Raw genomic sequence first — 144,179 nt, forward strand, 5'->3', positions numbered from 1 at the left:
CTGGTTCCCCTTATTCTGCCTCAGTTACGCAATGTTGGTGATAGTTGCACAACACTGTCTCCATGTACATGTACACCATAATTACTCTACCATGCAATCATTGGGGTTACACTTGTCTGGAATGAGATGTTCCCAGGGGGGTCCACTGGGGGCCGAACCACACAATAACCGTGAGTTCGGTGTGGGGCGGCAGCAGGGTGGGTGGCCTGTTGTGGAGTTGTGTACCACTGAGGGTTTCGGCTGCGGCAAAGCCTCTTCAGTGTTTCTAGGTCCCTGGTTAAATACAGTACAATACAACATGCAAAGAATTATTCCACTAAGGTAAAATATATTATTTTATCTTTCAATTAGCGTCTTAACTGATGTACGAGTATTTTACCAAAGGATGCCTTATGGAAAGTATCACATTATGGTTACATTATATTTACCTTCAGTGATATTCTTCTTCATTCATCAGAATCTCATTTTGTCAACTGTGGTTACTACTGCAGGCAGCTTTCATGGGTTTTATTGAATTAGACTCGTGACACAAATCCCAACACTTGTATATGTTAACCTTTTCTCTGAGTTCAGAGCACCACTACATTTTCTTGTAACTTACTTTAAACTTCTTCACCTGTCTCTAAAAGAAGCTTCATTTTCACTGCTACCTTTACTTTTTTTCAGTGTGTGCAGAGGGGCAATGCAACACCGGTGTTTTTTTATTCAATCCTGCATGACAGTCTCAAGCCGCTATTTGCGGAACTATACCTTCTTGGTGTTATGGTTTTATTTACATTTAAGTTTCTCACATATAATGCCTTGTAATCATACAGATATTCCTACAGTAAATATAGACAGCAAAATTCTACATAATGAGCAACCGCACACACATGAAAAGGTTATATAAGTTCTACTGTTTTAAACCAGTTGTTCATTTAGATGGCAAAAGAGAATAAACGTTTGGAAGACATTAGATTAATCTGAGATGAAATAGAAAGTTTTCTGGGAATGAATGGACATGAGGTCAAGGAAGAAGCAACAGCACTGTGTAAGAATGTTATTAAGACTAAAATGTTAGTTACAGTTACACTTTGAAAAGATGAGAAATTAGAATGACAGGGAAAGGGAAATGCAGAGAGGTAATGCAGAAATTAGTACAGTCCACCGGGATAACTTTGTACTATTTTTTTCCAAGTTTTGAAAATACTGGACACAAAATCAATCACACATCACTGCAGACATTGTAACATTTTACATCTGTTGTTACTGAATACTTGGAAAGTGATATGCTAATTATGCCCCATTAGAGTAAAATTTTAATTTCAGTACAAGCACCTGTCATTCAGGTTAACTTTAGTCTTAAGAAAACATTGTATATTTTCTATGCCTAATGCAATGGGTAACTGTCGGCAATGTCAAAAGCAAATAATGATTACAATTTAACTTTGAAATATCAAGATATTAGTACTGACCTGGAATTGTTCAGTTTAAACCACTATTGTCAAAGCAATTTTAGAAGAATCATAAGCTCAAGAGCTTATCAGAAGGTGGAAAGACAACTGAAATATGAATTAGAGCTCACACAGATAAAAAAAAACTGTTTCTTTAGTACAAAATAAAGCAAATAGTTAGAATGCCAGCCATTTGAAACAGAAGTAGTAAGAGATACAATGTTATCCTGACTGGTAAAAAGACATCCTAGTTGACTGTAACAGTTGAAACAAAATGGATCAGCAATACAGCAAAATAAAACTGCAAAGAAGAAGCAATCCAAGAAAGAACTAACAAGGAAATGGAATAGGAACCAATGGCAAAGACTGTTAAGGGAAGAGAGGAGGGCATAATAGAGGAAGAAACAGACAGCAATATCAGTGATTACTATTGTTTTAACACAGGATGTAGATTGTTGCCCATCATGTACACATGAAAATCCAAGCACAAGTTTTATATTATTTGCTAGATCATATAGATGGCTAAACCCTTGAAGGAGGAAATTGTACCACTGGTAAAAGTGGAGTAGGTTACTATATGGGATGTACGTTACACATTTTGCAGTGAGAATAATCACAAGTACCGGTATAGATTAAGAAGAAACAAGGGATGATGATGCTGCAGAGAGTACTAAATACTGTTCTGGAAAATATGGGGAGAAGAAGAATTTCACTGCTTCATTTCAGAATGTGATAGCCTTAGAGAAAAAGCTAACTGACATGTAATAGGCCAGGGCACTAGTTAATGACAAGAGGAATATACTTTATTTTTAAAAAAGTTGATTGCTATGGAGCTGTCTCTCATACCAGAAATTTGTCTGTAAATAGGGCTCATAGAGGAATGAAGAGAAGTGATGGCAGCTGCAATACTGGGTGTTATTTCTGTGCTGAAATTAGCATCTGAACAGACATTACCATGGAAGTCATGGCTGAATGGGAGGGTGTATTTCATAATCTGAGTCTTCCTTAAGAACAAATATATTTTGTGTAATGATCTAAGTTGTTTCTAGTTTTATGTTGTCCATATAAACTCTGTCATCACATCACATCACAGTTCTATGAATGAACATTTGTACATTCTGATATGAAGGTAATGAGTACCATTTTTATTGGTTTAAAGAAGAATTGTAGATGTATTTATGAACAACTACTAGTAAAGAAAGTAACTTTCTTTTCTAAAATTGGATCCATCTGAAATAATGACATTAATTTGATAAAGTTCAGTAAATAAGTAAAATAAATTTTCAGTCACGTTTAGATGCCTGTTGATGGCTCATTGCCTTTACTGTTTGGTGAGTTGTTACCTTTACTACATATTTTTGCTTTCTATCAGGAATTTATGTTATCATAAAATAAATCATGATACGTGACAACAAATTTTAGATTTTTCTGAAGAGAATTAGCTCATCCACAAAGGATAACATTTTAAAAATTGCATTCAGGAGCTTCTTATCACTGACTAGAAGCTTATTCATCTCTGCACAAATATTGCATCCTATACCCATTTGAAGCTGCTTATTGTGTCCAAGATTTGGTCTCCCTCCCTATTTCTCTCCATTAGCAAACTGACAGTTATGTCTTATTAACTGATCCCTTCCTTTAATCAAGTTGTGGCATAATTTCCTTTTTCTTCAATTCAAATCTGATTGTAACACATGTTAAGTCAATCACCAGCTATCAAGTTGCATTATTCCATGTTTTAGTACTCTTTCTTTTCGTACATTATCAGAAAAACAAGCATGTCATAATTATCAGTAATGTGAATGTATTTGTAAAATGATATATCCAAGCTAATTTTTTTATGCACAATAAATTTCAAGCATCCATTGCTTTTGGAGACCTGTCATCTTTTCAAATATTGCTTACAGTGGATTGAAACAGGTGCATTTCATTTTACTAATTTACAACTTGTATTTATATTAGTGTACATATTTACTGAATGCATAAATCTAATAGAAAGTCATTTTTATTTTAAGGTATAGAGGCATTTGACAGCTGTGAGAGGCCATGGGTAGCATTGACACAACTGAGTGAATTTCTTCCTGAACTTAAAGGAGAAAATTTAACAAAACCAAATACTTCTGATGTAAGATTGGGGATAGTTGATGGATCTCACGTCACTAAAAATGTTGAAGTACAAAGCGTTCTCGAAAAATTTAACATACCAGTGATACCTCTTGAACTGAGTGCTGTGTATATAACACCAAGTGAAAGGGGCATGGCAAGTAATTGACATTTAATATTAATTACCAACATATACTTTAATTACTTAACTATTTTTCTGTAATCACCAATAACTCATATTGTACCTGTTTTACACTTATTTCCATAAGTTGTGAGGTCCTTCAGAGCAATGATCAAGAAAAGACACAGGTATTGAAAGGAGCCCTGGCAACATTGTGAGATGTGTCACAGTGATAAGTACAAGGTATACCAGAAAAACAGCCATGGGCTGTGAATGGAACTTTTTTTTGATATCCTTCCACTTACGGTGTAGATTGTAAGGAATGTGATGCCCTAGCATGGAAATATAGGATACACTATGGTTATTCATATTTCAGATTGGACTGTGCATTATGACTTGCAGTAATCCCTAGTGTGGTCCATGCATATTCAATCATGTCAAGTATGAGGAGCGAGTTAGCCACTCTAGATCCATGATGACTTCATTTTCCAGATACTTGTCCATGAGGTCAGCCCTGTGTTGGTGGGTATTATCATCCATCAGATGGAACCCAATTCAAAGTTTAATGTAATAAGACAGACATAATAGTGCAATGGGTAATTCCTATGGATCATTTTTATCACACTATCACAGTATCCCTGAAAAACATGTTCAGTAATATATTTGCTTGTAGCTTGATGCTGCTTCAGATGAGATCATTAACAGGACAATATCAATTAGTTTTCACAGTATTTGCAGGTTTTAACATCTCCCAGTTCCAGATGTAGAAAGGCAAGTATTTTTCTCCAAGCTAAATGCTGATTCATATGTGAAGAGGAGACTGTTCTGTGTTCACTTATATCCTGCCTTTTCTTGGAGTCATTCATGTTGAGTTAGACATCACATTTGCTTAGCCATATGGCACCTTTGTTTGAAGGGGAAATATCTGCAGATCGCTCTTGCTAGAGTTGCACTCCAGATTTCCCTGTTGTCGTATCCAACTGACTCTTCAAATAAACGCTGAATGAAAGAATCTATGGCTATAAAAGCAACTGTTTTGTGACTAAAAATAGAAATATGATGTAGGGACGGATTTTGTCCATATCTATTTATTTTATTTATTTATTTATTTATTTATCATCAGAAGAAAGGAAAGAGATGCAGATTCTGTGTAAAATAGCCAACTAAGACAATGGACAAGATATTATTTTCCAAGAAGCTAATAAATATTGTTAAAGTGTATGAAATCAGCATATGAATTCCACACTCAGTGGTATTGGAATTAAAGCATAACAATTAATGTGAATCAAAGATCAGAACATGAAGGAAGGAGGGAAAAGATGAAGTAAAAAGCAAGGGTTTTGTGAAGGAAGACACAATGTGAAATCATAGAGCAACTACCTAACAAAAGGTGGGGAAATGAGTGCCAAGAGGCAGTTAAAGAAATGAGAAGATGGAAGGCAGATGGAGAGGGAAGTAAATAATACACAACAGCACAAAAGGCAGGTGAACTTATGTCTTATAAAGCACCAAGAATTAATCTTTTATTGGAAAAGCAAAAGGAGTAAGAAGATCTCATGTTTAAAACTGAGCTCCTATTCCTATGCTACTTTTGAAATTTAAATATCTAGGGCTCATGTTATAGACTTATGCTATAGAAGGAACATTTGAAACCAATAATGGAAAAGACAAAAAAATTAGTTTTTGGGGTGCTGGTGGGGAAGTAGAGTACATTTGTTAGGGAAACTACATACTAGACACTAGGGTGAACATGTTTTAGAGTACTGCTTGAGGATTGCTTATGAAGAAGGTCTGGCAACAGGCAGTCAACTAGTTCAGAAACATACTACTAGGATTGTAACAGGTCATATAGCTCATGCTAATGTGTAATGGAGATGCTTTGGGAAATTAGAGAAAGCTAATGTTCTCACTAAAACATGTAGAGTAAAATTAAAGAACTCAAACAATGGAAAATCCAGGATGGAATGCAACAACATTATGAGGAGGAAAGTTGCTACTCACCATAAGTGGAGATGCTGAGTAACAGATAGGCACAGCAAAAAGATTTTTCACACTTAAGCTTTCGGCCAATGTCCTTTGTCAACAATAGACACACATAGCACACACTCTCACGCAAATGCAACTCACACACAACTGCAGTCTCAGACTAGTTGCAGTTGCCTGAGACTGCAGTTGCATGTGTGGGCTGCATTTGTGTGCGTGTGTGTGCGTATATGTGTCTATTCTTGACAAAGGCCATTGGCCAAAAGCTTTAAGTGTGAAAATCTTTTTGTTGTGCCAATATGTGACTCTGCATCTTTGCTATATTGTGAGTAACAACTTTCTTTCACATAATAAAATTAAAGAACTGTTGTTCATGTTAGGCTGTGTAACCCTTCCCATTACATACCTTGCAAGCAATGAGAATAAGATACGAGAGACCAGAGGACAAACGAAGGCAGAAAGAGAATAATTTCCCCTTTGCTTCAAATACAAGTGTAGTATCAGTGTGGCTAACATTGATATGAAGTACCATCTTCTGCATGCTGCATAGTATCCTCTAGAATACAAATGTAAATGCAAATGGCCTGGACATCACTGAATACTGATGACATCGTAACATATTAGGTCAATGATAACAAAGTTTTCTCATCAAATATGCAGTTCATACCTCTGAATAGATAATTTTGATTCAAGTATGTATCTTTTTTATAAAATTGTGGTTTATTATATCCATAATGTATGGTTCTAAATTATTCAAGAATATCAATAATTGTAATAAGACTTCACCATTATTAATTTAGCACAGAAGACTTTTGGTACCATTAATATGTTGTTGCCACAATATGATTTACTTTCATGTGTTATGGTTTTTCTGTTAGTTTTGTCTAATCATTACTTATTTTAAACTAACATTCCAGTTATAATGATGCCTGTAAATGATAAGCATATTATGTATACTCTTGATAATTTTTTTAAAATCTTTATGTTGGTACCTTTCTGGCCATAAGTTATATACATGTAACTTATTGGAATATATATAGGGCAAAATCAAAATAAAATTTTTTAAAATATTTTTGTAACTTATTTATCAGTTTGGCATTGTATTAAATCTTCTGTTTTTTACAGGCTATTGCAGCAATGGTGAAACATTTGAAATGGAATCATGTGATGGTTGTGCATGGTACTGATGACTACAGTAAAAATGTTCTGCATACATTTATCAGCTTAACAACAATGAGTGATGACTTCTGCATAGTCTCTGCCCAGGAATATCACACTGCCCCTCAAACAGGAAACAGCAACATTGATAGACAAACTGTTACAAAAAATCAGCAGCTTTATGGGTCTATGTTGTCTGTTCTAAAGCTGCAGCTTCCCGTAGTGGTTCTTATGAGTTTCTCCAACTATTACTCTTTTTTAAAAGATTTCCGTACATATCTACACTCTGGAAACCTGTCACATGTTATTGATAGCAAGCAAAAGAAGAATAAATTCATTTTTTCTGACCTTCTAACGCATGAAGATTTATCCTTAATAAATGAAACTTCTTTTGATGTCTACTCTGTGACATTATTACCTGATTACGTGCCAGCATTTGAGGACTACTGGGAAAATAGAAAAGCTCATGCGAAGGTAAATGTCAAAAGCAATGATTCATATTTGCAGCTATTAAGTTGAATTTCTTTCTGAAGTAATTATGTGTTTCAGAATTTGTCACAGACACGCACACAGAAGGACAGATGGCTTTTTCAGTACCTTCAGCAGATACATAATACAACAGAGGACTCACTACATATTGCATTACGAACAAGAGCTGTACTTTCTTCCAGCTACACAGTCCTTGTATTTGCTCAAGCTCTAGAACAGGCCTGGAAATCTGCATGTTTCAATAAAAATGATGACTTATGCCCAGAAATGATGGATCTTGGAAGAAATGTGTTCTTGGAAAATTATTTTGAGCCAGTCCTAAAGAACTCTGCAGTGTTCAATCAAAGTGAAACTGAGGAAGAGCAAAGAAAGTTTCACACATTTGTGCTTGTGAAGTACCAGAATTCCTTACAGAAAAATGATTCTGTTGAGTTAACCAAGGTGATTTACAACAAGTAAATAGTTATAAACTTTATAAACATTTTTTTACATTCATTTCTCTTCAGCTTTTTCAGTTTCTACTTAAGACACATATGGTTTCTAAAAATCGTATATTTCTGTAGAGAGAAAGCAACTGATTGATTGCTTAAAGTATTTTGTAATAGTCTTTCTCTTCTCACTACTGTTTACCTGAAGTAATAACATTTTCATAAGGGTAGAAAAATAATATAGGCAATAGAATGAGTAAAAGTTGACACTTACCTGCAAGGCACATATATATTCTGTTGATGACTGCAGCTTAACATCTGAACTTGTATACGTATACATGATCAAATCAAACATGTACATTTGACATTCCAACCCACCTGCCACCTCAACCACCACCCCCCAGCCAGGCAAACATCATCTACAGATTATGCATTCCAGATAGGATAGACGGCTGGCTCGAGTCAGGTTGGTAAGCTGAATGCATGGAATTATATACAAGAAGGAGGAGGGAGAGCAGGGTAGGGGGAAAGGAATATGCAATCAGGGATCCTTTCAATAAATGAGTATATAAACAAAGACAGTGATACATTGCCCACACTTATGTTGGGAAGGAGTTGGAGCGTGAGGTGTAGAATGTGGATACAGACTATTGAGAAAGCAATGTTAAAGCAGTAAAGGATCCATAATGATAGAAAAAACTCAAAAAGAATAGTGGGATGTGTAATTACACTAGCAGTATAATTGATGTAAGGGGCAGGAATATGTGCAAAGATACTGTAGAGGAGGAACTAGAGTGACAACAAGGACTTAAATAAATGGCTGTCCTTCAGTTTTATCCAGGCACAGTTACAATGTTATCAATGTTTCTGAAACAAAGAATGGATAAATGAAGGACAACTAGTGTCAATTTCTATGCAAGTACTTACCGTAATCCAGGAATTATTTAGATATTTATATATAGGACAGCTGAAGATGCGCACATTGTAAAACTGAAATTGACTGTAAAATATGGGATTTTCTCTACAGCTGAGTAATAATACATCATGAAATCCAGAACAGTTTACTGGTGCTGTTGAGCATCACCTATGAAAATTATCAAGGTATCCTTGGAAACTGGGGAAGGGACAGTATCAGGTGGAGGACACGAATTGTTGGTTACGGAGCCTAGTACTGAAAGAGGAGCAAGGGGGCAAGGACAAAAAATATGTTTAAGAGGCATTTCCCTTCTGTGCAAATGAGAAATGCAAGTGTTAAATAGAAGAGTGCAGATGACATAGGATGTGAATTAGATGTAGGGTTTAATCACGTTTTCTACACTTTAAGTTCTCCCACCAACTGGGCAATCTTACTCTTGGTCACAGTGACCCTTCATTACAATGGACAGTTGGTTTGTGATCAGCACAAAAGCTGTGCAGTGCTTGCTGCAAAGCAATTATATGACAGTCTGCTGGTCATTTCTACAAAAGTAAGAATACTGATGATGTGACAGGAAGAGAGAGAAAGAGAGTGAGAGAGAGAGAGAGAGAGAGGGACAAGTGAGAGAGAGATTATCCTATGCAACTAGTTGGAAGCTGAGCTGCAATCAAGAATTTGCTTCTCCATACTTCTTCTATATCAGTGGGTTTCAAACTTTATGCATTCATGGCTCCCTCAACCAGAATATAAACCCAAGCTCCTTTTGCTTATGAAGTCTGACTTGAAGTTTGGGTAAATTAAATTCAGTTTTAAAAAATGAACAAGAGTAACTAATTTTGGTGTCTTTCTCATACCTCATCCACCCCATCTGAAACTATTACTCACCCAAATAAGGTTACAGCATTAGAAAAGACTAGCTATATATGTGTGATGCAATTAAAATAAAATGAACAAGAGTAGTTGACATAACAATATTATGAGAAGGAAACTTGCTACTCCTCATATAGGGGATATGTTGATCACAGATAGGCACAACAAAAAGACTCTCACTATTATAGCTTTTGATCATTAAGGTCTTCATCAACAATAGACACACATACGTACACACACACACACACTCATGCAAATGCAACTCACACACATGACTGCAGTCTCAGGCAACTGAAACCACAGTGCAAGCAGCAGCACCAGTGCATGATGGGAGTGGCGACTGGGTGGGGGTAAGGGAGAGGCTGGGGTGGGGAGTGGGAGGGAGAGTATGGTGGGGATGACAGACAGTGAAGTACTGCAGGTTAGAGGTAGGGCAGGGGAGAGATGGGTAAGAGGGAGGAAGTAGCAGAAAAGGAGAGAAATAAAAAGACTAGGTGTGGTGGTGGAAAGATGGCTGTGTAGTGCTGGAATGGAAACAGGGAAATGGCTGGATGGGTGATGACAGTGACTAACAAAGTTTGGGGCCAGGAGGGTTATGGGAATGTAGGATGTATTGCAGGGAATGTTCCCACCTGTGCAATTAAGAAAAGTTGGTGTTCAGAAAAACTGAAGTTGGTGGGAAGGATCCATATGGGACAGGATGTGAAGCAGTCGTTGAAATGAAGGATACCATGTTTGGCAGCATGTTCAGTAACAGGGTGATCCACTTGTTTCTTGGCCACAGCTTGTCAGTGGCCATTCATGCGGTCAGACAGCTTGCTGGTTGTCATTCCTACATATAATGCAGCACAGTGGTTGCAGCTTAACTTGTTTTCACAAGTAGCCCTGCCTTTGAGGGGATAGGTGATGTTAGTGACCGGACTGGAGTAGGTGGTGGTGGGAGGATGTATGGGACAGGCATTGCATCTAGGTCTGTTAAGGGGTATGATCCATGAGGTAAGGGATTGGGAGCAGGGGTTGTGTGAGGATGGACAAGTATATTGTGTAGGTTCGGTGGATAGCAGAAAACAGTGTGGGAGGGATGGGAAGGATAGTGGGCAGGCTATATCTCATTTCAGGGCACAATGAGAGGTAATGGAGAAACCCTGGCAGAGAATGTAATTTAGTTGCTCCAGTACTGAGTGGAACTGTGTTACAAGGGGAATACTCCTTTGTGGCCGGACGGTGGGACATCGAGAGGTGGTGGGAGACTGGAAAGATAAGGCATGGGAGATTTGGTTTTGTACAAGATTGGGAGGATAATTATGGTCTGTGAAGGCTTCAGTGAGACACTCAGTATATTTCAAGAGGGACTGCTCGTCACTGCAGATGCGATGACCATGGGTATCTAGGCTGTACGGAGGGGTGGCAGCTGTTGAAGTGGAGGTATTGGTGGTGGTTAGTAGGTTTGATATGGACAGAGGTACTGATGTAGCAATCTTTGAGGTGGAGGTCAGCATCTAGAAATGTGGCTTGTTGGGTTGAATAGGACTAGGTGAAGCAAATGGGGGAGAAGTTGTTGAGGTTCTGGAGGAATGTGGATGTGGTGTCCTCACCTTTGATCCAGATAGCAAAGATGTCATCAATGAATCTGAACCAGATGAGGGGTTTAGGATTCTGGGTTCTTAGGAAGGATTCCTCTAGATGGCCCATGAGTAGGTTGACATAGGATGGTGTCATGGGATTGCCCATAGCCGTACCCCGGATTTGTTTGTAGTTAATGCCTTCAACTGAATTACATTCTCCGTCAGGCTTTCGATTACCTCTCCTCATTCCTTGAAATGAGAAATGTCCTGCCCACTATCCTTCCCACTGAGTTTAGTTAAATGATCTCCAGACACAGACTTCTATTTTTCACTAAGTCAATGTCACTATCTTCTAAAACAGAGTAAAAAGTAGGAAAAATGTAATGTGCATCTTTATTATCCAACCTCTTCTTCCTCAATAGTAGTTTGTTTCTGAAGGCTAAAATTTTGCCTGGCAGGTGCAGAATGTTCATTTCATTACTTTGAACGGATACATTGAATCAGTTGATTTTTTTCAAATATGTCACAAAGATATGCCTGCTTTGAAACAAAGTCACTGTCTACAAATTTTGCAGAACTCATCTTGAACAAGATAAGAATAAAATTCATTGCTGAGTTCATACAACTTCTTGAAGACTTTCCCACCTGAAAGCCAGCAAGAGTTACTGATATAAATAGTGGAACTGGGCTCAACCCTCATGTCAACACACTATTGTTGGAAACACCTTGACTTAACATGCTGAATTTGAAAGAAGTTTATGTTTTTGATCACTGATTGAAAAACCTCATGAATGACAGGGCTCAAGCTTTTTGATACCAGTGTTTCTTGGTGAATAAAACAGTGTGTCCAAATAGACTACAAGCCTCTGCACAGACCAGAGCTTGTAATGCAATGTAACAACCAGAGCATACTGTGACCTCCATCTGTACACACATGTAACCGGTTTTTCCAGTAAAAGAGTGTAATATTTGAAATAAGGTTGTTTCTTTTTTTTTTTTTAAGAGTTATTTTCCTGTGGAAAAGATGATGTTCATGAAATACACTGAAGAGCCAAAGGAACTGGTACACCTGCCTAATATTATGTAGGGCCCCCACAAGCTCTAGAAGTGCCACAACACAACTTGGCATGACTCAACTAATGTCCGAAGTCATGGAGGGAATTGACATCATGAATCCTGCTGGACTGTCCATAAATCCATAAGAGTATGAGAGGGTGGAGATTTCTTCTGAACAGCGCATTGCAAGGGGTCCCAGATATGCTCCATAATGTTCATGTCTGGGGAGTTTGGTGGCCAGTGGAAGTATTTAAACTCAGAAGAGTGTTCCTGGAGCCACTCCATAGCAATTCTGGATGTATGGGATGTCGCACTATCCTGCTGGAGTTGCCCCAGTCTTTCAGAATGTGCAATTGACATGAATTGATGCAGGTAATCACATAGGATGCTTACGTACATGTCATCTGTCAGGGTCATATCTTGACATATCAAGGGTCCCATAGCACTCCAACTGCACATGTTGTAACAATCTTTTAAATGTTACTACTTAACTTGTTTTGACCTGTGGTTCATCGATGTTGTGGATGCTGTGAATAATGAGAACATCATGAAAATTTCAAGCTTGAGAAATTATTTACTGACATCAGCTGATCAACAGAACTGAAATAAGTGCAAAACAACTGACAAAACTGAGTTACTTTACAACCTCACTGTGTTGCTTTAAATACCATTTTAACAATTGCTACCATTGTTTATTTATTACAAAATGTAACTTACAATTAAAAACTATTTCATCTAAACTAACTGCTGTTACTTTTGTACAGGTTATAAAATATAATGTCAAATAACTTGATATTTTTTATCATCATCTTGGTTTCATGTGTGAGAATTAATGCACAGTCTGATTTCAACAATTATTTTGATTTTACTTTAATTTCGTAATTAGTGACTGTATGGATTTTATTGCTAATGCTTGTTCGAAGTATACACATCATGCTTCACCAGATTACATAAATTAAAGACACACATGATTTTCTCAAATACCAGAATTTCCTAAATTTGAGTGGTGCAACTAACAAGAGGTAAATATCTGCATAATTTACAAGCATCATTAATTACAATGGATTATGTAAAAATGAATAACGAATGAAATTACATCACTGAATAATGATTGTTATTTTCATTTGAATTGTTATGAGATTTTTGTGTTAGCAAATTTACAAATCACAATTATGGTAATTAGAGGTGTTAGTTATTTGTGCTAACATTTCCACAGCCTCTTAATATTTGTTGCTAAACATTTATTACTTCAGTTTCATGATATAATATTTAATTTGGCATATATACATATTTTTTGTTAATGACAACAATCTACTAACAATCATGAGAATGTACGTCATTCCAGAATATTCTGTATGTATTTACAAAGAAGAATACATTTTTTTCAGCAAACTGAACTGAATGACACCTGTAAAAATACACATAAAAGACATTAGGAAGCACTGAATCATATGATAAATACATGAATGCATATAAAAAGGTTGTATCAGACAGTTCATAACAATTTTGGGGGAGGCTGTTTCATTATAAATTCCCACACCATTACAGAACCCCCACCAGCTTCAACAGTCCTCTGCTGACATGGATTGATGAGGTTGTCTCCGTACCCATACACTTCCACCCGCCTGATACAATTTGAAACAAGACTCAGTCCAATGTCAGTGCTGACAGACCAAGGAAAGGCATAAAACTTTGTGTCATGCAGTCATCAAGGGTACATGAGTGGCCTTTGGCTCTGAAAGCCCATATCAGTGATGTTTGATTGATGGTTCACCGGGTGACGTGTTGATTTCCCAGCATCGAAACATGCAGCAATCTGTGGAAGGATTGTACTTCTGTCATGAATGATTCTCTTCAGTCATTGTTGGTCCCATTCTTGCAGGATCTTGTCCTGGTTGCAGTGATGTTGGAAATTTGATGTTTTACCAGATTCCTGATATTCATGATACACTCATGAAATGGTCGTATGGGAATATTCTTACTTCGTCGCTACCTTGGAGATGTTGGGTCCCATCGCTCATGCACTGACTGTAACACCACAGTCAAACTCACTTAAATCTTGATAACCTGCCACTGTAGCAGCAGTAAGCAATCTAACAACTGCACTGTCTTGTATAGGCGCTGCCGACCTCATTACTGTATTATGCCTCTTTAAGTATCTCTGTATTTGAAAATGCTTGCCTATACCAGTTTCTTTGGCACTTCATTGTATGTTGCCATGTATAAACTGTATGTGACTAATTAGATGCGCATCACTGTCAAAAACAGATTCACCACTAATCTTTGAATTTTTCAACCAGCTGTGTGTGTCACCTCTACCAAGTATTCAAGGACTACTAGTATTATCTGACAAAAGCACACAGGCTAGTTGCATGGCAGCTGACTCACCTGTCATAAACAGATGCCATGTCCAGAACAACTGATGAAATGTCTTCCACTGTAGTTGCCGCCTTTGGCAGGTCAAAATTCAGGGCACTGCCACCTTTGGCAAGTCAAAAGTTGGGACATTTCAAACAAAAGGTAGCACTTAGTATATGAAATGTGCAATTCGTACTAACTGTCATCAGTTCTTATTCTCACACCAAAACTAAACTACAAAAACCACACTTGAAATTTAACATATTTAAAACTTAACAGTATTTACCTTATACATTGTTGGAAAGCAATGGACTGGGGCTGGAACTTATAGATTCCTAATTGTTATCACTACACTCACTTCCACTGCTATTCGTCATTCCACTTAATCTTCTCAGCATTTTGGACTTTGGAAAACCCTCTAATAACCATAATACTGTTCTGAAAATGTTTTGCTCTTACAGAACAGTGACAATATAAATGTCAGTAGTCCTTCAGTCAGTCACTCCATAAATACAACTAACTCTTCAACATTATTATGAAAATGGAGCAGCAAACAGTTGACTTTTAAACTCATTGTTTTGTTACTCTCTTGTGTCTTTTACACATATTTTGTTTGGCTTCCAAGAGAAAGATCATAAACTGAAGAATATGAAATTCAAAAGTATGCTGTATGATACCAAAAGAAGGAAAGTGTAAAAGTAAATCAAAAAGTAGGAACTTGAGGGTGTCCTGTCATACTTGTGTGGGGACATAGGTCAATTATAGAAAAGTAGGGACAATCCCTACAATACTGGGACACGGGAACCCTGTTTCCTGCTTGGATCCTTGCTTTTGGCTACATGGTTGGCAACTTTGTACAAAAGACTTTGTAGGAATTGTAGCTTGTTTGGATAAAATATTTTTCATAGCATTTCTTTCAACTTGTGGGAAAAATATTCTCATGATTCGTTATCTAACTATCATGATTCGACTAAAATTTCATTTAATTTTACTAGGAAGATTTTTCTGTAGCTATAACTTTGAAACAAGTGGCACATAGTGGACATTTTTCATTTCCAGCAATAGTACACATAAAATTGAATTTCAAGTAACTGTAATTCCTGAATTTTCTTCTATTTATGTCTTTACAACTGCAGCATACACTTGAAATGTCATGATTTATAACTGCAGCATACTCTTGAAATGTCATGATTTATACTTACACTGAAAAAATTGTCCATACTGACAGAGAAACAAATTTCACAGAAGGCAAACAACAATTGAAAAGACCTGCAGCTGGTAAAACTAGCCTTGAACCTGATTGTTGCTAAATAGAAAGAAACAAGTTACTTAGAACGATTAAACTGCCATAGCCCACATGCTTTACTTTGCTTGGACACCAAATAAACCAAATCATTATTTTGAAGAATCTATCATGGTGCCCCTCCTGTAAGGCTGCAATGCCCCAGGGAGCCGCGACGCACAGTTTGAAAATCCCTGTTCTATCTGATAAGTGGTTTTCTCTCCTAATAGTATTTAATATCTATGAGTATTTTCTTTTCCATTGTAGAATAAGAGCTTAATTTTACTACAGTGTGTGGTACACACAAAAAAATCGTAATAACTTTATGTTGGTTTCCATCACAGGTCATGCTGTTCAACTCAGCCAGTGGTGCACATTTAGTAAATGAAGAGATTCTGCCTAACTTAATTGTTGCTTGTCCTGTGGATGAGAATGGTGAACAAGACTGCAGTATATGTTCTCAAATCAGACTTGATCGTGGAGACTCAGGCAGACACTACAGTGTTTATGCTCAAAATGTACACAAGGTGGAGACAAGGAAACTTTTGACTCAGACGTATATGGAAGAGAAAGACTATACAATACTTCTCAAGTCACAGAATAATATGTATATTGCATTTGTACTTCCTGTTCATAATGGCACTGATGCTGATTCACTTATTCGATGCAGACAGGATGCTCCAGTTGATACTGAGGCTGTGAGACAACTAGAAGCATTTCTGTGGGCACTACAAAAAGTTAATGGTAATTTGAAAAAGACTTTAGGCGGAAATATTGAAATAGGAGCCATTTTATTGGATACCTGCAGTTCACGGGTGAGAATGATGACATTAGCTGCAGGATTAGAAACTTTTTCAAATAAGATCACTGATCAACATAGTCATAAAGTAATAGCAGCCATCAATGGATTAAGATCACCTGATGGAAAAGTGTTGGATGAAATTTTATCTTCGCTTAATATAACATCCATATCAGTCAGCCAGTCATCTACTTTCAAAACTGTGGACACAAACAGAGGAGCTTTCATACTACAGGTAAGAAATAAATTTTATGGTGGTGGAAATTGTTTTGCCACAACTGCTTTCTATTAAACTATTACTTTTTTTTGTTTGAAAAATATGTCATCTTTATACCAATGTTGAACAGAAGTAAAATTTTATTAATTGTTTATAGTGTGCTCCATACAAGTAGAACATCAAAAGTATTAAAACAAACAACTTGAAGTGATGTGGAATAAAATTACATTTGAATAATGTGCAAGCAACTGCTCTGAAAAAAGGATATTGTTCTTCCTCTTATAGTACTTGGCTACTGTTTTACAATTTTACTTCATACTAAACATTTACACAACTTCACTGATTTCAGAGAAAACTATCACCTGTCAATATACCGAAAAAGCTAAGAAACTGCTTGATATGAACATAGAAGTCAACTGAAATTAAGGTCTCAAAGCCTGAATATTCTGATAAATTGTAGGAGTAGCTAATAAGTATTATTTTAGTTTGTTTTTTAATATCCAGGGATTTTAAATTTCTCATCTATGTTACGTACTCCACAAGCCTCCATCTGGTGCATGTTTGTGACGTTTGCCTGCTTTATTATCTCATTGCTATAATATTGGGCCCTTATATAATAATAGACACTGAAACTACACATTGTTCAATGTTTAATTTATGGAAATTCCAATTGAAACATACTTCATTCCATTAAGTGAATACATCAAAAAATTCATTCATTTTAACAGCTTCTTCCACTACAAGGGTTAGGCAGAATTATTTGTTTAAATGATGAAATTAACAGCTATCGTTATGCAAACAGTACTTTTGGTAAAACTATTAATTACTTTGGAATTAATTAAGGGCTGTCTTTGCTAACATGTTTTCAAATAGAGCCAAATAGATCCTTTAAGAATACTATTAGTTGTTCCTCCAATGTTTATAATTAGTACAGAATTTATAATTGTTTATAAGTAAACAATAGAATTTAAGTTACAAAACAATTACTGATTTCACCCTATAACAAAAGGAGTAGTCAAAGTAAATTAGAAAATCAATTACATACCAAAAACTAAGCACAGAATTAGATGTTGTGTTATATTTTTTAAAACTGTGGGCCAACCTTCCTCTTTTATGAAAATGCTAATTATACTCATGTGTGTTAATGGTAATTAGTTAAAAGTGAAAAAACCAATTTAATGAGGCAGGTGGCAAAACAAGAGGGGAAATAAAAATATCCCAGCTTGCTTCATCACATCATCCCCACATTGGACCAGATAGAAATTGCAAATAGCTAAGTGGGCAATTAAGTGACTGCAAGTGACACCAGAAATTGGTTTTAACAATCTACACAAAAAATATTATGTAAGAAATCTTATCAAAAACTATGGTACATATGTTTTTCAAATTCCAGTGCATATGAACTGGCCATATGAAAATCCCCATGCAACATATTTACATATGGTATATTGTACAATGTCACAAAATATCCACAAGTTACACTTTCAATAAGAATTAACCATTGTCATCAAAAGTGATGTACTTTTTGGGTAAATACAGATTACATTCTAAGATTTATATCACTTTATGCCAGTCCTGTCTTGCTTAAAAAACAGATCCTCATGGGTTGCAAAAAAGTTAAACTACACTGGGCATTGCAGTTCACTTTTTAGACTGAAAATTTCACTTGCTCAATGTTTAGTAATTTTCACAAGCACTTTCACTTTTAGTGAGCTTTTACACGCTTTCTCACCAAGTTGTCCATGCCTTCAACAGGTCCAAGTGGCAGTCAGTAAGGAAATGCACTGCTTTCAGTTCCCTTTGGAGGTGGTTCTCCTCAACTACAGTACATGAAAAAATAGACAAAATGCCCTACTTTAGTACACTTTCTTTTATTTCTAACTTAAGTATAAGGAAAAAATGTTTCACACAAAAAGTGATAGTCATTACTTCATAAATAAATACATTACATAGTTCTCATAATGTCATAATAATTAGCACTAAAATTGGCTATAGTACAAATAGTGGGGACTAGCAAAAATTTAAAATCAAGTGCAAATTAGACTACAAAACATTACTGTAAATCGTAACTGTCTGTCACTGGTTGACCTTGAAAGATTTGGGTCTATTTCCCATTTGCAAAATAGCAAAAACTCAAGATATTCAGTAGCATAGATTTATTAATCATTACTTTATGAAAAAAGAATAGAGTCATCATCACATAACTTAATTACTACTTAACTCAAAATTAAGGGGATGGAAATTGTACCAAATCATAGCCCCACTTCTCTACTCATCTATGAGCACTATTCTCATTCAACCAGAAAATCAAATCCTCAGAAAATGCTACCAAATAGTTGATCTTTCAGAATACTCACATCAGCCTAGCACCACAGTTATCAGTTAATCAGCAAAATTATTTTTCATTATTCCAGTATTACCACTTTAAGCTCATAATTCCTCAGAACACAAACAGAAGTTTTCAGATAACCTATAAATCTGAAAATGCAGCATTACATGACTTGTACCTCACTAAAATATTGCTCTTTCTTTTAAGCTCTCGTTCCCAGCTGCAGTGCCATGAATTGCACAATATGCATAGTACACAATTGTGCCTAGTTCACAAATAGATCATCGTTTGTTTGTATACAGTTATCTTTTGCATTAATCATGTCTGTCAGCTCCATTATTTTACTTACCTTTCCTACCTCGTTAGCTAGTGGAGTGCATTCTCAAAAAATATCTATACTATAGAGACAGGGTCCCTAACCATTAAGGTCCTAACATTATTCATTATTTTATTATTTCATTATTACTTCATTAACTAATAAATAAACATCTGCTCTGCTTCTCCAATGCAAAATTGATACTGAAAAACACTCCACAGTAACAGATATGTATGCTAAGGCAAACTTAACTCTCATTACTAATCAGACAAAATTATTACTTAGAAAAAATATTATTTCACTGTATTCTATCAAATTTCTAGAGATTGTAGCCTGAGGAGCGATATGAATACAAATCTTGCTTACTCTTTCCACTCACATTACTCCAAGCAACTATGTTTGAAGTTGTAATTCCTTAATGCTAGAAAAGGCTGTACCATGACACACTTCTATGGGTAGATAGTTATCTCCATATACTGACTGCACTGAACACAAACACTTCTATTATACCACAATTAATATTAATACCTAGTATTCATCATGGCTTTTTACTCCATATTGCCTCTGCTGCTGCACCAGATTATAGTAATTTCACACATGAGCTGATTACTTCACATGTTAATTATCCTCCACATATGCTGGCACCTTTCATTTTCTGTTTACCATACCTCTTTGACAAAAATTCCTTAACCGTGGTACCAGTTTACTTTCTTCCATCCTCTTATGATTCCATTACGTATAACTAACACAACATAATATACATATACTGACAGATAACACTAGAGAAACATTTTCTACAATATTTCTATACTAAGGTATCCTGCTGCACAAAATCGCATGAAAGTAGAAGACGGAATAATTATGATTCACTTATAAACTACAGATAGGATAGAAGAAGAGTTTGACCATCTCAAGAAACCCGAAAAATGAGACAGACAGATGGGGTAAGCATTATCACCACATAATGAATCCAACACAGAATGTTGAACCACCTACTTGCTATTTGCACGAGAAATTATTTCCAAATATTACATCAATGCTGAGATTGTGAATCACCAAGAAATTGCACTCCAACAGCTGTCCCATCAATTCCACAGTTAATAGTTACTCCTGTTTCACACTCTTTGATAGCTTACCAGTAGCACCAATAATTTTTATTCCAGAAATGTGCATCAGTACTATACTCTCTGTTCTTAAGAGATTCAAAAAATGCCGTGAAATGCAATTCAAATCACTACCACTGACCAGTAAACACTTAACATGTATCCCTTGTACACTTGTTGTTGTTATAGGATGCCACACTTCCTTTTTACTAACCATGTGATCTTCTTCATGCAACAAATCCTCATTAATCCTTTCCCTGGAAAAACTATCATCCTGCTTACCAAACTAATTATCAGACACACTGTTACTTTCTCTATGCTTTAGATTTTGTACCTCTTCCACATTTTTCTTTATTTCAGTTAATTTTGAATCTACATTTTTATTTACTTTTACCAGTTTTTCCTCTACCATTACTGCACATTTGGTTTCTACTTCTGTTTCTAAGTCAGTTTTTAATCTGATTGATTTGATTCTCAAGTTTAACCCTGTTTTCAGCACAAAATTTCCTGGGTGCTTTGGCTTAATCTTTACACTGTTTTTACGAAGCCTTTGCCCTCCTACTATAGTCATCACAAAACTTCTTTCTCTCCTTTACACATTTACTACTCATTAATGTTAATTTCTCGTTAGTATTCTGTACTTCTTTCTTTATCTTTTCATCACAATCTTTCCCTATTGCCTCAACCTTCTTATTTAATTCTGAAAGACTAGAGCTAACTACCTTAATTTCCTTTTTAATTTCTTTCTTCAGTTCATCTTTTAAGCTAGTCATGTCTGTTTTAATACTACTAATATGTACTTTCATACTACCAATGTCTTCTATCATATACATACTGCTCATAATTTGCCTTAACATCACATCCACTTTTCCTTCTGTCATGAACTTTTGCCCTTGCTGACTTTCTATACTAGATTCATCTTCCTTAACCTTAATAATCTCATTCACTTCAGTTCTGTTTTGATCCATTTCGCTCACATCACCATATAATATATATGGTGCTTTCATTATTCGATCTACAATAGGAGTTTCATCCCCATCATTCAAAGTTACATTCATCTCCGATTTATAACTGCTATCATCTACAGAACCAACCCCTATTAAGTCTTTCTGCTCATTTAAAAACTTAATCTCCACAGCTTCGTTATCAATTTTCACATCACTTCCCTGTTGTCCATTCTTGTCCATCACCCTGTCATGTTCATCAAGGCCATTCATTATGTATCACTTAATATAAAACAAATTTCGCAATGACATTACCTTATTCTTATTCACTCTTCTCCTGCTGCTCTGCTGTTGCAGTTGTCATCTCGATTTATCATCTGCACGGCTTCTGCAAGTTGTAATTCTCTCAGCAAGGCACCTTGTTTATCCCGGTCAGCTGTGTACACCTGCGTGCTGATTGGCTGCTCCTATACTCAGTGGCTGCTTCCACAGAGTCCTCACCCAGGGCACCACATGTGACATTGGCCTGCTTTATTATCTCATTGCTAGTCCTCGGTGTCAATGTACTGCATTACTATACTGGCTGAAAAGTAGAGGAGTGGAAGTTTGACACTTACTATGTAAATGATGTAGCCAACAGTTGCACAGATGCAAATCATAGTTCTTTACTTTCACTCCATGGACTGACTGTCTCGGGACCAAAAATTGGGCTCTTATATAATAATAGGCACTGAAATTACACATTGTTCAATGTTTAATTTATGGAAAGTGAAAATGAAACATACTTCATTCCATTAAGTGAAGACGTCAAAAAATTCGTTCCTTTTAATAGCTTTTTCCACTACAAGGGTTAGGCTGAATTATTTGTTTAAATGATGAAATTAACAGCTATTGTTGTGCAAACAGTACTTTTGGCAAAACTGTTAATTACTTTGGAATTAATTAAAGGCTGGCTTTGCTAACATGTTTTCAAATAGAGCCAAATAGATCCTTTAAGAATACTATTAGTTGTTCCTCCAAATGTTTATAATTAGCACAGAATTTATATTTGTTTATAAGTCAACAATAGAATTTAAGTTACAAAACTATTATTGATTTCACCCTATAACAAAACAAATAGTCAAAGTAAATTAGAAAATCAATTACATACCAAATCCCCCCCCCCCATGAACCATGGACCTTGCCCTTGGTGGGGAGGCTTGCGTGCCTCAGCGATACAGATAGCCGTACCGTAGGTGCAACCACAACGGAGGGGTATCTGTTGAGAGGCCAGACAAACGTGTGGTTCCTGAAGAGGGGCAGCAGCCTTTTCAGTAGTTGCAAGGGCAACAGTCTGGATGATTGACTGATCTGGCCTTGTAACACTAACCAAAACAGCCTTGCTGTGCTGGTACTGCGAATGGCTGAAAGCAAGGGGAAACTACAGCCGTAATTTTTCCCGAGGGCATGCAGCTTTACTGTATGGTTAAATGATGATGACGTCCTCTTGGGTAAAATATTCCGGAGGTAAAATAGTCCCCCATTTGGATCTCCGGGCGGGGACTACTCAAGAGGATGTCGTTATCAGGAGAAAGAAAACTGGCGTTCTACGGATCGGAGCATGGAATGTCAGATCCCTTAATCGGGCAGGTAGGTTAGAAAATTAAAAAGGGAAATGGATAGGTTAAAGTTAGATATAGTGGGAATTAGTGAAGTTCGGTGGCAGGAGGAACAAGACTTCTGGTCAGGTGACTACAGGGCTATAAACACAAAATCAAATAGGGGTAATGCAGGAGTAGGTTTAATAATGAATAGGAAAATAGGAATGCAGGTAAGCTACTTCAAACAGCATAGTGAACGCATTATTGTGGCCAAGATAGATATGAAGCCCACGCCTACGACAGTAGTACAAGTTTATATGCCAACTAGCTCTGCATATGACGAAGACATTGAAGAAATGTATGAAGAAATAAAAGAAATTATTCATATAGTGAAGGGTGATGAAAATTTAATAGTCATGGCTGACTGGAATTCGGTAGTAGGAAAAGGGAGAGAAGGAAACATAGTAGGTGAATATGGATTGGGGCTAAGAAATGAAAGAGGAAGCCACCTGGTAGAATTTTGCACAGAGCACAACTTAATCATAGTTAACAATTGGTTCAAGAATCATAAAAGAAGGCTGTATACATGGAAGAAGCCTGGAGATACTGACAGGTTTGAGATAGATTATGTAATGGTAAGACAGAGATTTAGGAACCAGGTTTTAAATTGTAAGACATTTCCAGGGGCAGATGTGGACTCTGACCGCAATCTATTGGTTATGACCTGTAGATTAAAGCTTTCGACAATGTTGACTGGAATACTCTCTTTCAAATTCTAAAGATGGCAGGGGTAAAATACAGGGAGCGAAAGGCTATTTACAATTTGTACAGAAACCAGATGGCAGTTATAAGAGACGAGGGGCATGAAAGGGAAGCAGCGGTTGAGAAGGGAGTGAGACAGGGTTGTAGCCTGTCCCCGATGTTATTCAATCTGTATATTGAGCAAGCAGTGAAGGAAACAAGAGAAAAATTTGGAGTAGGCATTAAAACCCATGGAGAAGAAATAAAAACTTTGAGGTTCGCCGATGACATTGTAATTGTATCAGAGACAGCAAAGGACTTGGAAGAGCAGTTGAACAGAATGGATAGTGTCTTGAAAGGAGGATATAAGATGAACATCAACAAAAGCAAAACGAAGATAATGGAATGTAGTCGAATTAAGTCCAGTGATGCTGAGAGTATTAGATTAGGAAATGAGACACTTAAAGTACTAAAGGAGTTTTGCTATTTGGGGAGCAAAATAACTGATGATGGTCGAAGTAGAGAGGATATAAAATGTAGACTGGCAATGGCAAGGTAAGCGTTTCTGAAGAAGAGAAATTTGTTAACATCGAGTATAGATTTAAGTGTCAGGAAGTCATTTCTGAAAGTATTTGTATGTAGTGTAGCCATGTATGGAAGTGAAACATGGACGATAAATAGTTTGGACAAGAAGAGAATAGAAGCTTTTGAAATGTGGTGCTACAGAAGAATGCTGAAGATTAGATGGGTAGATCACATAACTAATGAGGAAGTATTGAATAGGATTGGCGAGAAGAGACGTTTGTGGCACAACTTGACTAGAAGAAGGGATCGTTTGGTAGGACATGTTCTGAGGCATCAAGGGATCACCAATTTATTATTGGAGGGCAGCGTGGATTGTTAAAATCGTAGAGGGAGACCAAGAGATGAATACACTAAGCAGATTCAGAAGGATGTAGGTTGCGGTAGGTACTGGGAGATGAAGAGGCTTGTACTGGATAGAGTAGCATGGAGAGCTGCATCAAACCAGTCTCAGGACTGAAGACCACAACAACACCAAAAACCCAGCACAAAATTACATGTTGTGTTATATTCTTTTAAACTGAGGGCCAACCTTTCTCTTTCATGAAAATGCATATTATACTCATGTATGTTAATGGTAATTAGTTAAAAGTGTAAAACGAATTTAAGGAGGCAGATGGCAAACCTGAGGGGAAGTAAAAATATCCCAGCTTGCTTCATCACATGTTGAAGTGTACCTTTTACTACTGCCAGTCATTCCCTTTCCTGTTACCCTCATAACAGAGTGATGAAAAAACAGCTGTCTATATGCCTCTGTGTGATCCTAGATTTCTCTTATTTTGGTTTTGCAGTGTATATAAGAGATGTACATTTGTGGCTATAAGTCATCCTGCAGTCAGTTACAAACAGCAGTCCTCTAAACTTCATCAGTAAGTTTTCACAGAAAGACCAGGGATTCCTATTTGAGTTCACAGAGCATTTCGGAAATGCACATTAATCAGACCCACCAGTAACAAATATAGCAACCCACCTTTGAATTGTTTCGATATCCTCCTGTAATCCAACCTGTTTGGGATCCCAAACACCAAAAGAGTATTCATGAATATGTTGTACAAGTCTTCTATGCATGGTCTACATTATGGATGAGCTACATTGCCCTACAATTCTCCCAATGAATCATACTTGACTGTTCACCTTCTCTACAATCAATTTTATGTACTATTTCCATTTCACATCACCTTGCAATGATGTACCTAGATATTTAATCAATGTGACTGTACCAAGCAGCACACCACTTATACTATAACTCATCTACATTTAGCTTACATTTTCTACATTTAGAGCAAGCTCCCATTCACGGCACCAAATAGAAATTCTGACTAAATCATCCTGTATTCTCCTATAGTAACTCAAAGTTGACTCTATCCCAGACACTACAGCTTCACCAGCAAATAATTGCCAATTGCTGCTCACCATATCTGTTAGACTGATTATATATTCAGACAGCACCAATGGTCCCATAACACTTCTGTGATTATTTAAAAAAGTATTTGAGCCACTCACATATCTGCGAACACATTCTGTATGCTTGGACCTCATCAACAGTCTGCTGTGGGGCACTGTGTAAAACATTTTCTGGGAATCTATTAGTATGGATTCTGCGTGGTGTCCTTCAGTCATGGTTTACAGGATATCAAGAATCAAGAATTTTATTCTCCATAGATCATTTTACAATGATATTGGCTTTGTCATACAGGATGTACTAGTACAGACAGAATAATAAAAGAAACAAGTGTCAGTACATTACAGAATACATATCAACCTTGCAGTGTACCAAATTTCACCAGGATAGCTTCTAGAAGTTAATGCAATAAGCTATACTATAATCTAATATAATATACTATTGTATTGTATACTCTATGTAGTTACACACAATTAACCACAGCACACAATAATATGTTTAACTACAGACAACTTTTAAATGCTAATATCCTCCTCAGGCATCTCAAAGAATTCTTTAATGTCATAGAGTGAATGATCTGACAGCTAGCTGTACCACTTAATTTAAAAAAAATATATATATCCATAGACTGAACATGAATTGGCAGTTTATTGAACATTTTGAGTGGGTTAACTTTGTGGGAATTTCCTGTTCTGTGGCATGGTATGTCTAAATTACCCTTAGCTCTGGTGTTGTGTTCATGTATTTCCCCTCTGGCAATAAATTCTGAAATATTATTTTTATTATAGAGTACAGACACATAGATGTATAAATTTATAATTGTGAGTATTCTGAGTCTCACAGAAAGAGGACGACAGTTCTCCCTATGACCTCTTTTACATATTGTGTGTAAGACTTTTTATTGTAATTTCAAGATGTTCTTGATGTGATGGGAGTGCCCCCATATAATCAGACCACATGAAATATGTGACTGGAATAGCTCAAAGTATGTCACCCTAAGGTACTCTAAGCACACTACCCCCCTTAGTTTCAAGATAAGGTATGCCACCCGAGATATTTTTTCACATACATGATTGACATGTTCCTCTCAATAGAGTTTAGAGTCAATGTGAATACCTAAGAGCTTTACCAACTTATTGCATACTTCATTTGATGTTCCCATTTAAATTTGTTGGGCTTTATGACGATTGCACAGGAGCTCATTGGCTGCAGACCAGTCCAGGGCCTTATTAGTTGTTTCTTTTGTTAGTTTATTCAGATCTGAAATGTTCTGATGTGAGGTAAGTAGTGTTGTATCATCAGCATAACACATGATGGGGTGGGCTATATTTTTAGGTAAATCATTAAATAGCTACAAAGAAGATGAAGGGCCCAAGGATAGACCCTTGTGATACATCTGTGCCGATTTCCATTACACAAGAATTTATATTTCTGACTGAAACGAATTGTTTTCGGTTACTTAAATAAGAATTTATCACAGCTAAAGTGCTCCCTCTCACCATATAAAACTCTAGTTTCCCCAGTAGTATGTCAACAGGAATGCAATTGAAAGCTTTGCTTAGGCCACATAATACCAGTGATACCATGTTATTGTTTTCAAAACTGTTAAGGTTTGGTCAATGATTTCCAAGATGGCCCCTGTTGTGTTTTTCCCTTTACAAAAACCAAACTGATTGATACATAGGATATTGTGTTTTTCAAAGAAGCTGCTTATTTGTGTGTGTATCAGTGCCTCAAATATCTTTGAGAATATTGGAACAATGGAGACTGGTCTGTAGTTTTGGGGAAGATGCTTGTCCCCTTTTTTAAAAACTGGGTCAACTTTTGATACCATAAGTACACCTGGAAAAACTCCAAATTCTACACATTTATTAAAAATGAGGGAAGGGTAAACTGACTTTTTGCACAAGTGACACTTTCTAAATCCATGCTGATGTATAGACAGAAACATCTCTGTTTAAAGGAAATTCTGTATATTTGAGTGTAGAATGTGCTCAAGAATTCCTAACTTCTATCTGCTGGTAACCTGTTAAAGACCTATGTACTGGAATATAAAACTCCACCTTGGTTCCTTGACAAGACTGTTAGACTATATGGAAAGTAATTTTACTTCTAGCATTGTTGTTGTGAATTCCAGAGTTCATCCTAAATCCACTTTTGTTGTTGACCATAAATAGCTTTAGGGAGTAAATGTACTGGCATATGAGTGTAAGAATTTCAAACTTCCTGAGATCCTTCTGCATGATATTCAGTTACCAACTTTACACAATAATCTTACCACATTTTTTTGTAGAATGAATACTTTTCTGATATTAGCTGTACTGCCCCAGAAGATTATTCATATTTGCCACATTACTAGTGAAGGGCAGTAGTGACCATTTTTCCTTTAACAATAATTATTTATTGAATTTGCATACTTGCATAAATTGTTTCACTGGCTAAATCATTTTCAACATATCAGTCATTTTCAATAGCCTGTGAGTAATTCTTGGCCTGAGGTTATGTCAAACATGTGAAGAGTGACCTTTTGTCTGAGGCTCTTACCAGTGGACTGACTAACATGGGTGTATTGGTGTGAGACCCATACAAATTGAGACTCTCAACATATTTTGATACAGCCTTAGGTCAGGAATTCTAATTGGGTTATTGAAAATTACTGACAAGTTGAAGACAATGTAGTCATAAAATATTTTATACAAATATTTGACTTCAATACATCTTATTGATAGGAAACTGTACCATGTGATATTTTGAGCAAACATGTGCAAATTGTGACAGCAATTCAAGCCATGCAATGAGATTTCTAAGTGCAAAGATGTAGAAATGAGGTATTTGGGCAATTTACCCACACTTTCATTATCTAAGTAATTTTAATAGTTTTGAATTTCATAAAATGAGTGTATGTAGGGTTAAGGATTTATGCTCCTTGCTGTGTTTGGGCGCTATATAAGTGTAATTACATCATTAGAAAATATCACAATTTTTTGTGTCTTCAATAGTCCCAGATAAATCATTTATGAAAATCATGAACAGGAGAAGGTAGGATACCATATTTAATGTTTCCCAACTCTCTGTTTAATTTTATCTCTATAGGATGTGTGAGCCTATCTACATAAGAGAAATTCCTTTATTGCCATAGCATTTGAGTTTCTCCAACAGAACTATATGATCTACATAACCAAAGGTGTCTCTAATAATACAGTAATTTCTCTAAGATGAAGGAACAGTTTGTTAGTGGCACAAATGTATGAGTTTCTAGCCAAAGTTTCTGATTGCTGATGTGTCAAAAATAAATGATGAAACGTGAATGGTATAAATAAACATTGGCAGTCTGGCCTCAGTGGCCAGAGACAGTGGTCATGATTGTATGAGTTGTGCTTGTGAGAACATGTGTTTGTTACTTACTTTATAAGAAGTCCATTTAGCTGAAAGCTCAGGTGTAGAACTGTCTTTTCGTTATGCCTGCCTGAAACTCAGTGTTTCCTGTAGTGGTGAGTAGCAAGCAATCAATCCTTTCCATAATATTGTCATCACAATTTTTGTGTGCATGACAGAAAAATACTGAAGTCTAAACATATTGTAGATGAACTGGATTGATACAAGTGTAGTTTGTTTGACAGTTACCGTTTAGAGAAGACAGAAATATCTACTACTTTCTGTTTCCACATGAAGCTTTCTTTTATGAATGTTCCAGCTGTTAAAAGTGTATGGTAAAGGAGAGTTATTGTCAACACCATACAGTGGCAGCTCTTTAGCATGTACAGTTATTCACCAAATAACCAACCATGTGTTTAATATAATAGAGGGAAACATTCCACGTGGGAAAAATATATCTAAAAACAAAGATGACGTGACTTACCAAACGAAAGCACTGGCAGGTCAATAGACACACAGAGGGAACACAAACATACACACAAAATTCAAGCTTTCGCAACAAACTGTTGCCTCAACAGAAAAGAGGGAAGGAGAGGGAAAGATGAAAGGATGTGGGTTTTAAGGGAGAGGGTAAGGAGTCATTCCAATCCCGGGAGCGGAAAGACTTACCTTAGGGGGAAAAAAGGAGGAAAAAAGGACGGGTATACTATACCCGTCCTTTTTTCCCCCTAAGGTAAGTCTTTCCGCTCCCGGGATTGGAATGACTCCTTACCCTCTCCCTTAAAACCCACATCCTTTCATCTTTCCCTCTCCTTCCCTCTTTCCTGATGAGGCAACAGTTTGTTGCGAAAGCTTGAATTTTGTGTGTATGTTTGTGTTTGTTTGTGTGTCTATCGACCTGCCAGCACTTTCGTTTGGTAAGTCACATCATCTTTGTTTTTAGATATATTTTTCCAACCATGTGTTTATATTGACTTGAAAACAATGGCATCTGAAACTGGATAGTACAGTAAAACTTTTAAATTGTTTATTTTGAGCTTTAAATTGTTTTCCTCCTTTCACAGATGTACAAATAATTATAGTTACTCATTTTTTAGTATTTTCTCTTGTACTTAGTCAGTTCTTTATATTTGTAGGTTGCACCTGAATTAACAGCACTAACAACAACAGTTATGAAAATGCTTGAACATTTTGGATGGACATATATAAGTGTTGTGTATTCAGCAACAAAAGAAGAGTATGAATTTATGTTTAAACATCTTCAGAAAACTGCAGCTCAGTCTGGAGTGTGTTTTGCTCTTGAAGAAGGCTTAAAAACTACAGAGGTATGTCTCAACTACTGTGTAAGGTGCATCTCACCTGTTCTATTTAAACAATTCCCTACTTCGTATACAGCATCAATTATTGCTTTCAGCGCAGGCATCTACTTAATGCTGATTGATTTGCCAAACATCTTGTCATTATCAGGTGAACAGATTAAGTCTGGATGTAGCTGTGTTCTGAATCTTTGCTGCCAAGTAGTTAATGTATCCAGCTATTGTAGCATATTGTAAAATTGTAACAGTATTATGAAAGTGTGGCTTCAGCTGCCAGAATTGCAGTCACGTGTGTGTATGAGTTGCATTTGCATCACTGTGTGTGTGTGTGTGTGTGTGTGTGTGTGTGTGTGTGTGTGTGTGTGTGTGTGTGGTTTATTTCTGACAAAGGCCTTGTTGGCCAATTGTTTATTTTGTGTCAGTCTTTTTGTTGTGCCTATCTGTGACTCAGCATCTCCACTAATGGTGAGTAGGAACTATCCTTTTCATAATATTGTTACATTACATCCTGGATTTTCCATTATTTGATAATGAAAGACTGTCAGCTTCTGCATTTAAAATGATAAATTATACAGTGAAACAAAAAATCGAAATTTCGGAAGATGTTATTTCCATTGTAGCTGTTAATGTGAAAAGTGAAGCTATATGAAGTGAAATACAAGCCATTAATTCATCAGGCTACTGAAAAGTATAAGAGATATAGGAAAAAACACAATTTTTTTTCAACTGGTTACAGTTTTACAATAGTGTCTTCTGTTTTTAGTTTTCATGTTCTTCTATCTTATCTGAGATTTGTTCTTTGTGACCTGTGGTCTCTAGACCTCACTTTTTCTTTTCTTCTCACATGCTGTTCTGATTCCTTTCTTCTGATTGCCACCTCTCAGTGTTTTGGCCAATGTTTTCTCCCACAATATCCTTGTCCTTCACAATCAGAGTGTCACTCATTACCATAGATTTTCTATTTTCACAATACTTTTCATATTTATATGCAACCATTTTTTGCTCTGATCAACATGCATTTTTCTTTATTTTGAATAGTATTGGAAATTGCTCAGCTGCACATAAAAACTGGAATCAGTATTTAGTGTCACTTCTTACAGTGCTGTATCCTACACTGTTCTAACAAATACATAATTCTTTTTGTGATAAATCCCACATCATCCTTTTTGAACTACTCTTGTAGTTAAAAAGTAATTGTTAACTGTACTTTCACACTATTATCTAATTGCTGTTTGTGCTATAAACACTTTTTCTTCTGTCCCTGGCTCAATTCTCTCAGGAAGTTTTCAGCATATGAGACAGTTTCAGCTTGATGTACTAAGGTCCTCAGAACTGACTGTTTCTGTGCTGGGTGATGGAAGCTGGTGGCATGCAGATACTGATCCTTGTGGTTGGGCTTGCAGTAAATACTATGACCTAGGGACCCATTGGGTTTACGGTGGACAAGCATGTCCAAGAATGGCAGGCAACCCTCCTTCTCTACTTTCATTGTGAAGTTGATGTGGTCGTGGATGCTGTTCTGGTGTTCCAGGAACTCGTCTAACTTTTCTTGTCCATGTGGCCAAATGATGAAGGTATCATCGACGTAGCGATAAAAACATCTCAGCTTTGCAGGAGCCGTGTGCAAGGTGATGTCTTCATTGAAATTCTGTGAGCAAGACTGTTATTCACAACCTACTCTGCTAGTCATTGGAATGAACCAAATAGGACCTGGGAGCACAGACAACAGGAACTGTTTGTTCTAGCATGTGCCACAATCTACAGTGGTTGCCAAAATAGCCTCTTCAAAATGTTGAATGAGGCCCCAAGGTGTACGCATTGAGTGCACCTGATGTTCCTTCTCAGCCCTAGATACCATTTCCATAAGGGACACCATATTTCACTGTATGTTCAAACCACTGATGATTAATAGACTCCTACCATTTGCATTTATCGCCTTTTGACACAGGACACAGCAGATTTCCCAACCGGCCAAGTGAGTATCATTGGCTGAGTTTTAGTTTCAGTAGAAGGCAGCACCTCAGACTTGTCAGTAAAGGGGGTTGGATGTAACATCTTGAGCTCCCTGGTCCCTGTCTCCCTTGTACATCCTTAATGCACCATTGACACAGCATTCACAATCAAGTGGACAAGTATTGATGGATCCTTTATTTCCTGCAGAAGAGTACCTTTGATATCACTGGTACATGAGCGATTTCCAGCTGCTTACAAATAGTAACCAACTTATCCCCTGCCAAAGAACACCAGACACAGAGGGGTTGCATTATGCTTGATGTAGTATTTCACTGAACAGTAAACAAAAAACTTATGCCTGATACAGTATGTTACAGAACAGTAAACAAATAGCTTTAAACTAAACTTGCTGATTCTCTTTTAATCTAAGTGTCTCAAATGCTACAATTACATCACCAATAGCCTTTTAGAACTAAAGGGATTTACAGCGAAAATGGGATATCTTTTACGGCAGCAGAAAACTTTGTAATAGTTTTACTGTTTCTCTGAAATGTCTTTCAGGCTGTAGTCAGTAACAAATTTCAGAACAGTGTTAATTTATGATAATGCAAACAATATGTCCTTTTGTTTACAGAGAAAACTAATGTGACATGATTTTACTTATTTACTGTAACTGCAAATCACAAACGCTGATTTACTATGAAACAGATCATGCAAAATGCTTGTATCTTATGAAAATCTTCGCAAACATCTGAAAATTCTGAAAAATATACCTTTTTTTGCTCTGTAAACCTCTTAACTGGGATTGTGTGTATATTCTTCACTGAAATTGCTTATTTCATTGTGCCCTGCAGACCACTTGACCTTTGATAACATAGATATAGCCACAGGGGATGGAGAAACTGGTTACTAATTGGTAAAATGATGCTGCAATTGGTAAATTAGAACACAGTATAGAAATGGAATAAATATGAAGGAAACGATTTTATTATGATCTATTCCTACCAGGAATGATACTATCATTCACCAAGTTTTGCTTGTAGATTACTACAGTTAATATTCTCCAGTCTATTTAATGAGTCTAATGTGAAAATAATGATTTTCTGTAGAAAGAAATAATCACCCTAACAACACATATTTATTTAGTTAGCACCTCATTATACTTTCAGCTGTGTTGTATGCTGATTGTGATACTGGGCAGGCCCATTGTTTGGATTAGATTTGAGATATACTACATAAAAGTGTCATCCATCAAACATAAATCATAGCTCATTCTGCTTAAAATCACATGTGTAAATATGAAATGTACATAATGGCATATTTTAAAAAGTTACCCATAAAAAATAATTACTAAAATGAGTATGTAGCAGCTGGAGAAAGTTCACTGCCAGTAACTTAAACAGTGTCAGTATGCTCCCATAAAATGTCTACTTAATAGTGTCAACAGTAATACAAAAAGGATAGATGGATACTCACCATATACAGGAGACATTGAGTCACAGACAGACACAACAGAAAGACTGCTATGTATTTTAGTTTTTGGCCAAAGAGGCTTCTTCTGAAGTAGAACACACACACATTCACATGAGTACAACCAACATACACATGATGACACTCAGTTTGGTCCCAGCAGCCAGAGACAGTGGTCCTGTGTGTGTGTGTGTGTGTGTGTGTGTGTGTTTGTGTGTGTGTGTGTGTGTGTGTGTGTGTGTGTGTTCTACTTTAGAAGAAGGCCTTTTGGTCAAAAACTAAAATATATAGTAGCCTTTTGGCTGTGACTGTAACTCAATGTCTCCTTTTTGTGGCTCTTTTATAAAGTGAGTAACAATCTATACTTTTCATAATATTGTTGTTATTTCATCCTGGGCTTTCCATTGTTTTTTAGTTTTACTTAATAATGTAGAAAGAGACATTCTTTAAGAAGAAAACTTGCTGAGCAGACTTAATGATTTATTAACTACTTTTTTCACAAGAGCTTGAAAGAGGGACATGACTAACCTAAAATTTAGGTTACAATTACTTGAAAGGGACCAGACTGATGTTAGCAAAATTATTTTGTGATAAACTTTCTGCTGACTACTTATACTGTATGTCAATTATTAACATTTAAAATTATTACAGTGATGGAAAATTCAGCATGATATGATGAAATGTAAATATTTATATGGGGATGTATCATTATTCAGCAAACAGAGAATGCAGTGAGCAGCAGACAGGCACATTTTACAAGGATTATCTTTTGAATGATATAATTCTTCAGATAACTGACAACTCTCTCTTCAGTATTTCCATGCTATAGCCAGAGTAAGGCCACAGTGGCAGGAAATTGTGTGTGTGTGTGTGTGTGTGTGTGTGTGTGTGTGTGTGTGTGATGAGAGAGAGAGAGGAGGGGGGGGGAGCAGATGGGGAAGAATAGTGGGCGGTAAGTGTGAATAGTGGGCTGTAAGTGTGTTAGATCTCTCTGAGAGATTCAACTCACAACTATCTATTAAATAGGAAACACTTCCAAATATTCTAAAAAATTGTATTTATTTGATCACAGACCACCTTTTGGTTTCTTAGCCCATCATCACACAGAATGTGATGTTGCCTTAAGAGGCAGAAAGCTGGCCCATCGTGAAATAAATATAATTTTGCAGAATTTTGTTCATGTTATAATTCCATTGTTGTATGTGGTAATCTGCTGTTCCCTGTATTCTTTGATAAGTTAACAACATCCCTGATATTGCTTCCCGTTGCAGTTCCTTCAAATTTTTCTCTAATTCTGTTGTGGGCCTCTACGCTCATCCTTTTGCCTGTTTGTTTGTGTTTCCATCCCGAAGGACTCACTAATCTTTCATTGCCATCTACTTTCATTAGACCAACAGTTGTGTTCCAACTTCATTAATAATCGTTCATCTTCAGCCAGTGGACTGTTTCTCTCTACTTTCTGTTGGTGTCATTTATTTTTTCACTGCATGCCTAACCTGACATCTTTTTCCTTCTATACCTGATTTTGTACACAAACCTCTATTTTAACAGTGTAAGACAGGGGCTCATTTATGTACAGCAAAAATATAAGTGCTTCCAAAGTTGAACCCTGTGAAATATCAGTTGAAATTTGTCTCAGTCAAACGATACATGACGAAAGCTGTGTGTACTATCTGACATAATTATTTGCTTTCTGTTAACTGAATAGGAAGTAAACCACTAGCTCATTGTACCTTGAAGGCCATGAACCTTAAGTTTATCTAAAAGACTGTTGTGATTTGCAGTGTCAAATGCCTTAAACAGATCAAAAAATTCCCAGTAGGTATTCCCATAGCATGGAAACTAATCCTTGGATCTGAAGACTACTCAAATCATTATATGTACAGTGCCTGCTACGTGTTATAGCAATTGGTAAGGAAGTTTAAAAATGTCCTCGATAGCCAGCAGTTTAATTTACATATAGTTACATTTATCAACAAGTACATTTTGTCAGCATAACATTTATGCGAGATAATTATTTATATTATGATATTATATTAGTTCATTATCATAATACTGAAATTTACCTGCAATGCTCCAAATTAAAAATTTAACATTCAAAAAACAACATTTCATATATTTTATTATTATTTCACAGAACATGACTGAAGTGTCCAACTTGGTGAGGCTCCTTGTGGAATCACGTGCATCTGGTGCCAGAGGTGTTCTACTGCTCCTCTCTCCAAATGACCTGCAATTATTAATGCAAAGTGTTGGACAAGCCCTGGGACATGGAACACTTAGACGAGAAGACCTCTTTTGGCTTGTTGTTAATGTTGACGGAGAAGCACAACACATTCTAGAACAATACAGAAATTTTCTTAGTGGGGTCCTGACATTTGGGTAGATTCCTTTCCATCTTCTTTAAATTATTTTATTTAGTAAATTTTATACACTACTATAGTATTACTTAATAAGCATATGAAGGAATATGTACTATGGCCTTTTTCTTCTACCTACCTATTAATTTAATGACATCAGTAATGGAGCCCTTTTAATTTAATGCAACTACATGCCTGCTAAACATGAGAAGGCATGAATCATTTCATTTTTTCTGATAGTATCTGGTAAAAAAAGAAAAGAACGTTTTGCACTACAATTGCTGTCGCAACAAAATTTGCTGTATTTGACATGAGATTATCAGCCAACATTATCTGCACAGATTCTTTCCACATGTAACTCATATGTATGATAATAACGGTTTATAACAGAGGGAAACATTCCACGTGGAAAAAATATATCTAAAAAGAAAGATGATGAGACTTACCAAACAAAAGCGCTGGCAGGTCGATAGACACACAAACAAACACAAATATACACGCAAAATTCAAGCTTTCACAACAAACTGTTGCCTCATCAGGAAAGAGGGAAGGAGAGGGAAAGACGAAAGGATGTGGGTTTTAAGGGAGAGGGTAAGGAGTCATTCCAATCCCGGGAGCGGAAAGACTTACCTTAGGGGGAAAAAAGGACAGGTATACACTCGCACACACACACATATCCATCCACACATACAGACACAAGCAGACAAGGTAAGTCTTTCCACTCCCGGGATTGGAATGACTCCTTACTCTCTCCCTTAAAACCCACATCCTTTCGTCTTTCCCTCTCCTTCCCTCTTTCCTGATGAGGCAACAGTTTGTTGCGAAAGCTTGAATTTTGTGTGTATATTTGTGTTTGTTTGTGTGTCTATCGACCTGCCAGCGCTTTTGTTTGGTAAGTCTCATCATCTTTCTTTTTAGATATAATAATGGTTTAATTTGATAATATAAAGAGTACTTGACATACATGTAGTAGACAGGAGTGTTGTTCCCACATTAACATATCATCCTTAATAGATCTAAGGAGAGTCAAAGTCTTTGCCAGTATGTTGTCATAAGCATGTTAAATAACACCTCAGTCTTCTAATAGAATAATGAATATTTCACTGTGCTATTGCCATTTTGTGTGATGACTCATGTTGGACTCTCCTTTTCTATTTCCCAAAATTGAATGGGATTCATGTGCTAAAGTGTTACCCACTTCTAATCTGATTTTTCTTCTTCTTTTCAGTCCACAGAAGAGACCAGTAAGAGAATTTCTGCAGCATTTGTGGCAACTGCAACTAGGAAGTAGAAGATCTGAAAAGAATCCATGGCTCCATAAATATTATCAGAAGGTAATTTTTGGTAGCCTGCACTAGCAGCTATTACTGAAAGTCATACATGGGATTATTAAAATAATGGAAATGCCTGTGTGTAAGAGCACAGCATTTTTGTGAGCTAGAAACAATGATAATTGAGTTTCTCAAAAGTTTTTTTCTTTTCTGCAGTGGAGGAGGGCAATGGAGTGAAATCTACACAACTTGAATGACATTTTTTTATTATTATTATGCAGATCATTTTCACAAGAACTCACTACAATTTGAACATAACATAGATTTACAAATAAGATACATTTTCTTTGCAAAAATGTAGCCACACCATGACTAAATGATTTTTTTTTTTAATCTTAACCGACAACAAACTTTGATAAATGTATCCCAACCACGTACTGGTACATACTCATAAATTAATCTAAGGAGTAGAAGGAGTGTCAAGTAGCAATTATTTATATTTATTTTTAAAACTTTTTTTATCTTTTAGCACTTTTACTTTACAAGGGAAGTGATTAAATAAATTTATAGGCACATTCTTTGTTCCTTTCTGTCCAAGAGTAAGGTTAACTTGTTGTTGTTATAGTTGTTGTGGTGTTCAGATCAGAGACTGGTTTGATGCAGCTCTTGCTATTCTGTGCTGTACAAACCTCTTCATCCTCGAATATCGATAACTGCTACAAACCACATCCATTTGAACCTACATACTATATTCATCCCTTCATCTCCCTCTTCTGTTTTTACTCCCCACACTTCCCTCCACTTCCAAACTGACTATCCCTTCATACCTCAGGATGTGTCCAGTCAACAGTCCCTTCATTTAGTCAATCTGTACCATGAATTTCCTTATTTCCTAATTCGATTCAGTACCTCCACATTAGTTACTTAATATACCCATCTAATCTTTAGCAGTCTTCTATAGCACCACATTTCAAAAGCTTCTATTCACTTTGTATGTGAACTGCTTATCAGCCTCATTTCACTTGTGTAGAAGGCTACACTCCAGACAAATATCTTCATAAAAAACTTCCTGGCATTTAAATATTAAAAGCTAACGAATTCCACCTTTTCAGTCATGTTTTTTGTCCTATTGCCTGTCCGCATTTTATGCTCTCTCTACTTCAGCTCTTATCAGTTATTCTGCTGCCTAGATAGCAAAACTCATCTACTAATTTTAGTGTTTCATTTCTTAATCTAATTCTTTCACCACCTGGTTTAATTTGACTACATTCCATTACCCTTGTTTCACTTTTATTGATGTTCACCATAACATATGTGTAGTCTGTAGAACGCTGAGTACTTGCAAGGTAATAAGTCATTCACTGAATATAAAATGACTTTATTGATCCAAAATGACACAAAGCGCCATAAGCCATCATCAGATAATCCTGGTACTGAAGGTAAACAGTGGACCTGATAGCTACATAATATTAACATAACTAACATGAATAGTCTGTCTACTGTCAGACTGTGGAAGGCATGAAGGCAGCACTAGCAAATACAACACTAACTCACATATCGAAACCCAGTGTTCCTAACGGACTTATCACGGATGTCAGCCAGGTAGAAGTGGGCATGACCTTACAGCAAAAAATACACAGATCTTTGGAACTCCTGTAATTTTGTCTAGCCAGCTTAGAGACGTGCGAACTAGATGCAGTGCTGTAGGTATGGAGCTGTTTGCTATGTACCAGGCTGTCAAACATTTCCATCACATTTTAGAGACCACCAATCATTTGCTTCTATTTTACAGTGAACAACTGAACTTGTTTTTTATTTTTATTTATTTATTTATTTTTTTCAGTGTCAATGCTTCCATGCTGAATTTATGGCCTAGTTTACTACAGATGTGCACTACATTGAGGGCCACTACAATACTGTGGCAGACTGCCTTTCCAGGAATATAACCAGTGTAGTCATGGTGAACTGGCCTAAAATTTCAGGGGACCAGCTGGTGGATGCATTTATACATCAGTTTGTCCATGATGGCGCATCTTCATTATTTCAGTTGACCCGTCTGCCAGTGGATGGATCTGGAAGTGATATGAGGTGTAACTGCAGTGGCAGCTGTCTAAGGCCTTTAATCCTATAGAAATATTGCCTTGAGTCTTTAATGCCATTCACAACTTGTATCACCCTGGCATCAGAACCACAGCGAAACTTGTGTCAAATAAGTTGGTCTGGCTTGATGTTAATAAAGACAGCTGCATGTGAGCACATTCCTGTGTTTGTGCCAGAAAAACAAAGTTTCACAGAATGTGCACACAACTATTCAGGATTTTCCTCTCCCTGACAACATGTTTTACACACATCTATTTGGATCTCATTGGCCCGTTACCCTGTATGATGGTCACAGTTACCTACTTACTATCGTTGATTGTTATACCAGATGGCCAGAGGCTGTACCACCTGCAGATATCACGGCTGATTCCATTGCGAAGGCGTTTGTGGGCACCTGTTTTTCTTCTCATAGAATTTCTCTTACAATCCCCAAGGACCACAGCCATCAGTTTCAGGGTTGTCTGTTCAGGGGTCTACTTAACCTTTGTGAAATTCAAGCCAATAATGGCATGGTGGAGCGCATGCACTGCTCTGTGAAATCTATTTCCATGTGCCACAAAGAAGGTCATTTAATTCATTGACAAGGGCTTTCCTAAGCATACAGATGACCATAAAGTATGATTTGTATTGCTTGCCAGTGCAGTTAGTATTCAGTGAACAGCTGCTTGTGCCTAGAAACTTTATCACACCAACACCGCCTTTAGCTCAGCTGTCCTGTGATCAAGCAGGTTCTCTACAAAAACTTGAGTTGCTCATACAAGAACTTCAGCCACATAACCCACAGCACCAACAACAATGTCAGCCTTTCAGTTTCAAATATTTGAAAATGACAATGTATGTTTGGCAGTATGAAGACACTGTATGTCAGCCTCTTACTCCTCCAAATTCCACCCCTTTGAAGTAATATCAAGATGAATGAATACCATCATCATCCACAAAGATGGCACATATGAAATTGTGTCCATTGAGGGACTTAAACCTCCTTTTCTTGACATTTTGGCAAACTAGTGTGAGAAAGTTCTCTGGCATTGGCATCAACACAACAACAACTTGCAGCAGCCACACCTCCCTCTGCTCTATACCTCACATCACCCATGAAGGGACAGTCATACTTACCTAATCCCCACCCTCTCCCCCTGCCCCTCGTACTTCTCCTGCAATAATTTGTGCAGGCAGACTGATCACACGCCTATCATGTGGACTGACAGCAGTGGGGAAATGTCACACAGCTAAGATTTCTGCTAGTATTTCTGCACTGTCTACCCTTCACTCATTCTAAAATAGCCCAGCCATGTCCCCACTCCAGCCGTGTGCCACAGGCACATGTTGGTCACCTCCCTCAAAAATCCAAGTGGATTTTTCTGGAAACTTTTTTACAGAAGGGAAAAAGCTGCCATATTCTTCCCTCAGGTAAGACTGACCCAAGAATAACTTTTTAACCATACATCCAATTTTAACTGAAAATGCCAGTAGGGAGTAAATGGACTGGCATTATAAATGAAAGAATCCCAAGGTTTCTGAAGGTAATAGCCAAGGATTGTATGGACATGTTAGGTGGGCTCTTGTCTTTTACAACTTACATGATCCTTAACAAGGATTACAAATTCCTTGATGACTGTGCCACAATTCACACCACTTCAAGCATACCCTTATGAACTTATTGATGAATTTCAGAAGCTCCTCTGATGTGCACACTAATGAAACTTGAACATCTTCCGTTGTCTGTGTCCAGTTTTAGAATGGATAATCTGGCAAAAATTTCTTCACTTGTCACTGCTGATGGAACTGAATATTGCGCTACATTATGAATGGTAAAACATATGTATTTGAGTAGCACACATCCATTCTGTGAGATACAGTTGCTGCAGTGCTAGTGTAATGTAGTTGGCGAGAACAATTTAGCTGTGTTTGTGGATGCTTTCTGTAGTAGTTTTTTTCGAGAAAAAGGCATTGTCTCAAAGATTAACAATGTTTTCAGTCTTGTTTGTACCCATTGACAATTCATCCCTAGCCTGGACATGGAATTGTTAACTTTACTGCATCCATGATTTACATTCCACAAAGTACTTTCCAGTACCGTATTTAAATAAACCCTTTACAGTGCGTTTAATTAAGATGTTAACCATTGTTTCTCATCACTTTTGTTTGAATTTATCCTCACCTATCTTGACTGATAACTACATTACGGGTCTATTCAAGAATTTCTTGTGTGAGATCTGCCTGGTTGACTTCTTCCAAGAACTCTTCCTATATATCTTCCCTAAATTGTTTGACTAGAGTTATTGTTTATTATTATGTTCAAAATTTATGCCATTTATAATGGATTTAAGGTATAGTTTATTTTTATCTACAAACAATTTTTTTGGCAATTTTGCTTGAATAGTTGAGAATGTTACTGTTGAGATTAAGTTAAGGTGAATGAAAGCAACTTATGCACACTTAATACGTCCTGGCTTACATGAAATAAACATACAGTTACTTATCCATCTGTTAAACAAAATATTTTGATACCCTCTACAATTGCCTTATAATCCTTGATACGTTTGTTATTGATGGACTGCACACACTTAAGAAAGCTAGGTTGTGTGTTTACAGTTCAGTTTTCTACAGACTACATATATGTTATGGTGACCATCAATAAAGGTGAAACAAGGGTAATGGAATGTAGTCAAATTAAACCAGGCGGTGAAAGAATTAGATTGTGAAATGAGACACTAAAATTGTTAGATGAGTTTTGCTATTTAGTCAGCAGAATAACTGATAAGGGCTGAAGTAGTTTTTGTATCTGTTTTTTTCTTTGTATAGTGACTCGAACTTTCTCTATGCTTGGATATTAGGTATTGTTTCATTCTGCATTGAACTTGTGACCTATTTTTTAACTACAAAAATACTAACAAAAATTTAATTGTTTTTGTATTATTCAAACTGTACCAGTAATAAAATCATTTTAAGTGATAGGTGTCTTCCTAGCAATAATAAATATATCAAAAGTTACCTATTATTTACTAATAGCATTCACTATGAAGTAAAAATGTATTTAATAAATCCAGTAATGAAAATATATTTTTTAGGTATCTCACTGTAATGATGCAAAATGTAAACATTTGGTTGAAGTAGGCAGCTACACTGACTTCAATGTGATACAAGCTGTGTATGCAATTGGGAAAGCATTTCAAAATATGGCAAATGACATGTGTTTTGTCATGTTTAATTCTACATGCATGGAAAATATAGAGAGGTAATATAAAAAAAACTACTTTAATTCATTCTTAGTAGTAGTTCCATTATTTTCTAAATGTGTCTTGCAGGAAGTAATCGTCAGTATGAAACAGCAGTCTGTAGTGATAAAAAGTTGCTTACCAGATGGAGACAAAAAAGCTGACACAAATACTAACTTTCAAAATGAGAGGTTCCCTCATCCAGAAAGAAGGGGAAACAGCTGAAAGAAAGGAAACAATCCAGTGACATATTAATTGTTCACTTTTAAGAAGACTCTCAGTGTTGTTGCTGACGAGAGTAGCTGCTTTGATAGAAGTTAAAAGACATTATGTGACTTCAGATCAATATTCACTTGTTTCCGGCCACTACAAATGTTAGCTTTCAATACTGTGTGTTAGTACATTGACACTGTTGTAGCCATATTTTTTCACTTATTAACATTAGCCTGTGATTATAATCAAGTATAGATACCTGAAACTAATAACATAGCTTGCTACTTACTGTAAAGAAGACACGTCAAGTTGCAAGCAGGCACAATTAAAAGACACTCACATACAGCTTTTGGCCACAGTGACTGAGAGACTACCAACAGGTGCAGCGTTAGGAGGTTGTGGGATGGGAAGGTGAGGGAACAAGGAACAAAAAAGACAAAAAAGGAGAGGAATGGGGAAAGAAGGGAGGATGCTTTGGCATAGGGCTGTAAATAAACATGGTGGGAGATGAGAATGGGGAGGAGATTAATTGTTTCTTTTTCTCCCACTTCCCTGTTCCACAACCTCCTTATGCTGTGCCTGTCAGCTGCACTTTCCACCACACAGCTTTCTTCTCTCTTCCCACCCATACACACTCTCTCTTCCCTGTCCCCTCCAGATTGCTACTTGCATCTCACATGATGTTGCATTCTGGCCCAAGGTGCTGGAGTCGACGGTCGTGTGTGCGAGGTGTGCTTGCTTGTGTGTGTGTGTGGGGGGGGGGGGGAGGAGGGGGGAGGGGAAGTTGTGCGACTGTCCTTTCTACTGACAAAGGCTGTGGCTGATAGCTATATGTGAGTGTCTTTTAATGATGATGACTGTCTGCAACTTGACATGACTTCTTTAAGGTAAGTAGCATTCTACCTTTTCCTACATTGTTGATATTCCTACCTGGAGTTTCCATTGTTTGACTAATAACATAGCTTCATTTACGAGTATGTAGAACTACTGGGTACAGTGTCATCTGCTGGCTATGGCTGACTAGGTTGGCTGCACTGAGAAATTTGTCAGTAGTGCAGGATGCCATTTTACTTCTATTGAAATAGCTGCTCCTGTCACCTACTGCACCAAGAGTCTTCTTAGGGTGAGCAATTATTGGTCTTCCTCACCCCTTGTCTTCACATGTGCATTCTTCTCAACCTCAGATCTGACCTGCTTTTGGTTCCAACCTCCACCAAGCTACTCTTCTTCCCTGTGTACAGAAAGAATTAACACTTATGGAAGCTAGAGTGATTTTTCCTGGTTTTATATATTTATATCACAGTACATAGAATTTTGTCTCCTTATGGAAAGCACTGGCCAGACATTCTACTGGTGGACAAAAAATGAAACTGGCCCAGAAAATATTCGTAAGATTCACATGGAGTTGACTTATGTTAATGAACAAGAGAACTGTCCATCACAAAAAAGTGATGGAAACTATGATTATGTTGCCCAATTGCTTGCTGTCACATGTCTGTGAATTTGCTGTGTCATTACATCTGAGTGAATGAGAGGAGCAGATGTGTTTGGTGACCAGATGAATGCAACACAAAATGATGCTCACTTAGTGACAAAATGGGCTCTGTAGTGAATAAAAACTGTAACTACCCAAAAAGAGTTTGATTACCTGAAAACATTGCTGGAGTTAAGAAAGTGCCGGGAACAAAGTCCAACGAAATCTCAATGCTGTTTGTCTGTTCAACTAGGTATTAAAATATCATCATGTCAAAATAATGTCAAAAATGACCTGCATCTGTCCCCTTACAAATTCACTGTTGTGCATGAGCCTCTGGATAAACATTTGTATGTCCTGCCGGCAGTTTCTGAGTGAAGTGGAGTCAGGATTTTCAAATCATCAGTTTTTCATTTCTTCAGATGAGGTCTGGTCCAGACTGTAAGGATATGTGAACTCACGGAATGTGTACCATTATGCATTGAATTCATGGAATAGGTACCATTATGCATCAATAATTGGAAGACAACTCCGTAATTTCAAGACTGGAGTTTGGTGCACAACTTTTGGTATTCACATCATAACACAATTCTTTCACCAAGCTATTAATGCTAACTGGTATGTCCAGAAACTATTTATTCCATACATGGATCAGCCCAAGGAAGATGAATGGCTGTAAGGATATTTTCAGCAAGAAAGAGCAACAAAACACACTGCCTTGACAGCCTGGTCATGAGTGCATGAGGTGTGGTGTTCATTGAGGTGAGGACAGGCAAGAGAGCCAGTGAAGTCTCCTGGCCATCTTGATCACTTGATTTTTCTACCTGTAATTTTTACCTGTGGGGAAAATTGAAGGGTCATAACCTCCACAAAATGGAAGAACTACAGCAGAACATTGAAAATGATATTGGTGCTGTCCCTAAGACATAGCTGCTACACATGTCTCACAGTCTGATTAATTGAATACAGTGAAGCATCAATATTAATGGTAGTCATTTCCGGCATCTTCTGTGATGTTCAGTTACAAGGATCAATCCTGCCTCAGTCTTATACTAAAAACTTTTCAGACCAGTTTTACTTTGCCCATCCTGAATCACCTTGTAAATTTACAGTTTTCTCTCAAATTAATTTTCCTTTTCATACAGTGCTGCAGTCATAAAATCCCCCAAGGCCTAACATTAAGTAAAAGGCAGTAGGACAAACTGAAAAGATAAAAGAACAAAAAATGCTAGCAAAATTGCCTGATGCTAGTATATCATATTGATTTCTTTCACATTCTGTTACAGTGTTTCCTGTAGACCAACTGTCTGAAGCAACATTGCCACTTAATTGTTAAATAATCATCTTTTTCCAAACCTTTCCTCTATTACACTGTATGAAAGATGATCTGCTTTTGTAAGTAAGCATTTGTATCATATTCACTTGGTGCCTACGTTGATGCTCATCTTGCATTCACTGTTGATACTTTTTCTTTTTGAGCAGTATTTCTGAAACCAACTACAAGGAGGATTTTATATTTACTTTTGGTGTTTAATTTTAAATACCTTGTTATTTGTTGATTTGTGGTTAAATGCCAAACTAATGCAGAGATCTTGGATCAATCTCTCATCAATCCTATAATTTTTATCTGATACTTCTTGCTTCTTTCACCCCTGCCAATGTTTGTTAGCATAAAAAATGCTGAGTTGCACCATGGTTCAGAATCCATGTTAAACTGTCAGTCCCACTTTTGCTGACTGGATACATCAGTTCAAAGGTCATCCTACCACCTCTAATAAGATCACGTCTAGTAAAGCACTGTGGTGTTCAAACCAACCTTCCAGTCATGATAGCACTACAGAATTGACATGGAAACCAAAAGTAGCACATTTTTCTAAGGATAAGCACATATCTGACCAGTAGCAAAATTCCACTAAAAGATAAAACAATGAGAACCAATCATGAGTTCGTGGCTATCCTAAAAGCAAATTCACTGTAGTTGTCCACAAAAGAACAGTTACAAACCTGGATAATGACTAATCTTCCTGCACTCTGTCTACGTCTATAGCTGTGATATGTGTACCGCTTTGAAATGCGTGGCTATGATACTTCTCATTGTACCACACATGAAGGTTTCTTCCTGTTCCATTTATGTATGGAGTGCAGCAAGTGTGATTGATTAAATATCTATGTGCACAATTATTTATTCTAAATTTGTCTTTGTGGTCTCTACAGGAGTGACACACAAAGGATTGCTGTATTTTCCTTCTTTCTTTCTCTGTCATTGTTCTAAGTCTTTATAAGTCATGCCCTGTCCTCCTACAGTCAAAATGCTATCCTTTTCAACAGTGTCTTTTGAATGCAAGTAATTTGTCTTTTTGGAATGTCATGGTAACCACATATAATGCCCAAAGTAGCTGCAGAAATTTAGAATGTTGGGTTGATTATCATGTGGTTCCTTTTATTTTTCATGAAGAATTTTTGTAGAAGACATACTAAGTTTAAAAGTTGTTCTGAAAACAGAAATGTTTAGTAAAACTGTAATAGAAGTTGTTTTTCACAATTGCTAACACTATCTTTTTCCTTATTGTCTGCATAATCTACCACAGTTTATCAGACGTCATCTGCTGCTCTGTCATATCCTGAAAATACATTCAAATCATCCTGTTAATTCAAAATCCTATGAAATACTAAATCTTCACCATGATTCAAATCCTGGTTACAAAATGAGAAATATCTGCTAATATTCATTAACTGATTCTTGTTCATGATGACTCGTTCCACATCATTACGAATAATCTAATCTAATCTGTTATGAATAAACATAAAATTGTCACAAATGATAATAGGATAGCAGTGACATTAGTGGTGAAACAAAGATTGGAGGGTGATCAGTAGCAACATACAAAAGTATCCAGAGAACTGTTGAAGTTACCCAACCCACCAGGTCATAAACCATCAGAAGACTTATGAATCAACATTATATATATGCTTTGTGAGCTGTTCTTTATAAAATGCTTGTTGACAGAAGGGAAACTGGAAACTTTCCACATTCTATGTGGTAAAAATGGTGACTGAAGGCTACAGTTGAAAGGGACTTGTCATAGTAAATGTCAGTGTATCCAAATACAGTCCATCTATCACATCAAATAACTTCCTGTCATCTCCAAAATTGAAGAAAAATGTAGGTGGTGGGCTTTTGCAGACAATGATGTAGTTCAATAGGCCACTTCTGTGGCACGGGGTTATGGCACAGAAAATGTAATGACATCAGTAGTGATTATGTGCAAGAACACCTGATGGTATGTTCTACATATACCCCAGTTAATAAGCATATTGGGCATAAGATGACCATATATCTACAAGTTTCTTCAGGTGTCCTGTATCAAGCTCAAGCCACTTGTTGATGATTAGATCTCTTATAGTTACCAAACTGCACAAATGTTCGTTGCTACATTTGACTCATTGTTTCAAAGTCCATAGCATTTCCAAAATCTGTCCTTTTTCCTAGACCTCTCCAGTCCTTTTCCTTTACCCCTCTCCTTCCCTTTAAATCTTTCTGCTTGAAGAAGGAACCACTGACTCCAAAAGCTTAATTATAACCTTCTTTTATGTGTGTGTACGGCCACTGCTTGATGAGTACACTTTTTCTCTATCTAACGGTTTAAAAATGTTTTATGTCCTTGACATCTTCACTTTTTGGAAAATTAAATAATGAAAAGTCCATGAGGGAATAACAATGATATTAGTCTGCAGATAGGCCACAGCGGCCAATAATAATGGCCATTCAGGTCTTAGTTGTGCTTGTGTGAATGTGGATATGTTCTCTATTTCCAAAGAAGGCCTTCTGGGTGAAGTTTAAATGCTTAGAGTCTTTTCAAGGTGCTTGTATACAACTCAGGCCTCTTCTTTTTGGAAAATAATTTATGTCAGCATATTTATCATATTATGTCTCACAAAGGACACAGGTTTTCAAACTTTAAATTGTGGTGTTGTGCATAATGTACTGGAAGATACATGGATGCTTCTGCATTGTTAAAAAACAGTGTTACATTCATTGATCAGCTAAAAACAGGTGAAAAATGTGTAATATCCAAGTGTAATATATTAAAGGAAATACTTGTTTTCACTGGTAACTATGGATCAAGACAGGTATTCTCATTAAAATTTTACATCAATATATTTCAGGTCACCATTGACTTTAAACCAATATCTCAGATCAACAACTTCTGAAAGAGCAGATGGTATTCATAGCAGCTTGTTTCAGTTCAATGAAAATGGAGGAGGAAATGTTCCTATTGAAATATTTAATCTTAAAAGAAGTATCCATGAATGGAGTCATACATCTGCTGATGTTCACTATGAAAGGGTTAGTAAACATTGAGTTTCAACTGGTGCATATGTAGTAACTTTTTACATTGCATTTCTTTATTTTTGTGCAATCCTGGATACTTTTATTTGATCATAAATCTGTAGAATTAATTACAAAGTGATACCAACACTCTACAAAATAAATTAATGAAGATGAAAAAGCCTTATTCTACAATATAGTATGTTTATTGGTCCTCTCTTCCCTACAAAAGAAAGAACTATATGCCAGATAAGTAATGGTAATGTGCACCCCCCCCCCTGGTCCTCACACACACACACACACACACACACACACACACACACACACACACACACACAGTAGACACACATACACACACACCCACACTCACGCAAGCACAACTTCCACACACATCTGCACTCTCAGAGTGCTGAAACTACACTGTGAGCGGCAGCACCAGTGCAAGATGGCAAGATGGGAGTGGCGACTGGGTGGGGGTGAGGAGGAGGCTGGGGCAGGGAGGAGGAGGGATAGTATGATGGGAGTGACGGACAGTGAAATGTTGCAGTTTAGATGGAGGGTTGAAGAGAAGGTGCGGAGGGGGGAGGGGGCAAGTATCAACTTTCATTTCTCTCGTATTGTTACAGTATCAGAAATGCTTTTACAAACTTTTCAAGCAGATTTGGCACACAGGAAGAATTAAAAATGTCCATAAAAATATGACCTCAGTTTTAAGGTAGTAATGAAATGTCATTACATAAATTTCTCAAGACAGGTACTCATAATAAGTGTTCAAAATGTCCTCCACTTGATTCCAACCATGCATTCACACCTCGTCACACAGAATTTGTAAGTGGATTTAAATCATAATGATACAGTAAAGGAACGTGTGTACTGTAATTATAGGTATTATACAGTAAATTCATTCATCTTCATTTTGTTGAGGCTCTATGTCCTCTATTTTGGATGGCATACATTAGTTACAACAATTATGCACACCTATAAGTGGCATTCATCAGAATATACAGAGCTTATGCTACTGAAAACTAATTCCAATTACAAAGACACTTCCACGTTCACTGAAATAGCTACTCACATATAAAATTACCATAAACACTGCTGCTCTACCATGCAGGACATAAAAACAAAACACTAGAATAGTTTCAGGTCTGTTGACAATAAGTCACATGTTATTCTCAGAGACACTGAATAATGTAACTCCACAGTCATGACCAGAAGGTCACCTGCAATGATCTATTAACAACACTGAGATTGTATACAGCTAGGTAATCAACAGTGTCCAACTTACATATTACATGACATTTGCTTTGTTCATTACATTAACTTCAATTAAGGCTGTAAATATTGTCACCATCAAAATATAGATTAACTCCACCAATAAGAGCACTGCCTACATGACTGTATGTATTCAGACTTTGTTGACATAAGTGAACAAACAGAAAGCTGTTTATGCAACTGAGGTGAAACTGAAATTTGACACAGGCCTCACCTCATCCAACACCTAACATGTTGTCTTTCAAATTATAGTCTGTAGCTCCTACTAATAATATTTAGACTAGGCCCTACTGTGAAACCACAAAAGCCATTTTACTAATATTTTCCCTTTTTATAATGTGTTGTAATCACTTCATGCTAAATCTTAGAAAACATAATTTTTCGATAGACAGTTTTTTCTTTCCCAGGCAGCAAGGCCTGGGACAGGTCCACCTGCTTGTTGCTAAAAGGTGTCTCTCCCACAAACTGCATCTAACATTTAGTTCTTGTCAGATACCTTCAGACATTATGCTGCAAACCCCTTCTATGATATCTTGCTGTTCTTGGCCACTCATCCAACCCACTGCATAATGCTGATGCTTTCAGCCATCATGTACAATAGCAGTTTGATTCCAGCTCATAATCAAAATTGAAATATGTCATAATCCATAACTGAGTACACAATGTGTTTAGCACCAGTTGATCTGAAATAAAAGATCATACACCTACATGCCCCCCATGAACCATGGACCTTGCCGTTGGTGGGAAGGCTTGCGTGTCTCAGTGATACAGATAGCCGTACCGTAGGTGCAACCACAACGGAGGGGTATCTGTTGAGAGGCCAGACAAATGTGTGGTTCCTGAAGAGGGGCAGCAGCCTTTTCAGTAGTTGCAGGGGCAACAGTCTGGATGATTGACTGATCTGGCCTTGTAACACTAACCAAAACATCCTTGCTGTGCTGGTACTGCGAATGGCTGAAAGCAAGGGGAAACTACAGCCGTAATTTTTCCCGAGGGCATGCAGCTTTACTGTATGGTTAAATGATGATGGCGTCCTCTTGGGAAAAATATTCCGGAGGTAAAATAGTCCCCCATTCGGATCTCCGGGCGGGGACTACTCAAGAGGATGTCGTTATCAGGAGAAAGAAAACTGGCGTTCTACGGATCGGAGGGTGGAATGTCAGATCCCTTAATCGGGCAGGTAGGTTAGAAAATTAAAAAGGGAAATGGATAGGTTAAAGTTAGATATAGTGGGAATTAGTGAAGTTCGGTGGCAGGAGGAACAAGACTTCTGGTCAGGTGACTACAGGGTTATAAACACAAAATCAAATAGGGGTAATGCAGGAATAGGTTTACTAATGAATAGGAAAATAGGAATGCGGGTAAGCTACTACAAACAGCATAGTGAACGCATTATTGTGGCCAAGATAGATATGAAGCCCACGCCTACTACAGTAGTACAAGTTTATATGCCGACTAGCTCTGCAGATGATGAAGAAATTGAAGAAATGTATGATGAAATAAAAGAAATTATTCAGATAGTGAAGGGGGATGAAAATTTAATATCATGGGTGACTGGAATTCGTCAGTAGGAAAAGGGAGAGAAGGAAATGTAGTAGGTGAATATGGATTGGGGCTAAGAAATGAAAGAGGAAGCCGCTTGGTAGAATTTTGCACAGAGCATAACTTAATCATAGCTAACACTTGGTTCAAGAATCATGAAAGAAGGTTGTATACATGGAAGAAGCCTGGAGATACTGACAGGTTTCAGATAAATTATGTAATGGTAAGACAGAGATTTAGGAACCAGGTTTTAAATTGTAAGACATTTCCAGGGGCAGATGTGGACTCTGACCACAATCTGTTGGTTATGAACTGTAGATTAAAACTGAAGAAACTACAAAAAGATGGTAATTTAAGGAGATGGGACCTGGATAAACTGACTAAACCAGAGGTTGTACAGAGTTTCAGGGAGAGCATAAGGGAACAATTGACAAGAATGGAGGAAAGAAATACAGTAGAAGAAGAATGGGTAGCTTTGAGGGATGAAGTAGTGAAGGCAGCAGAGGATCAAGTAGGTAAAAAGACGAGGGCTAGTATAAATCCTTGGGTAACAGAGGAAATATTGAATTTAATTGGTGAAAGGAGAAAATATAAAAATGCAGTAAATGAAGCAGGCAAAAAGGAATACAAACATCTCAAAAATGAGATCGACAGGAAGTGCAAAATGGCTAAACAGGGATGGCTAGAGGACAAATGTAAGGATGTAGATGCTTATCTCACAAGGGGTAAGATAGATACTGCCTACAGGAAAATTAAAGAGACCTTTGGAGAAAAGAGAACCACTTGTATGAATATCAAGAGCTCAGATGGAAACCCAGTTCAAAGCAAAGAAGGGAAAGCAGAAAGGTGGAAGGAGTATATAGAGGGTCTATACGAGGGCGATGTACTTGAGGACAATATTATGGAAATGGAAGAGGATGTAGATGAAGATGAAATGGGAGATATGATACTGCGTAAAGAGTTTGACAGAGCACTGAAAGACCTGAGTCGAAACAAGGCCCCGCGATTAGACAACATTCCATTAGAACTACTGACAGCCTTGGGAGAACCAGTCCTGACAAAGCTCTACCATATGGTGAGCAAGATGTATGAGACAGGTGAAATACCCTCATACTTCAAGAAGAATATAATGATTCCAATCCCAAAGAAAGAAGGTGTTGACAGATGTGAAAATTACCAAACTAACAGTTTACTAAGTCACGACTGCAAAATACTAACGCTAATTCTGTACAGACGAATGGAAAAACTGGTTGAAGCCGACCTCGGGGAAGATCAGTTTGGATTCCTTAGAAATATCGGAACACGTGAGGCAATACTGACCCTACGACTTATCTTAGAAGCTAGATTAAGGAAAGGCAAACCTACGTTTCTAGCATTTGTAGACTTAGAGAAAGCTTTTGACAATGTTGACTGGAATACTCTCTTCCAAATTCTGAAGGTGGCAGGGGTAAAATACAGGGAGCGAAAAGCTATTTACAATTTGTACAGAAACCAGATGGCAGTTATAAGAGTCGAGGGACATGAAAGGGAAGCAGTGGTTGGGAAGGAAGTGAGACAGGGTTTTAGCCTCTCCCTGATGTTATTCAATCTCTATATTGAGCAAGCAGTGAAGGAATCAAAAGAAAAATTCAGAGTAGGTATTAAAATGCATGGAGAAGAAATAAAAACTTTGAGGTTTGCCGATGACATTGTAATTCTGTTAGAGACAGCAAAGGACTTGGAAGAGCAGCTGAACGGAATGGACAGTGTCTTGAAAGGAGGGTATAAGATGAACATCAACAAAAGCAAAACGAGGATAATGGAATGTAGTCAAATTAAGTCAGGTGATGCTGAGGGAATTAGATTAGGGAATGAGACACTTAAAGTACTAAAGGAGTTTTGCTATTTGGGGAGCAAAATAACTGATGATGGCCGAAGTAGAGAGGATATAAAATGTAGACTGGCAATGGCAAGGAAAGCATTTCTGAAGAAGAGAAATTTGTTAACATCAAGTATAGATTTACGTGTCAGGAAGTCATTTCTGAAAGTATTTGTATGTAATGTAGCCATGTATGGAAGTGAAACATGGACGATAAATAGTTTGGACAAGAAGAGAATAGAAGCTTTTGAAATGTGGTGCTACAGAAGAATGCTGAATATTAGATGGGTAGATGACATAACTAATGAGGAAGTACTGAATAGTATTGCGGAGACGAGAAGTTTGTGGCATAACTAGACTAGAAGAAGGGATCGTTTGGTAGGACATGTTCTGAGGCATCAAGGGATCACCAATTTGGTATTGGAGGGCAGCGTGGAGGGTAAAAATCGTAGAGGGAGACCAAGAGATGAATACACCAAACAGATGCAGAAGGATGTAGGTTGCAGTAGGTACTGGGAGATGAAGAAGCTTGCACAGGATAGAGTAGCATGGAGAGCTGCATCAAACCAGTCTCAGGACTGAAGACCACAACAACAACAACAACACCTACATGTTAAGTTCCAACCTTCTTTCTTATCTTAATCAACTATTGTGATTCCATAATGTCAGAACTTGGAAATGAGTGAAGTCAGTGAGATTACTTATCACTACCAAATCTCAGTGACACGCTCATTGATTTGTACTGTGACAAATGGACAGGTAGGGGAGGACCAGTTACTAGCCATCATACTAACTCAACCTTAGTACTTTGAATTACTAGTGATCTTGTCATTTAAAAAAATTGGCTTGCACAGAAAAAAAACACTATTGCAGAGACACTTCACCAATGTGTCATGGAAGTTTGTGAAAGCATTCAGCATCCAGCAGTCTTTGATTAGATGAGGCAGAGCATGACCTGATAAGGGTATACACGTGTTGGAACAAGCAGAGAAACATGTGTAATGAGTATCTGTCTTACGAAATTTGTAAATCATTTTTCACCGCTAATTTAAACATGAAAGATTTTCAGGCATTTCTTCATATAATCTTGTTTTAGAGGGTTTTATGTATAAAAACTGTCCATAGCTTTCTCAGCTACTACTTCTTCCTCAGGGAGGAATGAGGGTTTGGGAATGTTAGAGAGAAGGGGCAGATCACTCAGACTCAGAGGTAGCCCATATATTGTGGGACAAATGGGAAGAAAGCTGATGGGAGAGACATCAGAGAGAGTATGAATAACTTTTTTTTTCACTTTTGAATGAACAGTATTTATCAACACTAACTGGAATTTCCTGCCATTCTGTCTCTTTGTAATTTTATAGGTTTCACAAGTAAATTTTCCTTTTGAAAAAAAAAAAAAAAAAGAAATTTCTGTGTTCATACATGAATTATTTAGCATTAAATGGTGTGTTAAGAGTAAATTGTTCTTGTTATTTGTCCAGGTAGCATTATTCTCGAACAGTTCACTTAATCTGTTGGATGACATATACACATACAGAGATATGGGAAGCGAGGTTGTAGTTTCGTCACTGACATCACAGTGTGCAACAAGAACTAGCTGTTCACAATGCAGAGGTCATCATAGCAAACTGGAAACAGCAGAATGGGTGAGAACAGTAGCACTGAGGCAACAGGAAAAGATAAAAAACACAAAATTTTATGTTGCTGCAGCATTTGATATACATGAAGCATCAATAAACCCCATGGAATGTGGATCAGAATTACATGAGAAAGGCATTGAACAGTTAGAGGCCTTCTTATGGGCCATTGAACAAGTAAGTGCATAAATGATTTGTAGCACAATATTAATAAACTATAGTTTGTGATTTTTTACTCATAACAGCAAGTATTTTATAAAGAAATTTTGTGTTGCTTTTAAATGAATACTTTAAAAAAATTATTTAATCCAAAGCACTGTAAGGTCTCCTTGGAAGACATAGATAATGTTACATTTTTGTGTTGTGTAAACCAACATTTATAATACAGACCTATACATAGTTTGCAGCTGAAAATTTATGAAATTTTTGTTCTGTACCATCTACAAATGGCTATAAGCATGAAAAATTTAGAACTTCATATTATCATCATGCGGAAGTACTTATCTTTAAATGAATTTTAAAAATGACAGATTAGAAGTGGTGTATCTCTGTATAAAAGATGTTCTCTTTGATATTTCATAAAGGCTGAAAATACTAGAATTAAGTTTTACACAAATGATCATGTGCTAGGTACTGAGTAGTTTATTATTCATAAAAAATTTACATATTGAGACAACTTTAGTTTTTAGGGTTGTGTATCTTAGTTGTCAAAAATGGAATCCTTATACAATCATTTTGTTGTCAATCTGTCAGTCTGTCTGTATGTCAAGACACCTTTTCTTAGGAATTGGTAGAGGTATCAAGTTGAAATGTGAGTCAAATACTGAGGTCTACACTCCCTTGGCAGAGTAAAAGCATTAAGCTTATGCGTCAGTGCAATCAAAAGATATGGCCATTATTTCGCGTATTTTGATACTTGCAAACTCACTCATCAAAACCTATAGATGAACTGTCTACATACATAATTAAGTTTGTATGGATCTCTCAGTGTGAGAGTCCTACACACACTTATTGAGTCTTGGAGATACAGTATTTTCTCCAGTTGTATTCAGAAGCTCTCAAGAACTGGAATAAAATTATTAAATGCTTGTTAATGTTTCCAGTAAAATTCATCACAAGAATAGCTGTTGACTTTATGAAACATCACAGTAGAAGCTGCTGATGCAGAATCTTTAGTGTTACTATTATGTAGACATTTCTTAACCCTTTAACTGCCACAGATGTATATATTTATGCATTGACATCATGCCTCCAATGCTACGGATGTATATATGTGACAGGGGCTAAGCATGCCAGGAGTGCTAATGTCGTATATATAAGTTTTGAGTTTTCAAACAATGGAAACTCCAGGATGGAGTATCAACAATACTAAAGAAAGGGGAGATTGCTAGTCACCACAAATATGACCTGTTGAGTTGCAGATGGGCTCAATGAAAAGACCGTTACACATTTTGCTTCAAGCACACCTCATGCACACGACTGTTACCACCAACAGCTCTGACCAAAATACACACACACATTAATACAAGCAACAACAATCCATGCACACATGACCGCTACCAGTGGCAGCTCTGACCAGTCAGAGCTGCTAGTGATAGCCGTCATTTTTGTGTGAGGTGTGCTTGCTTGTGTAGATGTGTGTTTTCTTTGCTGATGAAGTGCTTGGCCAAAAGCTATAATTTGTAACCGTCTTTTTATTGAGCCTGTCTGCAACTCAATAGGTCATCCATACTGTGAGTAGCAGTCTGTCTTTTTCCTAGTACTGTAATTTTGATGTTATCTTAATAAACACTTGCAATGAGGTAATACACCATCACTTGTAGAGAACCCAGAAATCTGCAGCATTAATAATGGTTCCTCGATGTGACTTTGATGGCAGAAGCAGCAGTTTGTTGGACTTGTGCCTTGCTTCGTATTGTCACATATTTGAAAATGTGTAAACATGTGCTTTGTGACAAGTAAATAGAATGTATTTTCATGGATGGTGGTAATGGAAGTGAGGTTTTTTTTTTTTTTTTCTTTTTTCTTCTTCATCTGAAATCTGAAACTGAGGATGCGTGCCTCTTGCTTCTTGTCCTTCAACATCTCAGGGGCCAGAAAGCTACTTTTCTCATTGCATATCATTGCCTTCAAGAAGTGCAACTGATAGCAATAAAGAGAATGAGCCCCCAGTGAAGAAAGGAAAATCTGAAGATAAATCTCAGAGGTACAGGAAGGAGATGAAATCAGGTGTTCACGATTTTGACACAGTATATTCTGGTGTGACTATTGCATTTCTGAAAACCTAGTGCACTACAAGTTTTTCAGACATTGTGCAGAGAAGAATTAGGCTCAATGATTGTAGACGAGACTGATAGTTACTGAACTGTACGATTCAGCAAGATGGCACAGGTTAATGTTATTAATGAAAACTGTCACAGCAAAAATGCAATTAAAAGTGATAATAAGCATAAATTATGTGCTAAGAAGGTGATAAAAAGGAGTTCAGTGCACAATGTGTCGATGCTGGTTCCATGAGAAATGCTTGAAAGTGAGTGTAGAATTTGCATAAACGACTTTACTTGGACATGCCGCACCTGTGTCGTGGAAATACATGAACAAGAAATCATAAACGCCATCAGGGACAAAGGCAAAATAATAAAAGTGCTTCAGAGTAATATTGATGCTTTAAACAACAGGTATATTGCTCTTAGTGAAAAATAAAGCGACTTAGAAAAGACTATGTGGAAAAGAATCTCATCTGAATGACTTCCACACTTCAAGTACGGATACATGGCACAGAGCAAAAAACATCATCTGTGCAAGTATTGTGCAGGAGAAAATCAAAAGGGTAAGCAAATTAACTGTGACCAATTTTGAAGAATGTTACGAATTACCGTGTGAAAAAAAACTGTTCAGCACTCGATTGCTAATGAATACAAGACGTCTGATGTGAAAGTGCAGCATGTCCACAGAAAGACGAGGTGAAATTATTTAGGGACAGCCATGCGTGAAACATCTCAAATCTAATGTCAATGCAGGCTGGGAACAGTATAAGTATTTACAGTGTAGTAAAACTACGGCCAAATTTTGAGACAGTTACTGCAGGTATAAACAATGAATTCTCCAAACTCACAAAAAAAGGACTGTGTAGTGCTGATTGGAGGTGTAAATGATGTAAACAAAAACAATACTAATAGATTCATCAAGAAAGTGATCTCAGTAATACAATACTTATCCTTCACCAATGTTATTGTAGCCACTCTACCACTCAGGTATGACCTGCCTGATTGGTCATGTGTCAATACAGAAATTAGGCAAACTAATGATAAACTGAGATATTTTTGTGCTAAATTTAGAAACGTAAAATAATTAGATATTAGTGACTATGAAAGGAACAGTTTCAATGGACATGGACCTGATTCGGCATGGCAAGAGGGAACTTACCACAAATATAAACCAGCCTACAGAAGAAATATTTTGCAAAAAACAAAAAAAAATAAATAAAACAAGGTCAACATTTGCTGCATTAGGAACAAGCTGTTAGAGTTGGAACATTTTTGTAAAATAAAAAAAATGTAATATATTGTGTGTCTCAGAACATTGGCTTACAGAATATCAAATATATTTGTTCATACCTAATGAGTACATTCTAGCAGCTATAATGCGTAGAAATGAGAGAAAAAATGGAGAGGCCGCAAAATTTATCAGTCAATGTATACAATTCTCTAAAATACATGTAAGTTCATCTTCCACAGAATTAAATAGTGAATTTACTTGTATAAGACTAATAGATCAAAATATTGTAATAGTTAGCTTGTATAGATCTCCAAACAATGATGTTAAGTCATTTTTCGAGAAATTTAAACAGATGATGAGAAAAATCATAAAACTCAAAACAAATGTAGCAATATGTGGTGTTTTGAACATTTACTTGCTAGACACAGAGGAATTCAACACAAAAATATTCTTAAACCTACTCATATCACTAAATCTATATTATACTAACAATAGCCTGACACATGGAAATGCCTGTTTGCACAATATTATAGTTAATTTTTCAAGAGACCTATATAGTGTAAGTAGTGCAGATGAATGTTTTGCTGATAATGATCCTCTACTCCTAACATACCAGGATACACAGTCTGATAAGAATTATAAGGCTGCAAATAAGAAGGCAAGTGTGACATGAGGTCAGAAAGAGGAATATGTTAAGTTATTAACAGATTCCCTCAGAAAGGTAAACTGGGACTTTGCTTATAAATATGACACAGATCAATCAACTGTTGAAACTCTATTTAATAATTTCCTTAAGACATATACTGACTTATGGTACTTTTGCTCACCAATGAAAAGAAACAGTACTAAACCAAATAGAGAAGGTAAAAAGTTTAAATGGTACACTGATGACCTTGCTAGTTTCTGGGAAAAGATACTTTCACTGTACAAAACATATAAAAAATGGCAAATTGCGACAGAACAAAATGATACTTATTATAAAGACTACCTGAAATGTAAAAAACATTATAGAGCCAACCTTAAACTTGCCAAACAAGCTGCCTCTGAAAATTACTTAGGATGAGCCCCAAACAAAAGCAAGACTGCTTGAGACATTATAAAGCAAGAACATACTTCTATCCAAACACAAGATGTTCTACATGAACCATAAGAGCTCAATAAATATTTTACTACTACAGTAAAGGAATTGAAATCAAAAATTAAATAGTCAGACGTACCAGCTACCTAAAGGGTATGAATTTCACTGGGACCCTGTCACACCCACAGATATAATAGAACATCTTCAGACTTGAAAAGCACAGACTACTACTGGCTATCTAACTACACAATAAAAAGAACAATACACCTCATTTGCAATTCACTTGTTTTTATTATGAATAAATGCCTAGAAGCCGGCCGCTGTGGACGAGCGGTTCTAGACGCTTCAGTCTGGAACCGCGCAACTGCTATGGTCGCAGGTTCGAATCCTGCCTCGGGCATGGATGTGTGTGATGTCCTTAGATTAGTTAGGTTTAAGTAGTTCTAAGTTCTAGGGGACTGATGACCTCAGATGTTAAGTCCCATAGTACTCAGAGCCATTTTGAAATGCCTAGAAATTGGAGTTTTCCCTGATCAGCTCAAAATTTCCAAAGTTATACCTATACACAAAAAGGGAAGAAAACACCTCCCTGAAAACTATAGACCAGTGTCTATTGTTCCAATGTTTTCCAAAATATTTGAAGCAATTTTCCGCAAACAGCTAATCAACTATTTTGAAAAGTATGACCTTCTCTGTAATAGACAGCACGGTTTTCAACAAGGGAAAACCACCACCCCTGCTGTCCTTGAAATAGTTAGTCAGACATCAACTGCATTTGAAAATAAACAGTCTCACTTGAACCTTGTGATCTGAGTAAGGCATTTGATTGTATCCCCTTTGACATCCTACTAGCCAGACTAAAAGTATTATGGTATAAATAATACAGGGTCAGAAATAATCAATTCTTATCTAAATAACAGGAGGCAATTTGTGTCAGTTCAAAATAGACACTCTTCTATGAATAGTCACACATCTGGTGTACCTCAGGGCTCTGCCCTTGGTCCTTTCTTCTTCATTGTTGCAATTAATGATTTGCCATCATATGCTGGGTCTGAGTGGATGATACAACCTTAATCAGCACAGATCAAGATTTATGAAAGCTACACCAGAAATTACAGGACACTCTGACCTTAACACTAAACTGGTTCTTGCCTAACAAACTTCTTTGCAATCCAGAGAAAACTCAGCATCTGCAGTTGGGACTGGCTAAAGATGCAGAACCAAAATCTCTAAAACTGCTTGGAATACACATTGATTCCAAATTTATCTGGCAACCCCATATCAACCAGGTCTGCAAAAAGTTATTAAGTGTATCCTATCTCATCTGGAAATTGTCTGATATAGTGAGTAACAAATATCTCAGAACAGCTTACTTTGGACTTTTTCAGTCTCATGTGTCTTATGACCTGTTACTATGTGGCCACTCCTGTCATGTTAGTGATGTACTACTGATGCAGAAAAAGGTGCTATGAATAATGTGCAAGGTTGGTCCAAGGGAACACTGCCGTCCCTTATTCATCAAAATGAAAATAATGACAGTGATAAATCTTTATATTTATGCATCCCTAATATATGCTAAAAAGAACAGAACAAAATTTAACACAGGAAAGAGCATACACTTTCATGATACCAGAAACAAAGAGAGTATTGACATTCCTAGACATAGGCTGACAAAAACAGGCAACTCTTACAAAGTGAACTGTTTGAAATTATATAACAAATTACCACATACTGCATTCAGTACACCTTTCAATAATTTTAAAAGTAAACTGCACAAATGGTTTACAGACAATCCATACTACAGTCTTACAGAATTCTTGGATACTTGTAATATAGAAATTGAGTTTTAAGTCTATGATTGAAATACTGTACAACTGATTAATGTACCATAAATAATTTGTACTTTAATGTAAACACTAACTAATATAGTAACTTCTTATGTATCTTGACATGATTATAAAGCCTATTTCACTACATGTGATCAACGGCAAATAAAGAATCGGAATCAGAATCAGTACTCTTCATGGAAAGAAGCTGTTCGAAGGTCTACAAAAGAAATGTGTATAGCAGAAAAGTATTGTTTCTTGGCAATAACTCTTCTCATGGCAAGAACTAAAAAACTGAAATATTCTGAGTAGTGGTCAAATGATACTCTCTTCAAAACTTCAATTATTGGTGAAATAATATCTCATGACAGATATTTATTGATACTACAAATGCTGCATTTTTGCAGTAACAACATTCGTGTTCAGAATGGAAGGGTGAGCAAACTAATACCATATGTTTCGTAACTGAAAGGGAAGTTCAGAACACCAATCACTCCATTTCAGAAAATATGTATTGACAAAAGTCACCTTTTGTTCAAGGATACTCTTGGATTTCAAATGTATATATATCAACTTTTTGAAATGGGATTCTGTGTGATGTTATCTAGTTTTAGGAACTTTAAGAACCAAGAATATTCAAAGTATGCTTACTACAGAGTACAATGTATTTAACATTCCTATCCATTGGGCAAATCACTATCAACAGTATCACACACCCTCACTCCATGAGATGTTGCAGAGAGGTTTGGAATTTAATCCATGAGAATATGGACTGACTTCACAAAATTTGGTTGCCAGCAACCATAATGTGTGAATGTAGTACGAAGTAACTGGTAATGTGCAGATTAAGAGTCTTTTGTGATACACTTTTCATATTATGTTATTCTTGTTTATTTCAGGTGAATAAGAACAGCACATATATAAATCTTGCTGCTGTTTCATTGGATTCATGTGGAAGCCCTGTGAAGGCTGCTCAAGATATAGCAGATCTCTTAAGCCTTCACACATCTCTGAACAGAAATGGAGCTTCCCAGAACACTGCAGTTGCTTTTATTGTTGGTGGAGGGACAAATTTAGTATCATCTGTAATGGATTCAGTAAATTACTTGAAGATTCCAGTGTTTGCTTCAGAGGCCAGGGGCCCACTGCCTCACAGAAAGAAATATGCTCCATATCCACTCCAGCTGGCACCAACCAGCAAAGCTTATGCAGCAGCTGTGCTAGCACTTCTTCAAAATTTGGGTTGGAGTTGCTTTTCTGTTATATACCTACAGGATGGAATAGAATATGAAGACAGTTACAGGCTATTTGTAGACTATGCATCAGTTTATGAAAATGGATTGAATATGACCATCAGTCTTCCAGTTCCACTTCAGTACACTGCTGGAATAATTAGAGAATACCTTAAGGAAATTGCAACAGTCCATACAAGTGGAAACAAGATAGTTGTGCTGCTGCTCCCCAATGAAGTGGTGGAGCTACTTTTACGAGTTTTGCAGGCAATGGAAGATGAGAGTCAGATAGCTGTTGGAGCTCTCACATTCATAGTGCTGGGAGCAGAGAAAGCATTGAACACTTACAGGTAAAACTATATCTTAAAATATTCTGTTATGAAGTGTTTTTACCTTTCAATGCTGCTCTTTTCCTTATGTTCTAGCTTTCAGAAATAGTTAGTCCCTGTCTCCTTATGTCTCCATTAAAGAGATAGTAGATTGAATCCCTATAGATTCGTCTAATTTCTGTAACTTCCAAATGATGTATGAAAAGGTCCAAATGTAACAACCCTTATTGTATCTAATTTTTTACTTGAATGTTTGATGTTTCAAAGTGAACTACACTCCTGGAAATGGAAAAAAGAACACATTGACACCGGTGTGTCAGACCCACCATACTTGCTCCGGACACTGCGAGAGGGCTGTACAAGCAATGATCACACGCACGGCACAGCGGACACACCAGGAACCGCGGTGTTGGCCGTCGAATGGCGCTAGCTGCGCAGCATTTGTGCACCGCCGCCGTCAGTGTCAGCCAGTTTGCCGTGGCATACGGAGCTCCATCGCAGTCTTAACACTGGTAGCATGCCGCGACAGCGTGGACGTGAACCGTATGTGCAGTTGACGGACTTTGAGCGAGGGCGTATAGTGGGCATGCGGGAGGCCGGGTGGACATACCGCCGAATTGCTCAACACGTGGGGCGTGAGGTCTCCATAGTACATCGATGTTGTCGCCAGTGGTCGGCGGAAGGTGCACGTGCCCGTCGACCTGGGACCGGACCGCAGCAACGCACAGATGCACGCCAAGACCATAGGATCCTACGCAGTGCCGTAGGGGACCGCACCGCCACTTCCCAGCAAATTAGGGACACTGTTGCTCCTGGGGTATCGGCGAGGACCATTCGCAACCGTCTCCATGAAGCTGGGCTACGGTCCCGCACACCGTTAGGCAGTCTTCCGCTCACGCCCCAACATCGTGCAGCCCGCCTCCAGTGGTGTCGCGACAGGCGTGAATGGAGGGACGAATGGAGACGTGTCGTCTTCAGCGATGAGAGTCGCTTCTGCCTTGGTGCCAATGATGGTCGTATGCGTGTTTGGCGCCGTGCAGGTGAGCGCCACAATCAGGACTGCATACGACCGAGGCACACAGGGCCAACACCCGGCATCATGGTGTGGGGAGCGATCTCCTACACTGGCCGTACACCACTGGTGATCGTCGAGGGGACACTGAATAGTGCACGGTACATCCAAACCGTCATCGAACCCATCGTTATACCATTCCTAGACCGGCAAGGGAACTTGCTGTTCCAACAGGACAATGCACGTCCGCATGTATCCCGTGCCACCCAACGTGCTCTAGAAGGTGTAAGTCAACTACCCTGGCCAGCAAGATCTCCGGATCTGTCCCCCATTGAGCATGTGTGGGACTGGATGAAGCGTCGTCTCACGCGGTCTGCACGTCCAGCAAGAAAGCTGGTCCAACTGAGGCGCCAGGTGGAAATGGCATGGCAAGCCGTTCCACAGGACTACATGCAGCATCTCTACGATCGTCTCCATGGGAGAATAGCAGCCTGCATTGCTGCGAAAGGTGGATATACACTGTACTAGTGCCGACATTGTGCATGCTCTGTTGCCTGTATCTATGTGCCTGTGGTTCTGTCAGTGTGATCATGTGATGTATCTGACCCCAGGGATGTGTCAATAAAGTTTCCCCTTCCTGGGACAATGAATTCACGGTGTTCTTATTTCAATTTCCAGGAGTGTATACTGATATTAATAATGTATCTCTGGGTAGGATTTTCAGTACTTAATTCATACATGTACAATGACTGTCATACCATGATTCAGCTTTAAATTGTGTGGTTTAATTATGAAAACTGAAGTAAAAACACTGTTGGAATACCAGACTCACAGTATTCAACCTAACTGAATGTTGTCATAATATCTACAGTTTTTGCCATGCAGGTTTATAGTGTCCACTTTGTTGGAATAGATCAATATTCATACTCTGAAAACCACTATGAAGTGCATGCCAGAATGTTTTTCCCATTGCATCATATCATGATTAAGGTTTCGTCAGAACAACTGCCTAAATGCCTCTTTACATACTGTAAGTAATGTAATTTTCACAATCCTTATGAGAAGAATACACAGTGGGCTGTACATCCAATATCCTATGTCAGTCTTATACGATATAGGTCTCACATGTTTAAGTAGCATTGTAGCTAATTCACAGGATAAAATTAAAACCATATGGTCAGTTATGAAGGAAGTGTCTGGTCAGCAGCACAATGCCGACGATATTAAGTCAGTTCACAGTAAAAATATTTATGTTACTGATAAAACAAATGTATGTACAGTATTTAACGATTATTTTCTGAGCATTGCTGGTGAATTAAATAAAAATTTAGTTTCTACAGAGAATTATATAACTTTCTTGGCAAAAGCCTTTCTGGGGTCGATGTCTGAAATACTACTGTGTGATAGACAAGAGGGAGATGGAGTCAATGATTAAATCACTGAAGACTAAGGACTGTCATCGATATGGTGAAGTGCCTAGCAGAATATTAAAGTACTATGCTGCACATGTTAACCCTGTATTTAGCCTTATTTGTAATTTTTCCTTTAGGAATGGTTAGTTTCCTGAATAATTGAAGTAGTCAGTAGTACAGCTGCTTTATAAAAAGGGAGAAAGGGATAATGTAGACAATTTTAGATCTAGTTCTATGCCATCAGTGTTTGCTAAAATTATTGAAAAGTCTGTGTATGTAAGGATAATTGATCATTTCATATCATGTAATTTGCTATCAAATGTACAGTTCGGCTTCAGAAGTCGTTTAACAACTGAAAATTCTATATTCTCTTTTCTCTGTGAGGTACTGGATGGGTTAATCAAAAGGTTTCAAATGCTAGGCATATTTTTTTATTTAACTAAGGTGTTTGATTGATTGTGTTGATCGCAAAATATTGCTCCAGAAGTTGGACCATTACGGAATACAGGGAGTAGCTCACAGTCTACTTTGCTTATTTTCACTCGCTTATGTTGTATAGTATTATATTTTTAGGTAACTATTCCCATTCTAAAAGGATATTTTTGGCTCAGAAACAGGCAGTTCAGGCAATAAGTGATGTAAGTTCATGAACCTGTTGTTGACCTCTGCTCACAAGTCTGGCTATTTTGATATATATATATATATATATATATATATATATATATATATATATATATATATATATATATATATATATATATATATATATAAAATAGAGGGAAACATTCCACATGGGAAAAATATATCTAAAAACAAAGATGATGTGACTTACCGAACGAAAGCGCTGGCAGGTCGATAGACACACAAACAAACACAAACACACACACAAAATTCAAGCTTTCGCAACAAACTGTTGCCTCATCAGGAAAGAGGGAAGGAGAGAGAAAGACGAAAGGATGTGGGTTTTAAGGGAGAGGGTAAGGAGTCATTCCAATCCCGGGAGCGGAAAGACTTACCTTAGGGGGAAAAAAGGACGGGTATACACTCGCACACACACACATATCCATCCACACATATACAGACACAAGCAGACATCTCACAAGCAGACATATATCTCTCTGCCCAAACTTTAAATATGTCTGCTTGGGTCTGTATATGTGTGGATGGATATGTGTGTGTGTGCGAGTGTATACCTGTCCTTTTTTCCCCCTAAGGTAAGTCTTTCCGCTCCCGGGATTGGAATGACTCCTTACCCTCTCCCTTAAAACCCACATCCTTTCGTCTTTCCCTTTCCTTCCATCTTTCCTGATGAGGCAACAGTTTGTTGCGAAAGCTTGAATTTTGTGTGTATGTTTGTGTTCGTTTGTGTCTCTGTCGACCTGCCAGCACTTTCATTTGGTAAGTCACATCATCTTTGTTTTATATATATATATATATATATATATATATATATATATATATATATATATATATATATATATATATATATATATATATATATTCCTTACTGTCATATCTTGTTAACAATGTTAGCTTATTCCCAAGAATAAGCAGCTTTCACTCAGTTAATACTCAGCAGAAATCAAACCTGCTTTTGGATTGGACTTCCTTAACTCTGCGTAAAAAGGTGTGCAATATACTTCTGCATCCATTTTCAATAAACTGCCACTCAAATCCAAAAATATTAGCAGTAATCCACACACTTTCAAATCGAAAATGAAGAGTTTCCTCATGGATCACTCCTTCTATTCTGTTGAGGAGTCCCTTGAAAAATTAAGCTGATTCTTGTTGTATTGTTGATTGTGTTTACTGAAACTTATGGCCTGACTTTTTTCAGATTCATAAACATTTTATTTTTATCTGTTATTACTTTTATTTGCAATTTCATGTATTGACATGTTCCATGAACTTGGAGATTTGTTCCTCAGTTTGGTGCTGTGGAACTTAACTTGCAAATAAAAAAAGAAAATCATACAAGTGTATTGTAAGAAAGTGACAGCGTAGGCTGATAGCGTTTTTCCAGTATGTTACCAATGAACAGAAGTCCGCCATCTGGATTAGTTATGATTGAACCTATGTGTCCATTCCATTTCATATCCTACACATTGTTACTCCTGAGTATTTGTATGACTTTAGTGATTCCAGTTGAGACTCCCTGATATTGTAGTCATAGAATACTATATTCTTGTGTTTTGTTACGTGCAAAATTCTACATTTATGAAGATTTAAAGCAAGTTCTGAATCATTACATCACTTTGCTATCTAATTGAGATCTGACTGGATATTTTTGCAGCATATTTCAGATATTATTTCATTATATGTACTGTATCATCAGGAGAAAGTCTGAGGTTACTATTCATATTGCCTGCCAGATCATTAATATACAACATGAACAACAAGGATTCCAATATTCTTCCCTTGTGCATGCCTAAAACTATGTCTGCTTTTCTCAATAACTCTCCATCACTATCAACTAACCCTGAATCATGTCATACATTTTGTCTCATGCCCATATGATCATACTTTCATTTATAAATGTTGGTGTGGTATTTAGTCAAGTATGTTGTGGAAGTCAATAAGTACTATATCTACCTGCTTGTCTTGATCCATAGTATTCAGGATGTCTTATGAGAAAAGCACAAGTTGTATTTAGCATCACTGATGTTTTCAGAATCTGTGCTGGTTAGCATGGAGAGATCATTCTGCTTGAGTTACCTCATTATGTTTGAGCTCAGAATGTATATGAAGATCCTGTAACAGAAGGATGTTAATAGTGATGGGTCACTTCTGCTATGCTTGTTACACATGCTGTGTTTTCTTCGAACCACTCGATATACTTATTTGTTCCAGGGGGCTACAGTGTCATATTTAAAAGAGGGCATAACACTATTGCAGATTCTGTATAGAATCTAATGGAGAACCTATAAAGCCCAGAAGCCTTGTCATTTTTGTGATCTTAGCTGTTTCTCAACAGCACTGACATGAATTAAACTGGGTCAGTCAGTACTCCTGGACATTTATTAGGATTGGAAAAATTGAAAATGGAATTTGCCATTTCTGCTTTTCTTTGCTAACATCAATTTGAGTTCCTGCCTCATCCATGAGTGTTGGACACTATCTTTGATGCGACTAATAGCCTTTATATTTGACCAAAATGTCTTTGGGTTTTGTGAGATGACTTTTGATAAGATTCTACTCTGGTATTCTTTGAGGGCTTTGTGCATTGCCCTTCACATAGCCAAAAGTGTTTCTTCTGGCATGTCTCTCTCTATAGACCTAGGCCTTGTTTCACACTTTGTAGTAGTTGGTGTTTCTGTGAAAGTTTCTTCAGAGAGACTGTATGCCATACAGGGTAAACTTGAACTACAGTCCCTTGCTCATGTCCAGAGCTAAAGGTTTCAAGATCATTCTTGAGATATGACACTACCACCCTCAATCTACTTTGCTGAAGGTCTAAACATTTATACTTGTTTTGAGTGCCCTTTGGTGTTCATTGTTGCTACAGCTGCCTCGTGGTCACCAATACCAGTTTCAGAGTGGGAGCGTATCCCATTGTTGGTTGTTATATGTCTCTTCCAATGATAACAGCATGATTGGCAACATATGTATTGGCAAGTTTTTGGTTACATCTGGAGGTGAGTCTGTTGATCAGTTGAAGAATCCTATTACAATTCAGTGCCTCTCCTTGAGACAGTCTTTCCCACATGGTCACACACACATCTTCAGTTTCTGTCACAGTGGACTTGAGTTTTTTTGCCTTCTGTGCCAAATACCCCATCTTCATTTCTCATAAGCTTACCCTTTCATTATCCATTCATGTTTAACCTAAAATGCTCACTGCTGTCAATTTAGGGTTTTAGCCAGCTTTCTGTACCTAGTATCATGTGAGTTCCACTGTTTTTTTAAGAGTGCTTCAAATTCTGGGATCTTGTTGAGAATGCCTCAGCAACTGATCCTTAGGACTTTAATATCATCATCTGTGGGCAGCATTTCTTTGAACCTTACACTAATATCTTGGAGTCTCCTAAAGCCCTCATTATCTGAACTAGATGGAGAAACAAGTAACCTAAGAAACCCGTGTGTACATCCTACACACTGATGATAGCGACATCAGATGTGCTGTGCACTCCTGAGCCATTCAGGGATACCCACATACATAGAGAGGAATGAACATAGTAAGAAAATTAGAGAAATCAAAGATGACACGGAAATTTTTAGCTGTTCAGGTGCTTTACAGGTGTGAACCAGTAGAAAAATAGCATAAAAGTTTTTCTATGAACTAACTCTCTGCCAAACATAAGATGTGAACTGCAAAGTACTCAGGGGGATGTCGCTGGAGATGTAAATATTGAATGGAGACACCATGCATATACAATGAAGCACCAAAGAAACCAATATAGGCATGTGTATTCAAATACAGAGATATGTAAACAGGCAGAATACAGCACTGAGGTTTGTAACACCTATGTAAGACAACAAGTGTCTGGGGCAGTTGTTAGATTGGTTACTGCTGCTACAATGGCAGGTTATTAACCCTTTGACTGCCATGCGTAACACTGGTGATTGCACCTCATGTGCTACATTGTTGTGCTGCTTGCTGTGCACTGGGTGCTGAATGCTTCTGGCGTGCTTGCCATGTGCAGTGTTCCAACACACTCATTGTTTTTTGGCTTTCTATTTTGTTCTGGTCTTTGGACTGGCTTTGGAAAAACTGGTGGTATTTATTTACAATATTTACACTTCATTTTCATGTGAGGTGCATTTTTATTATGATGCATCTACCAATAAAGATTTTTACAATAGTGACATACTTCCATGTTCTCTCAAAACAAGGTTTAACAGTTTTTTATTGCTGAAATTGTTTGTGAGAAGTTTTGAAGCACAGATAAGCATAAAGAGTTACATTGCATTCCTTACAGCACAACTTAGTTTTTTTCCTAATGCCATTTCAAGCACAGACTATTTGTGTCTTGCACTTTTCACTCTGATCTGGTAAATGTGTTCACATGTTTAGTCTTGTAGGGTACTCTCTACATTTGGCACCACCTGCTCTCTTGTGATCAACATAAAAAGTTGCAAAACTGTCTCTAATTACATTGAGATGAAAGTTTTTGTACTTCATGTTTGTCCCATATTTACAGTATAAGCAAAAGGCACTGAACATTGGCATGTCCAAAATATGGAAAAACAACTTCCTGTACTACAGACAACTTTTGTTTACTTTCCATTGTTTTTATGTGCATGTTGCTTCAGTTGAATAGTCCCATTGGTTTATTGTAATCTATTACCACACTCAGTTTCATTTTCAGATCACCACTCTTCCGATCTCTTTTTGAAGTCAGATGCATTTCAGCTTTGTGGTATGTTGATAGTATCCAGACTTCCTTCTTGTCCTGCCACTTCAGAGCGATTAGCTTTCCTGGTTCTGAAGATCAGAAAGTTATTTCTCCTTTCTTCAGTTTCTCCTCCATTACTGGCATATCCTTCCATGTTTGCCTAACTGTACCACATGCATATGTCGCTCTATCACACAACCAACAAAGTAGATCTGGGCTGATATACCAGTTGTCGACAAACAGTGTATATTCTTTCTCCATGTGGAGTAATGTGGCTACTGCATTTTCAGACACTCCCATACCATGATTATCAATGTCTGTCTGTGCGCCAACAGAAACAATAAAATCCAATTTATACTTTGTCTCACAATTGCAGCTCACAAAAATTTTAATTCCATACCTACTTCTCTTTGCTGGAATATATTGCTTTACTTTCATACGGCCTTGGAACAGCATCAGAGATTCATCTATACAGAGTTTCTCATAAGGATAGAAAGTTTCCTTGAACACTTTCTGAAAATGTTCTACAATAGGCCGATGTTTTGATAAGTAATCCCCATTTGGGGCAAAGTGTTGTTGTGGAAATACAGTAAATTCAACAGCAAAAAACATTGGTCTCTGGAGATTACGTTCGAAAAAATGTGTGTTTCCAGCAAAGGATCTGTCGACCAATATTCACTCAGTTTTAACTTTTTCACTCTAGCCATCAGAAAGAAAGATGATATAAAAACATACATTTCTGACACATTTGTGTCACTCCACTTGTGTAGCCTAGAATTTGTCTCTGGTTTGCAGTTGGCTGATCGATACATATAATAGTTATTTGTTTCCTGGCAAATCGTTTCAACTATGTCTGTGTTTACAAAAAGTCCAAAGAAACATAGGCAGCTCTCATTTTCATTTACGTGAGCTTTCATTCCTGAGGATTTGTCTAACTGATGCTTCTATGGATTTATGTTTTCAAACTCCATTTGTTTTCTGTCATCCTCATGGGGCACTGTGCATCTTTGTTTGAAGATGATGAACATTGAATAGAAGTACCCAGCTGTGGACTTCTTCTCAATATTGTAGGCTTTGCACTAGTAATTACAGATGGAGGTGAATGAGAATCATCAATGTCTGTAGATTGTAACAATTCATAAGAGAATCTCCTTCACCCTGATTCGCTGTCTACTTATGAGCACAGCAAGTCTTCAGAGTCACTCTCCATCAACATTTGTATTAACACTTTGGAGGTGAGTAGCTTTTTACATGCCATCACAATATGTAAATTCACTATGCAAACACAAGCGAATGATGGCGACTGATGTCTGTACCAGCAGATATCACAGTAGCATCATGTTTAGCAAACTCAAGTGGCAGACTCTGCAAGAGAGGCGCTCTGCATCACAGTGTAGCTTGCTGTCCAGGTTTGAGAGGGTGCGTTTCTGGATGAGGTATCGAATACATTGCTTCCCCCTACTTATACCTCCTGAGGAGCTCACAAATGTAAAATTAGAGAGATTTGAGCATGCACGGAGGCTTTCCGGCAGTCGTTCTTCCCACGAACCATACGCGACTGGAACAGGAAAGGGAGGTAATGACAGTGGCACGTAAAGTGCCTTCCGCCACACGCCATTAGGTGGCTTGCAGAGTATAAATGTAGATGTAGATGTAGATGTAGATCTGTTTGTCTAAAACAAATTACACATACAAGTGCTGTGAGGGTCCACCAAAATTGCTGACATCGACTTCAAATGTAGTTGTGTTCTACATATTGAAATGTCATCTGTTGCGTTTAGAGCAAATGATAAAGCACGGCGAGAGTCCACCAGTAGTGCAGCAAACAAACAGATGTCTTATCCAAGTGCAGCTAAACAATAGATGAGTGAATGCCTCAGAACTTCTACAGATGTCAGCAGCAACTGCCGCAGTAGTTAGCTGCACCCACAGCACGGTGCACTCGGACTGCTGTAGCAGTCAGCCGTAGTCAAAGTGTTAAGATTTACATGAGTTTGAATGTGGTGTTACAGTCAGCACATGAGCGAAGATAGCAAAGAAGTGGGGATTTTCACATATGACCATTTCACAAGTGTACTACAAATATCAGTAATCCAGTAAAATATCAACTCTCAAACACTGCTGCAGCCAGAAAAAGATCCTCCAAGAATGGGACCAACGATGACCGAAGAGAATTATTCAGTGTGACAGAAGTGCAACCTTTCTGTAAATTGCTGTGGATTTCTATGCTGCACCATCAACGAGTGTCAGCTTCTGAACCTTTCAACGAAACATCATTGATATGGGCTTTCAGAGCCGAAGGCCCACTCGTGTACCTTTGATGACTGCTTGACATAAAGTTTTATGCCTTGCCTTGGATTGTCAACACTGACATTGGAGTGTTGATGACAGGAAACATGTTGCCTGGTCAGACGAATCTCATTTCTAATTGTATCGGGCAGATGGACATGTACGGGTATGGAGACAACCTCATGAATCCATGAAGGGGACTTTTCAAGCCGGTGGAGGCTCTGTAATGGTGTGGGGCATTTGCAGTTGGAGTGGTATGGGACCCCCGATAAGTTTAGATGAAACTCTGACAGGTGACATGTACATAAGCATCCAGTCTGATCACCTGCATCCATTCATGTCCATTGTGCATTCCAACAGACTTGGTCAATTCCAGCAGGACAATGTGACATCCCACACATCCAGAATTGCTACCGATTGGCTCCAGTAACACTCTTCTGAGTTTAAACACTTCTGTTTCCACCAAACTCCCCAGAGATGAACATTATTGAGCATATCTGGGATGCCTTGCAATGTGCTGTTCAGAAGAGGTCTGTATCCTCTCGCACTCTTATGGATTTATGGACAGCGCTGGGGGATTCATGGTGTAAATTCCATCCAGCACAACTGCAGACATTAGTCGAGTCTATGCTATGTTGTGTTGTGGCAGTTCTGCATGCTCACATGGGCCCTACACGATATTAGGCAGGTGTACCAGTCTATTTGGCTGTTCCATGCACAATGAGAACAAACGGTAATCCTTCCTATCACTTGCCACAATGTCTCTCATTATTCATTACATGTCTGACTGCCAGTAATAGTTAACAGACTCTAACATACTCTCCCCATTTTTTGTTTGTCTCCCTTGATAAGAGACACAGTATGCTTCCAACAGGTGAAGTGTGTTGCACTGCCTCAGTTTCAGTTTTAAAAATAACTTCAGACTATTGGTTAGGGTGATGAGTGTATTATCCTGAGTCCTGCCTAGTCCCTGCCTCAGTTGCACAGGGCCTTCGGAGCTGCAACTGACATTCTGTATTCGTTGGAGAGGCGACACATCCACAGGAGAGGAATCTGGTATGTAACTTTCTGTAGTTTCCGAACAAACCCATTCAAAGCAAATTCCAGTCACTTAACAGCAGTCAGGATGATGTCCAACTACTTATGAACAGCAATGAACTCAAACTGTCCCCAATAACAGTGTTCATAGTAGGAATGCACTGAGACTGGTGCAATACTGTTTTGAACAGTAAACAGGTAACTTTAAATTAATCTAGCTAGTTCTCTTTCCATTTCAGTATCTGTTACACTAGGTGGATTTAAAGTTCTCTTTAAGAACTAAAGCGGTAATGGAAAAGAAAGTGGTTTGTCTTCCTACAACGGAAAAACCTGGGATAAAAATTCACCAGCTGCATGAAGCTTAATGCAACTCTGTGTTATGCACTTTTGTTTTGTCAATATTATAGTCACTATCACAACCATAAAACAAACCCAAAGAATCAGAAATTTAGAACAGGCATATAAAATGTACACTACTGTTGGAGAATGTAATTGGAACATGGTATGATACTTTTAAAATTATCAGGACAAACTCTTTTTGCTATGGCAGTTGCCTTTGTATGAGCTATTTAACCAGAACTTTTTAATAGAGCTTTTCATGTAAAAAGATCTTGCGACTATTAAGTTTCTTCTGCTGCTCTACCTTTTTCTTACTACTAACAAGTGCAGCACTCTGCTTCCAACTGGGACCACATTTACATTTGCAATTTTGGCAGACACACAAATAACTATGAAACATTAAAATACCTTGTTATATACATAACAATTTAAATATGTTGAATATAACATAGCATTATAAACTGTGCCACATTTTTGAGGGTAGAATTTTAATTTTATTTGAAGTTACAAGTGCAATTTTTTTCCTAGCTTCAATATGTTCAGAAAACACATGCGAATTTATGAATGTTTTTATTGACAAATATTTCATACAGATATTGACCCCTGTTCAACAAATCATAATTGCAGCTGAGACATCAAAAGTATAAAGTTAGAGTGTGAAGTATAGACTGTTTGCTGTTGCATGGCTCAAATAATACACTTCCTTTAAGCAGTTTTCTTTATACTTCATTCAGCTCTCCAATTTAAAGTGTATCTTGTATGAGTTACATAAAAGTCAATCCCAAAATTTCCTTAATTAATGTTTATCCAAACCATTTGCACCACTTACTTCCTAAAAAACAGAGAGATAAAACAATTGTGATTAACTGTACATAGGAAGAGTCTGAAAGCATTCAAAGTTTTGAATGCTAACTCTCATGAATGAGGAAATTCGTATATTAATTAGGTTTATGTTAAGTAAGAAATGTTATGAGCTGATTGATGGCTAAACTTACTATAATTTGAGCATGTGCTATCCATATTGTAATTCATTACATGATTATGTAACCAGTATTGTAAGACAGTTGAGTTTTAAATGTGGAAATAACAGAGATTAAGCACAGAAAGGTGGTAGATAATATTTACTTCTGGTAACCGATAACTGTCCGTTATTGAACAAGGTATTTACTGTTAATATCAGGTATAAAAGAATATATAAGAAAGATAACATTGATTTGTATTATAATCATATTTGTAGTCCCAATTTCAGGGGCATTTCTTTTACTATTTCAAATACTTTCTGTTGCAGTGAACAGGCTCTCGGAACTCTTGTCGTAAGACCTGCGGCATCACATGTCTTGGAATTTGAAACTTACTTCAGACATCATAATCTTAGCACAAATACACATAACCCCTGGTTTGCTCAATTCTGGTCAACAGTATTTCACTGTAGGGGTGCAAACTGCCACAATAAACTATATAAAGACCTTCAGAGTTATCATTTTAAAGCGGTGAGTTGTTTTATTGTTTTATGGTTTTAAATATTTTTTTTAATATACAAGCCTGATTTTTTAAAGTATGACATTCTTTTTTCAATAATTTGGGAGTAAAGGGCACCACTTACATAGCTTTTGGATGATTTTTCTCCCATCTGCATCACCTGGTCCTTCTCAGCCCAACGGGTCACCTTCCTGGATGTTAGTTCCATATCTCTGATGGGCCCACCCACACCTCTGTCTATATCAAGTCCACTAACCACGAAGAGTAGCTGCATCTTGACTGCTGTCACCACTTATACACAAAATAACTGCTCCAGTTTAGCCTGAACAACCATGGTTGGCATATCTGCGGTGAGAATAATTCCCTTGGCCAGTATGCTAAAGGTCTCACAAAGGCCTTCATATATGGGCACTTTCCCTCAAACCTACTGCAAAAACAGATTATCCATACCATAACCCCAAACACCCCCAATCATCCCACCAAACCTAAGAAGCAGCTGCAAAGAAGTGGCCCCCTCATCACCCAATATCATCCCAGACTGGACCAGCTAAAATATGTCCTTCACCAAGGCTATGACTATCTATCATCATGCCTGGAAATTAGGGACATCCTACTCATGATCCTTCTCACCCCAAGGTGATACTCCACTACCCAATCAACCTACACAGCATCCTGGTCCATCGCTATGCCTCTCACACTCCTAACATGTTGCCACAGTGGTGATATCCCTGTGGAAGACCCAGATGTATGAAGTGTCTGATTCACACACCAGCACATCTTACTGTAGTTCTGTAACAAGTTCACACTGTCCCTTCAGAGACAGGGTGACCTGTGAAAGTAACCATGTCATCTTCCAGTTCTTCTGCAATTTCTGCATAGCATTTTAGAGTTGACCATCCTGCAGTGTAATGCGCTACCAAGCAGAACATGCTGAAGTTCACTGGCTGCTTTACAACTTGTGTGATCTGGACATCTCCCCCTCCCCCCCTCCACCCCTCCCCCCTCCACCCCTCCCCCCTCCCCACCACCCAGTTTCAGCTCTTCTGAACAACACAGATTGACTTGTTGAATAGACAGGATCTCTGCTGGATATTTGCAAGGTTCTTGCATGATATTTCGATGGCGTAATTCGCTGTCTTCTTCAAGTGCTACCTGAGAATGATCCTTGGGTGCATCAAGTCCAGTATTTATGCCCGGATGGTGCTGGGTGCTCCGTAATCAGTCTGCACCACATTGAGTGTTCCGTTCATGGTCTGCACCCACCAGGTACAGCTCCAATAGTGCTCTCTGGCCGCCAGTGTCGCGACTGCCGTCCGTGCCCAGCTTGGTAGTCCTCTGGGGTCGTGGTCATTATCTGCGGTGTGTCAAACCCAATGTGTAATGTCTGGTGCTCTGTCACATGACTCTTCCCTCAGTCTCCACTTCTGTTTCTTGCTGTGCATTCCATGACCAGTCTGCACCGTATCATGCATTCTGTCCGTGATCCATGCCTGTCAAGAGCAGCTCCAGTGGTCCTCTCTGGCTGCTGGCGGTGCTGCTGCATTCCATGCCAAACTTCGTTGTCCTCTAGAGTTGTGGTCTTCATCTGAGGTGTGTCAAATCCGACCTGTAATGACTTGTGCCCTGTCACATGGCTGTTTTCTCAGTTCACTTCTGTTTCTCGTGAAATCTCAAAGTGTCCCACATTGAGTTTACAGAAGCTCAAGAGCTGGATCCCAGGCAATGCTGAGCTCATATCCAGTGTCACGGTTAATGAGATTCTTTATCTCAATAGATTCTTTTATGACCCTGTCCCAATATCTTGGGGCTTGTGTAATAATCTTGGTGTCATTGTAGTTCATTGAGTGGCCAAGTTCTAGACAGAGTGTTTCTCTATGGCTGTTTTTGTTGCCTGTCTGAGACTGGTGTGACTCTGATGTTCTTTACACTTGATTTCCACAGTCCTTGTGGTTGGCTGATGTATGACATCCCACACTGGCATGGGATGCAGTAAATACCTGGCTTACATAGCCGCAGGTCATCCTTTACATTCCCCAGTATTGTCCCAATTTTAGTGGGTGGGCAAAATATACTCTTGATGTCATGTTTCATGAGAATTCCGATGATCTTATTGGAGATCGGTCTGGCATATGGCAGCTAAGCCATCTTCTTCGCCTCTTCTGGTTCTTCTTCTGGATCCTGTGGCTGACTGGCAGGTCTTGCTGAACACCGATCGTAGGTATTCCTTTTCCATCATCAAACTGTCAGGATCTGCCAGAGTATGCACCCTGTGGACTAGAGTTTTGAGCAGTCTATTCCTCTCTGCCAAATGGGCAGCTATCAGCTTGCAGGTATAAATCAGTGTGAGTAGGTTTGTTGTAGACACTGTGCCCAAATGTGCCATCTGCCTTCCTCTTGACCAGTACATCTAGGAATGGGAGCTGTCCATCCTCCAGTTCCATCATGAATTTTATATTGAGGTGGCTTGAATTCAAATGTTCCAGAAAATCATCTAGCTTCTCCCTACCATGGGGTCAGATGACAAAGGTATCATCCATATACCTGAGAAAGCACTTGGGTTGATATGTGGCCAATATAAGTGCCTCATCTTCAAACCTTTCCATAAATAAGTTGGCCACCACTGGTGATAGAGAGCTGCCCATTGCCTCCCCCTCTGTTTGCTCATAAAATTGACCTCGATGTGGGAAGTCTGTTGAGGTTAGTACATGCCTGAATCAGTCGAGGACAGCCTCATCAAACTTCACTCCGAAAAGATCGAGTGAGTCATCCAGTGATACTCATGTGAGAAGAGACACCATGTTGAAACTGACCATGATGTCTGAGTCCACAATGTATAATTTCCTCAGCCATTGTAGGAAGACCTCCGAGTTCCGAATGTGGTGTGCACATCTGCACACATGTGGTGCCAGCTACTTCTTCAGGTATTTTGCAGTAGGGTTGCAGAAGAAGTTGCTGTCACCACATGTGGGTGGATGTGTACATCACATTTGGAACTCGGAGGACTTCCTACAATAACTGAGGCAACTACAAATTGTGGACTCTGACATTATAGTCAGTTTCGATGTGTTGCCTCTCTTCACATGAGTGCCACTGAATGACTCACTCAATCTTATCAGAGAGAAGTTTGATGGGGCTCTCCTTGTCTTATTCAGGCATGTAATAACCAAACCATGCTTGCTAACTAAAATCTGGACTAATCTGACCAGACCACGGATGTCCAGTTGTCTAGGGTCCAACTGATATGGTCACAAGCCCAGGAGAGGTGCTGCAGGCAATGTCGTGCTGTTAGCATAAGCAATTACATTTGTCATCTGCTGCTACAGCCCATTAATGCCAAATTTCACTGCTCTGTCCTAATGGATACAATCATCATACATCCCACATTGATTTCTGTGGTTATTTCATGCAGTGTTGCTCGTCTGTTACCAATGACAACTCTACGCAAATGCTGTATTAAGTGAAGGCCATCACCCACTGCATGTCTGTGGTGAGATAATGCCTGAAATTAGGTGTTTTTGGCTCACTCCTGACACAGTGGATCTTGGAATATTGAATTGCTTAACAATTACCAAAATGGAATTTCTCATGCATCTAGCTCCAAATAGCATTTGCATCGTGTGGCTATGTTCAGCTTGGAAACCTCTCACATGAAGCACCTGAGTAAAAGTGACATATCTGCCAATGCACTGCCCTTTTGTACCTTATGTATGTGTTATTACTGCCGTCTGCATATAATGACTTTTGTCAACTCACTGTAAATCCCCAGATGTCTCAAATTGAAAAGCACTGCTAGCAGAAGAAAGATATCTGACTTTGTAATGTTTATCAGCATGCAAACTTCCCCAGTCACAAATATGCAACATATTAATAGCACAGAATGTACTGCAGAAAAATGAGGTTTTCAGTAGACTTTACACATGGCAATGACAGTACAGCTGCTTCCATCTTGTATCTTAGGGCTTTCAATTTTTTTCAAGGAAAATGGCACGGTATGGTAATCCACATTACTTCCCACAGTGTTTGAACTTTTTGTCACCACAATAGTTAGTTCTTTCTTATTGCTCATGAAATATAACAACAGTATACTTACCAACACCAAAACATAAAGTATTCAATAAGTAAAATACAGTTCAATTAATTAATTAATGTATTGTATTATTAATTAGGGGGAATTTGTTGTCAGATTACATTAAACTTTGAGCAATTATATGCAAGTGTAAATGTACTGAACATGTTCTGGTATGTACATGCTCTGCTTGCTTTTGTTGAAAATAAATAAATAAAATAAAGAGTATATTCTTCATGTCAGTCAGAAATATCACCTTGTATAAACACAATAAAAATAAAATAGGAAATAACACCATAGTCAAAATGCAACTTATTATAAGTAAATAACACTCTACTGACAATGCAAATTAAATTTAGCTAGTATTGGTCTTTAAATATCACTTCAGTGACAGATAAAAATTTCAATAAACTGATTTTTATTACAGAGCACTTCAGTAGCCAATACCATCAACTCTGTCCTTTCCATAGCTCATGCCCTTGGAGCAGTGGCAAGAGAGCTGTGTCCAGGTATGTAATCTGTTGTTCCTCCACCTTAAATTTTTTTTAAGTTAAAGACATAAGTCTATCACTTACATAAACCAAATAAATTAATAGAAAATGAGAAAACTCAAACTTAAGTCAGCACAAACATTACTGAAAGGAGGAAAAATAGAAAATCTCAATTACCATAGCTCAGTTTTGCTATGATGTCTGCCGTATTATTGACATTATTATTACAGTGATCTATATTTAACTGTGTTCACTCTCTCTTTGCCAAACACACACACACACACACATTTTAAAGGTGGGTTGTAAAATGGTTAACAAACAATCCATTCTACAGTTTAAGAAAATTCGTGGGTACTAATAGTGTAGAAATTGAGTTTTAGGATTAGCATTACAATTCTGTTCAACAGGTTAATACAGGATAAATTATTTGTACATGCAATGTGAACAGTATTTAATATAGTGATTGCTGTTGTATACCAATACAAAGTCCATTCCATACATATGGTCAATGGCTGATAAAGAATCTGAACCTAAAAAATACAGAACTTAAATAAATAAACAGTGCAAAGTGCCACTTTCGGCACCTTATCAAAAACATTTGTGCTAGAGAAGCTCAAATATCATGGTTTCAGAGATCACATTGGTAAATGGTTTTCATCCTACCAAATTAAAAGGATCCAGGGGAGAAACCAGCATGGAATAATGACAATATTATGAAAAGGATAGATTGCTATGCACCACATAGTGGGGGGCTGAGTCACAGATAGGTACAACAAAAAGACTACTGAATAAGTAAGCTTTTGGCCAAAAGGCCTTCTTCCAAAATAGCCAACACACACACACACACACACACACACACACACACACACACACACACACACATTCATGTAAACACAATTCCTACACACATGACCATTGTGACTCGAGCAATTGTGCACAATGGGAGAAGCAATGTTAGTGGTGGAGGTAAGGAATAGGCAAAGGTGGGGAAGGGGAGGGATAACAGGGTAGGGGTGAGGAGCATACAGGAACATGGTGGGGAAATGATAGGGCAGCTAGATGCAGTCAGGTGGTTAGATGATGAGGGGATGGGGAGGTGGGAAGGAGGTGGAAAAGGAGGGAAATAAAGAGATTGTTGGTAGTTTGCTGGAATAGAAGGCTGTGTGGTGCTGGATATGGAACAGGGATGGTTATAGGTGGGTGAGGAACAGTGACTAACTAAGGTTGAGGCCATGGGAGTTACAGGAACTTAGGATAGGCTGCTGGGAGAGTTCCCACCTGACAATTCAGAAAAGCTGGTGTTGTTAGGGAGGATCCGGCTGGCACAGGCTGTGAAGCAATCATTGAAATGAAAAACATACTGTTAGCAGTGGGAGGGTGGTTCAGTTGTCTCTTGGCCATAGTTTGTTGTGGTTATTCATGCAGGCAGACAGCCTGTTGGTTGTCATGCCCATGTAGAAAACAGCACAGCGATTGCAGCTTAGCTTGTAGATCACATGACTGCTTTCACAGGTAGTCCTCCTTTGTTGGGATAGGTGATTCTTGTGACTGGAGTGGAGTAGGTGGTAATGGGAGTATGTATCACACAGGTCTTGCATCTAGGTCTGTTGCAGGGATATGAGCCAGGGGGCAAGGGGTTGGGAACAGGGGTGGAATAGAGATGGACAAAGATACCGTGTAGGTTCAGTGGGTGGAGGGATACCGCGGTGGAAGGGATAGTTGGTTGGATGTTCCTCATTTCAGGGATGACAAGAGATAGTCAAAACCCTGGCAATGAATGTGATACTGAGTCATGAGGGGAATGTTCCTCTGTGGCCGGTTGTTTGTACTTTGTGAGGTGGTGGATGACTGGAGAGATAAGGCATGGGAGATCTGTTTCTGTAGAAGGTTGGGAGGGTAATTTCAGTCTGTGAAGGCCTCAGTGAGACCTTTGATATTTGCAGAGGCACTGTTAATCACTACAGATACAACAGCCATGGCTGACTAGGCTGTTTGATAGGAGCTTCTAGGTATGGAATGGGTGACAGCTGTCAGAGTGGAAGCATTGCTGGTGATTGGCAGGTTTGATATGGATGGTTGTACTGCTGTAGCCATCTTTGAGATGGAGGTCAATATCAGGGAAGGTGGCTTGTTGGGTTGAGTAGGATGAGATGAAGTGAATGGGGGAGAAGGTGTTGAGGTTATGGAGGAATATGGATAGGATCTCCTCACACTCAGGCCACATCACCAAGATGTCACTAGTCAGTCTGAACTAAATGAAGGGTTAGGGATTCTGGGTGGTTAGAAAGGATTCATCTACATGGCCCATGAACAGGTTGGCATAGGATGGTTCCACGTGGGTGCCCACTGCCATAGGACTGATGCCTTCAAAGGTGAAATAATTGTGGGTGAGGATATAGTTGGTCATTGTGACCAGGAAGAAGGTTGTAGGTTTGTAATCTGCCAGGATTTGGGAAAGATAATGTCAAGTAGCGAGAGCCCATGAGCATTAGGGATGTTAGTGTAAAGAGAGGTGTTGTTCCCCTTCTTCATACATATCCACTTGACATACATATCCACTCTACCTGCTTCCCGTATTATTGAATTTTTGTTTATTTTTATCTTTGATCTCATTGCATTTTCACATTGATTTCAGTTCACTTTCACCTTTCACTATCAGTATGCTCCCTCAGGTTTCACCTTGTTTCCCCATACTTTGTCTGTTCCACCATTTTTGTGATTTTTCACACATATTTTTGTGAATATATATATAAATATTTTTATCCTCCATTATGGATGCTTGCTCCTTCCATTTGTGCCAGTATGGAGAAGTATCCTTTATCCTTAGCCAGAACCGAGTCCCACATACTTTACCTGCATTGTTGCCTGGCTCATAGAATTCCCCCAAATGGCCTTACCAGTAAATTACCCATCTCTGCCTGTAACTCCTCCTTCCACAATGAACTCAAGTTGTTCACATTTTGCCATTTCTTAGTCCTCACAGAGCTATACCTAAAAAAACCATGTACATCAGGGCCAAATCTCTTTACAATACCTCCTCTCTATATGTAAAATTCTCCTGCTCTGCAATGCAAAATTCCTGGATCTCATCTCTTGTTACGTAATTGTTGCCTCCAGGAACTAGAGTAGCAAGCACAACACCACATCAAAAAACTCTCCAATCTGTTCACCTCTTACTCCCACCTTGGACTACCACTATCTGACTCCTCTACAACAGCCTCCAAACCTCCCCCACATCCCCTCATAGCTGACATACCCTCTCTTGCAGACCTTCTACATTTACCACTCCCTCAGAAACTCCCTCCCACCATCACACAGAATCCAGAAACTAAAGAGACTCAAAACACAGTCATGAACCTTTTCTCCAAAAGACTTAATCCTACACAAGTATCAGCCCTTTCAAAGGCATTACCTTTTGCCCCACTCCCAAATTCACTCATGCTGGACTTGTTAAAGACCTTCTCTCCATCTCCCAGTCCCTAGAGTGAAATCTCTTTTTTTTTCACCAACACTACCAATCAGAAACCCAAAACTAATGTTAAACTCTGCCTGACTCAGTTCTGTTTTACACCCAACTGAGTTCCACACTCACTGCCCCTAGATCATCCTTTGTTAACATTCCAGAATTTCTTAACCTCAAACCCTGCCTCTCCACCACTCCCCAGATCCCTCAACATGCTGTCAGATTCATCCATCAACAAACCCTGCCACAGTGATCCCATTCCAGAAATTCAACAGCCGCTCCTCATATTCTTAGGCACATCCCAGAACCTCTCCACTGAGTCTGCTTTTCTCCTCACCCCTACCACTCCCTATGCTCCTGTCTTTAACATGCTTCCTAAAGTCCATAAACCTAACCACCCAGGATGCCCCACTGTGGCCAGTTACTGTACACTCACAGAAAGAATCTCTGCTCTCATAGACCAACACCGTCAGCCTGTTACCATCACCCCCCCCCCCCCCCCCCACCCTTCCTATACAGAAGACACTAACAATTTCCTCTACTGATTCTCCACAGTTCCAGTTCCTTTACCACCTGGTGCCCTGCTTGTTGCTATTGATGCCAACTCTGTTTACACCCTAATTGCCATGACCTTGTCAATTTTGAACACTACCTTTCCCAATGTCTCACTGATTACAAACTAACAGTCTCCTTCCTGGTCATCATGATGAACTATATCCTCACTCACAATCACTTCACATTTGAAGACATCATTGTATGGCAATGGGCACTGCATGGCACCATCCAATGCCAACGTATTCATGGGCCATCTAGAGGAACCTTCTAACCATCCAGAATCCCAAATCCCTCAAAATCCCTAATCATTAATGACGTCTTAGTGGTCTGGATTGGAGGTGAGGACACTCTATCCACATTCCTCCAGAACCTTAACTTGTTTTTGCCATTTCGCTTCACCTGGTCCTCCTCAACCCAACGAGCCACATTCCTTGATGTTGACCTCCATCTTGAAGATGGTTACATCAGAAACTCTGGCCATATGAAACCTACCAACCACCAGTTTACCTCCATATGACAGCTACCACCCATTCCATACAAAGAAGTCCCTTCCATACAGGCTATCCACCCATGGCTGTCACATCTGTAGTGATGAGTAGTCCTTCTCCAAACAAACCAAGTGTCTTACTGAGGCCTTCACCGACTGAATTTACCCTCCCATCCTCGTACAGAAATGGATCTCCCATGCCTTATCCCTTCAGTCACCTGCCACCCCCCAAAGTCCCACCATCTGGCCTCAAAGGAGCATTCCCCTTGTGATTCAGTACCACCCAGGACTGGAGCAATTGAATCACATTCTCCTCCAGTATTTTGACCATCTCTTGTCATGCCCTTAAATGAAGAATATCCTATCCACTATCCTTCCCACATCTCTAACAGGGGTATTCTGCTGCCCACTGAACTTAGACAAGATCCTCATCCATCCCTACTCCACCCCTGCTCCCAACTCCTTGCCTCATGGCTCGTATCCCTGCAATAGACATAGATGCAGGACATGTGCCATACATTTTCTCACCCTCACCTACTCCACTCTGATCACAAGCATCACCCATGTCATCAAAGGCAGGGCTACGAGTGAAAGCAGTCATGTGATCTACAAGCTAAGCAGTAATATCACTGCGCAACATTCTACATGGGTATGGCGACCAACAAGCTGTCCATCCACATGAATGACCAGTGACAAACCGGGGTCAAGAGATCACAGGACCAATCAGTTGCTCAGCACATTGACCAACACAATGTTCAGTGGCTGCTTCACAGCTTGCACCATTTGCATACTTCCTACCCACACCAGATTTTCTTAACTGCGGAGGTGGAAACTCTCCCAGCAATATATCTTATGTTCCCAAAACCCCTAGTCTCAACCTTTATTAGTCACTGTTCTTCACCCACCAATACCCATCCCTGCTCCCACTCCAGTACTACATGGACTTCTATTCCACCAATGCACCCACAGTCTTTTTACTTCTCTCATTTTCCACTCCCCTCCTCTCCCTTCCCACCCTGTCAAACCTCCTGACAGCACCTAGTTGTCCTATCCTGCCCCACCATGCCCCTGTATGCTCCCACAAGCAGCACTTTATCATCCCCTACCCCTAACCCGTTATCCCTGACTTTTTCTGCCCCAGTCTCCTCCTAACTCCCATCTCACAGATTGCTTCTGCCATCTTGCACAGTTGTTCACAGTCTGGCCTCAGTAGCCATACAGTGGTCTTGTGTGTGTGAGTTGTGCTTGTGTGAATGTGTCTGTGTTGTCTACTTTAGAAGAAGGACTTTTGGCCAAAAGCTTACTTTTTCAGTAATCTTTGTTGTGTCTGCAAGCAACTCAACATCTCTACTATATGGTGGGTACCAATTTATCCTTTTCATAATATATTCTAAAAAGGATGTAGTGCTGTGTTAAGAAACTTAGTGAACATACACAAAGAAACAGCATCTTCAGAAAGGAGAATAATTGCTACAGGTGCACCACAGGGGTCTTTTAGCCTAACTATTACCTGTAAAAGTATGCCCCTGGTAGCTGCGCCTCTGTCAAATCTTGATGAAAAGTGGATGTTTAAAGTAGGCTACTGTCAGAGAAGTAGTGTACACCACATTTGCAGTTCAAACACTTTACTTGCACATATATGTTGAGTAAACTACTGTTTATGGCCAGACTGAGTCTCATCCATTATAACTGCAGTACAGACAACCAGATAGCCACATAATGCACTGAAATCCTGCAATATTAATCAAATGCAGTAATCTAACGCAGAAGTAATTAAAGACAATTATTAACATGTAGCAAGTAAATCATTAACACAGTTCTCGAGTCAATTTCTTTGAAATCTGACAGTCTTATCTGTATGAAAAAGTTGTACACATCAAGTAACTATTGAAGGTAACGCTGTTCATAGTCTGAGCCTGTTATCACAGTTAGCAGTAAACATTATTAGAAGATTAACAGTGTTGATGAGAATAATTACAAGTCACAGTTACTTATGAAAACCAGTCACTGAATCATGGATTGAACTCCTGGACACAAAATTCAGATAGAATGCAGTACATTTTCCAATTTGTAATCTGTACTACATCGTCTACAGTTTGTTACCCCATATTTTTGGACACAGATCTTACTCGTTCCTTTACAGCTCACTACTGACTGTCTTAAAATGACTTCCAACAGATATATTTTATAAAATTACAATAATCAAAACTGAATTTAGCTATTTTGTTCACTGGATTTTCATAAATTACAACTGAAATTTTACTTTTCTGAGGAAATTAATAATACAGGGCTATTACAAATGATTGAAGCGATTTCATAAATTCACTGTAGCTCCATTCATTGACATATGGTCATGACACACTACAGATACGTAGAAAAACTCATAAAGTTTTGTTCGGCTGAAGCTGCACTTCAGGTTTCTGCCGTCAGAGCGCTCGAGAGCGCAGTGAGACAAAATGACGACAGGAGCCGAGAAAGCGTATGTCGTGCTTGAAATGCACTCACATCAGTCAGTCATAACAGTGCAACGACACTTCAGGGCGAAGTTCAACAAAGATCCACTAACTGCTAACTCCATTCGGCGATGGTATGCGCAGTTTAAAGCTTCTGGATGCCTCTGTAAGGGGAAATCAACGTATCGGCCTGCAGTGAGCGAAGAAACGGTTGAACGCGTGCAGGCAAGTTTCACGCGTAGCCCGCGGAAGTCGACGAATAAAGCAAGCAGGGAGCTAAACGTACCACAGCCGACAGTTTGGAAAATCTTACGGAAAAGGCTAAAGCAGAAGCTTTTCTTAAACAGGAGATTGGAAAACCGATGGATCAGTCGTGGTGGAGATCATGATCAACAATTCATGTCATGGCCTCCACGCTCTCCCGACTTAATCCCATGTGATTTCTTTCTGTGGGGTTATGTGAAAGATTCAGTGTTTAAACCTCCCCTACCAAGAAACGTGCCAGAACTGCGAGCTCGCATCAACGATGCTTTCGAACTCATTGATGGGGACATGCTGCGCCGAGTGTGGGAGGAACTTTATTATCAGCTTGATGTCTGCCGAATCACTAAAGGGGCACATATCGAACATTTGTGAATGCCTAAAAAAACTTTTTGAGTTTTGTATGTGTGTACAAAGCATTGTGAAAATATCTCAAATAATAAAGTTATTGTAGAGCTGTGAAATCGCTTCAATCATTTGTAATAACCCTGCAGATGAAGGTTTATTTTTAAAAAAGACTTATAGGTATAATAATAATTTCTATTGAATTATGTTGGCTAGTTGCCTAAATATTGATTGACATTAATAAACTAAAAGTAGCGTAAATTAGAAAGTCAATGGTGTTTGTTGCAGGGTTCTAGTACGAGTCATTTACAAGATATCATATTTTGAAAAGTTACCACACCTACACATGTACAATACTAGTGGTGGCACAAACTAAAGAACAATGCAAGTACATACTCTAGTTATGTAGATTCTGGCCAGTAACGAGACAATTGACCCTCACTGGTTGTTTTCAAAATGGCTACCAGCAGCAGCAATACACACTTCCAGTCTGGTATGGAGTGACTGCTGTACATTTCAGCGTAGATGTCCAAGCAGGCTGCAATAATACATCAATGCATATCTTCAGGTGTAGTCATTATGTCTTTGTCATCAGTGTCTTTCAGTTTCCCCACAGAAGAAAGTCTACAGGCATCAAATCTGGAGAACTGGCCAGCCAAGGTACGGGTCCTTTGTGCCCAATCCAACAATTTGGAAACAATTCATGAAGAGGCACTATAGTACTTTGTGCTCTATGGGCTTGCAGCCATCATGTTGGTACCACAGGTTCCTCTTAGTCTGCAGAGGATTGTGTTTTAACATTCATGGAAGATGGTCTGTTAGAAGGCTGTGATACTTGTGCTTGTTCATTGTTCCAGCTATGGAAAATGGAGCTGTTAGCTAATGCTTCATTATCCCACACCACACATTTACACTCCATGGATGCTGACTTTTCACCTGATAAAGCCAAGAGGGATTGCCAACAGATCAATAGTGTATGTTTCAGCAGTTCACTTGGCCATGATTGGTAAATGTGGCTTCATCATTAAACAAGATACATGATAAGCCTTGAATATCCTGTCTTTATGCCCATGCACAGTAGTTAACACAACTTTAATAATCATTTCCATGCAGCTCTTGTTGGAGAGATTTGTGATAGGGATAGAACCTATGTGATGGAGAATATGTAGGACACTTGCCTGACTCATCCCACATCCTCGTGTAATTGTGTGGCAGCTAACATGTGAATCAACTGCAATAGCAGCAAGAACATTAATTTCCCTCTCTTCTGTCATCACTTGTTTCCTTCTGTTATGTTGTCTTGGTGTTACACTACCACATTCACATAACAGGTTGAAGAATTTGATAAATTACTGCTGAGATGGTTGACATCTGTTGGAATTATTGGGATATCTTGCAGCATACACCCTACAAGAACAAACTTCATTCTTCCCACACTCTCTATACACCATAGACATGTTGGCTAAAAAAATCCCATCATCCACTCACAACTTACTGCATGGACTGCCGTACATTAATTGACTAGCAATTCACAATGCACATAAGGAACACACAAGCACACTGTAAGCAAACATAACAAGATCATACCTAGCAACTATGCAAATTCAATGGCACAAAAAAGTGTCAATGTGGAAACTTTTCAAATTACAATACATTGTAAAATACTCGTACTAGACTCCTGGCTTCTAGGCGCTACAGTCTGGAACCGCGTGACCGCTACGCTCACAGGTTCGAATCCTGCCTCGGGCATGGATGTGTGTGATGTCCTTAGGTTAGTTAGGTTTAAGTAGTTCTAAGTTCTGGGGGACTGATGACCTCAGATGTTAAGTCCCATAGTGCTCAGAGCCATTTGAACCAAGCCAGACTCCTGCATCAAACACCACTAACATTTTAATTTACCCTACTTTTAATTTGATAATGTCCATAGGCATCTTTCCATTTAAAAACTAAGTATTATTACAATCTGTTTATTGGCTAACAATATGAGCCCCTGACTACCAATCCATTCCGTGAAAATTGCTCATCAATAGCACTTTCCATTTCTGCAAAATTTGCATTGCTAGGTTTAGGTGATACACCTTATACACTCCTGGAAATTGAAATAAGAACACCGTGAATTCATTGTCCCAGGAAGGGGAAACTTTATTGACACATTCCTGGGGTCAGATACATCACATGATCACACTGACAGAACCACAGGCACATAGACACAGGCAACAGAGCATGCACAATGTCGGCACTAGTACAGTGTATATCCACCTTTCGCAGCAATGCAGGCTGCAATTCTCCCATGGAGACAATCGTAGAGATGCTGGATGTAGTCCTGTGGAACGGCTTGCCATGCCATTTCCACCTGGCGCCTCAGTTGGACCAGCGTTCGTGCTGGACGTGCAGACCGCGTGAGACGACGCTTCATCCAGTCCCAAACATGCTCAATGGGGGACAGATCCGGAGATCTTGCTGGCCAGGGTAGTTGACTTACACCTTCTAGAGCACGTTGGGTGGCACAGGATACATGCGGACGTGCATTGTCCTGTTGGAACAGCAAGTTCCCTTGCCGGTCTAGGAATGGTAGAACGATGGGTTCGATGACGGTTTGGATGTACCGTGCACTATTCAGTGTCCCCTCGACGATCACCAGTGGTGTACGGCCAGTGTAGGAGATCGCTCCCCACACCATGATGCCGGGTGTTGGCCCTGTGTGCCTCGGTCGTATGCAGTCCTGATTGTGGCGCTCACCTGCACGGCGCCAAACACGCATACGACCATCATTGGCACCAAGGCAGAAGCGACTCTCATCGCTGAAGACGACACGTCTCCATTCGTCCCTCCATTCACGCCTGTCGCGACACCACTGGAGGCGGGCTGCACGATGTTGGGGCGTGAGCGGAAGACGGCCTAACGGTGTGCGGGACCGTAGCCCGGCTTCATGGAGACGGTTGCGAATCGTCCTCGCCGATACCCCAGGAGCAACAGTGTCCCTAATTTGCTGGGAAGTGGCGGTGCGGTCCCCTACGGCACTGCGTAGGATCCTACGGTCTTGGCGTGCATCCGTGCGTCGCTGCGGTCCGGTCCCAGGTCGACGGGCACGTGCACCTTCCGCCGACCACTGGCGACAACATCGATGTACTGTGGAGACCTCACGCCCCACGTGTTGAGCAATTCGGCGGTAGGTCCACCTGGCCTCCCGCATGCCCACTATACGACCTCGCTCAAAGTCCGTCAACTGCACATACGGTTCACGTCCACGCTGTCGCGGCATGCTACCAGTGTTAAAGACTGCGATGGAGCTCCGTATGCCACGGCAAACTGGCTGACACTGACGGCGGCGGTGCACAAATGCTGCGCAGCTAGCGCCATTCGACGGCCAACACCGCGGTTCCTGGTGTGTCCGCTGTGCCGTGCGTGTGATCATTGCTTGTACAGCCCTCTCGCAGTGTCCGGAGCAAGTATGGTGGGTCTGACACACCGGTGTCAATGTGTTCGTTTTTCCATTTCCAGGAGTGTATATAAATGATCATCCATCATATACCAAAGAAGCAGAAACAGTTCTCTTTGCTAATAATGTAAATATTATACGAGGGTTGCCCAGAAAGTAATGCATTGCATTTTTTTTCTTCAACAATTCTTTATTGAACATAATGACAATTATACACACAAAAGAATGGTGTTTTATCTACACACCCTATTTTTTCACGTAATCTCCATCCAATTCTATGACCTTCCTCCAGTGCAAAACAAGGACATGAATACCCTGTCAGTACCAATCCTTGTCCTGGTGGTGGAGCCAGTGATTAACTGCATGAATCACCTCCTCATTGTCCTCAAAATGTCTTCCACGAATGGCAGCCTTTAATGGCCCAAACAAGTGGAAGTCCAAGGGGGCTAGGTCAGGGTAGTAGGGCGGATGGGGTAACATTGGCCAACCCTGTTTTGTAATGTGTTCAGCAGTTGTCAGACTTGTGTGGGGCCAAGCGTTATCACATTGCAGAAAAATGTCTCCTGGGTTGCTGTGGTGCCAAAGTTGCTGGAAGTGCGTCTTGAGTTTTGTTAATCGGTTGTCATATGCTTCTGAATTAATGGCACCACCTCTTGGCATCACATCAATGAGAATAACACCATCACAGTCCCAGGACATGGTATCATGACCTAACAAGCGGAAGCAGTTGCTTTGAATTTCTTCTTCTGTGGGGAGTGGGAGTGGCGCCATTCCATCGACTGTCGTTTTGTTTTGGCCTCAAAATGGTGAACCCAGATTTCATCACCTGTCAAAATCTGGGACATGAAGGCCTCCCCCTTAACTTCAAAATGTTGCAACAAATCAAGACAAATGTTTTTTCTGTGCAATTTGTGATCCACTGTTAGACACCGCGAGACCCATCTTTCACACACTTTTGAATATCCAAGAGTGCAGATAATTTCATCCTCACTTCCTTTGCTGGTTGACAGATACAGCACCAACTGCCAAGTCGTAATGCATTTGCCCTTGCGAATGACAACATCAGCTCGCTGCAGCACATTTGGTGTGACAGCTGCGGATGGTCTCTCCAACCACCACAAATCATGGAGCTGTGCTGAACCGCCATCTGATGACCTCACCCTCTGTCCCGGCAATTAACTGTACTTCTGTTGACAGCAGGTGCTCCATAGACTTTGCACAAGCATTTGTGAATATTCCCCACAATTTCTTTCTACGCAGTGAGAAATTCAATGATGGCACATTGCTTGTAATGCACATGACCTACAGTGCCATTTTGAAACTGTCCTGCAGCTACGCTATCTGTCAGATGTGATGGAAACCTAGCGCGGTCACTCAGGAGACTTCAGATAATACACACATAATGTTTTGCATTCATAACATTGTTTTCTGCTGAGAAAAAAAAATGTGCATTACTTTCTGGACAACCCTCATAATTATTGAGCCTATGGAATAACTGCAACACTGGAAAATGTAAATAAATAAATCAATAATTGGTCCTTTGTAAATGGACTGTCAGGGAATTTAGATAAAACACAATACATGCAATTCAGTACTGCACATAACTTGACCACATCATTAGGAGTAATACATGAGGGTAAATCAATAAATGAAAGGAACATTTTAAATTCTTAGGTGTTTATATCAACAAGAACCAGGACTGGAAGTCTCATGTTACAGATCCTCTCAATGGAAGTCTCAGGTTACAGATCCTCTCAAATTTTTAAACTCTGCAACTTTTGCATTACAGATAACATCAAATTTTGGATATGCAAAGAGTTGACTCACTTTTCCTATTTTCATTCCCTAATGTTCTAAGGCATCATATTGTGGGGTAATTCATCAGTGAGGAAAAAATGTTCAATTCACAGAAGTGTGTAATAAGGATGATGTGTGTTATCCACTCTAGAACCATTTAAAGGCAATTTTTTAGTCATTTGGTCATGCTGATAACAGTATCACAGTACATTTACTCCTCTATGTGGTTCATTTTCAACAGTCAGCCACAGTTTGAAAAGAACAATAACATTAATAAATGTAATATAGAAAGGGAAAAGATTTGTGCTGTCCATCAGTCATCCATGTTTGAGTGAAAGTTATCAAGCAATGACTTATCTCTGATATCAAAATAATATAGTTTTTTTTTTTTTTTTTTTTTTTTTTTTTTTTTTTTTTTTTTTTTTTTTTGCAATAGTGTACATTACACCACATGATTCCAGGAAGGAAGTGTATTAATTAATATTCACTGCATACATATAATTGAATATGGGCTAATATATCCCCGTAGTGGTGACGCTGTACTGAACGGTTCACGAATAGATATTCCATCTTCTCTCGTGTGCAGGGAACACTCTGTCATGGCAACAACACAATCGAAAAGCAATAACAGTTGGTTTTTCCTCTGGCCAGTAACATCGTGCCACTGCCACCTACACCAAATTACAACAACAATGCAGACTAGTACTGGAACAGATAGAGTAACATGAAGATTCCATCTTCCTGGCCCACCAAAGGCAGCAATGGATCACACATGTGGAGCCCTTCTTTCCTCTACATGGGATCAGTGCCACTGTGGATATTGGTTGGGTCACAACTGGAGCTAAGCATAATCGAACAAATCGATGACGTACTCTTAACAGCAGTCTTATACAGCTCTTAACAAGACTTTGCTGCACCACTTTGGAAACTATCTGAATCTTGCTTGAATAAAATTATTGAAAGTGAAACTTGTATCAGTGTTTTCCCTTGTCAGATACTTCAGTTGTTGTGCACACCCAGCAATGAACTTCCATCAGAACAGTCATAGTGGACCTATTGGCTACATAGTTTACATGTAAATATTAGGGTGATTATGTCTGCTCTTGCAGATGTTCCAGTTGATGATCTGACATGCAAAGCAGATGCCACTGCTGTTGCTCACAAGGATGAAAGTTTGTGCATGTTGATGAAAGAGATTATGGTGAGATAACCTGTATCGCTTATTCCTACTCTCTTGATGTTAGGTTATGTCCACTTTTACAGACCTTCCAATTGATGATATGGTGCACAAACAAGATGCCATTGCTGACGTTTGCAAGGATGACAGTTCGTGCAGTTTGTGTGGATCGATTAAAAAGGTTATGGCAGGAGGACCCAAATCACCTATTCTTACATTCACCAAGTCAAGTGGCCCACATTGTTCTGCCACAACAGCTACTATACAGACAGAGCCATCTGTTACATCTGTTACCCAACTGGTCAGTTAACTTGCAAGACTGAATGCCAAACTGGAAAAACATGTGGATGAAGGAAGACTTAATGGTCACCACACTTCTAAATGAGAGAACTCCAAATGGTGTTGATATCACAGACAGTTTGATGATACTGTCAGGCAATGCATGAGCCAGTGACATTACCCAAACTCCAGTAACAGATAACAGTAGGCATGTGTGCTTATCAAATGAAGACTAAATGCCTTACATGCTGTAAAAACACTATGGTATCAGCGGTTACTGGCTTTGGTCAGCTTTCCATACAAGACAATATGACCGGTGAACATTTTCTGATTGACACAGGATCAGAAATCAGTGTGTATTCTAAGGGCCCGTATGAACGCTGTACATCTTCAACACTTCCCTTACATATCACAGTGAATAATTCTGCAGTAGCCTTTGATGTATAGAAGACTTTAACATTAGGTTTGGACAGAGATTTCTGTCCCATATTGACTTTTGTGATAACAGACATGAATGGTGCAATTATTGAAGCAGGCTTCCTTCACTGTTTTTCCACAGTGCTGAACTTACCAAACTGCTGTTTAAGCAAATTTCCATACTCTACATGCTTTTCTTTGACGAGGGTCCATGAAGTGCTGCAGACACATATCATGTGAAGCTTTCCGGGCTGTCTACAACTTCTGCGCTGGTTCCATGCGACTCATCACTGCACTCGTAACAAAGTAGAATGCACACATTTGCATTTCATGAGAAGAACTTGGAACAGAATGCAGCTGGTGTTAGGGAAACTTCAATGTGGGGAAAAACTTGTCAGGTACTCCACGCAAGCACCTGTGAAATCAAAGTGAAGCATACCAAGGTGCATGTGATCACAGAGGATTTACAAAAAGCAATACTGCCCTTAGAGCTAAAGTGGCTGTTTTGCAGGCTGAGTTGGACGATGTGGAGAAACTATTGCAGTGTTTGCACTGCCCTGCTGAGTCACATGATCGGAGTTACATGGATACCTCTATGCCAGCTACCTAGTCCATGATGGATGTAGACAGCGACCTCTGTCAACAACTATTCCAAGAATTTCCTGTGCTCAAGTACCCAGTATTGGCTAAGAGCAAACAGTGCCATTCTAAACAACATTACAGTCAGACCACACTGGGACAACTTGTCATTGCTAGACCCCAGCATTTACCACTGGATAAATTACATGCTGCACATTTAGATTTCAACACAGTGCTTTCGGAGCAGGGGAGGGGGTGTCGATCTCAAGATCTCACAGTGCATGGGCATCGTCTCTCCAAATAGTCAAGAAAAAGAATGGCTCATGGAGCTTCTAAATGACTGCTCATTAATAAAAACATTGATGGCAGAAAAAAGGTTTCTTGGAGAAGGTGAACTACATGACCTAAAAACATCAGTGGCAAATGTTACAAGCCAGCACACTCATTTGCAGGTGCCACCATGGTGCCATCAAATGCAAACCAAAGGGCTGAGGGAGCAGTGCCACAACAGTTCATTTCTGCAAACTAACAACCACTGGCCTTCTTTTTTAAAAAATTGTCAGCTCAACAACAAAAGTAGAGTGCGTTAATCATGAATTACTCACAGTATACTTGACAGTGAAACATTTTGGATCTTGGCTGGAAGACAAGCATTTCAATGTTTTCATGGATCATAAGTCTCTGACCTCAGTATTTCAACAAGTGATAGAGGTCAGTTTACCTCACCACTGGAGACACACAAGTTAAACAGACATCTATCACATTGCGGAGGAAAACAATGTTGTAGCAGACTGTCTCTCCCAGAACTATGCAAGCCTTAATGCAAGTTTTCACACAGTAGTTCTCCAGGCTGTCTGCATAATTTCCTCTTCCCTTTATGTCATCTATCATCTTGTATCTCCTCCTTCCTCTCAGTCTTCTCCCACAAACCAATCCTTCCAAAGCATCTGCTTGCAAGCACTCCCTTCTCAATGAATGTCCCAACCAGTTCTTTTTCCTTTCTCTTACAACCTTCAGCAGACATCTTCTCTCACCAACCCTTTCCAATACTCTCTCATTACTCACTCTCTCCATCCAGCTTATTTTCTGCATTCTCTTCCACATCCACATCTCAAATGCTTCTAACCTTTTTTCATCCTCTCATCTCAGCGTCCATGTTTCTGCCTCATATAGTGTGCCACACTCAAGATAAAACATTTGCCAAGCCTTTTCCTTAGACCTTTATCTAATTTGTCACAAAAGAGTCTCCTCTTTCTGTTGAATGCCTCCTTTGCTATCGCAATTCGAGTTTTCACCTCCTGGTGACATCTCAAGTCTTCAGTTATTGTGCTTCCAAGATATTTAAATGCACTTACTTGGCTAATGGTAGATTGTTCTATTTTAATATTGGACAGTCTGCGTCTTACACTGATGACCATACTCTTTGTTTTTGCTGTGTTTGTTTGCATCCCATATTCCACACAAACTTCATTCAGATCTTTCAGCATGTTATTCACTGTCCGCTCACTTTCTGCTACTAATACCATGTCATCAGCAAATCTTGTACTTTCTATTCTCGTTCCACCAATACATATTCCTCTTTTCCCATCTAAGCCTTTCACAATAATCTCTTCAAGGTGTGCATTAAACAACAGTGGGGAAAGGCAACAACCTTGTCTAACACCTCGTCCAATGCAGCTTCCTTCTGACATTTCATTTCCAATCCTTATACTTACTTTCTGGTGTAAATATAGATGTTGTATCAGTCATCTCTCTTTCCAATCTACTACTTTCCTCTTCAGAATATCCATCAGCTTGTTCCACTGAACTCTGTCAAAAGCCTTTTCTAAATCTATAAAAACAGTGAAGATTTCTCTATCTTTTTCTATATATCTTTCCTCTTTGGTATTTTGTTCCATTACTGCATAATTTATTTGTAAATGACTGAAGATTACAAATGGCAATGGCCTTGCCGCAGTGGATACACCAGTTCCCGAGAACATCACCGAAGTTGAGTGCTGTCAGGCATGGTCGGCACTTGGATGGGTGACCATCCAGGCCACCATGCGCTGTTGCCATTTTTCGGGGTGCACTCAGCCTCGTGATGCCAATTGAGGAGCTACTCAACCGAATAGTAGCGGCTTTGGTGAAGAATACCATCATAATGGCCGGGAGAGCGGAGTGCTGACCCCATGCCCCTCGTGGCCTGGAGATGGAGTGTTTTTTCTTTTTTCTTTTTTCTTTTTTTTTGAAAAAAAAAAAAAAATTCAAATGTCCTGATGTAAACAAAATGAACATTTAACATTTCTTCAAAAAATCAGCTGGTAGTCAAGTTGCATTGAGATCTACCAGAATTCTGAACACTAATACAGTGCCCACATCTCGTGGTCGTGCGGTAGCGTTCTCGCTTCCCACGCCCGGGTTCCCGGGTTCGATTCCCGGCGGGGTCAGGGATTTTCTCTGCCTCGTGATGGCTGGGTGTTGTGTGCTGTCCTTAGGTTAGTTAGGTTTAAGTAGTTCTAAGTTCTAGGGGACTGATGACCATAGATGTTAAGTCCCATAGTGCTCAGAGCCAGCCACTAATACAGTGATTGTAAACACAAGTGGCACAGTATTTCACTGAGGCACAACCTGTGTGTCATATTCATTCAATGAACCACTAGTTAGATGCATGCAGTACTTAATATTTATTAGGATTTTGCACTACATTCAGTATCACATTAACTTTCTTAGATGTGCATATTTCTGTTGCAGCTTAATTCACAATCGGTATTCAAACATACTAGATAGAATTCAGATCTACGTACTTTGCTGACTGTTTTATTCTTCAAATACTGGGATCCTTCAAGTGTTACACTATTAGATATGCTCCATTAGAAGCTGCATTATCATATTGGAGAGTGGTTTTCTGAATTTCTATGTGTTCTTCCTATAGTTTTGACTGTGTGTAGTCCATTGCAGCATCCCACCTTCTGACATACTACTTTCTTCACTTTCAGCAGCTGTTGAACCTGACACCAGTTGAACCAGTTTTAATTTTTCAAGGAATGGAACATAAGAATGCTTTTTCATTGCAGAAACAATACTCTCCGGACAGCACTGCTCAGCAATGCAGGATATTGACAGAGTGCGACATCGCCTATTTGAAGTTGCTCCACATATGGCCTTTGTTGGAGCTGGGCTAAATACAGTAGCATTTTCAAAGATGGGTGAAAATACACATGCTGAAACTGAGGTAAAATGCAAATTCAAGATTTGAGTAAGATATTTTACAAACAAACAACTAATGGAAATTCCATTATAAATGGTAACCAATGGTAACCATGTATATTACATTACACTTGGATGACATCTTTTCATTTTTGATTTGCTAACTAGGAGATATTTTCAGTTTCACTTTTATAATTTATAAGTTGCTTCTCCCAAGATGCGCTGCTGCTCTCAGTCTGGCCTCAGCAGCCAGAGAGAGAGAGAGAGAGAGAGAGTGTGTGTGAGAGAGAGAGAGTGTGTGTGTGGGCATGTGTGCATGCGCACTTTGTTGTAGTCTTTTTGTTGTACCTATCTGTGATTCAGCATCTCTTCTATATGGTGAGTAGCAACTATCCTTTTCATTGTATTTAGCTGGAGAAAATTCACTGAAAATCACAGCGACCTATGCAGAATAATCAGTATTTTCTGCAGCAACTGAGAAAGGATGGTTCATGAAGTGCTTGTGTACCATATCACACTGTCTTCAGATCTCCCTACTTAGCCACTTTGGGAATTTCCAACCTTCTGTTGTATTTTACTGGCACTATTAATAATATTACCAACCATTCTAGAATGTGGAATGTACACAATTTATCATGGATGTCATGCCTAAAACCATAAATGAACTACAAACTAATTCAACGGTGTGGTTTTATTGTGACAATAGTATACCATCCAGCTGCTGTGTAAGGAAAATTACAGCCAATAAAGGGCAATTTTATGTTACTGTAATGTTTTAAGAAATGTTCCCAACATTCTACGACATAATATTTAACATGGCTCTATGTTTGTTATGAAATATTGGTACTGGATGTTTTTCTCTATTCCAAAAAAATTTATTGTACTGTAACAGTGTATGTAAGTAATATTACTTGTGCTGCTTTAAACAGATACAACCTTATTCTTTACTGAATGTTATTTATTTATTTATTAAGCCATCCATTGATATTGTACAGATGTTGCCAGTAGCTGTACAATACTATTAAATAGTTGTTAACATATTTATATACATTTACAATTACACATAAATAGACCTCTTAATTTCTATGTAATTTACATAGGTGATTCATTAAGTTTCATAAATTTTTATTAAGATACTAATTTCTGGTATAATAACAGTGTTCCTGCAAGGACCATTTAACAGTTTTTCTGAAAGAATCCTTGTTATTTATTTCTTTGATTTATTGTGACAATTTATTAACCAGTTTTAAACCATGATACCATACATTGTTTTGGGTCTTGTGCTTATTTTTCATGTCTAGATGAAGACAATGGCTTGTTATTGTTACACAGTTACAAACAGCACTGTTTCTGTTACGATTTTTCATATTTTTCTTGGTGTACTTAGTGGTCTGTAATATGAACTTACAAAGAACAATCACAAAATACAACATTTTAAATAATTCTTGCAGTGAGCCCACTTACTGCAATTTGTTATGATTCTCACTGATTTCTTTTGAATTTTGAAAAATGTTTGTAAATTCTGAACATTATTTCCTCCCAAAATTATCCTGTAGCTCAGGACTGAATGCACATAGCTAAAGTATACAGTTGCAGACAGGCACAATTAAAAGACACTCAGAAAAGCTTTCATTCACAGTCTTCGTCAGTAAAACAAACACACACACACACACACACACACACACACACACACACACACACACACACACACACACACACTCTGTAGGGGGAGAGATGAACACTGACTGGTGGAGTGTGCAGGGACTAGACTGAAAACAGGTGCAGCATCAGGAGGTTGTGGAGCATGGAGGGGAAAAAAAGGAGCAAAAAAGAAGGGGAGCAAAGAAAGACAGGTGGATGCATTGGCAGAGGGCTAGAAATAAACAGGCTGGAAGATGAGAATGATGAGGAGATGACAGGACAGAGGGGGTGGAAATTGTTGGGTGGAGGGTGTGGGGACAGTATGTTATTGTAGGTTGAAGGAAGGAAGATTAGTGTTTAATGTCTCGTCGACAACGAGGTCATTAGAGATGGAGAACAAGCTCGGGTGAGGGAAGGATGGGGAAGGAAATCGGCCGTGCCCTTTCAAAGGAACCATCCCGTATCGTAGGTTGAGGCTGGGATAATTACTAGAGCGGAGAATGTGTTGTAAGGATAACTCCCATATGCACAGTTCAGAAAAGCTGGTGGTGGAGGCTAAAATCCAGATGGCTCAGATAGTGTAGCAGCCACTGAAATCAATTGTGTTATGTTCAGCTGCATGTTGTACCACAGGGTGGTTACTTTGCACTTGGCCACAGTTTGGAGGTGGCTGTTCATCCTGATGGACAGCTGGTTGGTAGTCATTTTATATTGGTATGACTACAAACCAGCTGTCCACCAGGATGGACATCCACCACCCAACTGTGGCCAAGAGCAAAGTATGAAACTTCCTGGCAGATTAAAACTGTGTGCCAGACCAAGACTTGAACTTCAGGCCTTTGCCTTTCACAGGAAAGTGCTCTCTGGTAGATCACTTGCCCATGAAAGGCAAAGATCCCAAGTCTTGGTCCGGCACACAGTTTTAATCTGCCAGGAAGTTCCATATCAGCACACACTCCGCTGCAGAGTGAAAATCTCATTCTAAGAGCAAAGTAGATCACCGCATGGCACAATATGCAGCTGAACATAACACACTTGATTTCAATGGCTCCTTCACTAGCTGAGTCATCTGGATCCTTCCCTCCACCACCAGTTTTTCAGAACTGTGCGGATGGGAATTATCCTTACAATGCATTCTGCACTCCCATAATTATCCCAGCCTCAACCTACAGTAACATACTGTCCCCACATTCTCCACCCAGCAGTTTCCACACCCTCTGTCCTATCCCCTCCTCCAGAATTTCATCTCCCACCTTGTTTTTTTGCAGCCCTCTGCCAATGCATCTGCCCATCTTTCCCCGACCCCTCTCCTTTCTTGCTCCTTTTTTCCCCACCTCCCTGCTCCACAACCTCCTGATGCTGTATCTGTTGGCAGTCTAGTCCCTGCACGCTCTGCCAAGTGTTCATCTTTCTTCCCACCCATACATTACTATTCCTTCCTCTTCACCCGCCTCCTCCAAACTACTGCTTGCATTCCATGTGATGTTGCATTCTGGCCCGGGATGTTGGAGTTGGTGGTTGTGTGTGCATGAGGTGTGCTTTTGTGTGTGTGTTTTAGTGTTTGTTTTACTGACTAAAACTGTGACCAAAAGCTTTACATGAGTGTCTTTTAATGTGCCTGTCTGCAACTTGATGTGTCTTCTTTATGGTAAGTAGTAATCTGTCTTTTCCTACATTGCTGACATTCCTATCTGGAGTTTCCATTGTTTTATTTAAAGAACACAGTTCTTAGACATGCTGCATTGCATACTGATGCAAGGACTCAAAGCGCATAGCATGTTGTAGATATGTTTTTTGACAATGTGACCAATGAGCATTCATAAGAATTTTTTGTTGGGTACAACATCTATGGAAGTGTAGTGTGGTTTTAAATTTGAAGAATTGTGTTTCCTGTTTGCTCTAAAGCACATACTGTTTGCTTTCTTCATTTTGAGGACTACTTTTATCCTTGATGGACATATGTAAATATCTGTCGGTACTTCAGTTGCATTTTCCATTAGTGCAGTCATATTATCAGTGATTAGTATATTACAATCAGCAGCAAACAGCACTTTCTCTTAATGTCTGGTATTTTATGGAAAATCAGTAATGTGTATTAAAAACATCTTGGACCCAGTACACTTTCTTGATGGACACCAATACTAACATATTGCAGACCTGATAGGTGTTTTTCTATGAACTTGCACCTACTGCAGACATGTGAGATGTCTAGTCACTGTATGCTGTTTTCTAAATATCAACAAGTCTGTTTATTAGCTACTCCCTTTGCACCTAGAACCTCTAAGGTGTGCAACAGATAAAGGTGGTCATACAGTATTGCCTGCAGAAACTAAGTTTCCAGTGCACAGCTTTCACTTCTCTTCCCATCATAGGCCCATAAAATTATTTACTGCTTTCAAGATACTTTATGAACAGTCTAAATTAATGGAAATTCTGGCTTGAATAACATAAACTATAATTTTTTAGGTTTTAAGCTTTCAGCGAAATAATAATGGACACTACATCTTGGTACCAGTTGGCCGCATTGATGCCAAAGGAAATGTGAAAGTTAATGAAACAAGTATAAAGTTATATTCCATGAAAAGGCGTGATGAAGTCAGTGTATACAAAATACAAAGTCCTTGTGAAATAGTGCATGATGGAATTAACACTGTTTATAAACCCATTCTCAAAAAGGTAGGTGCAAATGTTTCTCTTTCATTCACTGACTATACTTATGAGACTGATAGGATTTATTCATTTTATTTTGCTTCCATTTAGCTAATTTGTATTAGAAGAAAATACTGCAGCTGTTAAACCTTAATTTGGTTTTCAAGGTTCCGGCAAATAAAAACCTATCTATCTTAGGAATCATCCCTCTACATGAGAAAGGAGAAGGCCAGTTTAACTGTGGGAAGCTCCAGTTAAATGCAGCACTTCATGCAGGTGCTATATTGTATAAGCTGGAACAAATCAACAATAATGCATCACTTCTTGCTGGAAATGTTTTGGGAGTGACTATAGTTGATAGCTGCTTCCAACCTTCATATGTCTATGGAACAGCTTTTAATACTGTGACTAAATCAGTTGGTGATTTTTGGACAGACAACAAACTTGGCACTGCATGTAAGTATACCTGATTTATGAAGGGGCATCCACTTGTCAGTCACCAAAATGGGAACAAATGAAATGTGGCCAACAGACATAGTATATTGAAATAATGGTGCCTTTTTCTTCATGCATTTCATTATCTTTCATTTTCATTTGGCCTCTATGTCACTTTTAGCTCTTGTCTCAGACAGCTTGACTGTCTGCAGCTAATTTTTTACACTCTTTTTTTTGTGTTTCTGTCTCTTCTCATCTAGGCAACTGTTTCTGGCAACTGAGTAGTTCTGCCTCCTTCCTGCAGTGTCTTTTTCTCTCTCCCAATGACAAATTTATTTTAAAGATTTGATGAATGTTACAATTTGTGTGTTTGTTAGCCATGACAATATTATGCCCTTTTTTAGTAACTGGAAAGTGGGAACTCTAATACAGTGAAAAAGCTGTTAATATTTACTTTTGACTTTCAGTCTGCATTAAATCTGTTATACAAATGATGATATAAATTATTACATATATCAATATAGAGTATACTCATGAAAATCAACCAACTGTTTACCAGCCAATAGAGGATCAGACATCATTGCAGCTATTACAAATGATGTCCAGTCTTCTGAAAACATACAATCGCTTTTGAAATCAAATGGGATTACTCACATTACTGTCCCCATGGACAAGTATAATTTGGAGGGCATAGACCTCCACAATGCAAAGTTCTGGGTAAGTCATTTAGAGTTATTTAAATATAATATTTTATAACAAGTATATCACTTGTAAAAACCTTTAAATTGAATCAACATATATAAGTGTCCCTCTGCATGATGGGAAACCTAACAATGTGTAACAAGTTAATGACTATAGTGGTTTAGTCAATTATCTCCCTCTATTGTATAAATCACCTACAGTCAAGTCAGTGTAAGAAGACCCGTGACAGCTAACAGCTCTGTTTCCAGCTTTCAGCAGCGAAGTGCAAATGGCTGCAGGTGAAAACAGCAGTGATCCATAGAGCTATGACAACACTAAGGTGTTGCTGGAGAGATGTTTACAATATTTCATTTTATTGATTAAGATAGGTGCACAAAGCTATTGTGCCTGCTCACTGCATCTTTCAAGGATCTTCTTATGCAGACTCAACTATAGAGCTGAAACTGAGTCACAAACAAATACTTTTATCACAGTAAATACAAGCAATCTTCTTACAGGAAAAACCCAAAATCAACCAAATTAGGTGTAAATAAAGCTACAGCCCAATTAAATGGAGATTTGAGGGAAGTAAGTTATTTGTAAACACCAAAAAATAAAATTCCTATACTTCTTCTAAAAAGGTGATGCATGGAAACCAATGTGACAACAAACTCCAGCATCTAGCTTCAGAATAACTTCAAATGGCATAAACATATAAGCAAAATAAGTGCAACAGTAAATAAAAATATGTTACAGTCTAAGTTTACTTTCTGTTAAAACAAGTTTTCACCCTGCCAGAATTGCCTACTTTGCTCAACTCCGTGCCATCTTTCAGTAGGAAATTATGTTCTTGGATAATATGCCATGTAATTATATCATCTTAACTGACCTATCCAGATAACAGTGCATGTTCAAGCTCTTCTTCTGGGATGGAGAGATGGACTGATCCTGGATCGAATCCACCCAGCAGATTAAGCACAGGGGTCGGTGTGCTGGCCAGCCTGGATGTGGTTTTTAGGTGATTTTCCACATCTCACTTGCTGAATATCAGGCTGGTTCCACCTCAGTTATATGATGCACAAACATTTAGAAAACTTTCATTCACTTTCGCATGAATAACACTAGATGTACACATTTGGGGTACACATATTCTGTCCTGGAGAAGGGGGGAGGGGGCGGGGGGTGTTCACAGGTGCTGACACAGGAAAGGCATCTAGCCACCCCTTAAATGAACCATGCCAAATCTGTTCATAACCATACCCATCTGGTGAATGCAGGACAAAGTCACAAGAAAAAAAATAAGGACAGGTTGAATCATCTCAACTACAGTTCAATGGCTGTTGTATGTTAGTTGTTTGACAAACATATGATTTCAAGAAAATGTGTCATTCTGTCATTCTGTGGCCTTCAGATCCCATGACATATCAGCATGCAATTTCATCTTGCAGAGGGATGGAGGGGGGGGGGGGGTGGCCACCTTAAAAGCAATGTTTATTATAATCAACCTGCTGCAATAGAAGAATTGAAAGCTAAAATCTAAGAAACAGTTGCTGAAATTTCTATTGAAATGTTACTTTGAACCATAAACAATTTATCTAAGAGACTGTAAGAACATTTGCACAAAACTGGAGCTCATGTGCAACAAGCAATCTTCAAGAAATAAATTTACTTTGTGAATTAAATTAATTTTCTTTTTGTATTCTTAAATTACATGTTTTTTATTATAAGGCATGCCCAGAAAGTAAGTACCATTTTGGAAAAAACTCATTAAAACATTTTTTCGAATCTAAGGTTGTTTCTACAAGAAAGAGCATTTCCTAAACCATTTTTCTCCATAGTTGCCACCATTGTGCAGACATTGACATAGTGGGAAAACAACTTTTCTATGCCCTAGTCATACAAAGATGTTTCCAGCGAAGACAGCCAATGCTGAACACCATTTTTTGCATTATCATTGCTGTCAAAGTGCCTTCCTCCAAAATTACACTTCAAGTTCAAGTGGTAGTCAGAAGGAGTGAGATCTTAGTTGTTTAGGATTGCCCTATTCTTGCACCTTCTGACTACCACTTGTTCTTGAACTTGAAGCATGATTTTGGAGGAAGGCACTTTGACAGCAATGAAAATGCAAGGTGGCAACTATGTAGAAAAATAGTTGAAGAAATGCTCTTTCTTGTAAAAATAAATTTTGGTTTGAAAAAATTATGTTTTTTTTCCCAAAACAGTACTTACTTACTGGACACTCCTTCTATTAAATGACAAATAAATTTATATAAAAACATTTTTATAACAATAGTTAATTTTTTCAGTTTCTCATTTCTCTGAATCTGCCTGCATGTAGATGTGATTAATGATTACATAACAATACAAGGTGTAATATTAGTTCTAAAAGTCATTTCTGTTGTGCACCTACAGGAAGAAGTTTTGCAGCACAAAGATGCAGCCGAAGCTATGCTTTCTGCAGCCATGGCTATGCGTTCTCATTCTGTTGTCATTGTTAGAGAGGCTGAAGAATGGGCAGAGACTGCATCAGAACACATTCAGAACCATGACTGGATAAAAGAGGGCATTCTGTGCCTTTCAGGAGTATATTCACTTTACAATAGAAACACAGAGGGCTTAGTTGGTGCAATAAGCTCCTCAAATATGATGGTAACAGAAGAAATAACAAAAAAACTGAGACCAGGAACAACAATAATATTGTTGTTGCAAGACCCGAGAGAGGTTCAGTCATTCTTAAATGTATGCCACACAATTGATGGACTGATATTTATGACAGTTATACAGAATAATCAGAAACAAATACAAGCAGGTGGTTAAAAGAACTACTACTATGTAAATAATTAATACTATATATTTTCTACATTTTTTCAAAATGCTATGTTATTCATTTGATACTCATTGAAACTTTCTTTAACTGCAGGTTTCCACAACATTGTTACACTTAAACCTCTACTTCACCAAACTGTAGAGGAAAGTGAGATTCAGAATTTCAAGGAGTGGCTAAAACAAAGATTTATTGCATATGGCCCAAATGCATTGTACTCAATGCCCAAACCATGGGTAGATGAGCTTAAAGAATCATATGGATCTCTCATCATTGGAGATCAGCTGAACATCTCTTCTCCCAGCATATGGGATACAATGGAAAGTGTATCAATTATTGCAACTGCAATGACTAATGTATTGGAAAACCACTGCAGTAACATCTCTGGCACAGTATCTTTGGAGAAGTGTGGGATTGACTACAATGATATATTTAGATTATTAGAAGAAGAAGTTTTAAGTGCCATTCACAACAACTGTGAACTCAGAGGTTTCAGTCTATGGAATGGCCATCACTACATTGGAACATGGAACAATAATTCTGGTTTTAAATTAATCAGCCCCGTAAACTTTTCTACTTTGTTATCAGATTGTACATCTGTTCAATGCTCAGTATGCATGGAAGAGACAGAATTGGAAAAGTCTTTCCATGAACAGCCTACAGTTTACCATAATTTTCAATACACATGGCCAATAGCCATAGGAGGTATGACACTACTAGGCATTATAGCAACAGTTTTGATTTCATTGTATTTTCTTGGATTCTCATCTCCATTCAGTGCTACTGTGGCATGTCATACATCAGCCTTAGATTACTTTATGCTTTTGGGCATACTGCTGCTGTTTACATCTAACTTTACATTCATACTTTCCCCCACATCAGCTGTTTGTGGATTAAGAAGAATTTTCCCAGGATTTTCCTACACAATAATTTTCTCTGCGATGCTCCTCAAGGTACAGTACATCATTTTCAAGTAATTTACTACAGTTTCAGATGCGCATTCTCAAATTTATAGCTTATAAATTAATAATTGTGTATTGTGTAACAGGCATCATCAATATGGAGAGAAAACACTAGGAAGAAGTTCACAGAAGACTGGCTCTTCTGTTCGTCAGGACTTATAATCATGGCAGTTATTTTAACAGTAATACAGGTCATATTGTCTGGAGTCTGGTTGCTGCTTATTCCACCTCAACCATATCTGACTACAGAGACAGGCATCAACTTTTGGAAATGTTATCCAAGTGGCAACTTTCATGCACACCTGTTAATATCATTGATATATGTTATACTACTCCTCATAATGGCCGCTGTTGTGTCCTTAATTAGTTGCTTCAGGTAATGGATAATTAATTGTTCTGCTATCTACATATTTGTTACTAAAAACTTAAAAATGAAAAACTAATGCAATAACATGTTATCTCTTTGTTGCCAGTTTCAGAAAAGAAAGCTGCAGTGAAGATGAGAGATCTAAGGAAGCAAGAGGCATACTAGCAGCTTCAATTTTAACAGCTGCTGTATTTACCTTCTGGGGCATAAGTACAATAACAGCAGTTTCTCCACAAAATTCTGATCTTGCAACAGCAACTGCTCATTTGATTTCAGCTTATCTTCTGCTTCTAAGCCTTGAATTATCTAAATTTTTACCATATATGCATGATGACTCTATATCATCAGGACCTTCAAACATCCGGACTGTTTATGATATTTCAAATTTTCATCCCACTTCTATAAAAGGTCTGCCAGGTAAGCCCTTACCAACAAAACCACATATGCCTATTATATGACTACTTTAAAAATATGTTACATTGTGAAACAGTCAAAGTGGTCACAGTAAAGTTATATCAGTTCTCCCACCTTAAATGTACCATTCTTCTTAAGCTGCTGGTGAGAAAAACTTCCCATGGTATGTGGATGTAAAAACATGTATTTGTGTTTTCATTTCTACTATGGCATAAGTGGCATCAAGAGGAAATGACAGTAACAAAACTAATATCTATCACTGGCAGAGTTTACTTGTAAAAACAGGACTTGATTGACACAGTTGTCATCCACATGCTTCACTCTCAAAAAAACTTAAGTGTTTCGGCTAACCAAAGCTGAAATTCTTTTTTTAATTTGACACATGACTATGACGCATGAACAGCTGTGATGTGTGTTATAGTCCCTACAAAAAAGCAAAATTAAAAAGAGAAAGGTCCAACAATGAAGCTGTGACTGCCATCTGAGGACTACATGTCAACTCACTAGTGGGAGAAGCACATTGAAGTAGCGAATGGATTACTTCCTTGCTGCCCCTATAGTTGCCACTTTCACTACTATACAAGTAAATTAAATTAATTTTGATATGTTTTGAAAGAGCTGTTATTGTTTCTTTCTACCTTGCAGGCTTCTGTTCTGCTGCTCCAACTGTTCAGTTAGATTCTACACAACAAGATGATGATATACTGGATGACCCTTCACAGATTATACCCAGTTCACTATATTCACTTGATATGTTCAGCACGACAGAGAACAGACAATTGGAAGATGATGATGAAGAACAAGGTGAACACTGTGAACCAGGAACAAATGAATTTATGCCACCAGCCAGTGCCATTCGAGGAGTTGAAGACAGGCTGTCTATCCAAGGTTAATTCTGCTTAGTACTATATGCATCATTCAGCAGTTTTGTAATAAACCTTTGTGCATTCTGAAAGTTGCTGAATAAGTGACCATTTTATTGACAGTTGCTGGAAACTGCCAATAGGGATTACATTGAGAAAAGTGCACACTTTTCCTTCAAAATGTTTTTTGTTTTTCTGAACAGTTCAAAACACACACACACACACACACACACACACACACACAAAAGCTACAGATCAGAAATGAAAGTGTTCATTCGTTATGTGTGTTTTCCATGGCCTGCCATAGGGGTTGACTTATTGACGATTCATCATACTTTCCATTCCCACCTCTCCTACTTAGCTTCAAAATAATTATGATCTAGTCTAAGGCAATTTCAGTTATGTGAACTCCTCATAGTGCTGACACATGTTATTTCAGTGAAAGTTATTTTGTTGTCTAAAAACAAACAAATTTATTTTTTAAGTTACTTAATTCATACACTCACGGTTTGTTTCATTCCTCTTTTTGCAGAAACATTGTCCTACATGTGATTAATACTATATGCAAGCAGCTAACAACAAAGAGAAAGCAATGTTTTTGAGATATTGGCAAGATCCATAAAAAAGCTTATGGTTCATCTGCAGTCTTCTATGAATGACAACTAAAGTCATAAGATCAAAAACCATAAACAAAACTGTTAGCTTGTTATAGACAAGGAGTCAAAGTGATTCTGTTGTTGTCATTTCCTTGTAGGAGGATTTATATGGCTATAGTGACCTGCATTCCACAAATATACAAAATAGAATAAAAAATCACTATCATCTTTTGTAGTACAACAGTTCAGAAATGAACAGAGACAGAAGTTGTAATATAATGGAATTATTGTATAAAAGTGTAAATAAATTATTTTATATAATTGCTGTGATTTCTGCAATCTTCCACGAAGAACATTTCTGTGTTGACGACATATTCTTCATTAGAAGTTCTGCGATTGTTTTTGAAATTTTAATTTACCCTTTATTTAACTGCCTCAGTGAATAAAATAAATAAGTAAATGTGAAACTGAAAATAAAGGATAAACTCAGTGAAGTACCATTGATTCCCCAACCTGACCAGATGTTGGATAGAGGAGAATCGAAGACGACGTGTGTATAAACCTCATAAAAATACATGAAGATTGTACATACTAAATGTTCTTAATGTGTCGCATATCATACGAATTTCCATTCACATTTGTTAGATTCATACAGGATATACATGTATAAAATAATCAAGTTTTATATTTTTCAAGGAATAGCACAAAAACTTTTAATATTTTGACTTCCATACATTAGAGGCCAAGCTCTATGCATCATAATAGTACTTTCTTCCAATTTAAGTAAACATGGAAACATCATGCAGATGAAAGGTGAAACAGTGTCAGATATAAAGATAAACATTCCAGATGCAGCATCTAAGTAATTACGTACTGAATTTGGAGTAATGTAAGGGTTGTCATTCTGAGAGAATTTACAGAGTGAACATTGGGAAGAAATTTATCTGTACAGCAGATGATAAATTTAATTCTTTTCTAACAAACATAAATACTCATAAGTTAATCGTTCTGAGTGTGTACTGCTAACCTATTGGAAATGTAGACACCTTCTTCAACAAGTTAACTGAAGGCCTGGAAAGAGCCTAAACTAACATAATAATATATGGTAAAAATGGTATCAAAAAGTTCAGCATCACTCTCAGACCATGTACTAACAGATATTGACATGAATAACTCCAAAGTATTTATAAAAGATTTTGACATCAGTGATCATTATCGTTAGATAATGAAGCTAATGACAGGATGGTAAAACCACAGGTCAAGAAAAGGAACTTCTTGGAATGTAAACTATGTACTTTTTCTACTGCACTGGTAAATCAAACTTGGGATGAAGTGTATATGGAAAACTATGTAGATGCTAAGTTCTCTGAATTCTGCATCCTGTTTAGATTAATTTTTGAGGATACATTAAAAAAGTACCAATTCAACAGCAGTAGCTAAGAAAAACTTGCTTCAGATGATGAAAGTCAGGAGATAGTGATATGCATATATGAAGATGCTGATAGTATCACATACACAAGATATAAAAGGGCAGTGCATTGGCAGAACTGTCATCTGTACTCAAGTGACTGTACTCAAGTGATTCACATGAAAAGGCATCCCACATGATTATGGCTGGACAATGGGAATTAACAGACTTTGAAAGCAGGATGTTAGGTGGAGCTAGACACATGGGACTTTCCATTTCAAAAATTGTTGAGGAATTCAATAATCTAAGATCCATAGTCCCAAGAGTGTGCTGAGAATACCAAATTTCAGGCATAACCTCTCACTGTGGTCAACATAGTAGCCGTTGGCCTTCACTCAAAGACCAACAGCGGCATTTGCATAGAGTTATCAGTGCTAACAGTCAAGCAACATTGTGTGAAATAACTGCAGAAATCAAGGGCGACATATGATGAATGTATCCATTAGGACAATGCACTGAAATTCAGCATTAATGGGCTATGGCAGCAGATGAGTGCCTTTGCTAACAGTATCCAGTGCCTCTTCTGGGCTTGTGAACACAGCGGTTGGGATCTAGATGAGTGAAAAATCATTGCCTGCACAGATGAGTCCCGATTTCAGTTGGTAAGAGCTGATGGTAGGTTTCGAGTGTGACACAGACCTCACAAAACTGTGGACCTAAGATGTCAACAAGTTGTTGTGCAAGCTGGGGGCAGCTCCATAATGGTGTGGACTGTGTTTACATGAAATTTACTGGATCCTCTGGTCCAACTGAACTGACCATTGACTGGAAATGGCTATCTTCAGATACTTGGGAACTATTTGTACCCATTTATGGACTTTGTGTTCCAAAAAATGTCACCAGGCCACAATTGTTCATGGGTGGTTTGGAGAACATTCTGGACAACACTAATGACTAATTTGGCCACCCAGATTGCCCAATATGAATCCCAAATCGAGAGTCGGTTTGTGCACAAAATCCTGCACCAACAACAATTTCACAATTGTGGACAGCTCTACGGGCATCATGTTTCAATATTTCTGCAGAGAACTTCCAACACTTTGTTGAGCCCATGCCATGTCGAGTAGCTGAATGCAACACCAGGCAAAAGGAGGACTGACACAATATGAGGAGGTGTCCCATGGCTTTCGTCACTTCAGTGCCAATGGATAACTATGGGTATTAGGAAGTTAATTTCTCATTTCCTGGCAAAAGCACTACACTAATCCACAGTTCCTATATTAATGTACAAGAGGTTACGACTTTCTGTAAAAAATCATTCAATGGCAAAATGATGGAGAAAATAAAAGTATAGTAGTATGGGATATCACAAAATATGAAACTGGAAAACACAGATACAAGTATAATAACACACAAATCATAGATGTGTGTAGAATCAAAAGAAATACTTTTGTAAATGACTAAATCCATGATATTGCAGAGAAGTTGCAACAAAATCACCCTAAAACACACGAGGACCCACAATTACTTACATACCAAGCACAATAGCAAGGAAATCAGGAGAAAAGTACATAAATTAAAAAATAAGAAGTCAGTGGGCTTAGATAAGGTACCGATCTCAGCTCTGAAGTTGTGCATAGACAGCACACAAATCCCATTAACAAATATAATAAATGTTTCCTTTTGTTCATACTTTAGGAGTAAAGAAGACCACACAACAGCTAGCTTTCAGAACACAGCCTTTCTCGAGCTAGAATATAAAACACACACACACTTGTGGGTGTGGTTGTGAGTTCTCTATGAAGGATCCATTTCGAAAGCTAGCTGTTTTCTTTCTTCTTTGTGTGTGCCTGTCAACTACTCAATGCTTCTTTTCAGTTCATGGTATCCTTTACTCATAAAATATTTAAATTCTACCAGGACTTTCCTTCTAATATTCTCCTTTGGTCCCAGTCTTTTTTCAGGGTACCTAAAGCATGCACACGTTATGCCATTACTAAAGAAAGGGAAAAAAATAGAGTACAGAGAACTACAAGCCAGTTTTATGGCTGTCTGCATTCTCAAAAGAAATTGAATCAGTCATGAATGATAGACCAATGAGTTACATGGAAAAATACGACCTTTTAATAAGGGCAATTTGATTTTCAAAACGTGGGAGAAGTGCAATATCAGACATTACAGAGTTCACAGAAGCAATACTTGCAACTCTTGACAAAGATGACTGCATTACAGGCATATTCTTAGGCTTTTAATGCTTCCAGTACTGTTGACCAAAACAGTACTAAAGAAACTGGAAGTACTAGGAGTAAGAGGAACAGCAAATGAATGGTTCCGCTTTTACATGGGAAATAAGGTGCAAAAGGTAGAGGCTGTTCACACAGTAAAATGACTGTCAGACAAGAAACTTATGAATATATAAGGGGGACCAAAGAATTTCAGTTTGAAGACTGGTCAGTTCAGAATTGGAATGCCGATCAAGCAAAATTACTGTGAGCACTGAGGCAATCATCTCACTGATGTATCAGGTTGAAGATACCCATTCGGTAAAACACCATGTCCTGCTCCATGACAGTATGCTGCACATCCTCGCCAAACAGACTTATTGACCCTTGAAGGTATTTTTCAAGGGACTGAAGGCATGAAATGACATGGGGAGAGATCAGCACTGTAAGGTAGGTGTTCAAGTGTATCCCACTTGAGTTTGTGTAACTTCTGCTGGCCTCCCAGACTGACTGGCATCTTTTACCAATTTGCAACCAGCATGGAGCTTCACACACTAATCCACAACACTGATTTTCAACAGACATGCTGTCCCACATACATTCTTCATTCTCCAATGGATATTTACCAGTGTTTGTCCTTCAGCAGTCAAGAAAAGAATAACAGCATGTTGATCCTATTAGGATGCATTTGCTAATAAAGTCTCATAGTTCACATTTACTGCACCCACAATGAAAAGACACAAATGTCACATTAATCTCTTGCATGCACATCAGTTCATTTACGAAATCTGTTCAAAAAATTCTGGAAATTTGTCCACAACATTTTTCTACACGTACCTTTTACTTATTGTGGATGGTCTCCTTCAAAATACTCCCCTCCACAATTATAAACTGCTCTCAATGCTGTTTCCATTTCCAAAAGCAGTCTCGGTACACTTCTTGCTAGATCATGCAAAGCACTGTCTGTGAATTTTCTTTTATCTTGTCTATCACTGCAAATCTTCATTCTTTCAATGGGGTTTTCAACTTTGGAAATTAAAAAAAGTCTGCAGGGACCATGTCTGGAGAGTACAGATGATGAGGCAGCACAGTGATTACTTTTTTGTGCAATAGTCATGCATCAAAAGGGTGAATGTGTGTGGGACCATGTCTGGAGAGTACAGATGATGAGGCAGTGCAGTGATTACTTTTTTGTGCAATAGTCATGCATCAAAAGGGTGAATGTGTGTGCATTATTGTGATGTAAGAGACATGAATTGTCTCCCCACATTTCAGGCCATTTCCTTCTCACATTTTCTCGCAGGTGTCTCAATACATCCTCGTACAATCATCAATTAACATTTGTCCCTGTGGCACAAATTCATGACGAACTAATCCTTCAAAGTCAAAGAGAACTATCACCACGGCTTGGACATTTGACCTGTCATGGAGAGTCTTTCCCGACCCATTGTGAAGACTGAACTTTGGTCTCAACATCATAGCTGTAGACCCACATCTCATCCCCAGTTATGTTTCTCTTAAGGTACAACTGATTCTCATTTGTGTGATCCAAAATCTCTTCCCAGATTGTAAGGTAAAGGTCTTTCTGGTCTTGACTAATGAGCCGTGGGATGAACTTGGTGGCAACACAATGCATTCCAAGATGCTGTGTCAGGATTTGATGACATGATCCATTTGAAATGTTACATTCTTCTGCAATCTCTTGGACAATCACCCCTTGATTGACGTGCACAAGTTTGTTGAGATTCTGACATGAGTGTTGTCAGTAGATGTTGAAGGGTGTCCTGGACAAGGATTATCTTTATCTTGACAGGCCATTTTTAAAACGTGAACCATTTGTAACACCGAGTATGGCTTAAGCACTCATCATTTTAGGCTTCATGCACCATTTGGTGTGCTCTGTAATGGTTTTCTTGAGTTTCAAGCAAAATTTAATGCAAACACACTGCTCCTCTTATCTCTGCCATCTTGAAATTTGCGTACTGTGTGACACAACATTCTGCTCAATAAGCACTGAACAATAACTAAAAGACATACAACAATAAAACTTCCAGGCATGTGCAGGAATGCCAACCCCACACCATTGGTATGATATTACAAATGTTCCGGAATTTTTTAAACAGACCTCTTATATCCATATCATTATCACACTACGCTGCATATATGCTGCTGAAATGCCCTGAAACAAAAATTTTTTGATTGCTTCTTGTAGATTTTCCTAAGAGTAACGTATTAGGTCCAATTCTGTTCTTAATATACATCAATGACTTTCCACTTTTTGCTGATGACAGCAACATTATAGTCTCTTATAAAACATTAGACCTCCTATTAGAGAAAGTAAATGAAACCCTCAAAGATGTTAACATATAGGCAGCACATTATAAATTAACACTGAACATAAAGAAAACAAACAGCATGCAGTTTGGCATAAAGAGGGAAAATGACTCTGTCACATTAGGCAAAGATGATAAGTCTGTAGATTGTGTAACAAGCACAAAGTTTTTAGGGATCAGTATTCATCGTCGATTAACATGGATTGAAACAGAAAGGTAACCGAAAAAAAATCAGCAACATGTTATGCTCTTAGGGTTAAATCATCAAATAATAAAAGCCAGTGTCTTGTGTTGACATACTATTCGTGAATAAATTCAACTCTTACTTGTATGATTCTTGGGATTCTTTTCTGAGAGCTGAAGGCACAGTTTGGAACTGGAGAAAAGGGCTGTAAATAGTAGTCAGGCTAATTGTAAAGAATTATTTATAAAACTTTGCATCCTTACTGCACTAAGCAAGTACACCTACCAATCTGTTGGGCAAATCAGGAAAAACATTTCACTAACAGTTCTATACAAAATCATGGAACAAAAGCCAGTTTGGACCTATATTTAATAATGAAAAACAAACAAAAAACTCAAAACAGCATTTCCTATCAGGAAATCAAATTGTATAACAAATTGTCCAAGGGAATGAAAAAGACTACTACAAACATCGAGATTATTTAGAGGACTAGATCTCTGGTCCAGAATGCACACTGATGAGGAGTGGGGTCATCTTACTACTTGGAGCACTTGTGGAGTGCATGCAGGGATTTTTAGGGTAGACAGTAGTTTGGGACCCTCTGAGATATATGCTCAGCTGTCGATGATGCAGAGTGAAATCAGATCAAATACAAAGTAGAGACACTTCAACTGTAAAAATTTTAACAGCAAATTGTTGAAGTGTTCGTAACATAGTTCCTGAATGTACTGTGCTCCAGAAAATTTCTTGCACTCACATTATTCTCGGAACCAAGAGCTGGCAGAAACCTGAAGTAGAAAGCTCTGAGATATTTAACAATTCATGGAACATATATTGTAAAGACCAATTAGATACTATGTGAGGGGGAGTGTTTATTGCATTTGACAAAAATATTGTCTCCATTGAGGTCAAATTTGAATGTGACAGTGACGTTATCTGGATTCATATAAAAGGCCTAGGTGAAATCAAGTTAATTGGTGGATGTTTCTACCAGCCACCCAATTCCACTGTGGAAGTTTTAGAACCATTCAAAGACAATCTATGGTTAGTATCATGAAAATATCCAGATCATGCAATATTAGTTGGAGGTGACTTTAACCTTTGAGTATAGACTGGAACTTGTATAGCATCACTGAAGGTAATATATATGCAGATGCTCTTGTGAAGTACTTCTGAACAGGTTTTCTGAAAACTGCCTCAAATAACTTGTCAGACAGCCCACATTTAATGGAAATATTTTGTACCTTGTTGCTACAGACAGGCCTGACTGATCAACAGTTTCAGTATAGAAACAGGGACTAGTGATCATGATGTCATCATAACAAAGATGGTTGCTGAAGTTAATAAATCCATCAACAATGTCAGGAGAGTGTTTATGCTAGAAAAAGCAGATGAGCAGTTGTTAGCATTCCACTTAAACAATGATTCAATACCATTTAACTTAACTCTAGTACAACAGACATACAGGAATTATGGGAAAAATTTAAACTGACTGTAAATCACACTCTGGAGATTTATTTATTTATTTATTTAGATCCTATAAATCCAATACAGCAAGACATTTACATGGATGTGGGACATGTCAAATTATTACAAATTATACATAAAGAACACATAAAAAAAACCTCTTGCAAGAGGAGATATAGGTATAAGATAAAATAAACATTAATAGGTATAGACAAAATTACACAACATAGATCTTACACAACATAGATCTCAATAGCTACATAAAAGACATAGTAATGTTAACAATGATTCCAACTACCTTAATGGGTAAGAGTAAATCAGATTCAATTAAAAGGAAAAAATCAATTAGATTTAACGCAATTGAAATATACTTCAACCAAATAAAAGGAATTATATATTAGATGGTGTTTGAGCTGTTATTTAAATTTGTGAAGCTCATGGTCAAGTGATTTCAGTGATGGTGGGAGAGCATTGAACACCTTGCAGCTCATGTAATGGAATCCTTTTTGTACAATACTAAGGTTTTTTAATTCATACAGGAGGTCCCTCTCCCTCCTGGTATGGTGAGTATGGTATGAATCATTGGTTTTGTATAGTTGCTCATTTTTACCAATAAAACATAACAGAGAGTAGATATGTTGACATGCAGGTGTCAGTATCCCTAATTTTCTAACAAGGCTTCTACGAGAATGTCTAGGCTGCACTCTGCTCATTATCATAATAACTCTCATTTGGATACTGAATATTTCTTTGGAAAGTGGCTGATTACCCCAGAAAACTATCCCATACAACAATAGTGCATGGAAGTAACTAAAATAAGCAGTTTTTTATGTGTCTCGGTCACAGACTGTGGAAATACAAGGGGGGATCAAATAAAATGGGATTTTTGTTCATGAACATCAACAGTTGGCAGAACTGGACCTGTGCTTCTGCTATGGTTAGGCGGGACCATTAGAAGAGAAGAGAGTGTGCTGTTAGATAGTTTCTGCTGTTTCGTCAGTAATGCTCACAATGTCTGAGCAACAGGTGCACCCTTAATGATAATTAGTTAAAAGTAACAAAACGAATTTAAGGAGGCAGATGGCAAAAGAAGAGAGGAAATAAAATAATCCTGGCCTGCTTCATCACATACCCCTGCATTGGATTGACTAGATAGATATTGCTAATAGCTAACTGGACAATTCAATGACCACTAGCGATGCCAAAAATTGGGTTTAAAATCTACACACAAACAAATTATTACATGCAAAATCTTATCAAAAACTACAGGAAATATGTTTTTCAAATTCTAACTTATTAGAACTGGCCATATGAAAATTCCTATACAAAACATTTACATACAGATCACAAAATATCTACAAGTTACACTTTTAACAAAATTTATCATAATAAGAGATGTCCTTTTTGTGTTAAACAAGGATTACATTTTAAAACACATACCACATTGTACAACTCCTATCTTGCTAAACAAAATTAATCCTCAAGGCTTGAAAAAAAGTTAAAGTACACTGCACTTTGCAGTTCATGTTCAGATAAAAAATTTCACTTGCTCAATGTTTAATAATTTTCGCAATCACTTTCACTTTTTCAATGAGCTTTAACACACTTTCTCATCAAGCTGTCCATGCCTTCAACAGGTCCAAGTGGCAGTTAGCAAGGAAATGCACAGTGATTAGTTTCCTTGGAGGTGCTTCTCCTTCACCACCGTACAAGAAAAAATGACACGAAATGTCCTACTTTAGTACACCTATACTTCCAACTTAAGTCTAAGGAAAAATATGTTTAACACTAATGGCAAATGATAGTCGTTACATCATAAATAAATACATGGTACCCATAACATTACAATAATTAGCACTAAATCTGACTACAGAACGAAAGATGTGGACTAGAAAATTTTTTTAAATCAAGTGCACATTAGACTAAAAAACGTTGCTTTAAGTCATAACTGTCTGAAACTGGTTAAACTTGAAAGATTAGGGTTTCTTTTCCATTTGCAAAATAGCAAAATCTCAAGATGTGCTTACCTCTAGTACAAACTCAAGATGTGCATTACCTCTAGTACAAACTCAATATGTGTATTACCTCAAGAAAAAGTCAAGATGTGCAGTATCATAGATTTACTACTCATTATGTTATGAAAAAAGAATAGAGTTACCATCACATAACTTAATTACTATTAAAATCAAAATTAAGGGGATGGAAGTTGTACCAAATCATTGCTCTCTCTCTCCTCTCAACTCTGGGTGCTACTCTCATTAAATCACAAAATGTTACCAAATGCTTGACCTGTGAGAATATCAACATCAGTCTAGCATCACAGTTATCAGTAAAATTGTTTTTCTTCATCCCAGTATTAGCACTTCAAGCTCATAATTCCTCATAACACAAATATAAGTTTTCAGATAACATATAGGTCCAATGATGCAGCTTTATATTATTTGTACCTCACAAAAGCATTGCTCTTTATGTAAAGCTCTCATTACCAACAGCAGTGTCATGAATTGTTCAATATAAACAGTATCCAATGTTGCCTAGATCACAAACAAATCATAATTACAGTTACACCACATTCGTTTGTATACAGTTACCTTTTTCATTAATCATGTCTGTCAGCTCCATTATTTCACTTTCATTTCTTACCTTGTTAGTTTGTGGAGTGCATTCTCAAAAAAATATCCCTATTGCAGAGACAGGCTCCCTAACCATTAAGACCTTAACATTATGCCTTGTTTGATTATTTCATTGTTGTTTCATTATCTAATAAATAAACACCTGCTCTGCTTAACTAATGCAAAATTGACTATACTGAAAAACACTCCACAGTAACAGATCCTTATGCTAAGGCAAACATAACTCTCATTACCAATCAGACAAAATCACCACTTAGACAAACTATTATTTCACTGTATTCTAGCCTGAAGGGGCGATATACATACAAGTCTTGCTAATACATGTAACACTCATTACTCCAGGCAACTATGTTTAAAAGTTGTAATTCCTTAATGTTAGAGAAGGATGTAGCATGACATACTTCTATAGATAGATAGTTATCTCAGTATCCTGACTGCATTGAACACAAACACTTCTATTATACCAATGTAATATTAAGAACTTAGTATTCAAGATTATTTTTACAGCATATTGTCTCTGTTGCTGCACCATTGAGCTGATAATTTCAGATGTTAATTATGTTCCACATATGCTGACATCTTTTATTTTCAGTTTACATTACCTCCTTATTTGACATAAATTCTTCAACCACGGGACCACTTTATTTTCTTCCATCCTCTCTTAATTCTATTACTTATAACTAACACAACATAGTCTATACATACATATGGATAACACTAGAGAAACATTTTCTACCATATTTATATACTAAAGTATCCTACTGTACAAAATTACATGACAGTCGAAGATGGTGTTTCTGATTTACTTATAACCTACAAATAGGATAAGAGAAGAGTTTGACTGCCTCAGGAAACATGAAAAATGAGACAGACAGCTAGGGTAAGCATTATCGCCACATAATGAATCCAACACAGAATGTTGAACCCCCTAATTGCTAATTGCACAAGAATTTAGTCCCAAATATTATACATCAAAGCTGAGATTTTGAATTACCAAGAAATTGTATTTCAACATCTGTCCTACCAATTCCACAGTTAATAGTATTTCTTGTTTCGCACTCTTTGATAGCTTAACAGTACCACAAATTATTCCAGAAACATGCATTACTACTATACCCTCTGTGTTCTTAATAGGTTCAAAAATTGCTTGTGACATGCCATTCAAATCACTACCACTGTCCAGTAAACATGTAACCTGTATACCTTGTACACTTGCTGTTATTAACAGGTTGACACACTTCCTTTTTACTTTCCATGTGATCATGTTCATACAACAAATCCTCAATCTTTCCCCTGGACAAACTATCATCCTGCTTACCAAAATGATTGTTAGACACACTTTAATGGCAGATAGCATGGTACACTTCCTCAGTACCACTCTCAAAATCTAACTCTTCGTTAGATCTAACATTATCCTCCTTTATTCTTTCTTTACTTAACACATTGCCATCGTTATTAATTATAGATTCAAATACCCCATTCTCAACACGACTGGACTCGTCATTGCTATCATCGTTACAACTACAGTCAGATTCAGACACACTTTCACTTACACTATGCTTTATATTTGGTACCTCTTCCATTTTTTTCTCCATTTCAGACAATTTTAAATCTACATTTTCATTTACTTTTACCGGTTCTTCCTTTACCACCACTGCACACTTGATTTCTACCTCAGTTTGTGATCATATTTAATGTGATCTATTTGGTTCACAAGTTTAACCCCGTTTTCAGCACAAAATTTCCTGGCAGCTCTGACTTCATCTTTACATTGCTTTTCAGAAGCCTCCACCTTCCTACTATTGTCATCACAAAGTTTCTCTCTCTCTTCTACACATTTACTACTCGATGTTAATTTCTCATTTGTATTAGGTACTTTTTTTATTAGAATAGGTTTCACATTTGAATTTGGCAATCCTTTTAGGAAAGACCGATTTGAAAAGGCAGATAAATTCATTTAGAAAAGTGTTATAATTGTCATTAACATTGTCAAAGATCTTAAACTGGTCCCAATCAACTTCTTGTAGGGAATTACAGAAGGTATTGGTAGATTGTGTGTTAATTACTCTGAAAGTTTTAGTGCAGGAATTGTTCTTACTAAGAGGAATAACACCATTGGAAGTAGCTGACCATCATGCTCTGAGAGCCCATACACATTTTACAGTCGTGCGTAGATTTCTGCTTCTATCTAAGAAAATGTTGTCAATTCGACTCATGGAATTCGACTCAAGTGCTGTTATATTAAAAGAGTTCATTAACTGTGATAAGTCATTTCTTCCTATTTCCTATGTTATCAGCAAGAAAGTCAACATTAAAATCATCTAGATTATAAAATCTTTTGTTTTTGCAAAAAAAAAAAAAAAAAAAAAAGAGTTAACAGACATTCTAACTGTTTTAGGAAAATACAAATTTTGCCTGTAGAAGCCCTGTAAAATGAGAGGATAGTAATTTCATTAAAGACAGTACAACGCCAGATCTCACAATGTTGATCAATACAGTATTCACTCAAGTTGAAAGATCTATAAGCTATTTTGTTCTTAACATAGATCACCACTCCTCCTTTATCTAAAGGATGTCTACAATAAAGAACTGCTAGGTTATAGTTTTTCAGTTGCAGCATGTCAGAACCAAATTTCATTAAGTGTTCACTAAGTCCTTGTCTAAAATGTTAATGGATAGCTCATCTAGTTTACTTAATAAGCCTTGAATGTTCTGATGGAAAACAGTGAATTTTGTTAGCACTGACTGGAGATTTGAGGTGGTTGATTGGGATTGTCTCTCTTAAAGTACATTAATATCAGGCTTACTTGAAGGTGTAGTAATGACAATATTTTAGTTTCCTTGGGATGATACCATAAGAAATTCTCACAGTGTACTGTGGATTTTTTGGGTCTCTGGCTCCTCCTTCCTGCAAGTTGTGCTTCTCCTGGGGATGATGAAGAATTCTTGTCTGTTAGCTGTCTGATGGTACTGCTACAGCTGCCACTGATACTCTGGATGCTAATGATGCTTCACCTTTTGGCTCTGGAACTATTCGTGATGCCAATATATCTTCCTGAAGTGATGATGGGGGAGCCTCTTCTGCTTGTGGGAGTGACGATATCCCCTGATCTGAAATTCTTGGTAGATCCATTCTGCATACTAAAGTAATTTCTCGAATGTACCGACTAACTGGATTATGGATGGAAAGGATCCTCTATGATTTAATAATCAGATTCTCAAAATACTTAGGGAACAGAGATTGTTGTACTCTCAGTTCAAAAAAGAGTACATAAATGTTGACAGGCAAAAGTTAGTAAATATTCATATGTCTGTAAGAGGAGCAATGTATGAAGTTTTCAAAAGATCTTTCTGAGACCCAAAGAAAATTCTCATCATACATAAAATCACTGAGCGGTTTGAAGACATCTACCCAGTCACTTGTTGACCAGTCTTGGGTGGCAATACATGGAAACAAAAAGAAAGCTGAAGTTTTAAGTTTCATGCTTAAAAAATCATTCATGCGCAAAGATCATACAAACATGACATTGTCTAGCTGTTATACACACTCCTACATTGAGGCACAGAAATTGGCCCCCATGACATAGAGAAGCTCAAAATGGCTCTAGGCACTATGGGACTTAACATCTGAGGTCGTCAGTCCCCTAGACGTAGAACTACTTAAACCTAACTTACCTAAGGACAGCACACACATCCATGCCTGAGGCAGGATTCAAACCTGCGACCATAGCAGCAACGCGGTTCCAGACTGAAGCACCTAGAACCGCTCAGCCACAGTGGCCGGCCATAGATATGCAACTGAAAGAGTTAAAAACAAATAAGTACTGTTGGAATTCTAGTTTGGTTTTACTGAGAGTGCTCTGCAGCAGTGGCCCCTCACTGAGCCTGCATTCATCACAAATCTCTCATCCAGTGAAAAGTCCCAAATTAATGGAAAAAGTGCAGCTGTCTCTTGTATACAAGAAGGGTAAGCAGGTATCTATTGTGTATAAGAATACTCAAAGAGCTGACCTGTGTAATTACAGACAAATATCCTTAAAATTGGTTAGCTCCAGAATTCTTGAACACATTTTGCATAAGAAGATGATGAATTTCCTTGAGATAGGGAAGCTTCTGCATGCAAATCAGCTCAGACTTAGAAAATATCATTCATGCAAAACTCAGTTTGGCCTTTTCTCACAAAAATCCTTCAAACAATGGATAATTGGCAACAGGTAGACTCCATATTCCTAGATTTCTGGAAAGCACTTGACATCTACATCTACATTTATACTCCGCAAGCCACCCAGCAGTGTGTGGCGGAGGGCGCTTTACGTGCCACTGTCATTACCTCCCTTTTCTGTTCCAGTCGCTTATGGTTCGCGGGAAGAACGACTGTCTGAAAGCCTCCGTGCATGCTCAAATCTCTCTAATTTTACATTCGTGATCTCCTTGGGAGGTATAAGTAGGGGGAAGGAATATATTCGATACCTCATCCAGAAACGCACCCTCTCGAAACCTGGCAAGCAAGCTACACCGCGATGCAGAGCGCCTCTCTTGCAGAGTCTGCCACTTGAGTTTGCTAAACATCTCCGTAATGCTATCACGGTTACCAAATAACCCTGTGACGAAACGCGCTGTTCTTCTTTGGATTTTCCCTATCTCCTCCGTCAACCCGACCTGTTACAGATCCCACACTGATGAGCAATACTCAAGTATAGGTCGAATGAGTGTTTTGTAAGCCACCTCGTTTGTTGATGGACTACATTTTCTAAGGACTCTCCCAATGAATCTCAACCTGGTACCCGCCTTACCAACAATTAATTTTATATGATCATTCCACTTAAAATGGTTCCGCACGCATACTCCCAGATATTTTACAGAAGTAACTGCTACCAGTGTTTGTTCCGCTATCATATAATCATACAATAAAGGATCCTTCTTTCTATGTATTCGCAATACATTACATTTGTCTATGTTAAGGGTCAGCTGCCACTCCCTGCAGCAAGGGCCTATCCGCTGCAGATCTTCCTGCATTTTGCTACAATTTTCTAATGCTGCAACTTCTCTGTATACTACAACATCATCCGCGAAAAGCCGCATGGAACTTCCGACACTATATACTAGGTCATTTATATATATTGTGAAAAGCAATGGTCCCATAACACTCCCCTGTGGCAAGCCAGAGGCTACTTTAACGTCTGTAGACGTCTCTCCATTGAGAACAACATGCTGTGTTCTGTTTGCTAAAAACTCTTCAATCCAGCCACACAGCTGGTCTGATATTCCGTAGGCTCTTACTTTGTTTATCAGGCGACAGTGCGGAACTGTATTGAATGCCTTCCGGAAGTCGAGGAAAATAGCATCTACCTGGGAGCCTGTATCTGGGTCTCATGAACAAATAAAGCGAGTTGGGTCTCACACGATCGCTGTTTCCGGAAGCCATGTTGATTCCTACAGAATAGATTCTGGGTTTCTAAAAACGACATGATACGCGAGCAAAAAACATGTTCTAAAATTCTACAACAGATCGACGTCAGAGATATAGGTCTATAGTTTTGTGCATCTGCACGATGACTCTTCTTGAAGACTGGGACTACCTGCGCTCTTTTCCAATCATTTGGAACCTTCCGTTCCTCTAGAGACTTGCGGTACACGACTGTTAGAAGGGGGGCAAGTTCTTTCACGTACTCTGTGTAGAATGGAATTGGTATCCCGTCAGGTCCAGTGGCCTTTCCTCTGTTGAGTGATTCCAGTTGCTTTTCTATTCCTTGGACACTTATTTCATGTCAGCCATTTTTTCGTTTGTGCGAGGATTTAGAGAAGGAACTGCAGTGCGGTCTTCCTCTGTGAAACAGCTTTGGAAAAAGGTGTTTAGTATTTCAGCTTTACGTGTGTCATCCTCTGTTTCAATGCCATCATCATCCCGGAGTGTCTGGATATGCTGTTTCGAGCCACTTACTGATTTAACGTAAGACCAGAACTTCCTAGGATTTTCTGTCAAGTCCGTACATAGAATTTTACTTTCGAATTCACTGAATTCTTCATGCATAGCCCTCCTTACGCTAACTTTGACATTGTTTAGCTTCTGTTTGTCTGAGAGGTTTTGGCTGCATTTAAACTTGGAGTGAAGATCTCTTTGCTTTCGCAGTAGTTTCCTAACTTTGTTGTTGAACCACGGTGGGTTTTTCCCGTCCCTCACAGTTTTACTCGGCACGTACCTGTCTAAAACGCATTTTACGATTGCCTTGAACTTTTTCCATAAACACTCAACATTGTAAGTGTCGGAACAGAAATTTTCATTTTGATCTGTTAGGTAGTCTGAAATCTGCCTTCTATTACTCTTGCTAAACAGATAAACCTTCCTCCCTTTTTTATATTCCTATTAACTTCCATATTCAGGGATGCTGCAATGGCCTTATGATCACTGATTCCCTGTTCTGCACTTACAGAGTCGAAAAGTTCTGGTCTGTCTGTTATCAGTAGGTCCAAGATGTTATCTCCATGAGTCGGTTCTCTGTTTAATTGCTCGAGGTAATTTTCGGATAGTGCATTCAGTATAATGTCACTCGATGATCTGTCCCTACCAAACGTCCTAAACATCTGAGTGTCCCAGTCTATATGTGGTAAATTGAAATCTCCACCTAAGACTATAACATGCTGAGAAAATTTATGTGAAATGTATTCCAAATTTTCTCTCAGTTGTTCTGCCACTAATGCTGCTGAGTCGGGAGGTCGGTAAAATGAGCCAACTATTAACCTAGCTTGGTTGTTGAGTGTAACCTCCACCCATAATAATTCACAGGAACTATCCACTTCTACTTCACTACAGGATAAACTACTACTAACAGCGACAAACACGCCACCACTGGTTACATGCAATCTATCCTTTCTAAACACCGTCTGTGCCTTTATAAAAATTTTGGCAGAATTTATCTCTGGCTTCAGCCAGCTTTCTGTACCTATAACGATTTCAGCTTCGGTGCTTTCTATCAGCGCTTGAAGTTCTGGTACTTTACCAATGCAGCTTCGTCAGTTTACAATTACAATACTGATTGCTGCTTGGTCCCCACATGTCCTGACTTTGCCCCGCACCCTTTGAGGCTATTGTGCTTTCTGTACTTGCTCGAGGCCATCTAACCTAAAAAACCGCCCAGTCCACGCCACACAACCCCTGCTACCCGTGTAGCCGATTGCTGCATGTAGTGGACTCCTGACCTATCCAGCGGAACCTGAAACCCCACCACCCTATGGGGCAAGTCGAGGAATCTGCAGCCCACACGGTCGCAGAACCGTCTCAGCCTCTGATTCAGACCCTCCACTCGGCTCTGTACCAAAGGTCCACAGTCACTCCTGTCGACGATGCTGCAGATGGTGAGCTCTACTTTCATCCCGCTGGCGAGACTGGCAGTCTTCACCAAATCAGATAGCCACCGGAAGCCAGAGAGGATTTCCTCCGATCCATAGTGAGACACATCATTGGTGCCGACATGAGCGACCACCTGCAGATGGGTGCACCCTGTACCCTTAATGGCATCTGGAAGGACCCTTTCCACATCTGGAATGACTCCCCCCCGGAATGCACAAGAAGTGCACATTGGTTTTCTTCCCCTCTCTTGCTGCCATATCCCTAAGGGGCCCCATTATGCGCCTGACGTTGGAGCTCCGAACTACCAGTAAGCCCACCCTCTGTGACCGCCCAGATCTTGCAGACTGAGGGGCAACCTCTAGAACAGGACAAGCAGCCATGTCCGGCCAAAGATCAGTATCAGCCTGAGACAGAGCCTGAAATGGGTTCATCAGACAAACTGGAGAGGCCTTCCGTTCAGCCCTCCGGAATGTCTTTCGCCCCCTGCCACACCTCGAGACGACCTCCCACTCTACCACAGGTGAGGGATCAGTCTCAATGTGGGCAGTATCCCAGGCAGCCACAGTCGTAGTCCGATCGGGGGATGCGTGGGACGAGCTGGCTGTCCCCGACAAACCCCCATCTGGACCCCCACATTGATGCCCATTGGCAACAGCCTCAAGCTGTGTGACCGAAGCTAACACTGCCTGAAGCTGGGAGCGAAGGGATGCCAACTCAGCCTGCATCTGAACACAGCAGTTGCAGTCCCTATCCATGCTAAAAACTGTTGTGCAAAGAACATCTGAACTAATCTACAGAGAGCACAAACAATTTGACACAAAATTTAAACGGTCATTAAAATACAAGATTGCTTAGTAAATGCAGTAATGCTGCTGTTTGCGCACTGCTGATACACTGCTTGGCAGTGGAAGGAGACTACGTGATTTTACACTATTCAGGTACTAAAACGCGATGCTACAACTCTCAAATACTATAATACGCCCGAAATTTATGAATTAAACAATGCAAGTACCAAAAACACGCAAAGAAATTAAGAATTAAACTATGTAACAAATAAGTGAGCTAAGAGTATATGACTTGCTGCTGGCAGCTGCTTATCCAATGGCGGCAGGGAGCACACTGGCTGTGACCAACCGACACTGGCCGTTCAAAACAAAAACAGAAGACAGACGACTACGTGAATTTACACCATTCAGGTACTAAAACGCGATGCTACAACTCTCAAATACTATAATACGCCCGAAATTTATGAATTAAACAATGCAAGTACCAAAAACACGCAAAGAAATTAGGAATTAAACTATGTAACAAATAAGTGAGCTAAGAGTATACGACTTGCTGCTGGCAGCTGCTTATCCAATGGCGGCAGGGAACACACTAGCTGTGACCAACCGACACTGGCCGTTCAAAACAAAAACAGAAGACAGACGACTACGCGAATTTACACTATTCAGGTACTAAAATGCGATGCTACAACTCTCAAATACTATAATACGCCCGAAATTTATGAATTAAACAATGCAAGTACCAAAAACACGCAAAGAAATTAAGAATTAAACTATGTAACAAATAAGTGAGCTAAGAGTATACGACTTGCTGCTAGCAGCTGCTTATCCAACGGTGGCAGGGAGCACATGGTACCTCACTGCCAACTGCTGACGAAGGTCTGAGCATACAGTTTAGATTCCCAGATATGCAAGTGGCTCGATGACTTTTTAAGTAATAAAACCCAGTATGTGGTCTCGGCAATGAGTGTTCATCAAAGACAAGGGTATTACCATAAGTGCCCCAGAGAAGTGTGACAGGGTTGCTTTTATTCTCTATATACATAAATGATCTGATGGACACGGTGAGTAGCAATTTATAGCTGTTTGCTGATGATGCTGTGGTGTACAGGAGAGTGTCATCATTGAGTGACTACAGGAATGTATAAGATAATTTAGACAATACTTCTACGTAGTGTGCTGAATGGGAGCTTGCTCTAAATGAATAAAAATGTAAGTTAAAGTGAATTAGTAGGAAAAATAGTTCTGTAACACTTGAATAAAGCGTTAGTCCGGTGCAGTCGACACCGTAACTTGATTAAATATCTAGGCATAATGTTGCAAAGTGATACGAAATGGAATGACCATATTAGGTAGGAAGTAGGCAAGGAAAATGCTTGAATTCATGTTATTTGGAGGATCTTGGGAAAGTGTAGCTTGTCCGTATGGGAGACAGCATACAGAATGCTAATGTGAGTCATTCTTGAGTGCTGTTCGACTGTTTGGGATCCCCACCAGGTCAGGTTAAAGGAAGATATTGAAGCAATTCAGATTCAGCCTGCTAGATTTGTTATCAGCAGGTTCGATCAGCATGCAGTATTACACAGATGCTTCATGAAATCAAATGGGAATCCTTGGAGGGGATGTGATGTACTTTCTGCAACACACTGTTGCACAAATTCAGAGAACTAGCATTTGAGGCTGACTGCAGAATGATTTACTGCAATCAAAGAACATTTAAAGTAAGGATCATGAAGATGAGATGTGAAAATTAGGGCTCATACAAAGGCTTTTAGACAATTGTTTTTCCCTCTCTCTCTATGCAAGTGGAACAGGAGAGGAAATGGCCAGTAGAGGTACAAGAAATCCTCCGCCGTGCACTGTATGCCAGTTTGTGGAGTATTTATGTAGGTAGATGTAAATCAGAGTGAGCAAGTGATCTTTACTCATAGCCATAGTTCAGTTACTTTGACATAACATTATTCATAACATGTTACATACGTACCATTCTAGCAGTCAGTGCCCCAGTGGCCTCACGATGCGAATGCAATACAGGTGAGCTGCAACTGATGACAAAATGACACCCATCTAGCAGAAAGATCCCCCTTTTATTCTGCATGTCCATCTGTGTTCGCAGCGAATGACCCATGCTTACCGATTCAGTGGACACTATAATATGCATACAGCATTGAAAAGGAGAGTTCGTGTGCTCTATTTCTGCACTCCTACACCACCTTCCCCAATAAAGATGAGTGTAACGGTTCCATGAAAGAAAATACAATGTTAATGTTCAACTCAGCTGTCAGTTTGTTGCTTAAAAGGGATGAACACACTTTTCACTTTTGCACATTGTAATGTTACCCTCCCACACAAAAAAGTTTAGAAAGCTTCGAGCGGTGTAAGAGGTACAAAAGAAGAACATTTTACTTATCTTCATTACCTTGTTGTTGCTGTCAGCTCAAAGTCTTGTTGGGTCTAGGGTAAATTTTTGAGGCTGTAATTATGATTTAACAGGTTCCAGAAGACAAAATAACTGATGAAGATTTGCCTGTTGCTATGAATATCTTTCTATTTTATCCCATTCTTCTATACCACACTGACTTCACAATTTTCACTTCTTTCACACCAAAAATTACATTGTTGTTGACAAGTCTAGCAAAATACGTGCATTTACATCTGAGCCATAACCACTACTAGCTACTTTCTGCAGTACTCCCAATACATTCCAAAGACTTTACAAAGCAAAAGAGTTTACAAAGCAAAAGATGAATCATCACTAAAATATATCATTATTTTATAAATTAATCCAGAAATAAATTTAATAATTTCCATTGGATTGAGCAATTAATAATATGAATTTTAAGTATGCCAGAAATTTCGTAATTTCAATTATTTTTAAAAGAAGAGTAATTTTAACTGTATGTACAGAGTACTAACAAATTAATTTCTGTTTACATATTTTAGCCTGAAACATAACACATCGTATACAAAATCATATGAAGCTCATTTAGTTAAACAGCTGAAAATGTTCACCTATGTCAGATTCGAGAGTACATATGGTATCGGTTATTTCTATTTAAAAAAAAAAAAAAAAGTCAGTGTTAGAGGAGGGTGACTCATTATAATTTCCCCCTCACAAAATTTGAAAATAGAATGTTTACAATATTTTGTGACAGACTATAAGGTTTGCCAAATGGTGTACAAAATGATGTCCAGGATAGCAGGAGGATGTACAGAAGTTTCTGATACATAACATATTCTAGAGAACATAAGAAAAATATCTGCTATAAAAATTATAATCTGTACGTTTATCAGGATATGGTATTCAGTTTTTCAGATCTGTGGAACATACTGTCACAAGAAAATACTACAAAATCAAAACTACAACATTACATCACTAAACTACAGAAATAATTACAGAGACAATGCAAATTACTGGAATTATAAATTATACAATCAAACCTTTAAAATCATTAAAAGAGAAGAGAAAAAATTTCAGAGTCTAAGTGTACGATGAGTGAGCCAACTCGAAAAACTCACGAAGATGGTTACAGACTGGAAGAATCATGAGTAGGAATCAATCAGCCATATAAACCATAGTATTTAAGGATATTTCGACTTCTGAAAGAACAAAATAATGGAAAAATATTAGGGCATAAATTTACAATGTGGGGATCAACCCATGAATCCAAACCACACCGGGTACAAACCAGCAAAAAATGTTTCGACACAACAAAATTAATAAAGCTCAATATCATATCAATGAGTTCAATCATACGCAAAAAGTAATTGTGAGAAGCATCTAGCTTCAATCAATGGTTATACATTCTCCTCGAGTACACACATACACACAGTCATGATGACCATGGTTACCCAAAACAGAGCTAAGCATGAGTCTGTCCACGACTCAAGATCCAATCAAATACAATATTGCAAACCTCAGGTCAAATTCAGGTAAACATAGCCATAAATTAGCTTTGAATGGTGACACAATCCAGTAGCGTGAGAACCAAAATCAGAATATGAAATCAGACATGTATACATCTTGTTATATTGTCTAAACACTGTTTGTTAATTGTCCATACAACTAACCTACATACATAAAGACCTCAAAGATTCATTTACAAATTATAAAAAAAATACATACTGATTTAAAGTTACATAATGTATTGCAAGTTAATCCCCCTACATGCATTTATGCTGAATAACACTGTCTTTAGCAGTTTTGGCTATCAGTTCTCAAACATCAAACACAACACAGGAGTAGTTGACAGACACTTGAGTACGTTACCCAGCACCCACGATCTCTTACAAGTTGACACTGGTCCAGCAGGGTACAGCCATGCAGCAGTGCAGGGAGTGGATCTGCCCACATCTTTCAGCTTCCTCCCTAGAGTTGTTATCACACACTCCAATCGATAGGTAACTTCCTGACTAGCATCCACATCAAATCCTGAAACATTGTTTTGTGTCCTAAATATGCTGTTCAGTACCTCCTTCACATCACAAGATATATGTTCTCCTTAGCAACTTTTTAAAGGCAGTTATATGGGATTTATGTCAGGTGCGATTAAAAGTGTCCACATATGAAATATTAATAAACAGAGTTAAATGTAATTTTGAACATGGCTGACGTTTGCAGCAATCGTATACACAAATTTGAAAAATATGTAAAAATCAGCCAACCAGTTGCATAGGTTTTCTATATACCTTGACCAGGTTTCGTCACCTCTAAGAGTGAATTTATCAGATAAGAATTTAATCTAGCATATTCATTTTAGGTAATTACCTTACCTTCTGATGAAGTCATCATTAGAGGTGATGAAACCTGCTCAAGGTATATAGAAAACTTATGCAACCGGTTGGCTGATTTTTACATATTTTTCAAAAAAGAGTTAAATGCAATAAAAAGAATGCGCTAATGAGGTAATACACCCAGATATGCTCAGATACTATTCCTAACCTTTGCAGTACAAATTATGAATATTGTCCCATTTTAAAACTGCAAAAATATCTACTCATTTAGCCTCATAGCATATATATTAAATTCTAAAGCACAAATCTATTACAGAACATTATTACACACATCAAAAAAAGTTTTGTATCACCCCGGTTCCCAGAACTCCTGAAGATAGGCATTGACTGTGGATATTGTATCACAGACACAGTCCCTTTGAGTGTTCATAAATGTCACTAAACTTGCCCAAAGATGTAAACAACCATGCATGAACAGTGCCTATTAGACAGAGGGGGTCTGACAGCCGATCAGTTCCAGTCATTCCACTGGGAAGGAGGTACATGGCTCATGTTGTCTGTAGTTCAACCATGCCTAGACAGTGAATACTGCAGTTCAGTCATGTCCACATTGTCACTTTGTGCCAGGAAGGGCTCTCAACATGGGAAGTGTCCAGGCATCTTGGAGTGAACCAAAGCGATGTTGTTTGGACATGGAGGAGAAACAGAGAGACAGGAACTGTCGATGACATGCCTCACTCAGGCTGCCCAAGGGCTACTACTGCAGTGGATGACTGGTACCTATGGATTATGGCTTGGAGGAACCCTGACAGCAACACCACCAAGTTGAATAAAGCTTTTTGTGCAGCCACAGGATGTCGTGTTACGACTGAAACTGTGCACAATGGGCTGCATGACATGAAACTTCACTCCCGACGTTCATGGCGAGGTCCATCTTTGCAACCATGACACAATGCATGGCAGTACAGTTGGGCCCAACAACATGCCAAATGGACCGCTCAGTATTGGCACCACGTTCTCTTCACCGATGAGTGTCATACATGCCTTCAACCAGACAATTGTTGTAGATGTGTTTGGAGGCAACCCGTTCATCTACGTTTACATATATACTCTGCTAGCCACCAAGTGGTGTGTGGCAGAGGGCACAATTCATGCCAAAGCCATATTTCCCCCCCCCCCCCCCCCCTCTGTTCCACTAGCGGATCATGTGAGGGAAAAATGGCCACCTGAATGCCTCAATACGAGCTCTAATTTCCCTTCTCTTTTAGTGGTGATAATTGCGCAATTTGAAAGTTGGTGGTAATAATATATGCTCTGCATCCTCAGCGAAGATTGGATTTTGGAGTTTCGTGAGCAGCCCCTTCCTTTTAGTGCATATCTATCTGCAAGCGTGTCCCACTTCAAACTTTCAATGAGATTTGTAATGCTCTCATGATGGCTAAATGTACCAGTCATGAATCTTGCCACTGTGGATACCATCAACCAGATCATTTATGTAAATTGTAAAAAGCAGCAGACCTATTATGCTGCCCTGGGGCACACCTGAAGTTACACTTATTTCTGTTGAAGTCACCCCTTTCAGGATGACATACTACTCTCTGTCTGTTAGAAAACTTTCTATCCAATCGCATATGTCATCAGATAGACCATAAATGTGCACTTTTTGGAGCAAGCGACAGTGTGTAACTGAGTCGAACGCCTTTCGAAAGTCGAGAAATATGGCATCAAACTGGGAGCCAGTATCTAGAGCCTGTTATATATCATGCACAAAGTGGGCCAGCTGTGTCTCTCATGACCGCTGTTTCCTGAAACCGTGCAGGTTTCTCCAGATGAGCTTCTCAGAGACTAGAAAGGTCATTATGTCTGAACACAAAATATGTTTCATGATTCTACAACAAATTGATGTCAGTGAAATTGGTCAGCAATTATGTGTATCCGATTTTCTACCCTTTTCATAAATTGCTATAACATGGGCCTTCTTCCAGTCCCGTGGAACTTTCCACTTTCCAATGATCTCTGATAGATGATGGATAAGAATGAAACTATATTTGTAGCATAGTCAACATATAATGTTACAGGAATACCTTCTGAGCCAGATGCCTTCCTGGCGTCTAAGGATCTTAACTGTTTTGCAATCCCAGATACACTAACCACTATGTCAGCCATCCTCGTGTTTGTTCGATAATTGAAAGGGGGAATGGTGCTGCAGTCCTCTACTGTAAACTAGTCTTTGAAAGCTAGGTTCAGAATTTCAGCCTTCTGTTTATTATCATCCGTTACATTACCCATACTGTCAGCAAGAGAAGGTATTGTATTATTTGTAGCATTCATAGATTTTACGTGTGACCAAAATTTTTTTGGGTTATTTTTAGAATCTGCAGATAAAATATTGCTTTAAAATTCGTTAAAAGAATCTCTCATTGACCTTTTGACATCTGCTTTCATTTCGCATAGTTTCTGTTTGTCAGCGGGTCAGTGACTATGTTTAAAATGACTGTGCAAAATTCTCTGCATTCTCAGCAATTTGCCCTGATGAATTTGTGGATAGTATGCCACAATGAATACAGGCATTCATCAATGCAAGAGGACTTGCTGCTGGGTATTAGAGGTACTGGTGTGTACAGCAATCTGGACCACCACCTCTGAGCTGAACCCCTTAGACACACTGTCCAGCAAGTGCAGCAAGATGAAGGTTCCCTGCTGTTTTGGGGTGGCATTTGTGGGGCCAATGTATGCTGTTGGTGGTCATGGAAGGCTCCGTAATGACTGTATGATACATGAACGCCAACCTCTGACTGATAGTGCAACCATGTTGGCAGCATATTGGTGAGGCATTCGTCTTCATGAACAACAATTTGCGCCCCCATCTTGCACTTCTTCTGAATGACTTCCTTCAGGATAACAACATTGCTCGACTAGAGTGACCAGCATGTTCTCCAGACATGAACCCTATCAAACATGCCTGGGATGGATTGAAAAGGGCTGTTTATGGATGAGATGACCCACCAATTACTCTGAGGGATCTACACCGATTTGCCTTTGAGAAGTGGGACAATCTGGACCAACATTGCCTTGATGAAATTGTGGATAGTATGCCACAATGAATACAGGCATGCATCAATGCAAGAGGACTTTCTACTGGCTATTAGAGGTACCGGTGTGTGCAACAATCTGGACCACCACATCTGAAGGTCTCGCTGTATGTTGGTACAACATGCAATGTGTGATTTTCATGAGCAATAAAAGAATGCAGAAATGATGTTTATGTTGATTTCTATTCCAATTTTCTGTACAGGTTCCGGAACTCTGGGAACCAAGGTGAAACAAAACTTTTTTTGATGTGTGTATATAGTGTACCATAAATTTTAACTCAGTCAACAGATAAGGCAGAACTTTAAAAATCCCCTCATATTACTTACTAAATTCCAGACAAACAAAATACAGTTATATAATCTTATGAATCTACAGATAGATTTAAACTCAGTCAATAAGATAAAACTCTAGAAACTACACGAATTTACATACTACATGTATGGCAAACAAAACACAATTACATAGTCTTTAAAATCTACAAACATAGTGAATATTTTCTTATAGACTAGGTATCATTACGCATCCATGTTCATATATCTTGTCCTCTGTACTAAATGTTAACAGTACTTGAGATTTTATATACTTGCTTTGCTTACCAGTCGATACTCTTATCTTTACAAGTGTAATGGTCATTCCCACAGAATTCTTACCATACTGGTTTTTATCTCTAAATTGTTCAGATATACCAAAAATTGGGCTACCTGTATCAATCAAACAGTCCTCTTCCCATTGATCAATCTTTATCTCAACGTAAGGTCATCCAAAATCTGAAACATAATCTCTGTTATTAGACACTTCATGTAAGAGACCACTATCAATTTCATCAAATGCCGTTTTTGCAGGGTCTTATCAACTTTAGTGGTATCATAGCAATGCTTTGGTTTTACAGATAACTCACCTTCACTGCTTAGATCATTATTCTGCAGGACATGAATGAAAAACTGCTTTGACTGGACTGGTATTCCATGACTTTCACTTACACCATCACATAAGTCACTTACCTTTTACCTGTATTAACAAATAACTTTAGAACTTCATTATTCTTAAACTCCACAAAAACCTGATACTCATCATCATCATATTCTTCCAAAATTATTTCATCAATAACATCATTATCAACACAAGTCTCATCAGTATCAATGTCACACACCTCACCTACATTTATTTACAATTACCAGTCTCAGACGTACCAACCTCAGTCATTTTACAGCTCTCATTCACATCTACATCAGAAATACCACCTAATTCAGATTCGCATTTGCTTTATCTACATCAGTAACACTGTTTTCTGACCAAGAGAAGAAATCGTTAGTACACACTGCATAAAAATTCTCATTACTCTCACATTCTGGTTTGTTATTGGTATTTACATCATTATAATTAAACATAGTATTCCAAAACTGTTGATCAAAACATAAATAAGGAAACTGATGTTCCTTCTGTTCAACTTCCGATACCTGTACCAAATTATTAACACTGTTATTATTGTCTAATTTTAAGTGTGAATTGGGAGCCCTGTACTTGTTGTGTCTCCTCGTTCCAAAACAGTGGATTGTTGAGGTGGACTGCTGTTTCCCAAATAGTTGCCTCTATGATTGTTTTTTCTATTAACCTGCCCATAGCTATCCCCATTATTCCTATTCTGCTTATCTTCAAAATTTCTGTCTCTATTACAATTCTGAACCTGATAGGAATTACCATTATTTCTGTTTCTGTAGTTATTACCACTGTGTTCTCTATCATTACAATTGTTATGGTACATGCTTCTTTCTACTGCCCTATCCAGCCTGTCAACATATCAAAAAAATTGTTCAAGGCAATCATCATGTCCGTGTACTAAATCCCAGTGCAGCCTTTGTAGTAATCTCCTTTTTAGTGCATCAATCAAAGTCATTTCGTGAAATGGCCTGTCAAGGTGCGCAAATTTCCTAAGTTGATTCTTGCAAAACTCTTTCAGTATGCTGTCTCTATTTCTATAATTTAGACCATTCAGAAATTCACTTTTAATACTCCCTTGTTCAGCTTCTGACCAAGATTTATTCAAAAAACTTTTTTTTATTTTCAAAACTTTGGTATGTTTCCCACTGACTTTAATTTAGGTTTACCCATGACAGAGCTTCGCTTTCAAGACATCTTTTAATAAATTTAATCTTATGGTCATCCCTCATGACCAACACAAAACTATCTCTACAGTGGTGTAGAAAATCCACTGGATGTAAATTGTCTGATGGAAAACTTTTGGTTGGAATGTTGGAACATCTAATACCATTGTTTGAATACAGATTGTTGCGAATGCAATTTTCTGAACTACTGAATTTTTTTGATCTAGCTCATTTACATTATTTAGCATACTATTTTCAACATTTAAAATTTTTTGATCTAAACTACTGAAGTTCTGTTCCGTTCTTTCTTACACAGCTTTCTGTTCAACCATGACATCATCAACATTCTTCACCTGTTGTGCAGATTGGGAGACAAAATCATTTTCCAAAACAATAAGTTTATTTTCTAATACATCAGCTTTTTCATTCACACTTTATAATCCCTCAGAAAAGCCATTTTTTAGTTCCAGAACCTGATTACTAAGTTGGTCTATTTGGTATTGTAAGCTGTCTATTTAGTCTGTGGCGGTTATCAACTGCAAGAGTCGATCGCCTCATCTTTGAGAACGAACTTCTTTGAAAACTGTTGATCTCAGTGTGTTCCGAACTCTGTATTCGAGCGGATGTGTTTGTACCCACATAATCAGAATAAAGTTAGTTCATTATAAACGAGCAAATACTTAATGTTGGGTTCGATATTACGGTACGTAAAATCTCGTTCCCCACACTGGTGACCCCGACACTCACGAACGCCACTTACGATGCCAGAAATGTGTACTGGAACATTGCCATGGACAAACAATGCAGCAACCTTTTGTTGTATTTCTACGTCCATCGACTTCGTATCGCACTGAATCTGAATGCAGTGTGCAGGAAGTGTAATTATTGTGTAAATTCCAGATTCTTGTGTGAATCATGCTTTTTGGTAACTTTTGTCACCTTCTCACACATCAACAATGCGACCGAGGCGCACACGTTGGCCGTTGAAACCCGCTCAACGCGTTGGTAATTTCACTTCTGGACAGTACAGTGCTCCTTCGCTGATTATGGATCTATGTCCCAGATGTCACAACTGTCATCATCACGCCGCCTCAAGTGGAAATTCTACGTTACTGATGTGATACAAGCAACTTATTTACGCTGCTGCCACCTTTCCTTGGTAGTTCCAGACACTTCGTTTCTGTGCCACGGAATAACCAGACGCATTCCAGTGCTGCTTGCTTTGCTGCCCTCTTTACTGCCTCTGCAATGTACGGCCAACACGTCTGCCGTTTCTGCTTTGATGAGTGAGGATCTTTCCACTCCGACACACGACCGTGCAGCAGTTTCGCGTGAGCTGCTTGCAGCCTTACGACTCGACCACAGCGCCGACAGCAACAGGACACATGCAGCACCAGTTCCATCGAACTGTGTCGCCTCTCCGCCATGGACCAGTAGTTTATCTGCTGATTCGACGTCTTCACGTTCACATTACGTCTCATCGCCTTCCTGCTCCGACCACGGTTTCGCCGACCACGTCCGCCTTTCACCACCTCTCGCTGGCGCCATGCCTCATGAACAGGGCTCACGGCCACACCCCCCAACCTTCCAACCTTCGATCATGGCTGTTTCGCACATCAAAACACCGACACTGTCAACTCTGCTTGGAACATCCCGCCATCTACCGCTGTAACACACTCACCATCCATGGACTCTGAGGTGACGCTTCCATCTACACTGAAGTCATCTGCCGCCAAGGTCAGTCATGTGCAGCTTGCTGTTTTCTCCCCTGCTGCGACATCAAACGCCTCTATAACTCCATCATTACTGCGAGTGTTGCTCATCCAGCATCTCTTACGCAACCTGTTAAGCCACAGCATACTTACTCCTTTATGTCATATGGCCAAGAACAAACTGTTACCGGACACACTGCACTTACCGTGGCACTCGCCGGCAAATACTTTGGCAATACATCGCATCACATCTTCGACGCACTCTGCGCGTTTGATCGGATCCAAACCCCGCTGCGCCACATGGCCTCGGCACGACAATGTTCTCCCCACCGACACGCCGCCGCCTTCTGCTCCCACTGTGCCATCAGCAGCATGGCATGGTCAACCTGTGGATGCCTTCCGCGCCTCCTTACCTCCGCTGGTCGTGCCTACCAAGACAGCGAGAAACGGTCCGATCGTGCCTCACACTAGCACCTGCCACGACACGATCGGTCATGCGCACCTGCGTTATCAGCTGGCCGGAGCACACACGCCTCTCATCATCCTTACCATGCTCCACACTATCGGCGGTGTCTCTGTGGCGGTTATCGACTGCAAGAGTTGACCGCCTCATCTTTGAGAACGAACTTCTTTGAAAACTGTTGATCTCAGTGTGTTCCGAGCTCTGTATTCGAGTGGATGTGTTTGTACCAACATGATCAGAATAAAGTTAGTTCATTATAAACGAGCGAATACTTAATGTTGGGTTTGATATTACCATACGTAACATCTCGATCCCCACAAGTCATTGGTTTCAGTTTTCAGTTCATTTAATTGTCCTTGTAGTGAAGTAAATTTTTTGGTTAACTGATCATTAACTGCTCTAAATTTGCTGTTGTTATCAGCCTTCATTTCCTCTAATTTTACTAAAATCAACTGAAAAGTATCAACTTTCACTGTTTCTTTGTTGTCTACACTTCCACATCTACATCACTACAATTATCTCTATTCATTTTGCTAGCAATCACATGAGTCCATCAAGAAAAAATAATTTCACAAATGATTTGTAATTATCTTTTCTGATGTCCTTCGTAGTCGTTGTAAAGTCCTCTTTCAATTGATCCGGTCTGTCATTGTTGATATTTGAAATTCTCATCACTTTACTGGGCAGTCCTCAGATCTTCTTTCTTCGATTGATTGGAGTTTCCAAATATAAATGTATATAAAAGCTAGAAATGACGCACATCACAGTTCTTTCTTCTTCTGCAACAGACAAACTTCTTTATCAGTCAACAGATGATGGCTGAAGCCCACACTTGTAATCTTACCATCCCACTCATCACCATTAAAGTTCTATGTCTCTGAAAAAAGTTTAGAAAGGCGTAAGATTTACAAAAGAAGACCTATTTACTTATCTTCATTATCTCGTTGATGTTGTTGACTCAAAGTCTTGTTGTGTCTAGGGTACATTCTAGAGGCTCTAATTATGATTTAACGGGCTCCTGAGGATGAAATAACTGATGCAGATTTGCCTGTTGCTATGAATATCGTTTTAGTTTATCCCATTCTTCTATACCACACTGACTTGCGGTCTCAGTTGAACGACATTCGACAATGAGTGAAGTATCGGAAATACACCCTGCTAATGGCTGTCGCTTTGGAAATAGAAATATCTGTTTCATGACTTGACATACTCCTCCCTTTGCTATCACAGTATTCCACATCAAATCCATACTTTCCTTACGACTGGATATAGTCATTTCCCTTGCACATGTCGGAACACGAACACAAACTTTATAAGCCTAATGCTCAAGGCGAACCTATCACGCTAACTCGGGTCTAATGCAGGTCCTGGGAGCCTTCCATGAGGTGCGCATATACACAGACATATAGAAAACAGAGCAAACACTCTCCGAATGTGGAAGTGACTGGATACAGTCGAGTTCAGTGCTATACTGCACCTCTCGATCAGTGCATTTAGGCTAGGTGTTGACAGCTGTGCTACATTTAGAGACACTACTGTATTTGATGCTTTTCAGGGGGACATAGAACGATTCACCTCTAAACTTACTTGCATCTGCATTAAAGGATAACAGAGAGTGGACAGGGTGATCGATTGAGATAGAGTTGTATTGAGGTTCAATTAAATTGATTTGATTTGATTTGATGGATCATGAATATTTCCATGGATCATGAATACGATATTCCGTAATGATGTGAAACGAGTCAAATTTTCCAATACATGACATAATTAAGTTAATTTAACAACATAACTAAGTTAATATGACAACTCTTTTTATAATTTTTTTATATAATTTTTTTGTTTTTTTTTTCTTTCTTTTTTTCTTAATTTATATCTAAAAATTCCTCTATGGAGTAGAAGGAGTTGTCATTCAGAAATTCTTTTAATTTCTTCTTAAATACTTGTTGGTTATCTGTCTGACTTTTGATACTATTTGGTAAGTGACCAAAGACTTTAGTGGCAGTATAATTCACCCCCTTCTGTGCCAAAGTTAGATTTAATCTTGAATAGTGAAGATCATCCTTTCTAGAATGAGATTTTCACTCTGCAGCGGAGTGTGCGCTGATATGAAACTTCCTGGCAGATTAAAACTGTGTGCCCGGCCGAGACTTGAACTCGGGACCTTTGCCCTCATCATCCTTTCTCCTAGTATTGTAGTTATGCACACTGCTATTACTTTTGAATTGGGTTTGGTTGTTAATAACAAATTTCATAAGAGAGTATATATACTGAGAAGCTACTGTGAATATCCCTAGATCCTTAAATAAATGTCTGCAGGATGATCTTGGGTGGACTCCAGCTATTATTCTGATTACACGCTTTTATGCAATAAATCTTTATTCCTCAGTGATGAATTACCCCAAAATATGATGCCATATGCAAGCAATGAGTGAAAATAGGCGTATTAACCTAATTTACTAAGATGTTTATCACCAAAATTTGCAATGACCCTTATTGCATAAGTAGCTGAACTCAAACGTTTCAACAGATCATCAATGTGTTTCTTCCAATTTAATCTCTCATCAATGGACACACCTAAAAATTTTGAATATTCTACCTTAGCTATATGCTTCTGATTAAGGTCTATATTTATTAATGGCGTCATACCATTTACTGTACGGAACTGTATGTACTGTGTCTTATCAAAATTCAGTGAGAGTCCGTATACAAGGAACCACTTAGCAATTTTCTGAAAGACATTATTGACAATTTCATCAGTTAATTCTTGTTTGTCAGGTGTGATTACTATACTTGTATCATCAGCAAAGAGAACTAACTTTGCCTCTTCATGAATATAGAATGGCAAGTCATTAATATATATTAAGAACAACAAAGCCCCCCTGTGGGTTCGGGGGCTAGAATAGGCCCGCGGTATTCCTGCCTGTCGTAAGAGGCGACTAAAAGGAGTCTCAAATGTTTCGGCCTTATGTGATGGTCCCCTCTCGGGTTTGACCTCCATCTTTCTAAATTCTTCCGAAGAGCGAGCCAATTGGGGAAGGGCTCCCTTACATGGTGCACTGTATCCGTCGTGCATTGAGACATTTAGCCGACTTTTTCGTCGTTGCGATGGTGTCCAGCTCGTTTTCCGTCTCTTGGGCGCGGATACGTCCCTGGGTGCGATTACCACGCTGCACTCTGCAGTGTTGCTTTTAACTGCGACGACGACCTTGGACAGTTTTGCACCTAAGATC

General features: G+C 38.5%; 1 protein-coding gene across 1 annotated transcript; it reads left to right on the forward strand.

The window, feature by feature from the left end:
• The first annotated feature begins 990 nt into the window (after positions 1-990).
• On the forward strand, positions 991-110,750 carry LOC126263321 (uncharacterized). The gene is made up of 24 exons (XM_049960411.1): positions 991-1,030; positions 3,449-3,693; positions 6,766-7,272; positions 7,348-7,728; positions 16,107-16,796; positions 30,287-30,475; positions 36,027-36,271; positions 37,478-37,583; positions 42,692-42,858; positions 48,693-48,873; positions 55,012-55,344; positions 62,469-63,151; positions 75,845-76,046; positions 80,529-80,610; positions 98,901-99,058; positions 103,141-103,350; positions 103,491-103,779; positions 104,318-104,475; positions 106,852-107,248; positions 107,360-108,216; positions 108,312-108,601; positions 108,699-109,009; positions 109,652-109,894; positions 110,402-110,750. Exons 1-24 carry the CDS (start codon positions 991-993, stop codon positions 110,419-110,421), a joined length of 6,984 nt encoding a protein of 2,327 aa, XP_049816368.1. The 3' UTR covers positions 110,422-110,750.
• The last annotated feature ends 33,429 nt before the right edge of the window (positions 110,751-144,179 follow it).

The sequence above is a fragment of the Schistocerca nitens genome, chromosome 6 (assembly GCF_023898315.1).
Source record: "Schistocerca nitens isolate TAMUIC-IGC-003100 chromosome 6, iqSchNite1.1, whole genome shotgun sequence".
NCBI classification, from domain to species: domain Eukaryota; kingdom Metazoa; phylum Arthropoda; class Insecta; order Orthoptera; family Acrididae; genus Schistocerca; species Schistocerca nitens.

What these genes read in the sequence shown, in the direction of transcription:
- LOC126263321 (XM_049960411.1), top strand. Translation starts at nt 991, where the DNA reads ATGAATGGACATGAGGTCAAGGAAGAAGCAACAGCACTGT. An exon ending in TCTCTGCGATGCTCCTCAAG is followed by an intron (nt 108,217 to 108,311) that starts GTACAGTACATC and finishes ATTGTGTAACAG; the next exon opens with GCATCATCAATATGGAGAGA. An exon ending in TTCTATAAAAGGTCTGCCAG is followed by an intron (nt 109,010 to 109,651) that starts GTAAGCCCTTAC and finishes TCTACCTTGCAG; the next exon opens with GCTTCTGTTCTGCTGCTCCA.